At 40.3% G+C, this 117,889-nt stretch overlaps 5 protein-coding genes across 14 annotated transcripts in view; 3 read left to right on the forward strand and 2 right to left on the reverse strand.

Moving 5' to 3' along the window:
• The window catches only part of ARMC12 (armadillo repeat containing 12), a 12,848-nt gene extending 9,603 nt beyond the window's left edge, over window positions 1–3,245 (forward strand). For all 9 annotated transcript variants that reach the window (XM_064476421.1, XM_064476424.1, XM_010994610.3 and 6 more), the window contains 3 exons: window positions 1,072–1,245; window positions 1,359–1,430; window positions 2,876–3,245. In XM_064476421.1, the coding sequence (XP_064332491.1) occupies window positions 1,072–1,245; window positions 1,359–1,430; window positions 2,876–3,205 (576 nt within the window). In that variant the 3' untranslated portion in view covers window positions 3,206–3,245. The remainder of the gene's footprint in view (window positions 1–1,071; window positions 1,246–1,358; window positions 1,431–2,875) is intronic.
• Window positions 3,246–9,890: 6,645 nt separating this feature from the next.
• On the forward strand, window positions 9,891–13,624 carry CLPSL2 (colipase like 2). The gene is made up of 4 exons (XM_064476630.1): window positions 9,891–9,896; window positions 11,337–11,497; window positions 12,150–12,258; window positions 13,529–13,624. Exons 1-4 carry the CDS (start codon window positions 9,891–9,893, stop codon window positions 13,622–13,624), a joined length of 372 nt encoding a protein of 123 aa, XP_064332700.1.
• An 8,984-nt stretch (window positions 13,625–22,608) lies between these two features.
• On the reverse strand, window positions 22,609–24,505 carry CLPS (colipase). 2 transcript variants are annotated; one of them, XM_010994491.3, is made up of 3 exons: window positions 24,422–24,505; window positions 23,187–23,309; window positions 22,609–22,740 (listed from the first exon to the last, which is right to left on the reverse strand). In XM_010994491.3, exons 1-3 carry the CDS (start codon window positions 24,503–24,505, stop codon window positions 22,609–22,611), a joined length of 339 nt encoding a protein of 112 aa, XP_010992793.1. The 2 variants fall into 2 exon arrangements, with proteins under 2 accessions (XP_010992793.1, XP_064332155.1); XM_064476085.1 differs by lacking the exon at window positions 23,187–23,309.
• An 8,914-nt stretch (window positions 24,506–33,419) lies between these two features.
• LHFPL5 (LHFPL tetraspan subfamily member 5) lies at window positions 33,420–42,109 on the forward strand. The gene is made up of 4 exons (XM_010994490.3): window positions 33,420–34,415; window positions 39,274–39,510; window positions 39,879–39,905; window positions 41,363–42,109. Exons 1-3 carry the CDS (start codon window positions 34,004–34,006, stop codon window positions 39,887–39,889), a joined length of 660 nt encoding a protein of 219 aa, XP_010992792.1. The 5' UTR covers window positions 33,420–34,003; the 3' UTR covers window positions 39,890–39,905; window positions 41,363–42,109.
• Window positions 42,110–45,788: 3,679 nt separating this feature from the next.
• Window positions 45,789–117,656, reverse strand: SRPK1 (SRSF protein kinase 1). The gene is given in 17 exon segments (XM_010994489.3): window positions 45,789–48,291; window positions 49,834–49,926; window positions 53,269–53,338; window positions 57,963–58,070; window positions 64,623–64,723; window positions 65,496–65,915; window positions 66,297–66,510; window positions 66,933–66,958; window positions 68,575–68,740; window positions 69,719–69,825; window positions 74,282–74,369; window positions 75,476–75,563; window positions 76,458–76,566; window positions 77,638–77,756; window positions 116,980–117,070; window positions 117,073–117,447; window positions 117,450–117,656. Coding segments are annotated over 17 exon segments (2,487 nt in total). The 5' UTR covers window positions 117,577–117,656; the 3' UTR covers window positions 45,789–48,106.
• Between the last annotated feature and the right edge of the window lie 233 nt (window positions 117,657–117,889).

The raw sequence follows: 117,889 nt of genomic DNA on the forward strand, positions 1-117,889 counted from the left end.
CAGGGAATAGCTAAGAAGCCATCGTTATGGGAACTATGGGGAGCAAAGGAGAGAATAAGAGATGAAGTCAAAGAAATAATGGTGGTGGAGGGGCAGGGTATAGCTCAGTGGTAGAGCACATGCTTAGCATGCACAAAGTCCTGGGTTCAATCCCCAGTACCTCTGTTAATAAATAAATAAACCTCATTATCTACCCCTGCCACCAGAAGAAAAAAGAAAAAGAATGTGAGGAGAGGGGCAGATCAAATTGGACTTTGTAAGCCACTGTAAGAACTTTAGCTTTTACCCTGAATGAGCTAGGGACTCTTGAGCAGAGCAGTGACATGTCTAACACATCTTCTGTTCTGCACATAGATGCAGAGGGGTAAGGATGGAAGCCAGGAGAAGGAGGTTATTGCAGAAATCTGGGGGAGAGGTGACGGTGGCTTGGAACAGGGTGGTAGAAGGGGGAAGGTGAGAAGGGACTTGATTGTTGATCAATTCTGAAGGTAGAGCCAACAGGATTTTCCAAAAAGGGGTATGAGAGAAAGAAGGGAGTCAAGGAAGACCACAGATTTTCATTCTGAGTAACTGAAAGGAAGGTGTAACCAACAATGGAGGCAGAAAAGGTGGTGGGATGGGCAGGTCTGGGGGCTGGGAAAGCGTGAACTCTGAGAGCCTTAGTAAGCATTCCGGAAAGGTAGTGAAAATTGCATTTATGAATCTGGAGTTGAGGGAGTGGTCTGGGCTGGAGACAGAAACTGGAAAGGCATCAGCAGATGGTTAGTATTTAACACAGAGTCTGTGAGTAACACTGCGTCACTAAGGGAGCGATGAAGACAGAGGAGGTTGGGCAGAAGAACCAGGAAAGAAGTCTATGACGGAGAAGCCAAGTGAGGAAAGAATGTTGGGGAGGTAGGAGTGGTCAACTAAGTCAAATAATGTTGATCTTTTAAGTGAGAGGGAGCTGTCTACTGGGTTTGACTCAGTTGTCATGAGTTGGGGCGGTGGAGTGAAGGCAGAGGCTGGAACAGTGTTGGGGATCATTGTATAAAAGAAAACTCTTCTCTCTTCCTACCCTCTCTGCCCTAGGAACACTCCATCAAGGTCCTGGAACTGATCTCCACCATCTGGGACTCGGAACTGCACATTGCAGGCCTCAGACTCCTCAACAACATGCCGCTGCCTGACTTTGTACATCCACAGCTGCGCCGGGTGATGCCTGCCTTGATGGAGATCCTGCAGTCAGACTATATCCTGGCACAGGTCCCTGAGGACCATGGCCCAGCCCTAGCCCAGCACCCAGAGGGAGGAGTGGAGATTTGTGCTCAGGCACAGACTCACCCGCCTCCTCGTGCTTTACTCTTTCTGTTACTCAGGTGCAAGCCATACGACTGCTGAGCAACCTGGCACAGAAGAACGACCTGCTCTATGATATTCTCAACTGCCAGGTGAGAAAGGAACTGAAGACGGGCTAGGATGCCAACTTAGATATTGGGAAAGGATCAGGGATTCTCCAGACAGATGTAGCCCTAACAAGATCATCTTGTTCCTCTACCTGCCTCTGCACTAGCTGCCTTGCAAACCATACCCTGTTGTCCTCCCAAAAGAATCAGATTCTCCTTGGAGGGGCTTTCTGAACTCTGAGGGTCAGGGACACAGGTAACCAAAGTTAATGTAGGTATTTTAATATTAGGGGAAAATTACTTATAACAAAAATAATTAGGAGTAGACAGGGTCACTACATAATAGTTCAGAAGGATAAAGCAAACTCTAAACTTATATGAACCTAATAGTCTCAAAATACACATGGCAAAATTTGATAGAATTATAAGGAAATTGTTTTTTCTCCTTTTTCAGTTTTATTGAGGTATAATTGATAGAGTATAATTTGTAAGATATTTAAAGTATACTACATTGTGGTGATTTGGAATACATACCCACTGAGAAAGGATTCCCACCATCCAGTTAATTAACACATAATTGTTTTTGGTGAGAACATTTAAATTCTATTCTCTTAGCATATTTCAATTATATAATACAGTGTTATCAACTATAGTCACCATGTTTTGCATTAGATCCTCAGATTTTATTCATCTTTTATTTTGGGGATGGTAATTAGGTTTATTTATTTACTTATTTTTTTTAACAGAGGTACTGGGGACTGAACCCAGGACCTTGTGCATGCTAAGTGTGCACTCTACCACTGAGCTGTATCCCCCCTTATTCATCTTTTAGTTTAAAGTATATACCCTTTTACCAACCTCTTCTTATTTCCCCCACCTCCCAGCCCCTGGCAACCACTTTTCTACTCTGTTTCTATAAGTTTGACTTTTTTTTTTTTTTTAAAGATTCCACGTGTCAGTGATACCATGCAGTATTTGTCTTTCTCTGGCTTATCTCACTTAGCATCATGGCCTCAGGGTCCATCTATGTTGTCACAAATGGCAGGATTTCCTTCTTTCTCACATCTGTCACTACAGTGGAAGATTTGGAAGATTAATTGTTCTTTCAACAATTAATAGAAAAATACCTGAAATGAGTAAGGTTTTACTTGCTGCAAATAACACAAATAAGCTTAAGCCATCAGACATGCCTAGAACACTCCACAGTTAGTGAGTGCACATTCCTCTCAAGTACACAAAAGATTTATAAAAATCAACCACATGCTAAGCTTAAATTTTGTTTCAACATATTTCCCCAAATCAGTATTATTATATCACTCATATTTTATGACACAATGAAATTATGATAATGAAAGGAAAACAAAAACATCCCCAACAGTTGAATCTGAAACCTTGACTCTATTGGGGAGTTCAGGCAATAAGAGAATAGAAGAAGAACTTGAGAACTTGCCTTGGATTTCACTCCCACGCTTGCTTCATCCCCATCACAGGTGCAGTCCAACTTCCTGAACCTGTTCCAGTCCACACAGCCTGGGAGTCTGCTGTTCGAGGTGCTGGTGTTTGCAGAGCGGCTGAGCGAGGGCCGGAGTTCACCCCACTACCGGGCCGTGAAATGGCATTACAACGAGCAGTCTGTGCATGAAGCTCTCTTTGGCGATGATTCACGGCTGGCAGACCGGCTGCTCGCCTTGGTCATCCACCCTGAGGAGGATGTTCAGATCCAGGCCTGCAAGGTCATAGTCAGCCTGCAGTGCCCGCCGGAAGTGGGAGTCCTGCCCTCCTGCCCACCCAGTCATTCCTGCTTTAATAATGGAGAATAAAATTACGGAGAGCCAATAAATGAGTATGGGAGAGAAGCTTGAGGGGCAGTGTCTGTCCACAGCCCTCCAGGGCTGGGTGTACATTTCATACAGCATAACCTGTACCCCAGAGCACAGCATAGCATGGGCGCATCTCCCTGGACACAACCCTGCTCCCCTGTTTAGGGGACAGACTCCCTTCTTCTCTTGCTGCTTTTCAGATCTGAATGTGGAACCAATGCTTTCAGGGAGTTTCAGGGAGAAGGCAGGTTTGGAGATTGAGGCCAAAGATAAGCAACAGGAAACAATATAGCATTGGATTACTCAGGATGGGCCAGACTACGCCACAGTAACAGCCACTTTAGTGGCTTAGAAATGACCAAGGTTATTTCTTTTTCACACTACATGCTCCTGACTGGTCAGCGTGGCGGGAGGGGCGGAAAGAGTGACTTGCCCAAGGGCATGTGACTGGTCTGGGGCAGAAATACGATTAGAACCTCCTAATTTTTACTGAGCTTTTTACTTTCATATTCCTTGGCCCACGCCCCTTGAGAGGGCACCATGGATTATAAGCCAGAATCTGTGGCAGTTGAGAAAGATCTCAGATAGAGAGGGTAAAGTGTATCAGTCTGGGCCCAATCAGGAGAGAAACCACACAGTAATTTGAACAGGGAAATTTTAAAATAATTATTTGTTATAACTGGGAATTGGAGTAACAAAGAATTGGTTAGTAAGGAATAAAGAGTACTCTAAAGGGTACATAAGTAGCAGACATAGACGCAGCCTGAGCAGGACTGAGGCTGAGATGGAACACCCAATGAAGAGAAGCCCACCTCCTAACCCACGGCTGAAATCCAGACTTTGTTGAAGAGAACACAGCCTGTGGCTTACCAGAGGGCAGAAAAGTCACTGTGGTGTCATGCCAATGTAACTGGCAGAAATCTGCCCTCTCAGATGCCAGGGAAAGCTCTTCACAGGAAGGTGTCAAACCAAAGCAACTCCACTACAGAACTGCCTGGGCTGGGTACAGTAGTTCTCCCTGGACCGCAGGCTCCCAGTGCTGGAGAAGCTGTGAGTGCTGCAGGGGCTTCATGCTGGAGAAGCCACATGCACAGCAGGTGCTGGAGAAACTGCAAAAGCTGCAAGAGGTGGAGGCACTCTGCTGACACTATTGCCCAGTGTGTAGTGCCAGGAGGATCTGTTAGACACGGGGTATTGCTGGCCATTCCAGGAACTGGGCACTGGTGAAGCTGTCTGCCCTGCAGAAGCCTGCCAATCGAGCACACAAGAACCAGGAAGCAAAAGCCTTCTCCTGCAATCTCTCTCCAGCTCCCTTCCTCTTACCAATTTAGAGGATCAGTAAGCCTGGGTTGCCTCTCTTAGGAATTTGGAAGCATCTTGGCTTGGTGGTTCTGGTTCAGTCAAGCTGTGCTTGCGGTTAAGCTATATTGGCCAGGGCTGCAGTCATCTGAAGACTTGACTGGGGCTGCAGGATCACTTCCAAGGTGGCTCACTTGTGTGGCTGGCAAGTTGGTGCTGGCAGTTGGCAGGAGGCCTCAGTTTCTGTATATATGGGTATCTCCACGGGGATGCTTGAGCGTCCTCATGACGAAGCAGGTGGCTTCTCCTAGAGTGAATCCTCCCAGAGAGAGAGCAGGGCAGAAGCTGCTTTGCCTTTTCTGACCTAACTTCAGAAGTCATACATTATCACTTCCACCACGTTTGTTAGAAGTGAGTCACTAAGTCCAGCCCACATTCCAGGTAAGGGAAGTGAGGCTCTACCTTTACAAGAGAAGCCTGTCAAAGAATTTGTGAATGTTTAAAAACCACAGGTGGCATCAATCAACAAGGATTAATGCGTGCTCAGCACCTATGCCATCTGTCTTCCCCTTAGAGAGGTTCTGGGCCAAGAAGAGAAAGTTTATGACCAATAGTTGCCACCTGATCCCTTCCCTCAGGCTTCCTTCCAGCTGGTTAGCTTGTTTCCTTACCTGCAGACTTCTTTTACCTTCAGACAATTATATTTCCAAAGAAACATCTCTTTCCAGCTTTTTATTTGATTCTAAGAAGGCTTCATTGAAGAGATGGGCTTGAATTAGATCTTGAGAAAGGGAAGAGATTTCCAGGGTGGGAAACTACCTGGACTTTACCAAAAGGGAAACCAATCAGAGTTTCCCTCTGACAGGGTTACGGGAGGGGCTAGGGTGCTGGTAGACGGTCTTTGGCCAGGCAGACTGCCAGTTACTCCTGTAACTGATTTCCTGAAGGAGAGACGTTAGAGACAGAGAACACCAAGCCACATGGATCTGTTTCCAACAGGACCCCAACATAGGGTTCTGGAGCAAACAAGGCTGGAGTCCCTGGCTTTGTCTTAAGACTTAAAGCAGAGCCTCTCCTTCTCTCTAAACTCACATTACCACCAATTGCTCTCTGAGCTCAGAGCAGTAAGATCTCTAGACTGGCCTTATGAGCAAAGAAACAAAGAGAAAAGGCGGAAGAGAGAGAAGAGAGATTGATTTATTTTTTACAAAATAGGAATCCTTTTATCATCAGCAAATACAACTTTTATCCATCTCCAATAATCATAGACGGCAAATGTGGTAGATAGCCTTCTAAAATGACCCCGGGATCCCCACTTCCTAAGTATGCCCTTGCGTAACTGGTGCCCTTGAATGTGAACCAGATCCAGTGACTTGCTTCTAACCAATAGAATATGGCTGTTGGGCTGCACCTTGCAGGCTTGCAAGCCTTGTAATTGCCCAGCCTTGAGATCGAAGAGCCTGAGACAGTGACAGAGAGATAGGGATCTTACAAGTTGAAACAAAAGGTCCTGGAGCAACACCCCCACAGTGTTTGGCAGACAGCAGGCAGGACGCAGCAGCCATCTCCACTACTCAGAGAAGGAGGTTACCATTTATGAGGGGATTGATGCCATGTTGGCTCATCAGTTACCAGGGAAACCAGCAGCTGGGGCACGTCCCTTACAGCCCCCCCAGATTAACAACTATCAGGAGGGCAGATGCTTCCCTTTAAAAACTAGCAGGTGGAGGTGGGAAGGGTACAGCTTGGTGGTAGGGTGAGTGCTTAGCATGCATGAGGTCCTGGGTTCAATCCCCAGTACCTCTGTTAAAAAAAAAAAAAAAACTAGCAGGTGGAGATATTCTGGCTGAAAGACTGGAACCATCACCAGCTGGCGCAGGGGGCAGACACGTTCATGTGAGGAGGGGGTAGGTGAAGCAAGGACTGGTTGAGTAGGGAATGTACAAAGAGCAAGAGAACAGCCATCCTGGGTGGCCTGACCATACAACGGTCAAGTTAGGGAGAGTTACTTTAAAGGCTAGATTACAAAACACTGTGACTTCCATCTTGCTTCCATTCTCCCTTTTCTTTCACTTGCTTGTGCTGATGAAGCCAGTGGACATGTTGTGAGCTGTCCTGTGGAGAGGCCTATGCGGCAAGGAAACTGGGGAGGACTCAAGCCAATGGCCTATGAAGAACTGAGGTTGTCAGTCCAACACCCTGCGAGGAACTGAAATCTGCCAACCACCACCTGAGTAAACCTGGAAGCAGATCCACCCCTAGTTGAGCCTGAAGGTGACCGCAGCCCCAGCCGACACCTCGATTGCAGCCCGTGACTCAGCTAAGCCAGAGGACCCAGCTAAGCTGTGACTAGATTCCCGACACACACAACCTATGAAGTAATATGTGATGTGTTGAGCCACTGAGCTTTGGGGTAATTCATTACACAACAATAGTTAGCTAATACAACAGGTGACTCTTCCAAGGGTCTAGCCACCGAGTCAGTTCTTCCACTCAAGGACAAGAACAAAAATCCCCAACACTATACTCAAGTGTGGGACCTTTAATGCCTGTGACCCTGCCCACAAGTAACTATGGCCATTCGAATGGCCTGGAACACAGCATGGTTTTCTTTGAGAGAAACAAGAAGTGGGTGGGGAGAGCTTTCCGCCTCCAAGACAACTTCTTCCACCGAATCAAAGGATGAGTCAAAACCCCACCCTGGAAGGCTCCCCTTCTCCTCTCAACTATTTTCCCTTCCTCTAAACCCTCTCATGATCTCAGAGATTCTCAGTCATTGCCACATTAGAACACCTCTTTCCCCGAGCTGGGCAAAGGAGTTCCACAGCCAAAATGAAGGAATGCTTAGCTTTCTTTAAGTGAGAGGAAGAAGTTAAGTGAATAGAAATTTTCCCCCTAAACATCTGGCACCTGCTACAGCTTGTCTGCTGATGAGGAACAGATTTCAAAATGAATGGGCAAGGGGGCAAACAAATAGCAATAGAAAAACATAGAAATGTGATTTCTTAAAATAGTTTATGTGTTATTGTTTGAGATGCAGTGACCTAGATACATACAATGGAGTAAAAAGTGGGAAGGAAGGCAGAGAAAGAGAGCTGAGTTCATGAACTTGGATTCCATCTCTGGCTGTTCCCTAGTGTTCTATAGCGAGCACCAGGAGGTCCAGGACGCCAGAGCAAGTGTGAGAACCTCACCTCCTTCCAAGGGAGTGAATTGATTCCCAAGATTTGACCCCTGGATGGAACCTCAGGGAAAATTCCCTGAGGCTGGAGGTACCCCAGGTCACATCACTGGAAAGCGAGGGAGAAGGCACTGTGTAATAGATCCTGTCTCCTAAGGCTGGAAACCAGCAAGGTTAACGGCTGAGCCCCACTGAAATTCTCTGGGCATGTGGCTGGCGAATTTTTGTTGTGTCCAAGGGACACAAATCATGAGCCACTGTGTCTGGCCCAGCCCTGTCAGTCTGGACTGACAAAGAATGACAAAGGGAAATGAATCCTCACTGTAGGGACTCTCCATTATCATATCACCCTGGGTTCTTGCATTCTGGGAAGTGCTAGAATCCAATGTGAGTCCAGGAGACAGAAAGGACATGGAGTGGAGATTGCATGGTTAGGAAGATTAGAGACAGGACTCTTGGGCATACATGGGAGTGTAACTTGTGGAATTAGAAAGCATAACCCCAATACCTTGTAATAACCTATAATGGAAAAGAATCTGAAAAAGAATATATATATATATATATGAATCACTTTGCTGTACACCTGAAACTAACAAAACATTGTAAATCAACTATACTTCAATTTAAAAAATTAAAATTAAAAGAAGAAAGTATACCCCCAGTGCGTGCACACACACACACGCTTTAGACCACCAGACTGTGCTGCTTTTTATCTGGGCACATAGCTGCCTAGAATAGAAACTACGTTTCCCAGTTTTTCTTGCAGCTAGGCTTAGTCATGTGACTATGACTGGCCAATAGAATGGAAGAGTCTTTAAAGCAAAGTCAAGCCCCTCCCCCACATCCCTCATTCCACTGCCTGAAATATGAACAGGTTACAAGGCAATCTTGAATCATGCTGATGAAGGCAATGCTTATAGACGCCAGAGCAATGAAATTAAAGCAGCCTGCACCACTGAGACTGTGGAGATCCCATATCAGCCCTGGACTGCATACGCTTGGAATGTTATGTGAAAGGGAAATAAACTTCTATCTCATATGAAGCCATTTGTTCTGTGGTTTCTTTTACTGCAGCTGAACCTATTTGTATATCCTACATCCCTGTCTTGATAAATGAAATTCCACTATTAGTGATTTATCTGTTTTACAATTTATTAGACAAATATTTATTAAGCTTTGAGTGCTCTTTTCATATTCTCTTAAATAGGAGCTGGCAGATGAGCACAGAGGCTGGGTACCAGGGAAGGGAGTGAGTTTGGTCCATCACAGGACTCAGAAAGGGCAGGTGAACTCTGCTATCTGCCCCTCTTTCCCAGGACTGTCTCTTGCCTTCGTTTCCACAAATGGCACTGATCATCTGTCTGTGAAGCAACTGTTTTTAGAGAGGGCAACTAGGATTACTATGCAAGACTAGAAGAAAAACAAATTCAAGTTACCAGTGACTGAAAGAGGAGAGAACTCTGTAACAGCACCCCGGGCATTCATTCAGCAAAGACTGATGATGGCACAGAGCAGAGGGAACATTCTTTTTTGATTGTTGCTAGCAGACAGTAACACAGGAGTAGGTGAGTGGAGGCTCACCTTCCAGAGTGGACCAGGGTGGGTGTGTAGGTGCCATGTGGTCGGTAAGGGGAAAGTTGTGGACCGTGGGGCTTTCCCACTAAATCCCGGAGGAAGGAGACACCCTGAATATTGGAAACATGATTTTTAAAAGAACATGTTAAATCCATTTAAAAGAGAAACACAGAGATAAAAAGCATAGGTTGATATTCAAAGTGATCTGCAACTGTAAAAATGGAAACGTTCTCAGACAGGAAGTAGAAACCTACCTCATTCAGATAACCTGTGCCACGTTCAGACATTTTGTCCCTGGAGCCCCTCTCCAGTTCACAGTGAGATTCCTGGATGGGTGACTAATAATGACAGAAATCACTTTAGGGGACAAAGCCTTCAGCCACCCACAGCAGTGTAGGGTAGTGGGAAGAGTTTGGGCTTAGTAGGTAGAATGCCATGGATTTATATCTGGCTCTGAGACTTAATTGTGTTATTTGGGCAAGTTATTTTACCTTGAGCCTTCGGGTTCCTCATCTGTAAAACGGGGATAAGGGTTACGAGCAGAAACCATAGTAGATGCTATATATTCTAGGACTTGAACCTCCCAGGCTCCCTTGCAGAAGGCTGAGGTCGTGTGACTAGTTGTGGACAATGTCCGTAAGTGGAAGAGGCCTGTGTCACACCTGGCCGAGGCAGTTAGGTGTCCATGTGCTTCCTCCACCCCTCTCCTCCACCTTCCACAATGACCTCGGAGCACAGGCTTCCAGATGGTGTGGCTACAAGACTGAAGAAAGGTCTCTTGTCCCATATGAAAATTTACATGACTGATAAAGCATTGTGCCAAGCCACCGAAATTTCAAGAGTTCTCTGTTGTGACAGCCCGCATTAATTACCCTCATACAGGGAGGGCTAACAGAGGTCATTGGCACAAAAGCCTCTGGGTACAGTGAGGGCTGTTATCCTTAGAGAAAAGATATGAGTCCCCTATTAGTCGGCTCGCTTTGCCATAACAAAACACCATAAACTGGGTGACCTAAACAACAGACATTTATTTCTCATGGTTTTGGAGGCTGGAAATCAGAGATGAGGGTGCTAGCATGGCCCAGTTCCAGTGAGAGCCCTCTTTCTGGCTTACAGACAGCCACCTTCTAACAGTGTCCTCACCTGGCAGAGAGAAAGACACAGCTCTCTGGTGTCCCTTCTTATGAGGACACTAATCCCATCATGAGGGGACCCTCATGACCTCATCTAAACCTGTTACTTCCCAAAGGCCCCATCTCCAAATGTCATCACACTGGGGGACAGGGTTCCAACATATGAACAAGGGGCACAGTTCAGTCTATAGCACCCTTCAGCCCCTACTGCCCCCACTCCTGCTCAAGACAGGGCTCCTCAGATCTTTTCTTAAGAGCAAAATTTTAAAAGCAGAAGCAGGCTAGGGCAGAATGAGGTGGGAGTTTCATCCAGAGGGAGATGGTGAGAGAGACCTGCCTCCCCCTCTTTCCACTGATTGTGACCCACAGCCCTCCCTCAACCCTCCTCTTCCTTCTGAGTCTTCCCCTCTTCACTGAATCTTAACCTCTACACCAAGATGGGTGAATTCCATGCAATTCACAGACAAATTCTTAGACAATTAATCAGCTCGTTAGAACTGTAAGACTTAGAGGCCATCTTGTCTTCCTTCCTGATACTTACAGATGCAAGTCCGGGCCTGGAGACGGCATGAGAAGCACTAGAGGTCGAGGCTGGCTGGTCCTAAAGACAAGGGTTGGGGTGGGGCAGTTTGGTGCAGCCAGGGCAGAGAGAACATCAGAATATCAAGAAGGAAGCTCTTTTCATTTCAGCATGTAAACTTCCACTAATTTTTAAAAATAAAGTTTAATTTTACAGTTTAAAGTTTTTATTTGGAAGTAGTACCTATTGAAGCCCCTAGGGCCCCTAAAATCTAGCGTCTGGCCTGTCCAAGCTTCAAATAGGGTCTCACGAGAACACCTTTCCTTATCCCATCCTTTCCCGGGGCCCGGGAGCTGAGGTCACGGTTTGGCCTCTGCTGCAGAGCAGCCTGTGACCATTAACTTCTTGACCCTCCACCCCCAGCCTTGGGGGCGCCGGATCACGTGGCAGCGAAGGGCTTTATACACGCAGCCTCTCAGAGCCCGCCGGACCTGTGACGCCCAAGCCCACGGCCAGGCTCCTCGTGGGAATCCTGCTCCCCTGCTGGGGCACGTTTCCCGCCCTTTAAAAAGAGGTTTACGAAGGTGAGCCAAGAGAGCATTTGGAATCTTACACTCTAGCAGAAGGTGGTAGCCGAGGCATCATAGTTTAGCCAGAAGGTGCCAGCTCGGTTTGGAGAGAGAAGTGGGGGTTTGGGGGAACCACCCCAAATGAGATTTCTTCTCAGGCTGGAAGCTTGATGTGTTCCCAAAAGGACTTCAAAGCCCTTCTTCACCTCCCTGGTGGCTCTGGAGGTGAAAGAAAGAGGCCCATAACCTGCAACATCCCTGCCCTCCCCCAACCCAGCACCCTCTCCCAGCATCTCAGTCCCCACGCCCACCGGCGTCTTAGACCCCCTCCCTGCCCTTCTAGGCAAAACAGCTCTTTCCTTCCCCATCTTTCTTTCCACCTCATTCTCTGCCCACCCCCCAATTAAAGTGTGATTGGGGAATAATTGCTTCCCCAACACAGGACACCCTTTGGGGCCTACAGAGGTAAGGGGGTACCCAGGAAAGGAGAGGCAGAGGGAAAAGTACTAAACCCCTACCCTTTCTCACTCCTGCTCCTCTGAGTGCTGCTGAGGGGTACAATGGGGGTAGGATCTGGGGGTGACCATCTCAGGGACCCTCCTCCACCTTCCCCCGTTGCCAGAGAGCTGGTGACTCAGGGGTTGTCCCCACAGACGACGTAAGCTAGGTGCTTCCATCACTCTGAGTGCTTCAGTGACTGCTGCCTCATCAGCTTGAATCATGGAGGTGCCTTCTGTGCCCCTAAGGCCAGAGTAGCCATGATGTGCTTGCCCCAGGCGTGGCGGGGCAGCCCCTTCCAGTATGTAGGGTGGGGAAGGTTTAAAAACCTCACATGGCTGCACCCGCTTTTTTCACCCTTTGCTTGTAGTGCCCTTCCCCGCTCCTCTGTCAAACTCCTACTGGTCCTGCAGTACAATTGCAGCCACCTCTGAGAAGCTTTCACTCCTTGGAGCTCCCACACCCTTGACTCATACCTTCAGCAGATCATGAATTTCCCTGATTTGCACTGCTTTCTGTCTGCTTCTGCCCCCTACCTCCCAGCTTAGTGCTGCCCCAGAGCAGTTGCTCAACAAATATCTGTCAAATGAATGAATATCTCTCCCTTAGCATCACTGCAGCAAAGCAGGTGGGGAAGACCTCCTGATCAATTCCCGACTCCCTGCCACAACGAGTCGATCTCTTGAGAGGAGCATGGTGCTGCAGTGGCAGGATCACAGCTTTGGGGCTGGACCTGAGTGTCAGCCCTGGCTTTTCCACTCTCTATTGTCTTTTTTTGTTTTGTTTTGTTTTTCTTTTCATAAATAGAGGTACTGAGGATTGAACCCAGGACCTTGCACCTGCTAAGCATGCCCTCTACCACTGAGCTGTACCCATCCCCCTCCACCCTCTGTCTCTGTGATCTCAGACAGATCACTTCTGCTCTTAGTTTCCTCACCTGCAAAATAGGGCTAAAGCACCCCCCTTCACCAGGTTGTCAGGAAGAGTACATAGTCCTGGTCCTGGCAATGACAGTGCTCAATGGAGCATGGTTGTTACTAGCTGGTGGAAATGCAGGGAGCAGAATGCACAGTACATCTTGTTCTTGCTTGTCTTTTCTCCTCTGGCCCTGGTCCCAAACCTCTGGGGAGGATGGGCTCAGCCTCTCTGTCCCTATCTGGGGAGCTGCCAATGCTCAGGGAACCAGCCAGGCCCCTCCTGTGGCCTGACTCTACAGCTGAAGTGGTGAGAAGATCTTTTCATTATGGGCACTTGATCTACTTTATTCTGTTTAATCCTCACAATAACTAATGGGGTTAATATTTTATATATATATAATTATATATATATGTATAAATATAAATTATTAGCCCCATTCAACAGAAACTGAGACAAAGAAGCTCATTAACTTGCCTAAGGCCATGAAGTTGTAAGCTGTAGAACTGACAGACCTCAAGTCCATCCCACGCCATCACTTGTGCTCTTGTTCCTGCACCCTGAGAAGTTTAAACCCCCTTCTTCCCTGCACCTTGGTGACTGACTCTCAACTCTCTGACCCATTTTTTGCAGACCAGGGGAAACATCAACATCATATGCCCTTGCCAGAGAGGCTTGAGTTGCACATCCAAGGACTCAGGCTGTGCCCGCCGGTGCCATTTGATTTAGAGGAGGATGCAAACTGGTCGCTGCAACCCCTTCCTCCCTGCCTTGGAACCAGAGGCCTCGGGGGGTGGGGTCCCCTCTTGCTCAAAAGACATTAAAGTCATTTCCTGGCTCTGGACCTTGTCTGCACTTCCTGGGAGAAGGGACTTGGTAAAGATTGTTCCAGTCTGTGGGCAGCTGAAAGGGGAGACTGGAGGCACGATAGAGCTTCCCATGGGGTTTGGTTCTGTCTGGAGGCTTAGTGGCCCAAGGGCAGACCGGCAGGAAGGGAGTAGGGTGTGTGTGCGTGTGTGTGGAGTGGGTCGTGAGAGGAGGCTGGTCCAGGAAGAGCCAAGTCTTAGGTCCCAGGGCTGTGTGGAGGGGCAGGGTTGAGGAATGTGCCTGGAGAGAGTATGTTGGGCTGCCCATGGATGGATGTGTGTAGGAGGACCGAGAGCAGTTATCTGAATGCCTTTCAAGGGGAGTAAGGGGTGGAGGTCACTGAGAGGGTGCTTATGAGAATGTGTGTGAAGTATAAATGCAAAAATATTCCTACCTGTGGTGAGAAAGGTGCATTGATGCATTGATGCATTGGTGCCTTGATGTTATAGCAGGCAGGTAGCTCGATATGAGCAGAGAAAGGGGGAGCCAAATGGCAGGAAGCCATACATCTTGTGAACAGGGGTCCTTGGGCAGAGAAAAGCTGGAACCTCCAGACTGATAAGAAATCACACATTTTGGTGTGACAGGTGTCCTGGAGGTAGGCAAAGAAAGATGGGAAAAGGCAGGAATCTCCCACATTCGAATGTAACCTTTTGCTGATTATGCCGTCATTACAATAAAATTAGCCTTGCAGATAAGAAGCACCAATCTTGCTCCAACGCCATGATACTTCCGATCAAGACTAAATAAGGACAGAAAAAAAAAAAAAAGATTAAATAAGGATAAAAATTCCTCCTCCCCTCAGGAAGGTGGAGCTGGGATGGAAATTAGGGAACATGACTCCAAACCCCTCCCTCTCTAATGAATATTCCACCCATTTATTTTTACACCCTATGTAACCAGCTTGCCAAAGAAACAGTGCAGCTGTTCGCCTGAGCTGGGCTGCTCTCCCCTTGAAAGTGTATCATCTATTGCTTAATAAATCCTCACTTTACTTTCTTGACCTCTGTGTCTCATCTCTGAATTCTTTCTGTGATGAGACAAGAACCTTATCTCCAGCAACATTGATACCTCCATGATCTCAGATATTATCATTTCCATTTTATGGAAAAAGAAACTGAGGCCCAGAGACTTGCCCAAGGTCATATGGTGAGGGTGTCACTGAGGACTCTTTCTGCTGCAAGTATCCAAAAAAGCCAACCCAGACTGGTCTAGATGATGAGGGAATTCATTGGTGGTCAGAACTGGAAGTCCAGGAGCAGGGAGACCTCAGGTCTGGCTGAATCCAGTAGCTCCACAGCCCTCAGGCTGGATTCCTTCCCAGTAGCTGCAGAAGTTCCAGGTGTCACCCAATAATAACAGCTAGGATTTATTAAGCACTTATTATGTTCCAGACACTGTGCAAAGCACTTTCTTATCTGTATTAACTCATCTTATTGTCACAACAAATTTATAATAGGTACTATAATTATTCTTATTTTACAAATAAGGTGTTGAGCCTTAAAGCACCCATGCCAAGGATTCAGAGTAGGGGTGGGGCTGGGATTTGAACCCAGGCTGTCTTGCTTTAGAGGGCAGGCTCTTGACCACAAATCCACCTCACATATATGAACCGTATATAACATATATAAACATCTCAGTCTCAATTCTTAGCAAACATCCTAAGATAGATTCTGATTGGATTTGCTTAGTCTGCACACTCAATGCTGAACCAATCATTGCAGTGGAATTCGCTGACTGACTTAGCCTGGGTTACGCGCAGGGGTGCAAGAGTGGAGTCAGCCTCCAGGGAATATTCCCATGGAGGTGGGTACAGGTTTTACGTGGTGTCCCCACAGCCATGAGACCACCAACACAGTCAGGACTCAGAACGCCACCCCCTTTCCTGGCCAGATCCTGATGAAGATGCCAGGCCTCAGCTCTGATGTCTGGACTCACTCCCGTGGGTCAGACTGCAACGCTGAGACTCCACCTCACCTCCAGTTCACTCTTCCCTGGGGGTCACCTTGCCTTGGGGCCCTCGCCAATCCTCGTTTGACATAACCACTGTGTAACTCAGAGATCCTTTTTCTCACTGAGAAATCAGAAATTGCTTTTTCTTCTATATCATTATATCTCAATATTTCCCTCATGTCACCGAAGTATTTTTTAGAACAGTAATGACTGCCTAATTTTATTATATATGTGGACCATATTTGCTTAACTGTTTCCTTATGGGTAAACAATAAGATCATTTCCAAATCCAAACCATCCATGTTCTTTAGGATACAACTTGAGAGCTGCAGAAGCGAAAACCTACTCTCATGATGGCTTAAGCAAGTGGATGATTTCTCTCTCACCAGGTAGCTGGGGGGAACCTGGATGGAGGCTCTGCTGGGTGATTGTCCATGGCCCCCACTTCCTTCCACCCTCTTGCTCAGCCATCTGCTGCTCTGCTTCCTTCTTTTTTTCTTTTCTTTTCTTTCTTTCTTTTTTTCTTTTTTACAACACAGCGCATATAGAAGCACCTTATCTGTTTAGCACCTTGGAGTAAGAGCAGAAGGACTTTGGGGCCCTAAAGAGGCTCTCCAGGGGGCGGATGGCATCAACATCTCCAGACACACTCCTCCGGAAGCTCTGCCCCGGGATGTTTCTTTCCTTCACATAGTAGAAGATGGCTCATCATCATATCTGTTGGATCCACATTCCAGTTAGAAGAAAGAGGGCACAGGGACAGCAAATAGCTCACTCTCTTTAAAAGGGCAGCATGGGTTATTTTCACTAAACATCCCATTAGGCAAAACTTAGTTATGCGGCTGCAGCTAGCTGCAAAGGAGACTGGAAAATGTAGTTTTCATCTGGGTATCCATGTGCCCAGCTAAAGCCTGGGGGTTCTATTATTAAAGGACAAAGGGAAAATAGTGGGAGAAATTTGCTGCCACAAAACCCCTTATTATTACTGTAATAAGCCAAGGGATCTTAGATCCCAGGACCTAGAGTTAATGATGTACTGTTAGGCAGCTCTAATCGGGTTTTTTTCCCCATTGTTGTTGGTTTGTGTAAGTTCTTTATGTATTTCAGATATTAGCACCTTATTGTATATACCGTTGCAAATAACTTCTCCCATTTGGTAGGCTGTCTTTTCATTTTGTTGATGGTTTCCTTTGCTGTGCAGAAGCTCTTTAGTTGATGTAGTTCCATTTGTTTATTTTTGCTTTTGTTTCCCTTGCCTGAAGAGTCACATCTATAAAGATATTGCTAAGACTGATGCAAAGACCTGCCTATGTTTTCTTTGAGGAGTTTCCTGGTTTCGGGTTGGAAGACTCCATTTTTGATGATTGGCTGGTGACAGCTTTCAAGCCCTCACTCCCCCTTTGCCTCCTCCATCTAGGCAAACCAGTAAGAAGAGCAAACGCTCCCTCCCTTGGTGCTGGTGGGGAGTGGAAACCACACAAACCCCAGCCTGCCCACAGGAACCCTCACCCTGGCCCCGCCTCTCAGCCACAGTAAAAATCAAAGCTAACTACCCCTTCATCCTTGCCACTCACACCTCCTCACACCTACCCTGGTGGCCCCAGAAATTTCCATTACTTGAGTAATAAACCTTTCCTTATTGTCTTGGTATGTGTGGCACCATCAGTCCCAACATCCAAACCAATTTTGGGTGGGGGTTGATTTCACTCTCGTGAGGCACTCAGAAAACCTGTGAGTTCTCCTATTCTCTCTCCTTGCCACAGCTGGGTGGTGAGGCAGGGATCTATGGAGGGGAGGTGCCTGGGTCACCCAGTCACCACATGGAGAACAGCCACCCTGGAGAGCATCCTGAGTGACAATTGACTTTACAGGAGCAAGAAATCCACTTCTGTTGTGTTACGCCTCTGTGATTCCTGGGTAGTTTGTTCCCATGGCATTTTCTTGCCTGCTGGGACTAATGTTTATAAAAATGTCTTCTGCTGTGCTGCCCTTAGTATTATCACCTGTTCCCACTCTCAAGACTGGTTTTGATGACATGCCACCACAACCCACTCATGGCTGTGCATCCTGGGCTTGTAATTCTCATGCTTGCCAAAAAGACCTACAGAAATGCATTCAGGAGTAGTGCATTTTCTTAAGAGAGGGAGTTACTGAAATACTAACTGAAGGCCTCTAGAGGGAGTGGAAAGATGAAAACTGAGTCTAATCGTCTATTACTTGATAGCTTTGTGACTTTGGGGAGGTTTGGCAACCTCTCTGAGCCTTAGTTACCTCATCTGAGAAAAAAATATTCACAATGCTGTTTTTTTTAAACAATAATATACAGTTAGATTGGATGAGGGAGTCTTTTGGAATCCTAACTCTGAGACCTTTTAACTGTAAAGGTAATGATAACAGCTTCTATTTATTGGGTGCCTTTTTATGTGAAGCCCAGTTCTTGTTATTTAATTTAAGCACTACCTCATCCCTGTGATGCACTATTATGCCCCATTTTGCAGATGGGAAAACTGAAGCTCAAAGAAGTTAAGACGTTTGCCCACGATCACATAACCATTAGGCAGCAGACATGAGATTGAATCAGATCTTGTTGGAGCCAGAGCCCAAGCACACAGACTAGATATGTTACCGGCGGCGATGAGCACAGCTAAGGGTCCAAGAAGCAGCAGCCGTTCTTGGGGACATCTACCACAACTGCTTGTTCCTCTGTCCCTTTGGTCTGGGGGCTGGCACTGCCAACCTCTCCCCGTCAACCCCAGGACTGGGCATTCACACCTCATTACCTCCCCTCCAGGCCTTGGTCATGTGGCAGTTGCATGGCAGATGCAGGGTCTTTAGCTGGACCTTAGAAGCTCCGCCACCACCTCTGGGCCATGATGCGGCAACTACTGCTCCTGGTTCTCCTCTCCCTCCTCTCTTTTTCTTCCTCCTCATTGGGGGCTCATTTTTCCAGGGAGAAAGCAAAATTTTGGTAAGGAACGTAGAAGGCACACCATCTACCACCATCCTAAGACCCATACTATTTGGGGAGGGAAGGTGGGCACAGAGGCTGATGTGGGTGAAAGCCAGAAGTGGGGGGCAGCACAGAGTGCTGGGTGGAGGATGCCTGAGAGGACAAAGGAGGCTCATCTGAGTCCTGGGGGCTGCCAGGGCCCTGCCAGTTGCTGCCACTGCAGAGGTGACTATGACCCAGCAATCCTGCCCCAGGCTCATAGCTGGTCTGACAGACATTCATTCCTTCAACACGTTTTATTAAGCACCTACTATATGTAAATTATTTTTCTAGGGCTGTGAAAAAGACACAAAAATCCTTGCCCTGATAGAGCTGGCACTCTACTGTAGGAGGCAATTAAGCAAAATATTAATATATTCCAGGTGATCAAGACCTGAGGCTAAAGAAAATAAGGAAGGGGCTTCCGGAGTAGTGGTGTGAGGAGAGGGTACTCAGGGAAGACCTTACTGAAAACGTGAAATTTCAGAGCAAAGACCTAAAGGGAGTGAGGTCTTTCCTAAAGGGAGCCAGGCAGGCAGGGCAAAGAGCAGTCCCGGTGGAGGGAACAGGCAGCAGATGAGGGACTTTGCCTGGCATATTCAAGAAATAGCAAGAAAAAAAAAAAAAAAAAAAGAGAGAGAGATTGGAAATAATAGGAGATGAGGTCAGAGAGATCAAAGGAACCGAGTATTAGAATATCCTCATTTATTCAGCAGTTCTGCATTCAGCACTTACTGTGTGTGAGGACTTCAGTCCTAGGAGCTAGGAAAGACAGTAGTGAACAAGACAGCAGGTCCTATAAAGAGTTTCTAGATCGAGATGCCCTGAGAAGTCCTTGGAGGCTTTGAAGCATGGGAATGACAAGGTGGGATTTATCTTTTTAAAAAAAGATTCCTCTAGTTGTTCTGGGAAGAAATGATGGGAGGAGGGGGGAAGGTAGGACTGTGTGGCCAGTTGAGGGGGTGGGTGGAGAAGGTGGGCAGACCAGGGTGGGTTACTGGCCAGAGTGGATTCAGGGAGACCAAGAAGAGGCTACTGCCAATCCTGTCTTCCTTTCCTGCTCTATTTTCTTTATAGCACTTAACAGCATACGTAATAGGTGATTATATGTATATAATATAAATCATAATTGTTAATTAATAATACTTACCGTATACATGTTAAGTAAAAAATTGCATACAGTAAAATGCTCCTATCTTGATTTTACATTAAAATCAATTAATTTTTTAACTTTTGAAAACACCCCCATAGCCACCACCCAGATCAAGATACAGAGCATTTCCAGCTCCCCAGGAGGCTCCCTTTTGCTTGCTGCCAGTCAGTTGCTCCAAAGGTAACACTCTCCTGACCTCTACAGTTATAAAATTAGTTTTGTCTGTTTTTAAAAATTCATATAATGGAATCACACAGTATTTTTTTAAACTAGCTTTTTTTGCTCAACACTTTGTCTGTGACACCCTATCTATTTCACTTATGTATTTATTATGTGTCTTCTCCCCTAGAGCTGTCCTTGTCCAATAGTGTAATAACTAGTCACATGCAGTTACTTAAATTAAAATTAATTAAAGTTAAAAAATATGTAAAATTCAGCTCCTTGGTCATACCAGCCACATTTCAAGTGCTCAGTGGCTACATGTGGCTAGGTGAATGGGACAATGCAGAAAAGGCACACTTTCATCATTGCAGAAAGTTCTACTGGACTGCTGCTCTGGATTGTTGGCTCCATTTCTCTAGGTTTTTGTTTCCAGCTGTATCCCCAGGACCTGGACACAGTAGGTACTCAGTATTTTGCTTGTTAAAAGATTATTGAAATTGTCTGACAGAGGGATGATGAGTGGCAGTGGTGGATAATGTAATGTCATAAGCCCCAGCATTGGGGCCATTGATGTATGTGTGTGGGAGGGGAGAGAGGTGACAATCTAGCTCGGCCAAAAGGGGAAGTAGGAGTTTTCAGAAGAGGAGACTGTGCAGTGGAAGGCAGGAAGGTCTGGCTCACTCTGGTGTGTACCAGAGGAGTAGTAACCTATTTGGGGAACACTAAGGGCAAACCTTCAACATCTATTTAGTCCCTTCTAGGTACAAGTCAGGTCCTGCGTGCCCTCTGGCCCCCACCCTCATTTGTACAGATGCCGCGGTGGAGCTGGCGGGCTGTCTCTCTGCAGAACACCAGGGAGCTTTGCGCCCAGAGCAAGAAGTGCAAGAGCGGATGCTGCTGCAGGGCAGCTAAGAACTGCCAGTTGCACTGCTCCTTAAAGGGGTCCAAGGGCATTGCCTGTCACAGGCAGGTGGATGTCCAGGGGAGCTGAGGAAGTGGGACCCACGGAAGGTGGAGCCAGGATGGACACAGAGCCCGGGGGAAGGAGGGAAAGGTAGGTGAGCAGAAATGACCTGGGAATTCTCTACTGGAACAGCATCTACAAGCAACCTTGGGTAGCCTGTGGACAGACCCAAACAGGGTCCCCACCCCAAGGGTTTGGAATCCTGGATGGGGGACCGGGCATGGGGTGTAGTGATGCTTCTATTTCTAATATGGGTTCCCTTTCTTCAGGAGACATCTCAGCAAACCCCAAAATTAGCACCGTAAAATGGGAACGGCTAGGTCTGGCCCTAACCCAGGTTCTACCTCTGCCTCAAGCCACTCTCATCCCAAGTCCAGGAGTTTGGCTGTGGCCCCAGGGTACTCCTGGGGGGGAGGTGGGCTGAGGGAGCCTCTGAGCTGAGTGTGTAGGAGAAAGGAGTTGATTTGCCAATGAAAGGATTTAGGAAGAAGAGATAGGGCCCCCTGTCAGTGTTCATCCACTTAGGACAAGCAGATGGATTAACAGGGGAACAGTGATGCCAGGGATGGAGTTAGGAGGGCATGAGCAACCCTAGGGGTCAGCCTGGAGGAGGTGACCAGAGGCACAGACTCTGAGCAGCTGGATGAGGAGGTCCTTTACACCCAGGCTATTCTGCTGTGTGCAAGCAGATGGGCCCCAGAGCTGGGCTGCGGTGGGAGTGGAGGCTGCCTCCTCAGGGCTGAGGGCAGAGCAGGCCCCACGGTCAAGGTCAATGTCTTGCCTTTCCCAGACCTTCTTCAGCCTGTATAATGAGTGTCCCTGCCAGCTGGACCTGATTTGTGTATTTCCAAAGAATGAGAAATCATTTAAAATCATCTACAGCCACTGTAAAAAAAAAAAAAAAATTGAAAAAAAGAAGCCAGCCAAGAAAGCTTTCTTTTAATGCTCTCTCTTCCTTGTCTCCCCCCACTTTTTCTCCACCCACTCCCACTCAGAACTGTGTGTTCCTGACCCTGGCCCCCAGTGCCTCCCCTGACAGGGGAGGAGTGAGGAGAGAGGGATGATGCATAAAACAAAGAGCTTTCAATGTTTGCTGGTAGCTATTGCCCCTCTCCTTGCTGAGCCCCAATATTGTTTGGGCAGTAATGTGACCAGCCCTGGGAGAGGGATCATAATCAGTCTAAGCCAGTCATGACAATCCCATTCCCTCTAGATGTGGTCAGACAGGTGCCTGCCTGTCTGAGAACAGGCAAGGGGCAAGGAAGGCATCCCAGGGAGGTGTGATTGCTCCCCAGAAATGGAGAGGTTCCCAGCCTGGCTGGGCCGTTTTACAACCTTGTCTCCAGCCTGTCAGCCTCATCCTGCCTGGCCCCAGATCCATTCCTCATTTCTGGACATGTCTGACGCCTGCCCTGATGGGTCAAAGGCTCGATGTAACATCAAGGAAGACGCTCACTCAGCAAGAACATCCAGGGGCCTGGGAAAGGTTTGCAGGAGTGGCTTTAATTGCTAAGAACCCACTTAGAAGATGAGGTACTGGTCAAGGGGTGGCCAGCCCCAGAGCGGGGGTGGAGGAGGAGTGTCCTTCTGCGCGCTGGGCTAGATGCGGGGCTGGGTGAGTGCTTTCACTCACTGGAACTTCCAACATCGAGGCAGATGCCAAAGTTGGTGTTGGTGATGGAGCCCACGATGGTCTTGTCCACCTCACAGGTCAGGCCCCTCTCACAGGGACACTTGTAGTAAACCCCATAGAGTGTCTGCGGAGACACGGAGCCGGTGGAGTCTCAGGCTCTGGGGGCTGCTTTGGGCATCACTCGCCCCTGCCTGAATAGTTTCTTTTCAGATGGTGCTTCTCCTGACTGCCTCCCTATGGGGCGCAGTGGGCCTGGAGGACCTAGGTCTTGGTCCCCACTCTGTGGCTCACTTGTTCTTACTTGATCTCTCTGGGGAGCCTCTCTTTACCCATCCATGAAATAGGGGTGACAGATTGCAGCCCCACCCAACTCACTGGATGGTTGTGAGGGTCAAGAGAGGTGATGAGATGGGAAAGGGAAAGCCTGTTGACCTCCCTCTCTTTGTCTCATCAACAATGTCCAGGCTGACGCTCCTCCCAGACCCCACCCCTAAGCCTCAAGGGCCCTCTCCTCTGAGCTGTCCTCCCTGCCGCCCCCTCGCCCCGCCCTGGCCCATGCCCGGGGCTCACCCAAGAGGAGCACTCGCTGTTCTCGCTGGCCTTGGGTGCGCAGCGGGCCAGGCTCAGGCCGGTTTCACGGTGGCAGCACTTGCTCTTGCACTGGACACTGTTCAGGCAGAGTTCGCCTGCATCCTGCCAAGGGCAGCCAGTCAGCCCAGGATTCCCACCCTCGGGCCTCTTTTCCACCCAGACCTGTACTCCACCACCCACTACTGCTTACAGTGCCTCCCCTGCTGAGGGGCAAGTGTGAAGGAATCCAACCCCTGGGGCTGGGGGCCTCTCTGTCCACCCCGACCCCCCACCCACGTGAGAAGCAGGCAGTCCGGTGCCAGAGAAGCAGCCCAGGGTGGGGATAGGACACCTGGGTTCTAGTACTGGCTGAGCTACCAGCTCCCCGGTGAGCCTGGGCGAGTCGCTCAGTATTCCCATCTGGAACGTGCACATGTGGGCCCCAAACAGGGTCTCCAAACCTTTCTGGGTCTCCCAATCCTTCGAGAAGCCTGTGAAAGTTGAGGACCATCTCCCTGGAAAACCCCTCCCTCCCCCTCCACAAACTCTTACAAATAATCCCAGGAGGATCCTGGACCCTCCCAGCATGACCCTGAGTTAAGAACCTTTGAACTGAGTTCTTATCCCAAAGAGCTTTCCTGGTTCTGCCCTTGGCAGAGAGGCAGTCGGGGGGAAGGGGGGGCAGTGGTGAGAGCAAGGCTCTAGGGCCCACAGGCCCGGGCGCCAGTCCCTACTCAAGACTTTCCAGCTGTGTGACCTCAGGCAGGTTACTTAACCTTTCTCTGTGTCAGCTTTTCCTTTGAAAGTGGGGTTGATAATAAGAGTACCTATGCCACGTGGTTCTTACGAGGACCAAATAAGTATTACTGAGGAATTTAGTAATTCCTGTACCTGGTCTCTCTAGGACAGAAACCAGAATCACTGGGGGAGATTTTTAAATGACTGGACTTTCTGAGCCAGGGTTTCCAGGGTGGAAACCCAGGGTTCTGGATTTTTATAGTTTCCTTAGCCAGGTGGAACCACTGCTCTGAGCATGCTCCATGTTGCTCAGCCTTTTCTAGGGCCCGCAGGGGAAGGGGTGCAGCACAGGCAGTAAGGGAAGAGATGTCTCACCTCCCAGCCCCCTGGGGCAGCCCCAGGTGGGGACATCTTGACCTACCCAGAGGTCAAGATCCACGCTTAAAAAAATCCCCACCTGGGGGTTCAGGTAACTCCTCCCCTGAGGACCCTCTTACCAGGTTGATAATGATTCCCCGGGGGTCGGGAACCGCATAGGCTACTGTGAGGGCGACCAGCAGAAGAACAAGGACCTTCTCCATGATGAATGGGCACTGCTGGTGTAGGTAGCAGCCGGCAGGTCAGGTGGCAATAGGCAGAACCAGAGAGGGTGGTGGGGCTATAAAAGAGATCTGACCCACTTTCCCAATCCCACAGGGCCTGCCGTGAGCAGAGGCCCAGCTGTGGCCAATCTGCTGGGGCTGGGGTCCTGATAAGGTAGCTGGGAGACAGACACCTGGCACCTTTGTATGTGTGTGTGTGTGTTGGGGGGTGGTGGTAATACGGCAGCATGGTTAAGAGTGGGGACTCTGGAACACTTTTCCCTGTACAAGTTATTAGCTAGGCAAGTTATCTGCCTGAATCTCAGTTTCCTTATCTGTCAACTGATAAGAGTTGTGAGGGTTGAGTGAATTTATGATTGTTATATGTATTATATATCTAGCCTAGAACAGGACTTGGCACCCATGGACAGTATGTAAGTGTTGATAATAATAGTACCTATCTCACATGGTTCTTACGAGGGACAAGTATTTCTGAGGCATTTAGAACTGTGTCTGGTCACTCTAGATCAGAAGCCAGAATCACTGGGGAGGCTTAAACTTTAAAAACTCTTAGACCATCTGCTACGATTGTTGTTATTCGCCTCCAGTGCCCTGAGCTCTGTGGCAGGGTTGGGACTGGGGTGAGGTAAGAGACACACCTAGGCTGTGAGTACCTCCTTCAGTTTTGCATCCTAGACTCGTCTCTTGCCTTACCCCAGCCTGGGCCCTGCTTTTGACCCCACCCAAACCCAGGTGAGGTGTATCAGGCAGTATCAGGCTTAGGTGAGGGGGGGTCCCAGCCTCCCCACTCCTCAATCTTCCCAGGCCCCCTTGGGGATTTGAGAGCAGGCCCAGGTCCCTGTGGGCTGACTACCTCTGTGACCCTTGGCCAGGGGATGGGTGTTCTCACCCTGGGTGTGCCTCCCTCCCACCCTCCCACCAGGGGGTGCCTGCCAGAGTGGTTTAGGGGCCCCTAGGAGTGACTTCTCCAAGGATTCTCTCCCATTTTCTTTCTACTTGACTTAATATCTGTAATTCCAGTCTTAAAGATTCATCCCTTTAGTTAAGGCTTCCACTGACCCTACCCAAAGCCACGTGTGAGCATGAGCAGTTGTTAGTCCTGGCTGAGAATGAGGAGGTCTAGTGAGCCTCAGAAGATCCCAGGGGCTGAAGGCTGGGAAGGGCGCAGCTGCCTGCGTGTGCTCAGGTGTGGGACCAGCACAGCTGTCCCTAAGGACAGGTCATTGCAGCAAAGGACTCCTTCCCCCTCCCAGGAGGTGGAGGATGGTGGATGGAGGCCCCAGACTGGGTTGCCTTGATCCAGACAAAACTGAACTCAAAACTCCCCATAATCAGATATATGACCTTGTATAAATTTGTAAGCTCTGTGGGCTTCAATTTCTTCATCTACCCAAGGAGGCTGATGGCTCCTGCTTTGTAAGGTCAGAATTGAATAAGACAATGTATATGAAACCTCATAGAAGTGTTGCTAAGCCCATGTACTCCCACCCCCTGCCACTCCCCCTTACACCGCTGGAGGGGAGCAGCTGGAGGGGAGGGGAGGGGAGCAGTTGGAGGAACCAGCCAGGAGACTCTCAAAATGAGAGAAACCTACCCAATTCCAGAGACATAGAAATGCTGTTGATTAAAGGAACACTATCCTCTCTTATTTTTATGGAACTCAGTGTTTAAAACCACTTTTGCCCATGAGCCTGTCCTGGCCCCTCCTTCTCTCCCTACCCCGACTCCAGCCCAGTACTCCTGTGAGCAGAGCCACAGGGAGGGTAATTACGGTTCTCTTCTCCCAAGCCAAGGCCAGGAGGCCAGGGAGGCATTGGAACCACAGGAGCTGTTTCTATCTGTGAATGAAGCTATGAAAAATGCTTTGATCCTACTATCTCCAGCTGGTCACAGCTAACCTCCCAGAGGAGAAAGAATGGAGATTTTCCCCTTACAAATGAAGAGTAAAGCAAAGAGAACTTTGCCATTGTTTGTGCTTCCAAAACGTAAGCAGCGGGTAATTATTAAGGACTTTTTGTGCCCAAACCTTGTAAGATCTAACCACCCCTTCTCCCGTCTAAAGCATCTTTTGCTTTGGGTTTTTCCCCCTCAAAAAAGAACCGAGTTCTGGTTCCCACATGCAATCATATAGGTTAATCTCACAAGCATAATGTTGAGCGAGAAAAGCCACAGGCAAAAGAATGCAGACTGCGTGATTCCATCTACATGAAGTTCAAGATGAGGTAAAACTAATCTATGGTGGTAAAAATGTGCAGGGTTTAACCCTGGGAGGAATACTCACTGGGAGGGGGCAGGAAGGAGGGAGCCTTCCAGTGTGTTGGGATTGTTCTAAATCTTGATCTGGGGTGTTAGTAACACATATGTAAAAAATCCATCTAGCCGTGCACTTAAGATCTGAGTATTTTACCATATGTAATATAGGTACTGTACCTCAATTAAAAAACAAAAATGGAGCAAAATTCTCCCTGGTCAAGTCCTACCACCTGGGATGGTGGGGGTTGGGTGGTGTCATGCCTCCTAGTGACACAGTAGCTGTAGACCCAGAGACGTGGCAAACTCCTCTTGGGTGTCCCCCAGACTACGTTCTCCAAGATCTACCCCAGACACAAGGGTGTGCCTCTGGCAGCCACATTAGTAAATGAGGCTGTCTTTGCTCCCCAACTCAATGGACTGGACAATGGATGGGAATGACCCAAAGCCCTCTCTTGGGATGTAGGCTTGTGCCCAGAAGCTCACCTTCAAGCTGATCTGAAACATGAAACTATAGAAGCCCAGGAAGGCAGTTTTCTGATGTGCTGATGAAGAACTGGAGAAAGCTGGTCTGCAGAGGGGAGAAAGAATCGATTAGCCTTTTAGGAAGAAGCAGCAGCAGCCATGCTCTGACTTCTGATGGATTTCCAGGTCCTGGTTACACACACACCCTACACACCCTTCCCATGACTGCTGCATTCCTGCCCCTGTGGTACCTGAAACTCCTCTATAACACATTCCTTTTGCTTAAGCCTCAGACACAGGCATCTCAGTTCTGGGAAGGGGCCCACAGCTCTGGGTCAAGGTCAGGTGTGTGACAACCCTGGAGTCAGCTCAGGGAGCAGACAGGGAGTCACTCAAGATTCAAATTCCCCATCAAGAGACTCAGGTTCTCTTAGTTTGGGTTCCCCAGCCCCTACCCATGATCCACACTGGGTAGAGCTCTAAGGAGACAGCCTCACCTGGGCCTTGTGGAAAGGGGAGGGGCAGTTGACCAAGTAGAGAGAAGGTTTTTGTCACAAAAGAAAGCAGAAGGATTCTGGGCAATCAAGAACCATAGATACCCCCTCCATTCCACTGTGGCTGCCCAGCCCACAGATAACCTTTATTCCCCAAGAAGTAGGCTCAAATTACAATTGAGATGTGCAATAACTGTAACTTTAAAATTTTCTCTGACTGTCTAGTTTATGTGGCAGTTGAAATTGAGACATACAGTGACTTTCAGGTTACCCAGTCTTTTTTAATTCAATACTCAGCCTTTAGGATCCCTCTCACCACCCCATTCTCCTGACCAAGATTGGATTGAGTGTAGGATGAAGCTTATGTGTCTTCAGGAAGGAGGGGAGAGGTCTCTGTGACCCTCTGGGCCCTCGATGGCTGCTGTGAGGACACCTCTTGTCCCACTGCATCCTTCTGGTCCTGGTGAAATTTGGGCTCTGTCCTCTTAGTCCCTCCCTTCAGCTGGTCAACAACCACATGAACTCTTCTTCTCTCATATTTATAATCCCTACTCCTTGCCAGTGTTCCCTTCAAACACATCACAACTATCCTTTAAGATCAAAACCCTAGGGAGATGGTCCAAAGTCAGCTATCACCCCAGCGTTAAGTTCTGGATATCTGTATGATGTCACTCCTCTTTTAGTTTGGTCACGATCACATCTCAGTATTCTGCAGCTTAGGGGCTAACTTGTAAAGTTAGCCACCATCAAAGAAGAAAGAAAAGAGTAAGGTATACAAATGTATACACGACATGGCAAGGATGAATATCCAGGTAGATAATAGAGTCCTTCTTTCTGCAGACACCACTTGGCTGCAGATAGTTCTTAGGACTTTAACCCTTCATTCCCATCCTGCTCCTTTTGCTCTCAGCCAGCATCCCTGCTGATCAGGGCTCTTTATGCTGTACAGTGACCCAGACTTCCTATTCCTGAGATATCTAGGTCCTTCATGTGTCTGCCCTTGTGTTGGATTACTGAAGCCTTAATTTGCTTCTTCCTTTCATTAATTTTTACACTGGGCATGGCAGTAGCAAGAAGCAGCCCAGGCATTTCCTAACTACTACATATACTTCTCTGCTCCCTCTGTATGTTAGAGGAGAGAACCCCCTGGACAGTCAGGATTTGGCATCCTATCAACATGAGTAATTCCTCCTTTGAAAAATCAAATTATAATTGACAGAGAAAAGTTTACCCTTTATAGTATACAGTTCCATGAGTTTTGACAAATGTATATGTCATGGAACCACCACTCCAACCAAGATACAGAATGCTTCCATCACCCTAAAAAACTTCCTATACAGCTTCTTTGTAATCAACCCCACCACTAGATCCTAGCAACCACAAATCTGGGTTGTTTCCCTATAATTTTGCCTTTTCCATATGTAATATAGATGAAATCACACAGCATGTACTTTTTCTTTTTGGATGGGGTATCTGGCTTCTATTACCTAGCATAACACCTTTGAGATTCATGCACATTGTTGCAGGATTCAATAGCTACTTACTTTTCATTGCTGAGTGGTTGTCTGTTGTCAGGGTGGAAGCACAGTGTGTTTATCCATTCTCTACCTGAAGGACATCTGGGTTATTTCTGAAAAGTTTTGGGCAGTTATGGATAAAGCTGCCACACATGTTCGTGTACAAGTTTTTTTGTGTGGGAAATCACAAGTTTTCATTTCTCCGAGACAAACACCCAGGAGTGTGATGGCTGAGTCTCATGGCAAATGTGTGCTTTGATTTCGATGATATATCAAACTGTTTTCCAAAGTGGCTGAACCAAAATGCATTTCTACCAGCAATGTATAAAAGTTTCAGTTGCTGCACATCCTCACCAGTACTTGACATTGTCAGTTTTTTGGGTTTTTCATTTTTTAACTGAGCCTTTCCAACAGGTGTGTAATGGTATGTCCTTGTGGTTTAATTTGCATTTCCTCCTCACTGGTGATGTTGAGCTTTTCTCTGCTTGCTTAATTACCATCCATATATCTTCTTTGCTGAAGCGTTTGTTTGAATCTTTTGCCATCCAATCTTTAATTGGGTTTTTTGTTTTCTTATTATTGAGTTTCGAGAGTTATAGATGTCATACCAGGGAGCTCAAAGATGGTTGATATTGTTGGGAGCCAGTAATGACTGGCTGTATAAGCTTGGATGGAAGATCCATCCACAGTGTCCATCTGTCCCACCATGGACATCTTGTTATGGGTCTTTGAGCCAATGCACGGTGGGATTGGGGTGGATGTGCAGAGGAAGGAGTCTGGCTAGCATTCATAGAGTGAGTCATCATCTCCAACGGATGTTAAAAGCCTCTGCAGCAGCAAGTCTCTGGAATACATTCTCATCAAACCCAAATACTCTCTGGTTTTGCCCCTATTCTGAGGGCTCCCCTTCCCCAAACTCTTACTAACTCTCCATATTTACTCTGTCCAAGATGATGACCACCTGGCTGGTCCATTAGCTGCTGCCCATGAAGTGGCGTTCATCTGTACTGTAGGCCCTCTCTCCTTACAGGAGAGGTACTATACGTCCTGAGGATGCCATAACAAATTATTACAAACATAGTGGCTTGAAACAACAGAAATTTGTTCTCTTACAATACTGGTGGCCAGAAGTTGAAATCAAGGTGTCAGCAGGGCTGCACTCCCTACAGAGGCTCTAGGGGAGAATCTGTTCCCCACCTTTTTTTAGCCTCTGGTTGTTGCCAGCTTCCTTGGCTGTGGCCATATCATTCCAGTCTCTGCCTCCATGATCACATCACATTTTCTTCTTGTCTTCTCTTCTGTGTGTCTCTTAGAGGGACACTTGTCATTGGATTTTAGGACCTGCCCAGATAATCTGGTAGGATCTCCTTTTCTCAAAATCCTCAATTTAATTACATATGCAAAGAACCCTTTTCCAAATCAGACAATATTCACAGGTTCTGGGGCTTGGGATGCAGATCTTTTTGGGGTAGATAGTTATAGCACCTGAAGTTCTACCTTCCATGAAAATTTCCCTTCCCTGCTGTCCTCAGAGCCATCCTGAGTTGAGGTGTCATGACTACAGCAGTCCACTGACACTTGGTGCCTTGAGAATTCTCTGTAGAGCAGGTAGAGGAAGGGGCTTCTCTTCCACAGTGAGACAAGAGGCCCAACTTCCCCTCAGGAAATCACACAGCTGGGTATTAGCCCACAAGTTAGGATGTTGGTCAGCTAAAAACAAAAACAAACAAAGTGGCAAATGTCCACTAGAGACAGGAATCACAACCCCTGCATCTTTCAAATCATTGATAGTGACTTATTTCTACTGCTCCCCTGGGGATATAATACTGATTTTGATTTATTTTTTGGAGAATGAGAGGGAGCACCAGGGGCACTGACTTAGCTCTTACAGTTTATTAATCTTTAGCTCAAGGTCAGGGGGCCAACGTGAGGGATTCTACCAGTTCCTGAGGTGATTTGGTCTAACCATTCAGGAACATGGGATGGGTTCAAAGCCTTGCAGTTCAGTCCTCTTGTATTCCCTTAATCTTATTTTAATGGACTTATGTTCTCTAGCAACAAGATTTAACAGATTTTTTGAACCATAGCACGTAAAGGTCTTGAAATTCATTTTATTCCTTGATTCCATAGACAATTGAGCTTGTCTTGCTTGACTTTATTCACTGCTGTTATAAGCAGCCACCCTACACTGTGTTCTTGATTTCTTCATTCTCTTTCAATCTGTCTGTGACCAAAGCTACTCAGTTCCCCTAGAACTTGACTTTCAGAGGGCACGTGATCCATAGTGTTCGAAGATGATCATTTGACTAGCTGTTTCTCTTCTATGTATCATGGGCTGCTGTTTTCCCAATTCCAGACATTATCAGGAATCTAGAGCCTTTTCCCTGAAGCCTGGGCCTGAAACCCTCTTTCTGGTGCTAATATTTAGATCAGGTTAGGGCTCTTTGGTGCCAAGAGCCAAAACCTACTCAGGCTAATGAAAGCAAAAAGGAAGGAAATGGAAAAATACTGGGTGGATCACCAGCTGAAGAAGGAACAGGACCATCTGTCTTAGGTAGGGCAGGAATTAGGGTGGCTCTGAAGCTCCTTGTTCACAAATTGTCTCCTAAGGATGTTGCCAAGGCCTGACAAAACAACACCTTTTTACCTCATGTCAATCCACCACCCCCCAGATTCCTTAGGGAGGACTGATGGCCTACCTTGGGCCACCCACCCAGCCCTGTCTCTAGGGTCTGTGTCCCCTGTGATTAGCTGTTCCCACTAGAACCTCAGAAAGCAGGAAGGGTTGCTCTCAGAGATGAGGGAAGCTCTGCTGTTCAGGCCAACAAAGGGTGTCCACCAGCCCCTAAGAGTTTGATCCCAGGTTAGGGCCTTTTCTGAATGTGGAAACATATAGCCCCTGCTTTGGGGAAGCTCCCAGTCTGATGGTGGAGACACAGGCCATGCCTTAATGAACTTCCAGTCTGATCGTGAAGACTGGTCACAAAATCAAAGAAATTTAAGAAAAAAGGAACCATAAGTAACAGCACAAGTATGTTCAAGGCAGGTTTTTTTTTTTTTAAATAGTGAAAAACTGGAAACTGTCAAAATACCCCCAAAGGGAACTATGATTAAACAATTATTACACAAATATTAAAATCATGTTTTTGAAAAAAGCTAGTAATGGGAAAAAATTTTAGTGGTGTGATGCTAAGTAAAAAAAATTGGATACTAAATATATATATATTATTATCCAACTGTATAAAGCTGTATTTCCAGAAGGAGGGAAATACTTCCAAATGTTAACAGAGGTACTAATAATAAATAACAGTAACAATAACAAATACACGTTTTTGAGCACTTTTTAATGTGAGGCCATGGGCTAAACATTTTACATACTTTATTTTACCTAACCCTTATATGATAGATACTATTATCTCCATTTTATAGATGAATAAACTGAGGCTCAGGAAGGTTAAATCCTTAGCTAATAAGTGGCCGACTCAAATCCAGATCTGCCTAAATCCAAAGTCCATGTTTTTAGAATGATTTTGTTTCTCCTTAGCTCCCAGTTTGGTGTTATGAGTGATTTTTATTCTTTTATGTAACTTTCTTGAATTTTCCTATATATCTACACTAGTCATGTGTTTACCTATAAATTCAGGAAAAATATAGACATTTTGAAAAAGGGGAAAATATGCAACAGAAATATAAAGAGGAGAAAGACATTGTATTGAACAAAAAGGATAGTAAGGTCTGAGAAGTCTCATAAGGAATGCTCCTTACTGTTTGCAGCTGCTTCTATTATCACACCATCAGTCTTCATTGCAAATTATCTATCTATCTATCTATCTATCTATCTATCTATCTATCTATCTATCTACCTACCTACCTACCTACCTACCTACCTACCTACCTATCCATCCATTCAGCCATCCATCCATCCATCCACCCATCCATCCATTTATGTAAATATCTCACTGTCCTTGAGAGCAGGGGCCCTGCCCTTTTTGTTCTGTGGTTCTTGCTTAAGGGAGTTATCCTCCAACATAGTGCGTAGTACATAGTAGCCTCTTAGTAATTGTTGACTGAATGATCAGGACAAGAAACCAGTGACCCGGATGACTGTGCAGGATTGGAGGTTCCGGGAGGGCGACCAAGGATCCAGGGACGGGTGGGATGGAATAGGGACTGCACTCAGGACGTGGTTTTGCCGCAGGAACTGAGCGGGAGGAATGTAAGCGCCGCAGCCCCATCCTTCCAATTCTTGTTATCCCCGCTCAGGAGGGTGAAGAGGGGTCTCGAGTCCCAGTGGCAGGGGTGTGTGTTGAGTGGGTTGGCTGCTTGTCATACTCCTCCGCCAGAGTCCCGGGGCGCTGGCCGCGGTGCTGAAATCAGCGCTCTCGGAGGAGGGAGGGAGGAGGAGCCAGGCCGGGCGAAGGGGGCGGAGCTCTCTGATGCTCTGAGCTGGAAGAGGGGAGGGGCAGGGCGGCGCCAGCAGGCCCGAGACCCTGGCTGGCTTGAGAGGAGGCAGGAGACGGGAGATAGCGGGGCTAGAGCAGAAGTACCTGAGCAAGCTTCCCCTGAAGAAGCCAAGGTCATCTTCCTTGTCCTATCAGTCCTCTTTTCTCTACCTTAGAGCTTCACCTTGTGCCCTGACCTCGGCCTCCTCTCCAAACCTAGCTGAGGGGTGACCTATTTCTGGGCCTCAATTCATCTGCAAAGCAATTTCCAGCCCACCAGCCCCCAGTCCGGGATCCAGCGCCCTCACCATGGTGAAGTTGCTGCCTGCCCAGGAGGCAGCCAAGATCTACCATACCAACTACGTGCGGAACTCAAGGGCTGTCGGTGTGATGTGGGGCACGCTCACCATCTGCTTCTCCGTGCTGGTCATGGCGCTCTTCATCCAACCCTACTGGATTGGTGACAGCGTCAACACACCACAGGCAGGCTACTTTGGCCTTTTCTCCTACTGCGTGGGCAACGTGCTGTCCTCTGAGCTTATCTGCAAGGGCGGACCGCTGGACTTCTCCTCCATCCCCTCTAGAGCCTTCAAGACTGCCATGTTCTTTGTGGCCTTGGCCATGTTCCTCATCATTGGCTCCATCATCTGCTTCAGCTTGTTCTTTGTCTGCAACACGGCCACTGTCTACAAGATCTGTGCATGGATGCAGCTGGCTGCAGGTGAGCAAGGATACTGGGAGGGCAGGCAAGGGCCCATCCCAGGCCACAGGGCAGCTGCACTGTCCCATCCTCTGTCTAGGAGGCTGAGTCTCCTATTCATTTGTCCTCCTTTACCCCAGCCCTACTCAATTCTCAGCAGATGCTTCTGAGAAGTAGAATTGCTGAGACCAAAAAAACCTTAAAGATCAAATTGTTCCACACCCTCATCTTGCTAACAAGGAACTGGGGTCCAGAAAAGGGAAGTGACTTGCTTAGGAGCACATTCCAGCTGGTAGAAGAAATCAGGAGTCCTGACTCCCAGGACACCACACCAGAGATTGTTGTTGCTCTGAGAGGGAGAAGGAAGGAAGTTTCTGTTTTGGCCATGTGGGAATAGGACACTCCTCCCCATCCCAGGGCAAAATAGTCATGCCAGCCAGTCAAGTACATTTTACATGACCCCATCTCCTACTTCTTGGCATTATTTCTCCTTCATGTATCCCCAGATCTTCCCTCCCACCCCAGCCTGTTCTCAGAGAGATTCTAAAGTCCATCACTGATTTGGACTATTATGCTGGGTGTGACCTCTCCCATGGTAACTTGCATGTTTCCTGTTTCATAGTGGACTGAAAGTCTTTGTTCCCTAATTATAGGATTCCATGCTTGAGGCAGCAAATGGGAGTGATATTTTGTGATGGGGGGGTGGGGGGAGGGATTAGGACCTTTTAAAACTGTGGGGTAAGTGCCTACCTGTGGTGTCCAGGGGCAAAGTCTTCCTGCCCCTGTCCCAGGCAGGCCTCTCAGTCCTTGAGTCAGCTGGTCCTGCTCTCCTCTAAAGCCCAGAAAGAGATGCCTAAGACTGTCTTGCAGCCCTTGGTCCCTCCCCACCCCAAGAACCACACATAAACTGTTCATACTAGGGAGATGTCTAGGAGCAGTTCTGAGGACTGCAGACTAGCATGAAACCATCTGGACATCATTAGTCAGAATGAGAAGCAGTGTCATATTTAACAGGGGGAATGGAACAGAGATCAGAATCCCAGACAACCAAACACATAAACTCAAGACTGCCAGAGATGGAGGGGACCCCAGAGAGCTGTAGGGTTCCTGCCAACTATAGATGAGGAATCTGGGACCGAGAGAGAAGAAAAGACTTTGTCAAGACTATAGCAGATCAACAGGCAATTGAGGAACTGGGAAAATCAAGGCAGTGGGTTCCAGGAAACTAGATGTGTTCCAAAGACCTTTTACACTGAGGCACACATTTACATAAGTATGATGATTTGGAAAGTACTTCCCATGTATCATCTGGCAGAGCCTCATCATGACCCAGTGAGGTGGGTATTCCTCCCATTTTATATATAAGGCTCCTAGTGGGTAACCTGTTTTTTAACACACAGGTAGTGAAGAACAGAACCTTTGACTCCAAATCTTGTACTCAGGCTACTCACCTGGCTCTAGAGATGCTGCTTCCCCAATTTCCTGTCCATCTCTCTTCCTCTGTAGTCTCTCTATATGATGATGGAGAGGCTGAGGTAGGGATGAGGCAAGTCTTGGCGGGCAGTGGGGAGAAAGAAGGGAGAATGAAGATTTAGCAGTTTTGTGACAAAGAGGGAGTAGAATGAACCCTGGTATGCTTGCTAGCTGGTCCTCCATATCAGAGCTATGGGATACTGGAAATACAACCCACCCTCTTTCATTGTCTACACTGTCACACTCCCCCAACCTTCTGCAACAGGTGCCATTTGCTGAACAGGTAGTGCTGGGAGGGTTTGAGTGGGGGAGGGGTCACCAGGCCATTTGAGTCAGATCCTTTCTGGGTCATGGAGCTGAAGACACCGATAGCAGAGGTGGTCAGTTGCCATCCCATGAAACATTTATGTTGGGAGAGAGCAAAGGTGGTGTCATGTTCCATTCTTAGGTGCTGGGAAAGGGAAGATGAGCCAAAGGGAGGGCTTAAGTCAGGGGTGTGTCCTACAGCCAGCAGCTGGGAGATGCATCCATTTGAAAAGACCTAAATCAGTTAGCTCAACCTTGACAAGAAACCTGGGACCAGGGAAGGGAGCAGAAGGGAAAGAGGACTGATGAATGGGACAGTGTGGGGCTGTGGCTTAACAATGTTAACTGCTTCTGGATGTCAAGTGTAGGCTGAGTGGGGTCCCAGCTCCTAGAAACACAGGTGGGGCAAGTTGCTTGTCTCTCTGAATCTTCATAACCTCATTTGTAGAAGGTAGCAATAGTACTCCCATCACAGCGTTCTCGTGAAAATGAGGTGATATAATGCATAAAAAACACCTCGCACGGTACCTGACACATGGTAGGTGCTTAGTAAACGTGAAAAACACAAAACATCTTTATCAGTCAGGATGGATGCGGTGATGTCATACTAACAATTCCCAAATCTTAGTGGCTTAAGCAAGGTTTATTTCTTGTTCATGGCACATGCTTGCTGAGGATCAGAGTGGGGCTCTGCGCTCACTGTTCTCATCTAGACGCCAGGCCGATGGAGCATCAGCTGTCATCTGGCTGCCATCATTGCAGAGGGAAAGAGAGCTCTGGAACATCTCCAACAGCAGTTAAATGCTCTGGCCTGGAAATGCACATGGCATTTCTGTTAACATTTTATTGGCCGAAGGAAGTCTTATGGCCTTGCCTAACATCAAGGGAGGGAGTCTAGGAAGTATAATTCTACTATGTACCTGGAATATTTGTGAACAGCTGTAATGACATCCACATCCACTGAGGTTGCTTCCACCTGACTTCACTGCCAATAGTAATAGCAACAACTAACGTTAACTGGCCACTTACCATGTACCAGACATTGCAGTGACCATTTTCTATACATGAGCACACTTAATCCTCATAACTTTGCTATGAGCCAGATATTATCCTTATCTTCCAGATGAGAGTATGGAAGTCAGAAAGGGTAAGTATACTCGCCTGATTATACCATGCTGGCCTCTACTTAGAGCCCTGGGACACCACAATGGGGTTGTCCCCTGCTGTGCCCAAGTGGATGGGTGGGGGCTGTGGCACCCACAGTAACAACCCAAATCAGAGGCCCTGGGCTCTTTCCTGGAGCCCTGTAGGGAGATGCTGTGGAAGGTGAAGAGGGCCATGCCAGGCACCAGAGGACTTGTCATACACCAAGTGGAAAAGACCACATGATTTACGAAAGAGCTCTGGGAGGTTCTCCCTGCTCCACCCTAAGTAGCTTCCTGAAACGCTTCTCAGTTTCACTAAGTCAGAAATGTCATTATTAAATACATTCAGTTTTTTGGAGAGATGTCAGTCTGGGAATCTGGGGGAATTAACTTTGAAGTCAAGAAACTCAGGAGCTTTCAGTGCAGGTCTTGATTCTGCTGTAGTTGGATGACTAGGCAACTCACTTGGTTTATCTGAGTCCTCGGTTTTCTAACCTGTAAAATGAGATATTAATACATGGCCTACTTCACAGAACTATAGTCAGAATCCTGAGAAAAACGGTACATGAAGTATTTTGTGATCTATAAGAAAAGTATGTAAATGAGTTCCTCCTAGAAAAAACCAAAGAAGACTTGACCCACATTTAGGTGGGGAGGTGGGAACCTGATCTTTACACTTTGCTGTGCTTTTCTTGGTCTGCTGATCTTCCTTGCAAGAACAAGCTGAGTCCCAGGTAAGTGACTTTGGGTCCTGCGAGGTGCTTCTCCACAGGGCTCCTTGGGACTAAAGAGCCTCTGGAGGGAGGGCTGGGGGTGGAAAGCCACACAGATGCCTGCCTGGTGGTTGTCCTTGGGGTTGCCCTGGTCACATCCCAGGATTATATCACCTGTCTGGGCAGCTAAGGTGAGATGGTGGTTTGGTGGGAGGGCATGGGTGAAGTGGGGACAAGGTGAGGAAATTTTTGGCTGGAAATACTAAATCAGTGAAAGCACAGTGTGGGATAATAGCTAACACTCATGCAGTGCCAAATGTGTGCCAGGCATTGTTCTGAGCACTTTTCCAGTATTAACTCACTTGAAACTCACCGCAGTCCAAAACGGTAGATACTATTATCCCTTTTTTACAGATGAAGAAACTGAAGAAAAAAAAAGGCTTAAGCAGCTTGCTCTGAGTCACACAGCTAGTTAGCAAAAAGCTGCGCTTCAGATCCAGGCAGCCTACTCCAGTGGTCTCAGCTTCTCTTATTGAGAAAATCACCCAGAGGAGTGCTTTTAAAAACAGGGATACCTGAGCCCAACCCTGACCTGGGAATCAGCACTTTAAACAAATCCAGTGACGTTTGGGCAACTGTACTGTGCTGTAATGGGTAGGGGTGAGAACTGTTTGCCTGAATGGAAGGTTCATGAAAGCAGCAGCCAGAGGTGGGGCTGGAAAACTTCCTGTATTCACTGAATCTAAGATACCTGAGTTGTAGGACACACCATTATTCTATGTACTATAAAAAGGAAAAATACTTCTAATCAAATTGTAGCCTAAAGCTTTATTACACTTATTTCAGAGATGCTGGAGTATGAACGAATGTCCATGTTAGAAGTGATGAGTCCTCTGGTCTTTGGGAGGGCTTTGAAGCCAGGTTAGGCAGTGCCTTGTCAAGTCCAAAGTGAGGGGCATGGCTGAGGGCCTAGTAGGTGCCATGACAGATCCTTTCCTGGCCTGAGGAGCTCTGGTCTCTGACTCTACCCCTGACCACCGGCTCCCGGGGCAAGTCACTTTAGTTCTTAGAGCCTCAGTCTTCCCCTGTGTTCAACAAGCAGAGCAGGAGCTACCCCTTGTAACTCTCAAGGCTGTTAACACAAGAAGCAGGGAGGTGACAAGATAACATCAGTGCGAGGTGGGAAGTAGCAGGCTAAGCACGTCCAGCCCGATACCATCTGTACCCCACCTGCTCCCTCAGCCACAGGCCTGATGATTGGCTGCCTGGTCTACCCGGATGGTTGGGACTCAAGTGAAGTGCGGCGCATGTGTGGGGAACAGACCGGCAAGTACACACTAGGCCACTGCACCATACGCTGGGCCTTCATGCTGGCCATCCTCAGCATCGGAGATGCCCTCATCCTCTCCTTCCTGGCCTTCGTGCTGGGCTACCGGCAGGACAAGCTGCTCCCTGATGACTATAAGGCCGATGGGAAAGGTAAATCTCTCCCCTAGGGAGGTGGGGCTTCCTCACAGCCAGTCTTGAGGTTTGGGCCCTGGCCCAGGGGTGGGGACACCAAGACCAATCAGATGCAGCATTAAAAAAGAACAACAACAACAACAAAAAACCTGCTTCACAAGATTGTACTCAGGAATAAGGATGTCTGCTCTTGTCACTTCTGTTGAAGAACATACTGGACATTACAGCCAGGGAAGTTAGGCAAGAGAAAGAAAGAAAAGATCTACTTTGGAGAGGAAGAAGTACAACTATCTCTATTAGCAGATGACATGATTTAGTATATGGAAAATCCTAAATAATTCACTAAAAAACTATTAAAGCTAATACATGTCTTTTTCTCATTGCAGAGGAAGTATGAAGCAGCTGTAGTGTTGGTGAGTAATTTCATTGGAGGGTGATTTGCATGCTTTTGGAAGGGCTGTGGCCTCTCTGCTTCCTTATTGAATCGTCAGGCAGAAGGACTCATGGGGCTGGGCTGTAGGGGCCAGAAAGAGGAGCAATGAGAGGGGCGGGCAGGAGCTAGCTGGCATCTGAGACTTTTACTGAGGGGCAAACAGGAACCCTTTAGTTTTACTTGTGTTTTGGGAAGTGGAAAAAGCACAGGGACAGAAGAAAAAATTTAAAACAAGAAGGTGGTTTCATAAACTCATCTTTTTGTGGAGCCTGGCAAACGAGAACAGACTGTTTTTAGAAGTCATTATTGTAATTTGGACCCTTATTTTCAGGAAGAATTTTAAGTGATTCGTAAGAAACATACTAGAAAACCTAATAACATAGAAAATAAAAGTCATAGAGAAGAATACAAATATTTCAGAAAGCTAGGCTAATAGAATTAGTGTATTGAGTATTAAATTTAGCTCCTTGTTTTCTGATAGCTGAAGTAAAAAGCAAAATACGTTTTAACCAGTTTTAAGGTCTGGTTGAAAAGGAAACACCACATATTAATTTCCTTATTGTCTTTTAAGTTTCCAAAATGTGATTTAAGAGGAACATGAACACATTTAGGAAGAAAGGAAGGAAGGAAGGAAGGGAGAGAAAAAGAAGGAAAAAGAAAATCCCGCAACAGTAACACCTCCCTATTAGCTGCCACTTACTAGGACTTAACAGCAGGCTAGGCACTTTGTGTGGGTAGGCAGGGGTATCTCCATCTAAACTATCTTAATTTTTGCTAAGTACCTCCCAGTCCTTAACCATATAGACATACTTTTTTGATAATTTTAAATTAGTACTGCCCCTCCACACACTTATTAGATGATTCTCAAGCTTTAATATGCACAATCACCTGTGGATCTTGTTAAAATTCATACTGATTCAGTTGGAGTGGGGCTAGACCTGTGTTTCTAACCAGCTCCTAGGTGATGGGCTGCTGGACAGGGGTTACACTTTGAGTAGCAAACTATTAGAGTATAAACATTTTCTCATGTTTTTGCAATGTTCATTATTAAAGTTTTTTAAAGCCACAAACTCCACAGCACTCGTGTACCATTTCATGACCAAATCAGACCTTGGTTATTACAGCCATTTAGGACTGCCATCCTAGATAATGACTTTTTGCTTTCTGTTGATAAATTCTGGAGTAGAATTACTGAATCAAAGGTAATTATACATCTATCTGCTTTTTTCTTTTTCTTGCACTACATTTTATCTACATCTTAAAAGATATTTAAGAGTTTTTACTTAAGGGATATTGATACTACCTTATACACTAATGAGGAATTTGCATGTCTGGATTAGAACTGAATCAAAATGTGAGCGTTCATGGGGGTGTTCTTATTGTCTTAAAAAGTATCAAATTCTATTATCTTGCAATTTTTTTTTTTAAATACCACAGGTCATCTAGTTCCCTGACAATGGAAAGTGAGGGAATCATATTCTTCAGAAATAAAAAATTTGTTCCTTCCAAGCTTCCCTGTGTCTGCTACTGTAGGCTGGACATCCTGAAGCCTTTCATTATAGGATTAGAACCTGATAGTCCCCTGAGATAAGACCTCATACTGTATCTGGAAAACTTCAGTGAAGCAGAACTGCAGTGACCACATCCATGATGTTCAGAGACATGGATGTAACTCTCCTAATTGGGGATCCACGTTCTCTTCTTATCCCTCCACAGCGGGAAATCGCTTTAGCCTCTTGAGGCCTCTTTGTAAAATGAGAGCGGAATGAATCTGAATCCAGCGGCCTCCCAGGTCTGAGTTCCCGATAGCCTAACTCACCAAGAATACCCAGAAACTGCCACTCAGCTCTATGAGGGCAGTGAAGAAGAGGTGGCTGTAAGTGTGCTGGATCATTTAAGGTTGAGGTTTAGGGGGTCTTTTCTTTCTCATGTTTTGTTTTCTTATTGATGCTCAGAAGCAGGTAAGGAATGGAGAGGCCACCAGAACCTGAACCCATCAGGAAGTCTTATAAAGATTGGGTGAATATGGGATCTAAAAACTTACCAGACTAAATTGACCTCTTTAGCCTTTGGAACCAAAAATCACATCTCTTCATGTGCCCACTCTGACCCAATCACAACTGGCTACCAACTTCAGAAAGTTGTTACTTATGGCCAAGCAATTTGTTATAGTAACTGATGATGTTTTTTGTAAAAAAAAAAAAAATGGATTTGGTACATTAAATGGTGAACCTTTCACTAGCCTCCAGAGTGGAACTCAATTTAGGTAATATTTCATTATAGTAAATGCCAAGACAAAGATAAGTTCCTCAGGCTGTTCTCTGCCTGGAGGTTGGTGCCTAGAAACAAGGTTTTGTTGATTATCTGCAGTGAATGATCCAGGAAGAATAGGTGTTTTTTCCTGATCTTTGTCCATTTCTTCAGTAAAGAGATGTGGGTGCTGTGCTCTCACAGGTGGAAAGTGGGTAAATACTGAACAAAACTAATGGACCTTGTCATTGCTTCATCAAGCAGCAGCGACATGGGGAACAGTTTTCTTCTGGGCTGCAGGGTATGCTTTTTAACCAATGCATGCTGACAACCTGCCCAGTCAGTGCAGTGTTTCTTCTCCAGTTCAGATGGGCTAGGAATGAGCATCTGAGCATTTGTCCCAGTTGTTGGTAATGGGAAATATTAGAATGGGATTTAAGAATGATCACATTCATATTTTCTTGTACTGATATTTTAATCAGGCACCTACTTTATGCAAGCTTGATGAACAACAGAATTTGGCAAATTCCATAGCTTAGTGATTTTTCTAGCTATATTTGTTTAGTTATTTCTCTTAATTTTACTTCTTATAAAAGACAAAAGAAAAATTTCTTAAAATCTCCTTACCTTCAAAGTATTTCTCACTGAAATGGCAACCATGGTGATCCACAGAAGCTTTTAGGGGGCTTAAAATGCATCTGCCAATAGCTCACACCTTGTTCTTGCCAAGAACAGCGAGTTTCATCAAAGCAGTTGATGTTTACCAACGACCAGTGCTGGGAAAGATCCGCAAACCTGTTTGAATCACATGGCTCAGCATTTCATCTTATGCTTCATCTTTAAGGAAACTCAGAACTCAACCTCTCCAATAAATGATTTTTGGTTGATACTTAGTAACTGTTTATCAGCTCTTTTCAAGTGGCTCTATCTTTAAATTCTTAAAGGCACCTCAAATCTCATCTTTGAAAGTATACAGAAAATCAATAAAATCAGCACTCCTCTAACCAAGTTGACTTAATCCTTCTGCCTTGGGCTGGGGCATAGGGATGGTTGTGATGCTTAAACTTCACCAACAATGACTAGCCCTGAGCAGGTTGAGAGGAAGGTCTTATCATTCATTTTACGCAAACTGGAAGGACATCCTAATTGCTTTCATTATCTTACATCTCTGTATTAGTTACCTGTTGCTGCATAACAAATTACTCCAGAACTCAGTGGCTTAAAACAGCATTTCAGTTTCTGTGGGTTAGGAATTGGCAAAGATCAGCTAAGTGTCCTTGCCTCAAGGTTTCTCACAGGGCTGCAGTTAATGTGTTTGGATCTGCTTCCAAACTCAGTGGTTGTCTGCAGGATTCAACTTCTCACAGGTTGTTGGAACAAAGGCCCGAGTTCCTTGCTGGCTGAGGGCCTCTCAGGGCTACTCACACGGCAGCTCACTTCCTCAGAGCAAGGGTTCCAAGACAGAGCAAGAGAGGGTGCACAGACAGAAGCCACAGCCCCTTTGTAACCCCATCTCAGAAGTGGTATTCTGTTACTTTTGCCTTCATCTGATTATTAGAACAGTCACAAAGTCCAGCCCACATTCAAGGTGATGGAATTGTACAAGTATGTGAATACCAGGAGATGGGAACTATTAGGGTCCTCAAAGTTGTTTCTCACAGTTATTCATAATTAATTTTCTGCTGAAATGGGCATTTACCAGAATGCTTTACTGAAACAAAGATTAGATTCTAGTAAGTGTACATGCTGATGGATACATGTTTTGTAATAACGCTGCCAAAGATGAAGGGCCCAAACCCTCAAGCTCATCCTGCTTCTGCTATTTAACCTCAGTGATCTACATAGTAGGGTCCATTAATTTCCAACCCTGACCATACTCTCCCCTACATTTAGTAAATCCAAAGCAACCACTGCAATGTCTTAAGGATACAACTTCTAAGAATATAGCTCAAAAAGCAGGCAGCTGATGTAGTTTTGTAACACAGTCCAGCTCTGCCAACTGGAGGGCAAGCCTTGTTACTGTATTAAAATAGGCAAAACCAGGATCTGGAATAAGGACAAAAGAGAAGATTATGACAGAAAAGTGAACTTAGAAGGATATAAAATCAGACTGATTATCTATGTATTAGAAACCCTCACCCCTTTATAAGAAAGTCAGTAATAGAACTAGGCACTAATGTAAACTTGCTCAGTTAAAACTTGTAAACACAACATGATCTCAAATTTTGTTTTTTTTTTTTAAACTATTTCTAACATCACAAGGACTTGGATTAATATTTGTGCAACTTAAAAGATAAATGTGTATCATTCAGGTAGTTTTAAAATTCCAACCTGAAATCAATCTTCTGTGATATAGTAGCCTAAGAGCTACTGGAAGACTACAGGCTTCATAAATAAAAGAATGAGCAGTAATGGAGCCGATTTATAACCTGGGCCTACTCTGGAGCAGTTAATTAATTAAGGGTTTCCCTGTGGACATTTAGGGCAAATGAAAACTTAAAAGGTAGAGCTGTAACTCCACCTCAGTTTGATGGTTCTTTTGACATAGCTACAAGCTCTTCTAGAATTTAAGTTTTCCAAAACCTTCAGAGTTCTAGGTCAATACATTTACCACCACAGCTTAGAAGGACTGGCTAGATTGGTTAATCTGAAGTTGATGAACTTCAATTTTCTTTTTTTTTAAAACAGGTTAGATCCTGGTCAACACTACCATATGAACACACTACGTATGTTTTAAGAACAGCTCAATTAAAACAAAACAGTTTACAGTTTATATAGTTCAGGGGTGGGGAAGGACTTTCAATGAGTAACATTAAAAATACCATAAATAAAAATGAAAGACAAATTAAAAACTGGAAAAGTATGTGATGGAAAAATGACAAAAATGCCTTACCTTTAATATGTAACACATGCTTACCAAATCATCAAATAAAGAAGCTTGCCAAAAGCAAGCTGGGTAATGTAAGCAAATAACCAAAAAATACAAATGGCCAATTTCAAAACCCATGAAACAAGTTTCTGACTTCACTAGTCATCCAATATGCAAATTAAAACAAGACACTCCCTTTTTTGGGCAATCAAACTGGCTACTAGGAACAAGCAGCCCATTCAAACACTTGGTCACAGGAAAACAGTCCAACTGTTCTCCACATAAGTTACACAACATTGATTAAAAAGCCTTAAAAATGTGCTTACTCTCTGGCTCAGACATTCTATTTTTAAGAATTTATCCTAAGAAGTGAATCAGGCAAGTATATGAAAACCTGTGTATAAGAGAAGTCATCATGCCAGCGCCTTAGAGTTCACAAATTTTTGACATTTTGTACTTTGTGGGGAGGTAAAAACAAAAAACAAAAAACTCTACTACAAATATTCAGGGACAATGGTATTGAATGTAGGGAATGTTTTCCAAAATGTACTTTTGTTAATCCCACCGCACCACAAGTTTAAAGAGAAGCAAAGCTGCAAACCCCACAAAATGGCACATGTTTAAGTTACACACTTTTATGGCATATTTAAATTCAAAAAGCAACTCAACTAATCCTTTCCTCCATTTTAAAGCTGGGTCAGATCAACTTGGGCAACAAATGAACAGAAATCTTCTGGAAACATGTAGGTTATTAAATAATTTGTTTATTGTACTGCATTTACAAAGAAAACAGACAATGCATCCAGTAGAAAGAATAAAAATGTATTGGGGGTTATTTTTTACTGACAGCAAGTAGAAATCCTTTAGTGTGATCATGGCAATTTGACAATATTATTAAGTTCAGTAAAGGTACATGGAAGATCAAATTCTACAGCTGCCTTTTCTACAGCTTCTAATTCATCTGACTCCTTAAGTGATAGCGGAAAAAGCCCTTATTTGGTGTCCAAAAGGAAGTTACAGGTTCTCTCTTATTAAAATTTCTTGTCAGTTGTTAAAATGAGGCCTTCTATTTGTATGTGTTTTGGTTATTTCACCTTAATATCATTGCCAGAATTCCTGTAATTCCACAATTGTGATTTTACAGTGTAGAAAATAATTCAGTTCTAGTCTGCTATTGCTTTAGGTGTATATACCGCTGAAAACCCAACTTTTGGGTTTAGATGGATGGATTGGAATTGCTGAAGGATTTTCCCTGCCGTTGTTTGATACAATCTATTCTATTTATTCTTGATAGGTGCATAGACAGCCTCATTTAAAATTCTTTCTACAGGAACATGTCTGATTTCAGGACTACTCATCAAGGATCCGGTGAATGGCTGGCCAGTTATTCAGGGCAATATGTTTATGAATTGAATGGATTGCATAATTGCAGCACTTTTTCCTTTGCCATTGTTGGTAAATAAATGACAGAATCTAGATCCAATTTCCTGTGTGGAAAGTTGGCTACCCAACAGTCTCATTGGTGCTTTGCAAGTAGAGCCTCAAGTTGCACTTCCTTGGCTTTCTGTAAATCAGAGTCCTGTAGCCGCTTCCGGAGAACACTGTAATCCCCAAGGCCCACTTGGTCCGTGCTGAACAAGCAGCTGTGACCCCAATCCTGCCCCTCTTTTGCTTTTCAATATGACTTGAGGAATATGTAATGTCTAGGGCAAGTCTAGGAGAGTCCCATCCTAAAATAAAATTCACAAAGTCTTTCCTCATTAAAAAAAAAAAAAAGCCTCAAATACATTTCAATCATTTCAAAATTACAGTTAAAAACTTACATTATATAAGGAAATAGCAGCAGAGAATGGCTAATCCTAAACCAATTTAAAAAAAGAAAAGAAAAGAAAAAAGAAAAAACCCCTCAAGATAAACAACAATGAAAAAAGTGCCATCCCATCCCTCCCCCTGGTTCTTACGTCCTGGGATTTCATTTATGACCTGAAGCCTCTGAGAAAATGAGAATGGCAAAGCCACAGGGGAAAACGGCTTCAAGGCTAAATTCTGGACAAGGCAAAGAAAAAGCTGTAAATAAAACTTGGGGATTGTTTGGAAAAGAATCAAGAACACTAGGACAGTTTCTCCTCAAATGGGAAATCTCTGAAACCCAGATCTCCTTTCTAGAGACATCCTGAACTCTTTAGTTAGAGGGCAATAAACTCAAGTGCAATGAGTAAAGTGCCAGCCAGGGATTAAAAAACCAAAAAACAAAACAAACAGCCAATCAAAGTAACTTTGTTGCTGGGCTATAGAAGACATGTAGGAAAGGGCAGTTTGCAGAATATATGTGGTTCTGAAGAAATTACTAGCCAATGGTTCCATTTTTGTTTCCATCAAAACTCAGACTGAAGATTCGAGGATCTTAGAGTGATTAAAGGATGAAAGAAATTTGACAGTGCTTTGAACGTTCAGTGATAAAAGGGTACCCAAAATTGGTGTTTATATAGCTCATTTATAAACGAGAGTAGCTTAAAAGTCGCAGGAAAAAATGTGAACATACAGAACAACAGAAACAATCCAGGAAGATGATGCAGCCTGGATACAGCAAGTTTAATGTCTCTGCTGAAGTAACATCCTTTCCCCTTCTCATCCTCATGCTGGCAACAGGAAATGCACTAGAAAATTTGACTCTTAGAGTCAGTGAATAAAAGGATGCGCTCATACATCTTCATAGCTCTTTTTAAATAGGATGCTTATAATTTAAAGGATGTCCTAATGGAAAGACAAGGGTACTGGGCAAGAGGCTGTTTCACATTTTAGTCCATTAGTCTTTGGCAGATCCCAATCAAGGCCAAATTCACCTATGATGCCCAATAGCTGTGTGGATCTCCACAGGGTCAAGCAAGCAAACCCAAATGAACATGTTGGATTAAAAAAAAAAAACAAAAAACACAAACAAAAAAACCAACCCTAGAAACCCTTGAACGAAGAGCGTCACCCTGAAAAGGGAAGAGGGAAATGCTTGAAGGGGAGGGGCGGAGGGCCAGCATATCATCTCTGCTGTGGTGCTGGGCTGGGGCTTAGGAATTGAGCCAAGGGTGCCGGAGACAATCGGCAGCAGTGGCTCTCTTCTCGGGGATCAGCTCCAACATTGGCAGTAAGAAATCCGTGAAGCCAGCTGCCTCTTCCTGAGACCATTCATATTTCTCCACTAGAACCTCAAAAAGGCCCCAGGGTTTCAGCTTCGTGATGTGTTTCAGGTCACCTAGGGTAAAGACAGTACAAAAGAAACTGACCAACATTGACAAGTGACAAGACCCTTTTGTAGAAATCCAGGAACTAATCCAGGGAGTCTATAAAGAATCAAATTTTGCCATCAGAATCTAATCCTTCTCCATTCACAAAAGACCTCTCTTCTCTAATGCATTCCTTGGAACAAAGTGTCTCTATTTTTCATAAGGGCCAAAAAATTTTAAATAATTTTTTGCCCCACCATTCCAGGATTTTTTTGTCCCAATCAAATTGGGCAGGTGTATCAGGAACTAGGTATTCACTGAAATGAGTATTAAATGCCTATAAACTCAGCATGGCCTCATACAGTGTTCAGGGGCAATTTATCACTACATACCAAGAATAATTTGCTTGTACTCTTTTTTGGTGCTTGATCATCTAATAAATACTGCTTCAAAATAAAGCAGTAATTTAAAAATAAAGAGCTAAAACCACATGGAACACGTATAAAAGCAAGAAAACTAAAAGAACAAATAAGCTTTTGGATACAGCTGCAATCACACTTTAGTATTCTGGAATGTCAGCCTAATTTTTGCCTTCCTGAAGTGATAATTTAAAAAAAAAACACACTTATCAATGACTTATTAAAGTAAATGCTGCTTTAAAATTTTTTTCTTACATGACACTTATTTGAAGTCTCTTCTGTGGGCAGTGAGTGCCTATTTAATTACCTATTTGGTACACACACGCCATTACTCTGACTTTGCACAAAAGAAAGAACTTTTATGAAACACTTCACCATTTTCCTGCTCCAAACAGAAACATTAACAAATGTTTCTGAGGATGGTTGCTATCAAGTGTTGAGAAAAACGATTTTTCTCAGCAGTAGTGTAGAGGTTGTGAGGAAAAAGGGAACCACAGCAAAAAAAGGCTAGTTTTCTAGACCCTTCTAGGTAAAGCTTTCACATTTCATCTTTTAAATTTCATTTGGTATGCATAAGAAAAACATATCTAAATATGTCAAAGTATATTACCACGTCAAAAATTTGAGGTGAGAGTTTTATCTTTGTTTTCTTCACTAATAAAATAGTAACGTAAACTTATGAAACTGAAAGTTAATTCACATGACTGATGTGTTAAAGTGACTGTGTTAGGTATCACAAGGTGACAAGGTGAGTGAGATGTAGTTCTCCCCTTAAAAAGCTTAAACTAAACCACTTGCCCTTTGCTAGAACTGCCTCAGCAAAATTTGCCCATTTTTCAAAAGTGCTTAGTAGGAGTCAAACTGTGCCAGCTACTATAAACATACTAATTTAATATAAAGCAGTTCTCATTTAGAAATCAGCAACCTGAGATTGTGCAAAGACCACATGAATAGTGGGTTTGAACACAGACAGTCTGGTTCCAGTCTCTGCTCTTAACCACGTTATTTACCTCTCTGCTGTATCACAGCTCAGCATTTAAGGTAGGACCATCCTTCTATAGGTGTTGGAAAAGTGTACCCAGCTGTACTTACCTCTTCATTGTTAAACACTTTTGTTCCCTTAATGTCCAGGAACAAATACATTTATTTTACCTTTTTTGGTGAAAAATTCCTTGGAATATTTTCCTGCCACAATGAGCTTGCGAGGCACCTTTCCCAGAAGTTCTATGATCAACGCAATGTGATCTGCATGTTTCAAACATTTCAAGAGGGGGAAAAAAGACATACATAACAGGAGTAACAAATGCAGTTCTAGACACTGGCAGAAAGAGTAGCATGCACACCTCCTTGTTAAGCATTTCAGCTTGCTTTCTGTCCTAAATGGTGAGAAGAGGACTCTATCCATCTAATGGAGAATCCATAAAACCATTAAAAGTCAGGTTGCCACTCCAGTGGGACTTGAGTGATAACTGAAAACAATCTTGGTGTGAATGCTCTGCTTCCTGAAGTTGCATCCCTGGGGCCTAGATGAAAACTCATTTTAACAATACTACCTCTGCGATTGAAGAAGTCCTGTGAATATTTCCCACTGAGGGCAAAGAGTCTTGGAATTCTGCCTATCAGCTCTATAATGTGCGCAATGTGGTCTAAAATAGAAGGGTAAGAAGAACAGGATCAAGGACAAGCTGTAAAAGAGGTTTTTCTATCAATAGCTTTTTCCAGGACTAGCCGTTTTAACAGTAATTACAAATAAAACCAAGTATGCTCAAGGGGAGACTGGGAAAATCAAGAATTATTTCAGGTGGTTGGTTACCTGATAGTAGCTGGCAAGTCCCATTCTGGTGTTTGGAGGCTTATCGACATTTTAATTTCTATTTTGTCTATATACCTAGGTTCAGGTGGGTTTTTCAGGTAAGGTTAAAAAAAAAAATTGTACCAATATGCTTTAGACATTCTAGGACAGTTATTTATTTATAATACTGCTCTGGGCTTCAAGCAGTAATAATATCAGTTTATTTCAGAATGTTTATGACAATTAAAGCACTCATTTATGATCAAGTTTTCACAATCACCTTGTAAAAGAGGCCAAAGATGAATACCCCATTTTACAGGTGAGAAAATGGAACTTCAGAGACACTGGCCTACTTAAAGCTACAGGGCTAATAAGAGCTACAACTCAAACAAAAACCTGTATCTCATCATGTCTAGTCCAGAGTTTTTTTAAATTTAATAAGTCACACTTTTAAATAGCACAAATATTTAAAAATACAGTCACTTGACTATCTGTAGGCCACTAAAATGTCATGTAGTGCCTTGTAACGGTCACAGCATTAATATGGACTGTGAGCACTGCCAGGGAGGTGTGCAGTCTGTCACCAGATGAGTTTGGGACCAGCCAGCATCCACACTTAAAGGCAGATCTACTACTTTTTCTGCAGGTGACAGAAACTAAGAATACAAAGAGGTTTTAAAAAGCGATGTCTCTTAGGCACAAAAAAGCTTTTAAAAAATGACTTTAGTCCTGTAGTTATAGAATCATCAAGGTCAAAAGGAATCACTTAAAAACTTCCAATAATGTATCATATAAGGGAATAATATGCTAGAGACATCCATACATCTGAGAATTTGTGAAGGTTTCAGGTCACATCTATTTCTCATGAAAAGGACTCAGTGGTATCATTTTAAAGGGACTTTATGTTCATGAATTCACTATAACCTTTGGGCAGTTTTGACTGAATTTATAGTTTGGTAACAAGCATTTGGCTGCCAAAAAATTTCTGTCAACTTTAGGCAGGACTTGCAAATAAACATCTTTGTATAAATTAATTATAAATGAGACTATAATTTGTCTTACTGTAAACTTCCAAGTGAAGTACTGGTTCTTTTAATATTTTCCCTATACTAAGGAATTATTTTTCCCTTGAAAATGTTATTTTACACTTAATTCCAGCAACCTATCTTTGACTTATCGATTAATCACAGGATTAATATACCTGTTAGGCAAAATTATCAAGTATTATTCCAAGATTTAGGGCTGTGGAATGTCACTAATAACAGAGGACATGCTACTTAGGCCCTAGTCCTACCATGACTTGTAACATAGTATGTGTACACTAGACAGGGAAAAGGGTTTGCCTTTTTCTGCTCTTTAGGGCCAAATAGTGGAAGTTTGAGGTTTTATTAGTATATTGACCAGCATAGGAAGGAATAAATTAGGATCTAAATATTTAGGGTAGAAATGGTTCTCCCTTGTCCCTTCCTTGGGACTTTTCATACTGATTTCAATTTTCAGATTGGTAGCATAAGATCCCACTCAATATAATCAAATCAGAAAGGTCAATATAATTCTAGCCACTACATGAGTTCTGTACTATACACTATTTATAGTGAGTCTAGGGGAATAAAGAGAAAAAAATTAATTACCCTCACAAAAGGATATAGTAGGGCATTTCTAAAACAATGTAAGTCTATAGCCCCAAACTTATAACCCAGAAAAAAAAAGAAAGCAGATAATAGGAAAAATCAAGTGTGTACCTAGGTACTAATTATAGTATATTCTTAAAAGGGGCTTATGTACAGAAAATGTGTCCAAACTGTACCCAATAAAATAGGCGTTTGGCTATGGGAGTTAGTTAGCAGAGCATTTTTCAAACAGTACTTATTAGGAATATCAGCAGGCCCTACTAACATTGCCTATAACATCTCAGAGGACCAGTCTGAGAGCTAGCACAAAACTTGATGTCCCAAAGAATCAAGTGAAGTAAAGGACATATTTTCCACACTGGGAGGGTACACTGCTAATGCTCTCTCAAAGTAATTCCCACTAATCCTGAAAACAAAAGTGCCAAAACTGTATAAAAAAAGAAGGTAAGACATTTCTTTAGTAAAGTTTTTTTCTTTCACATTATCTCATCTAGTTATTTGGATGCCAGCATGATTAAAAAAAAAAAATCATCACATATTTAGTGCCTGCTTTTACAGCCTCTCGGATAGAGCAACTGACAGCTTGGGCTTTTCCCACTGGCTACTCCAAATTGTAAATCAATAATATTTTGTTTTTAAAATGGGATTCCAAATGTTAGTATCATTTAAAAAGAAAAATATATGTAACTTAAATTTTTAAAGAAAGGAGAAAAAATAACGTTAAATGTTGTAGAATTTATATAGACAAATAAGATACAGTCTCTGCATTCAAGTAGTGTGTTAATATATTAAAGTTACTGACTTTCAAATAAAGTTGGAGGAATAACTGAGCAACAAGTTGATGAACAGGCAGATCCAAACTGGGTAAAGAATGAATCACTGATTTATATAAGGAAGATAACTAGATGTTTTAGGAAAAAATACCTGGCAAATACAGGTTTTAGTTTAACTAACTGTTAAACTTTTCTCTAATCCTTATATAGGATTCTTTAACATCTATTTAAAAAATATCTAGTATATCTAATACTTAATCTAAAATACCTTGTATTTCTATCTTTTCTGGGATTTATATACACTTATGACACTAAAAAGACTAAGGCTCTTCAGTACTAATAAGCTGACGTTATCCACGGAACACAGACATCCTTAGTTGAGGGTACTTACCTTCATCTCGAGTGTACTCTTCCCCTGAATGAGGTTCAAATAAATAGTCCCCTGTGGCCAGTTCAAAGGCCTAAGAAAAAGAGGAAAGCTCATGAAAAAAAAAAAAAAAAAAAAAAAGCCTTTGGGAAGTTTATTGCTATGTGGCTAAATATTCAGTTATTTTTTCTTCTTGGAAAAACCTGCAAATGATCATTAAAAAAATTGTCTTAAGATTATTCCCAAAGAGCATTCCTTTCACACTTGTACATGAATAAAAAAGAGCAAGAAAACTGCAGAACCTCAGTTAATATCAATATGTGGATTATCCCAAGCCCCTCCCCCAGCCCCTCAACGAGCAATTCAACTCTCTTGAGTTTCTCTTTTTGCTCAGAGAGGGGCATATCTAAGGTGATTCTAAGTTATTAAATTATTCATGAGATGAGCAGATCTTTTTTTTTCTTATGTTATAATTTCACATGGCTAGATACTAAGATTCTGTCCCCAAAATCAAAACCAAAAAAAAAATTCAGATACTTTTCCACCTATGACTCTTTAGTATTTGGCAAAAAGTACATTTTTAAGTTTTGCTTTGGAAAGCACTCCCTGAACTGTCCCAGATAGAGTTCCCAACTCCTAGGTCTATAGAAAATCAGAAAAAGATTGAGTATAAATGGAGTCAGGAGCCATTCATATTGACTAGCAGGTTAGCATTCACCAACCAGAAAAAGACACGTATCTCCTACAAAAAGAAAACCTCTTGTAAACAGTGTTTGAGAAGGTCTGAAAAAGTGATTTCCTTAGGAATAAGTGTCATTCAGTATGGAAGAACAGCATCTGAGTGATGGCTCTATATTAATTTTTCATGGATTAAAAACAGATTTCAAAAAAAGCAAGTAATCTAACAGCAGTTTTAAAAAGGACCTTACTGATACAAAAAGTACAGTTACAAGTCAAGTACTGGCCATGGATCAATTCTGGTGAGTCAATGGTACTAAGTAGCCCAGACAATCTCAAGGACTGTATGGTGTATTTCGTTGGGGCACATTCTCAGTTTAGACCCAGGTTTCCATCTTGGTGGCTTACCAATGTCACTTCCTGCAGTTTCATGACAGAATGGTCTGTCTCAAAACTGTATTACCTGGGCTGTACAACTGCCCAGAGCAAGGCCACAGAAGCAGAAGTTTTAGGACTGTCTCTAAAATGTCAGGGATGCTATGGCTTCTTGCTAGGTAGGCACAGCTTATTTTACATGACAGCAGTTTGTTACAAAACTGGACCACACTGATAGAGCAGATGCTTATTTTACCCTCTAATTATCCTGACGTTTACAGTCCCAAAGCAGAACAGAAACAAATTGTGATTCCTATTCATCAAAGTCTGTCAATCTTTTCTGAAATCAGTACTTTAATTTTTCAGTCTCATAGTGGGGGTTCAGTGAAAATATTGAAATTAAAGTTAAAAAGTAGAAAATTTTCTAAAATTTTGAAATATTCTAAATTTTCCCACCTAGATACTTACAACCAGTTAAAGTTCTCCAAGAGAACTTTATTTTTGGAACATAAAGTAGTTGCTAGTATTTATAATTTTACAAATAAGGTAACAGCAAAAACAAAACAAAACAAAACAAAACATAAAACCACGAAAGACAAAAACAAACAAACCAAAATCAAACCAAACCAAAAGACCACAACATCAGAACTGAGAACTAACAGGAACTCTAGATTACAAAACACCTAGTTGAACACCCTTCCTTTACAGATGAGAAAAATTATCAAAATGGAAAGGCAAAGTCCATTCTAGAATCTAGAATCCAGGACTCCTAATGCCCACTCCTGTGCTTGTCTCACACTGACCGAAGAGCCTATTCTATGTCAGTTAGGGTCATGCTAACAGACACAGGCAACATCAGTTATTAAATCCAGATAATGGAATGTTAGTGCTAAAAAGAAATGACCTATCAAGTCATGAAATGGCCACATACTGTATGATTCCAACTATATGACATTCTGGAAAACGCAAAACTATGGAGACAATAAAAAGATCACTGGTGGCCAGGTAACGGTTAGGAAGAGGGAGGGAGAGATGAAGAGGCAGAGCATAGAGGATCCTTAGGGCAGTCAAACTGTTCTGTATGACACTATGATGGTAGATACGTGTCATCACACATTTGTCAAAATTCATAGGGTATGTGGAGAATTTAAAAACACCTTTTTGAAAATTAATTCTTAATATTCACAAAACATTCCATTCTTGTAACTGCCCTTCTAATTTTGTAGTCTCAATCACTAATGTGGCACGCAATCTCACAACATGTGAGACTGAAAGGGTCCCAATCTTTCCATCAATTAATTACACTGGATGAAGAATGATCCATCTCGCCAGGCACTTCTGATGTTACAAGATTTATTTTTACTGGCCAAATTTAAAGTAACATTTCTATGTCTATTAGAAAAATTGGGGGGAACAAATGTGGCTCAAGTTTTCATGATATTGTTTCAAGTCGAATAAGTGCTTTCCCTTCCTGATCAAGAAAATTCCCGCACATGAGCTGGTCCGAACAGGGGACAAGGTTAATTTTCCCCCCTTTCATCTTTTTGCCTTACTTCTTAAGTCTGATATTGTAAACACTATGTTAAATGTCAAGCAGAACCTACCTGCCTTCAAGCAATTAACCCACTAATAATCACACCTTAATAAATCAGATGCCACCTACAAATGAGCTATTTTGTACTTGGTGGCATCAGTTATTTTCTCTAGCAAATCAGTTCAAATCAAGTTAACACATAACTTTAAAGTATAGCAAGAAAGAAATGAGTTTATTCCAATGTTCTTTTATCTTGTGCACACAATACCAGACCATAATCACTTTGGACAGTCCTCCATCTTAAAAAACCACTTATATGCCATAAGAAAATGATCTGTAAGGTCATGCCATGTTAACAGCATGGTTTTAATTTTATTACCTTTGGAAGACAGAATTTTTCAGGAATGTGAGAGTCAAGAAATCTATGACTCAAAACAGGATGGGGCTTCTAGTCTGTTCTTTCTCTCTCAAGTTTTCCCCAAAGTTGACTGTAAATATTAAATGTTAATTAAAATGCCAGTTTAACATGTTTCTGGTTTAGTTCACTCATTTGATGGTCCACAAATATTTATTAAGCACTATTGTTTAATAAAGAATTTGTTTGATCTGGTTCCCGTTTCCTGGGAGGGAGCCTCCTGGCTCTTGGAATTTTCAAGTGATAAAAGTGCCTTTTGTTATCCACGGTGGGCCCCTCTGGACCACACTAAAGTCTATAGTAAAGAGGCGACTCATAGTGGACCCCTAGATTGTTTCAACAGGGAGATTAGATGTGCCCCCAAGATGGACAAGACCAACTGCACAATCAGAGGGTTGAAGCTTTGGTCAAGAGTTATCATCCTGACTTCCCAACCTCCCAGGAAGGGAAGGAGGCTGTAGATCGAGTTCAACCACATGACCAACAATTCCATCAATCATGCCTAAGTAATGAATTCTCAATAAAAACTTTGGGCACCTAAAGCTTGGATAAACTTCCCTGGTTGGTGATACACACTGATGTGCTGGGAAAGAGATGTGTCCTGACACAGAAGCTTCACCTCTGGCACCCTTTCAGGTCTTACTGTATTCATGTCTTCATCTGGCTCATCCCAGTTTGTATCCTTTATAACAAAATTATAGTATTTTAACCCTTTCCTGAAGTCTGTAAGTCATTCTAGCAAACTACTAAATCTGGAAGGATAGTGGAAACCTCCAATTTGTAGCCAGTTGGTCAGAAGTGCAGGTGCCCTGTAGACCCCAGAGCTTGCAGCTGGTGTCTGATGTGAGGGTAGTTAGTCTTGCAGGAATGTATGTGTTTTAACCTGAAGTCTGTGTTAACTCTGGAAGTTAGCATCAGAAGTGCATTGTAAGGGGCGAGGGCATAGCTCAGTGGTATAGTGCAGGCTCAGCATGCATGAGGTCCTAGGTTCAATTCCTAGTACCTCCGTTAAGAAAAAAAAAAGTGCACTGTAAGCACCCACTCAAAATGTTGCAGGCCCTAAATGAGACACTCAGCTATACATAATAAACATGGTTCCTGCCAGTACGGCACTTATAACCAATAGATGAGAAAAAAGTAAACACACAATTACAAATTGAAGAATACACTCTACTTCAGAAAACAGTAAGTTCCAACATGAGGCTATCTGTGGGAAGCATTTAATATCAGCTGAATGACCACTGAGTAGCTGCTTGCCAGAGACAAAACAGCAACTTATGAACCCAAGGGTGATTCAGTTTCACATCTTGTGAGGTACAAAGATGTCTGAGGAACTGCTGAACTGTACAAAATGAGGCAGTTTCCAGGGGTTCCCCTAATCTGAAAATAGGTAAGAGCTAAAAGGGCAAGGGTACCTGTAACCTCCTGATCAAAAGCAACACCACCTTTGAGCAGTCTTTTTCGATTTCCCCACCCCTGCCCCCCAAATCTGTAGTAAGAAACACTTGGTTCCTTCACCTAACAGGAATTTGGCAGGAACTAAATGAATCCTAGATGTTTATAACTGAGTTTTTGCATTCAGACCTCTCTAGACACAGGATTCAGAGGGCCAGTGATAAGTTACAAAAAAAATTCCTTTTCTGTTTGTTAATTTGCTGGTCTACTGAAATTAACAAACAGGGCAAAACAAGTGAAAGTCAAGGGGAAAAACTTTACCATGCACGCTGTGCTCCAAATGTCAGCAGGGGTATTATAGCCAGATCCTATAAGAACTTCCAAGGAACGATACTGCCTTGTTTGAATATCTTCAGTGAAATGTTTGTGCTGAGTAAATGAAGAAGGAAACAGTTATTTTAAAATTCATTTATTCTAAAAAGTAATAATTATTATTGCTTAATAATGGAGATTAAAATGAATTTGTGGAAGTTTTCCCCAAAGTTTTCATTCAGCCAATTTCTTAAGTATCATTCTGATGCTATTAGTGCCAAATAGCATTTTTCTTAACACACTGTCTACTCCGTATTATTTCTGCAAACATATGAGTCTAAACTTAATATAGATAAACACATTAGGGAATAACAACTTTTTAAGAAATTGAAAATGATTACCCCAAACAACATTAAGTTGTTCGTTTTTCTAAAATTAATAACTTGTATTTCAACAAATAAATGACATCAATTTAGGTCCCATTCAAACTTTTCCTTGCTGTGTGTACATTATGAGCAAATAAAAGACGTAGGCTTCATGTCTTTTTAAGAACCTTACAAACACCACCTATAAAGATTTCTTGCCCTTATTCTCTGCTTCCCTCACCCCTCTAAGAACATCAAACATGAATCTTGGAGAAACAATAGATCATGTTAAGCACCATGTGGATGCAATCAGCGAAACAGCTGGAGTTTTTTTAACACATAAACTGTATGGGGGAAAAATCTCTACATAAAAGCATCTTAAGAGACACAGTGGACATAGTACCCAGTTTTGCATTCATGGATTTTATTTGGATCTTGTTTCAAACAAACAAAATGAGAAGAATGTTTATGAGAGAACTGGCAAAACTGACTAAATATTTGATATTAGTGAATTGCCAACTTTTTTAGGTGTAGCAATGGCGTCATGGCTACCTAAAAATATACTTCAAAATAATGCGCAGCGATAATAGAGTGGGGATATAGGTGAAAATACACAGGCAATGAGTTGATAATTGCTGGGTAACATTAGTATAATGGCATGGGAGTTCATTCTGTTCTACTTTTGTATAGGTTTGAAATTTTCCATAATAAAAAACAATACAGAAAAAAGAAGCTTCAAATGAGTCATACATAAGAAACAAAATTCAGATAACATTAAAACATGTACAAATATGAAGGATGATTTTCTAACCCTATTAAAATTCAAAAACACGGAACAGCATTTGTGAACAGGGGAAATTAGGTAGAGAAAGCTTCATGTAGAAAACCAGCATTGACCAGAGGTCTGAAGTGTACTGGACTAAGTCTGACCCCAAAAGAGCAAAAACACATCACAAATAAGGTACAGAAAGGCATCTGCTAGAGCCAAACACAGGTAATTGCTAGGTTGAAGAGTTCAGATTTTATCTGGCAGGTAAGAGTGAAGAGGAGAGTGTGCTGTAAGAAGACTGATAGGACAATGAGATCACCATTCCAGCCATCTTCTTCTGGTTGGTGGCCAGATTTAGGCTTCATATTGAACATATGAACAATGGTTATGAAATAGGAAAGAGTTAAAACGAAGGACAGTCAAAGAAGCAATAAGCACAATTTAAAAACTTAATGGCTAGAAGTGGGAAGACAGTAGGAAGAGTCAAAAGAACTTTGTGGTAGAGGCTGTCAACAAAAACAGGGATGGAGAGATGTAGAGAGGTAGGTGGTTTTAAAGGAAAACAATGGGTTCAGATACCAAGCTTGAAGTGGAAATGTACTGCAGGTGATACATTTAGAAAAATGGACATGCTATTCGAGGGAGTTGTCTTTACTCATTGTGCCTCACTACTGCCTTACTAAGATGCTGTAAATGATAAATGAGATCAAGAATCAGCTAAAGGTAGATTGGATATATACACATCCACTAACTCCTGAAACTCTACTTTAGCAGAGGATCCAGTGCTAACTTTTAAAGCATAAACTGACAAACACAAAGAATGACAAAGAAGTCAGAGCAACAAAATTTAGAAGCTGGAAAGCAGAGATCACTGGTAAGTGTCTTAACGGATCCAAGACAGCTGAATAAGCCACTGGTGAAAGCTGGTAAGTAGCGTGATGTACACCACAGTCCTCCTCCTCCCAAGGCTCAGGATCTGGTGGTATCAGGTATCTCTGGAAGCAGGGAGGGTGGGGTTCAACAAAAGAATACTGCTTTAAATATTTTTTAAAGAAACAGAGCTCCAGAATACAGGACATGATGCAGTCTAATAGCCCTTCTCTGGCCTAACAAAACAATGGGAGGTTTTCTCCGGAGTGGGTAAAACAGAGTCTCTGGAGGATGATCCCCACCGATGAGAGGAGAAAACTACTTTGAAAAGAGGGAAATTAAGTGACTATGTGTAATTATATGTTGAACCCCCCAGTTTTCTTGCTTAACTCAGCCCCCAGAACACTAGCAAACAAGCATTTATTCCCTGGGTATGAGATTTGACGAAGACTTCTATGGGAAATATGACCAATCCAAGAGGAAAGACCCAAAGATTCTGACATCTGAGGATGAAATGAAACAGCTCAGACAGATCATTCTATAGTGAGTAACAGTCAGCAAGACCCACCCAGGCACAGAACTTCCAAACAGCTTTCTGGTAACCCATTCATATGGTCACAGAGTCTTTTGTTTAGTGATCCTAACAAAGAAGGCAAGAGACACCACATAAGAAGGAAATGTTAAAAATGAAAAAAATATATCCTCTGAGAGCTTATCAGGGAACTAAAGAACTCTTGGAAAGTGAGACTACAATAAGAGAAGTAAGAAAAAATAAAGTTTAAAAGAACAAGCTGACAGATCTCCCAGAAAATAAAGCAAAAATAAAATGTAGAAAATAGGAGACAAAGGTAAAAAAAAAGTAAGAGGACCTGCATAGGAGGGCTAACATTTGAATAATGAGATTTTAGAGCTGGAGAACAGAGATCAAGAAGAAGAGAATTAAAGAAACAAGAAAAATCAAGACTGCATCAACAGGAAAGAACCAGAGTTTCAATACTGGAAGTATTCACTGCATCTTTAGCTGATGGGTGAAAATAGATCTAGTGAGGCATATGGCTGTGAAATGACGATCACACAGACTTCCATAGGGGAAACAGATTCACACAAAGATCCAAGAGGCAGAATGATTTTGGTCTTTTAGCAACAACAAAATGGGAAACTGGAAGATGATGGAGTAATGACAAACACTCTGAAGGAAAATGACTTTCAACCTAGAATTCTACACGCAGTCCACTGAGTGTGAAAGCAGAATAAAGACATTATTAGACATGCAAGAACCCCCCTCTGCCCCAATTACACACACCATTTCTGAGGAAGCTAAGAAAGAAGATCAGAGAGACAGAAAATGGGATATAAAGAGAGAGTAAACAATAATCTCTAGGATGATGAGGAAAGGAAATCTCAAACGGCAGTGATGCAGCAGGCCTACAGAGGAACTCAACAGATGAACACAGATGAGAAGACTACAGGTTCCAGGACAGAGATCTTCAGGAAGAAAAGCTAAAGGAATGAACACCCAAGGTGTCTGTGTGTACTAAAGTGTGTGTACCTACAGCACTGGGTACAAGAGTGGGGCTGAGTACTACAAAGATGACTAAGTAAGTGGAACACGGTGTTAGGCAGAAAGGAAAAAGGAATTGTAGCAGAACATATGCTCGGTTCAGCTGAGGACAGTATCAGAGCCCTAATAATGTAAAGGGGGAGTGATTACTTAGCCAAAAATCCTATCAAATTGACAAGAAGGGGATAAATCCTACTTTTTAGGAGGAAGAAATAATACCTAAAGTTGAAAAACAGAATTGGGGGCAATCCAGTTAGGTTACTTGATAATGATATGAAGGTAAATACCATTATGTGAGGAGTGAAAAACTGGCAAAGGGGATAGATTTTTGAATCAAAATCTACGTAACTGTCTCCAAACTATACATGCACGTGAGTAAGTGATGAGCAAAAGTGTAGTATTTTTAAAAATTCAGCTCTTTGAAAATCATGTGAAATTCTATTACTGAACACCAGATGCTGCTGTGAAGAGACCCACAAGATGTGAAATTTGACCAGGATCCAGCAGGACAAGGCGCCCGTACCTAGTTCACCACTGTGTTCTAGTGCCCAGGTCAGAACATGTGCCAATGTTTGCTGAATGAGTACAATGGATGACAAAAATGTGAAGTCATTTATCATAGAGATACATTAGAAAAAGAAAAAAAGATGCACATGTAATAGTTGAAGAAAAGGCGAGAGAGATTAATTCTGTTGTAGTAAAAATGACAGGAAAGACTACCCGTATAAAGTGGAGTATGCCCAATGCTTAAGGAAGGTATGATGGAAGGTATTCCAGGGGCAAATGAGCTTGAAACATGGTGTGGGCAGAAAACTGACAAGCATCTGAAGTTTATACCATGTGATATTAGAGTCAATAATTTTCTCCATAATTTATTTACATAAATATTTAATAAGCACCTCCTATGTACTAGGAATTGTTCTACGTACCACAGATAAAGCAGTGAATGAAAAAAAATCTCTGCTATGATGGGACATACATTTCAGAGAGAGGGATATTAAGCAAAAAATATACAGTATCGAATTGGGTTAAGTGCTGTGGAAAAAAAAATTGAGGGGGGAGAGGAAGAGAGAGAAAATATATGAATGAATATAATCAAGGTACATGGGTTTGGAGAGCGGCAGTTTGCTAATTAAGTTAGGTGTTCAGGGGAAGATCTCCCTGGTAAGGTGATGTCTGAATGGTAACATGAAGAAAATGAAGGAGTGAGTTGTATACACTATCTCAGTAAGAGAATTCCAGGCGGAAGAAATAGTGTTTTTTGCTTGGTGGTGTGTGGGCCATGGTAAGGACTTCGGCATTCATTCTGAGGTTTTGAGAATGTCTCACTTAACTTGCATTTTAAAGGATCACGCTGTTGGCTTGATGGGTTGAGGACAGTCTGCAAGGGGCAAGGCAACAGAAGAGAGAAAGTAAGGAAGTTACTGTAGTCACCCAGGTGAAAACATGTGGTGGCCTGGACCATCTTGTGGTGTGGTGGAATAATTAATTACCTGAAAAACTTTTCCACATTTCTATCAGTCAGTGCTAAGCTCTGACTTCATTTTTTTTCCTAAAAAGTTACCAAAGTATTCTAGAATGAATATTGAAAGCGAGATCCTTCTAAGTTCTGAACCATAATATATAGGATGTCATGTGGAATAGGGAATCTGAAGTACAAAAATAAACACAAGAATGTTCACAGCAGCACTATTTACAACAGCCAAGACATGGAAACAACCTAAATGTCCACCGACAGATGACTGGATAAAGAAGTTGTGGTATATTTATACAATGGAATACTACTCAGCCATAAAAAATGCCATTTGCAGCATCATGGATGGACCTGGAGATTGTCATTCTAAGTGAAGTAAGCCAGAAAGAGAAAGAAAAATACCATATGGTATCACTTATATATGGAATCTTAAAAAAAAAAAAAGAGACAAATGAACTAATTTACAAAACAGAAACAGATTCACAGACATAGAAAACAAACTTATCGTTACCAGCGGGGCAAAGGGGTGGGAAGGGGTAAATTGGGAGTTCAAGATTTACAGATACTAATATATATAAAGTAGATAACCAAGTTTATACTGTATAGCACAGGGAACTATATTCAATATTTTGTAGTAACTTATGGTTAAAAAAGAATATGAACACGAATATATGTATGTTCATGTATGTTATACACCAGAAACGGACACATTATAAACGGATTATACTTCGATTAAAAAAAAATACACAAAAACCCCAAAACCTATATTTACTGATATAAATGCAAAAACAAAAAAATAAAATAAAAAATAAACATAAGACCTATTAAAGTGGGTTTTGCCTCAATAATCTCCAACATCCCTGTTTACAAAGCGTACGGCTCTTTGAGCAGTATCATTTCATGCAAATAATTCTATTGTAAATTTTTAAAAGATTTTCATTAAAAATAACACAAAAACATCCTTAACTAAGTAAACAACAGTATTAATATGATACTATAAATAAAAAAATCCCCTTTAACAAAGCACCCAACTTTTGACTTAGCAATTTCATGTCTAGGACATGTCCTAAGAACAAATACAGAAAGCCTCATGAGCAAAGATGCTAATCACAAAGAACTGTCAAAAATGTGTGAAGATTACAGTATATTGGGGAATACCACATAACCAGTTGAATTTGAATTTTGGGTTAACAAAGAAAAGTGTTCAAAATTGGCTGACAAAGAAAAGTGTCCAAAATATATTAAATGAATTAAAAGGTTACAATTAATAAGTTAGATGCCAATTTTAAAAACAAGAGGGAAAGTATCAATGTGGGCACTGAGAGCATGAAAGTCAATGAAGATACAGATAAAAAAGACTGGCCATGAGCTGACAGTACTGAATCTGGGTGACAGGTACCTGGAGTGGGGCAGGGTGGGGGATTGCTTCATATACCACTCTCTCTACTTGTGTAAATATTTGAACTTTTCCATAATAAAAGGCTAAAATTAAAAAAAAAATTCACTAAAATTTTAACTGGCATTTTGGGTATAGAACTGCAGATGTTTTCTTCTTTTAGCACAATAAAGCCCAAATTCTCATTCATTTCCAGTTACTTCAAAACACAGAACTGAGACAAGTTTAACTTACCACCCAACAGGCATTTCCAAGATCAGCAATCTTCACTTGAAGCTTTTCTGCATTTTTTGGCTCAAGGGGGTTAACAAGAAAATTGCCAGCAGTGGATTTTCCTGTAGACAACAGGCATCGTCAATAAGACTGTTCAATAAACACAGAAATACCCAAAGGTTAATAAAACTCTACAAGGTAATACACTGAGGCCCCCAATTGGCAACCTACAATAAATTTTCTAAGATAAAATGAGTATAGCAACACACTGAATTTCCAGAATTAAAACCTCTGCTTTCACAGCAACAAGTGAAATGCTGTGCACTCACTATATAACCAAAAAAATTTAAAATGAACCACAGATTTACATACTGGAAGTAATATGGACAACTGCTATAAAGCTGTATTTATAAAAACAATGGTAATTTAGTCTACAAATTTATGAATATGTAATTTTTTTCTATGTGGTGATTTTTTAAAAAAATTGAAGTGTAATCGATTTACAACATACTAGTTTCAGATGTACAACACGGGGACTCAATATTTTTATAGCTTATACTCCATTTGAAGTCACCACAAAATAATGGCTTTATTTCCCTGTGGTGTGCAGTACATCCCTATAGCCTATCCATTTTATTATACATAGTAGTTTGTACCTCTCAGTCCCCTACCCCCATCCTGCCATTCCCTGACTCCCTCTCCCCACTGGTAGCCACCTGTCTGTTCTCTACACCTGTGAGTCTGTTTCTGTTTTGCTATATTTTTTCATTTAACTTTTTAAGTTTCACATGTAAATGATAACATGTATTACTTGTCTGTCTGTCTGACTTATGAGAAATTCATGAATATCTTAGGCAGGGAAGGTGTACTGGGGAAGTACGTCTGCATGGGTACCTTTGTTGTCCAGTGGTCCATTATGTTCTTGCTCTTGCTCGTCTTCACAGGGCATATCTGCCCGAATACTTTCTTGAAGTTGGCTGATGTCCTGCTCATTAAATGACTGCTCTACATTTGATGAAGACTGGCACATCACAGTATCTGACACCTCAGAAGTTACAGGTGTACAAGAGTCTGTTTCTTGAGATGTGCTGCTGTCTCCATTTTGGGAATTTAGGAAACTAGGTTCCTGCTTCAAATTTTGGACATCACAGTCATTAGCATTATGTAGATCCTCTTTAAGCCTCAATGTTTCTTTATTACTGTTCTCAGTATAATTAACGATTTCAATTACTCCATTGCAATTAATTTCTGCTGCACCACCCTCTATACCACGTTCCGTAAGTGTTTGATCCTGGTGAATGGTACTTGATTCTTCTAGGGAACAAACAGACAAAAAGGATGTATATGTATGCGTATGCGTGAAAGAACAAAAAAATTTCTCCACAAGGTTAAAACATTCTGTAGAACTTATAAAGGGCGACATAAAACATGACTGAACATCTAAAACCTATTTATGGAAGGACAAAGATCTTCTTATCTTTACCCAATTGCTAAATGAAGTCTATGTTGCATTTCCTGAGAAAAGTGAGAAATTACATTTGAATATTACCTACCTATCATTTATGACAAGTTCTGAATTCTTATTGTATAAGGACAATAGATGTGTTGTATGCATGAAACCACTATGTTATATAACAACGATAAATTAATGTTAAAGTTTGCTATAAAGTAATTTTTGTGATGTTCTATTTATACCAAGTTTTTCTTGGGTCATTTTATTAGGTGGGTTCTCTTTCAAGGGTCTTTCAACAGGACTCTCTGATTCTTCTTGCTTGTTTGGTCTTTTTTGCCCAGGGCCCGACTCTTTCTCCATTTCCTCAATTTCCTGCATTCGCTTCTCTAGTAATTCTGCCTGGCGCTTCTGCTTCTTCTTCAATTTCTTCTTCTTATTCTTTGACATTTTGTCAGCCTGGGCGGAGATTACAAACAGATAAAGCCTTCAGGTGGCTAATCCATTACCCCCAGTTGGAGATAACTGTTAATTTTAATTACTTCCTTATTCCACTCTTTCCCTAAAACAGCACTTAACATTTTTCATTAACTTTAAAAACGTGGATACTCTTATGAAACCAAATAAAAAACAAAATTAACAACAATTCTTGGTCCTCTGAGCAGTCTGTGGGGCTGGTCTACTTTCAGACACACTCAAATTTACAGAAGCCTCACCGGTACAAACTTGCTGAAGATGCATGAGATTCACTGGAGAAATTATAGAAGCACAGGTATATTTTTCCTTTGGTTTCTAAACACTACAAACTGTGATCCATAACAGAAGAACCCCTGTTTATTGCCCAAGGATCAAAATTAAATACAGAAACACCTTATACTTACTGGTTTAGGCTGGGGTGCAGTACTGACTGAAAAGGAAAAAGAAAAGAAAAGTAAGAATCTTGGCATTCAGCAGGCAATATAAACTAAGACTCATAAAAGACACTCTACCAGAACAAAAAGCCTTTCTTGTACAGTTTATACTGTAGAGAAAACTACCGTTTTAAAGCAATTTTGGTAGAAACAACATTATTTTTCTTTTTAAAGAAAGAACAAACAGTGCATACAAAAGCTGACAAACTTAATGTAAGTTTAAATAAATTCTTCCCCAGAAAGCATCGATATGCAAAGAGCCAAGCCCCCGTTTCTGATTTCCACTATTAATGCTGCTAAAATCTCATTTCCATGTACTGTTTAAAGTAGAAAATGACAGGCAACAACCCCCTCATTCCCACCTAGGACTAATTCTTCCTCTTGACACTTGTCAGTTTTAAAAGAGTGGCATCAAGAGCTACAGCAATTTGTTATGTACCATATTATGGATGTTAGGTTAGCTTAGGTAGGAGGTAGAATCTTCAGTTTTCCTTTTAAAAAAATCCTCATAATACAAAATTTCCATCTTAATCATTCTTAAGCGTACAGTTCAGTAGTTTTAATTTCACATAGTTGTATAACATTTCTAGAACTTTTTCATTTTGCAAAAATGAAACTCTTGTGCCCACTGAACAACTTTCCTTTTCCCCTTTCTTCAGTCTTCCTTTTTAAAAAAAAAAATCTACAGATAATTGATATTTAAACTTGAAAATCAAGAGAAATATAATTAAATTACCAAAATTAAAATCTGTGCCACACCAAACTACCATATACAGAATGTATAAACAACAAGGTACTACTATATAGCACAGGGAACTATAGTCAATAACTTGTAATAACATAAAGTGAAGAAGAACATATATACTATACACACACACACACACACACACACACATATATATAACTAGATCACGGTGCTGTACACCAGAAACTAATACAACATTGTAAATCAACTATACTTCAATTTAAAAAAATACTTAAAAAAAAATCTGTGCCACAAATGGAAAAAAAAATCATCATAACCACAGCAGCCACCATTTATTTAGCACATAATAATGTGTGGCAGACTACTAACTGCTTTAACATGAAACTGATCCAAATGATGAACTCAAGTCACTCGCCCAAGGTCACTCAGCCAATGAAGCAAGGATATGTCCACTCCAGTGATTAAATCTAAGCTCTTAATCAGCAATGTTATCTTGATACTGCACAAGGATCACTGATCCACATACGTGAATGTGTACTATCATGCTAAGAGGTATACACATCGAATATGACCATCAAGTCACAAGAGAACACATTTTAACAACGACCATCAAGTCACAAGAGAACACATTTTAACAACAACACGAATCAGCTTTTATAATATATAACATATGTTTACTTAAAAGACACAGTCTTCTTCCCCTATGGGAACAATACTGAGAATAAAAAGTCTTTTTAAGGCTAGGACTATTTCCTTATAGATAAGTACTTACAGATAAGAATCTTATAGATAAGAATCTTATTGTTAAATGAATTACTGGTGCTTTAGTTAACTGCCAGGTAATAGAATAAAAATAGGAACTTCTCTTAACTTCTAATGAAAGTAAAGTCCCCAAAGAAAATTTACCTGCAGATCCGGAAGGTGGAGGAGCTCCAGATCGCTGCCATTCTGTTGCTTCTGCAGCCAGCCTCCGGATGTACTGTTCATTCACTGACAACAAGATGTTTTCTGGTTTAATGTCAGTGTGGATGATACGGCACTTGGTGTGTAAATAATCCAGACCCTGTAACACCTGAATGGGAATAGAGCAATAGACTTGCGAATATAGAATACCGAGACTTTCCGGAGAAGGAAGAAATCACAATACAACATTTAAAAAAATAAAAATATAAAAACGATATGGTTACTTTCTACAGAGAAGCTTTTTTCCTTTTTTCTTTTTCCTTTCAAAGCACAAGAAACTTTCCCGGAAAGATTAATTATAAACTATGAACAAAACTAAGAGTTTATTTATAATAAAAAATTCTTCCAAGTTTTACAAAGCTAATTTTATTTGGAAATATTCTTTAACTAATTATAGAGACCATGAATAAAGAGTCAATATGTCCTTTAACTGTTGAAATGTAGATGATCAAAGAGATTTAGATATCTTTTAATTCAAATTTCCTTGTTGATGAAGAACTGAAGTCTCTTGCTTCCCAGTTTAGAGCTCTGTCCAACAAAACATACTACCTAAACAAATTACTTGCCCTGTGAAGTACTACTATTTTCTCCTATTTAGAATATGAGAAAATGCCAATGAATAATAATACTATATAAAGAGATGGTAATAATTTGACAAAGCAGTTCTCTATTAATTTATAATCAGTCTTTGCAACCAGAACTTCTGGGTAAGGGCTCTAAATTTCCAAAATCAGGCACTACAAATAGCTTCCCAGCTAATAATTATTAACAGAAAATGAACCTGGGGAAAAAATGGTTATGTTAAAACATTTAAAAACAGAATAAATACAATAAACCCTATGGGCTGAATGAACAATTTCAGCAATTAAAAAATCCTAGTTTTAAAAACAAAAATCCTATTTGAAATAGGAAACCCCTGACACTTTAAGAATCTAAAAGAAATCATCACATACAAACTATTATGTATAAAATAAATAAGCTATGAGGATACATTGCACAATACTGGGAGTATAGCCAATATTTTATAATATCTATAAATGGAGTATAACTTTAAAAATCACCACATAGAAAATATTAAGATACATACTTGCTGAATAATTTTTTTGACACAAGGCAGAGGAAGCCCTTGATAATTGGATTTGATGATCCACTTGAGCAGATGATGCCCCAAAACTTCAAACACCATGCAGATATCTAGAAGTATGTTAAGGAGGAAAAGAGACACAAGAAAGGGGCAAGACAAGCTGTTTCACTCCAATGAAATCGTTATTATATTCTCTCAGTATAAAAAGTTATAGAGCTTGAATGAAAAAAAATCTAGCTGTTAATATTCTGAAATTCCAAAGGTTAACTAATGCTTTAGTCATTGCATATAACCCCCCAAATGGAAAACTGAGGGGTTGGCTTATTGATAAAATTATACACATTAAAATACTCAGTGATAAAAGGAAAAGTGAAAGACGTGCACGCAATTAGTGAATGCACTAGGCTTAAGTTATTGATTAGTCAAGTCTCTTCCCTGATGTCAAAACTAACGTCTAGGGTAACAACTCCTACTCTCATAGTATCAAAACAAGGACAAATCAATTCCACTTTAGCTATAGAAGACAACGTACCAAAACTTAACCTAAAAAATGCAAATGCCAACATTAAAAAAATATATATAGGGAACTGATTTGCTCTATGCTCTGTAGTTTACAAAACTAATCTTGATTCTACTGCCACCATGTGTTCTCTCTATGTATGAATGTTCCAACCACACCACCACTCTTTGGGCCTAGTAGTGCTAGGGCTAGGGTACTGCAGGGATTTTAGTAGGAAGATACAGATACTTTCAACCTCTAGGAGCTTTACATAAAATTGGAAAGTTTAGACATACATAGGTAATAATGATCTAGTGCTCAGACTTTTGTTTTAGATAAGATTCTCCACTAAAGGAAAACTTGGGCTCCTTAAAAAATGGCCAAATACAGGGCAAGCTTAGAATATACCATGCTGTGTCAACAGTAAGGAACATGTCAAGGAGTAAACAGGAACTGGCCTAAAGAAGATGCCATGGTTCGAAGTTGAGAACATTTTAGAGTAAAATTATGAATTAGCTTATAAATTAAAAATAGAATGAGTCCAAATGGATACTAAAATAAGTTTGTGCTGGGGGGAGGAAAATGTCTTCTTCAGAGGAAGAATCAAGCAATAAATATACAAAGCATGACAGAAATAAAAAATCACCATTTTACAATCACTTTAGTAATAACTGATTCAAGTAAGAATCAATGAATATTAAAACTGAGTAAAAGATGGCTGGGAAAAATAACCGTCACAGTGTCACACTATCACCCCACAGATTGCTTATTAATTATAAAAGGAAAGCCATAGATTATATTATTGCTTATTAATTATAAAAGGAATTTAAACAGGGAAATCTAGAAGATACTGCCTTAACCAAGTGAATAAACTTATCACCACCAATGATAAGCATGAACTCATGTCATGTGCCCTCTGATGCAACACACTGAGAATAAAATATCATGCATGTAGTATACTTGACAAAATTTAATGAACTTAATCATGAGGAAACAGAAGAATCCAAATTAAGGAACAAAACAACTGGCCTGGATTCTTTGGAGGGGAAGAAAAAAACGAATGCCATGAAAGGAACCGTTACAAATTAAAGAAGATTAAAGAGATGTGACTACCTCAGAAAATACAAATCAAAATTACAATAAAATACCATTTCAAAGTCACTAGAATGACTTAAGTAAAAATACTAACGTGACCAAATGCATGTGAGTATGTGGAGCAACTGGAACTCATATTATGCTAGCAGAAGTGTAAATGAATGAAGGTATCTGCTTTTTGCAATGGATCAACAAATCATAAAAGTGACACCAATAATCAACCTAATGCCAATAATCAATAAACGTACTACCCTTAGTGCTTAGGTTCTGTGCACCATTTCCCACTAAAAGGAATTAGGGCTTCCAGGTTTGGACAGGAAATGTACAAGATGAGCCTGGAACATCTTGATGTGCCAAATAACAAAGGAACTGTCAAAGACCTAATGTGGCTCCCGACTGAAATAATAAAAAAAAAAAAAAAAAAAAGAAAAGAAAAAAAAGTACGAGACATTTGTAAAGACTGAAACAATGACTAGATACAGAGACTAAGGAAATGGTCCTCAATTTTTTAGGATTAATAATTGCATTGGGGCTGTACTTTAAAAGAATCCATGTCTTTTGGAGATACATTCTAAAATAATTATGGATGAAATAATATATCTAAGATTAGCCACAAAATTGTCAAGAGCCATAGACAAGATTGGTTACGAGGTGCTATCTCCTGAAATGGATAATGGACGTGTGAGGATTCATCAAATTATTATTCTACTTCTGCACATACGAAATGTACCAAAACAAGGTATTTCAGAATGCAGACTGCTTAAACAAACAACCCCCTCCACCAGAAAACAGAATTTTAAAGTTATTCTCATGTTCCTAGCTTCAATATTAACTTTTACTTGTTGAGAAGCATTACAATTTGACAACAATGTTGTTTTAATTTGTAAACAGTGATATAAAAATGACCAAACATTTAGTAGCTTAAAAAACAAAAAGAATTGGGTAAAATACTAAAAGGATACATGCAAAAAAATTTTGTGGGAGATCATGTTAAAAAAAAAAAGAAATCAAAGGGCTGAAAACTAATTAAGAGCCACATTTAGAGTGACTTACAAACAAGAAGCGCTAGCAAATGTATCCTAAAGACATAGCAGGTCACACAAGCAGCCAATGACACTCACTGGCTAATGTCAGTATCATATATAGACCAGCTGTCTTTCTTAATCCTTCCTCTCTCCTTACCACTCACAGAGGCAGAATGAACCAATTTAAACTGAAGTCTATGTATGGAACTCTCTAGTTCAGGGTCCTTCTGATACTTCAATGTGAGAAAGGACAGTGCTCTAGAGAAATGGTAGTATGCCTAGATACAAAGAAAAATACAGACATAAAAAAATAAATAAATCAACAACAACAACAACAAAAACAAAAAGAAAAATACGGACACACAGCTCCAAGCAGCTATGCCTGTGTTGTGAAAAGAGGTGAGGGGCAGGAGAATAACATAACCCACTGAACCTTAACTCAGTGCTCTGAGTTTTATCCTTTTCAATCTCTAGTAGCAACAAATACTGCAGGAGCCAAGATAGCTAGGAGACATGTAGGAGGAAGGCCAGAGAGAAATGGCTAAGGACAAAGGGACAAATGAATAAAACAGGACCTCAGTGGATAGAAACTACAGAAAAACCACCTGGTAACGTCTGGAGAATATCCTGGAACTTGAAATTCAAATCTACTAAGGTATTTTAATAGTTAAAAGGAAAAAAAAAAGCCTTCTTGCTTAGGGTCAAATAAAGGTACTCAGCATTACTGAGGAGACTATTCAGAATATTTCTACAGTTTTATTATAACCTTCTCAAATTAATACAGAAATTTGGCACAATGACAAACATTAAAAGATCAAGTAATAGAGAAACAGAACCTAATGGCCATCATGATACGCCAAACGTTTTCATTTCTTGGTTAGCCTTACTCTCTTAATACTTTGAAAACATGTGCACACACGCCCTCCCCCCAACAGAGTAAGTCATCTATGAAATGACCACAACAGAGAGAAAATGATCGTTTATAATGCAATGATTCTTATACAAATCTTCCTTAGAGATCAGGGATATATGATTTGTATCTCTCCCACAAAATAACTCACAACTAACTTCAGAATGATAGAAGCTTCATGTTATTACCTGTTCTGTCTCCTCTCTCATCCTCTCTCCTTGCTTCTCTGTTCAAATCTCTTACCATAGTCCATATGACACTAAAGAGCCCTGTGGAGCCTGCCTCCCTAAAAGAAGATCATCACTGGCAATTCAGAATGTGTGTTAAGAGAAGTGAAACATGCAGAGAAAGTAAAATCATATACGAAATGCCTTTCTTTATACTTTTTAAAATAGTTTATGAACAGGTAGTTTTAGAGTCTCTAATTCAAGTGGGAGTCATCTTCATCTTTTATTCTGAAAAAATCTGATAGGCCTTATTTATAAGCACAGCTGTTCCAATGCATATCACTCTGATACTAACTTGTGGGGGGAAAAAAGCTAACATTCCTTCCAATTTTAAAATTCTAAAATTCTACATCAAAACACAAAACAAGTCAGTTTTTTCATTATGACAGAATATGAGTAATCATACCTGTTTAGATTCTAAGCAAAACCTACACGCACAACCTCTTCAGAGTTGAAATAATAAAATGCATTAAATTCTTGTTTACCCAGTATTTATTACAAAAAATTAATTCAATTAAAATTTCTGTGCTAATTGATAAAAATCAGTAGAAACTTCACTTAATACAAGGCTATTTTCTAAAAGTTTCTTTTGACTTTGGTTTTAATTAGCCTGAAAAGGGGAAAAGTCTAAAGCCACAGCCTGAAAAATCACAACAAAGACAGACATCTGTGTTCAAAAGTTTACAATAAAAGTAATTTGATTATAGTTTATCTTGAGAAAAGAGACCAAAGCTATCTGCACAAATCTAATTGCTTTCTTTGAGATAGTTATTTCATGATTTGTTTTCAAATAGGTTCTTAAAAGGATACGTGTTCCATTAACTCCTGATATTTTAAAGTCATCTAGTAGTTGAACAACCATTTCTCTATTTGGATCATTAGGATCTGAATTGCGAACCTGTAATAGGGATGAGAAAGTATTTAGCAAAAGAGAAAGCATAGAAATAAACCAAGTGGTGGGGGAGGGGACACCTGCAGCAAATATAACAAAGGATTACTCCAAGAAAGAGCTAATACAAATCTATGAGAAAAACATAAAAACACTTCATAGCTCAAATACGCAAAGAACTTAATATAAGCAGTTCACAAAATAAAATACAATCAACAAAGACTATTGTTCTAATTCCATCATTTTGCTGCTCAAAGTGACTCCCAAATTAACTAACTGTGAGTTACGAGGCTAGGAGGAATTAAGGAGCTTTAGCAGGATGCAAGTCAACTACAGCACTAACCACACTGTTTATTCAGCCCAAACTGAACTTTTGGTGAAGGTTTTTCATAGAAAAACTTTCTCAGTGAAGGAAGTACACTGATTTACTTTTGGGCATAAGCTCCTTATCCTGTCACAGTCTGGCACTTTGAAAAGTACTTCCTTGGAGCTCTCCTGGTCTAATATCCTCACTTTACAAATGGAAAGTTTAAGGCTCAGAAAAAATAAAATGATGAGTTGAAGGATATATTGGGATAGAGCTGGTCCTAAAACTCATGTTTTTTAACTCTGAGTTTAAGCTCCTTCTACTACACTGACATCTCCTAATTTATAGTAAAACTGAAAAGTTTTTGATAAAATTTACTAAAGTTTCTAGGTAATAAAGGGAATTAATAAAGTACTTATTTTTATATTATATATTTTATAACATTAAAAAAAGCAAAACAGATGTTATGTATTTATTCACACAATTTTTCTTTTAACCACAGCAGGAAAGAAAATCATTCTTTGTGCTGTCTGGCACATAAACATACTTGATAAACATTTTTATTTATTTGCAAGGTTTTTTTTAGTGTGTGTAGGGAGAATTCCCATCACAGCATATTCCACCAGGTCCCTACCACATGCACAGAATGTGTAAGTATTGCCATCTTCTACCTCTTTAAGGATATTGGAGCTTCACAGTAAAAACTAGACATGCAACAGAATGTTTACTTGATATGTCTTAATTTTAACAATAAAACTTTAATCTTCATATAAAGCTTTGCCGTTCACACATACAATCTAATACTTACTGATTTCAGCAACCGGATTTCATCTAGTGCTGTTTCGGTATAATGCTCAGCACTTTTAACTACTTTCATTGCCACAAACTTCTTCCCCCTAGGAAACAAACATAGGAAATTAAGATTAAGTGTCCTACCCTTACTTTAGGAAGCTAAGATTTAACTATAACTGGTAGACGATGACAAAAGTACAAATATTAATTTCATGTTTCCCTGTACCCAAACACAAACTGCTTCTGTGGGATCACCTGTACCTGTTAATGGCACTAACTGCCCAAATTTTATTTACAGGAAGAAGAAAATCTGTTCTTGGGTAAAGTCACTCACCAAACACTTTCTCTAAGTTAAAATCTACCTTTGGAATGTCTCCCTGAATCCAAGTAAAACCATGAAATGGGGATAAATAAAGGGGGTAAACGCTACCAAACCACAAGTATCCTGTATATTTGTATGGCAAAAGCTAAAAGATTAAAAGCTATAATACTTTCTTCTAAGAAGCCAGAAGAAATACTTGTTGAAAACTGATAAAAAAAATTTAGTGCAAAGGAAGCAATTGCTGTCTCATCAAAGATAGTAGGTAAATGTCCAACATTAACTGCCTGTGGTTTTTATGTAAAGAAAAGTTTTAGACTATATGGCTGAGCAAATCTGTTGGGGAGGGGAGGGGGACAAGAAAATAATTTCACCTAGGTTGGTCTAGGATATCAGCTAAAAATTTAACTCTACTCCATGAGAAAAAACTATGAATGCACATACCATACGTTCTGTAACGTTTTGAACTTGGGAGTTCCAAACACCTTACCGATATTAATTTAATCAGCCTCGTGTCTCTAAAGTGTTTCTTCATGAAAGTCATTTGCCCAAGAACATAAAGATTATCAACAAACAAGATTCTAATCAAGAAATCAGTCTAGATCTAGACTGAAGGTGGAAAATCAGACACAAACATTAAGGAATCACCTAATTCTCTTGCAGGACCACTAAAACTTACTGAATATCCCATGATAACCACACTGTTGAAAAGTGTCCCCAGCCCAACTTTCGGATCACATGGTATCTCCCATTGAATAGATCTCCAATTTTCACAAGATGATAACCTCCTGGAAGAAACAACAGGAGGGAAATAGTTACTTAATTAGAAAGAAAAGGTATCTCACATCCCATTTTTCAGTATCAATACACCTTTTATCAAGTAAAAATGGTTTCTTCTAATACAATCAATTCAACAAAATAAAATTTTCAGTCAGCAACACAGTACTATTGAGCTCATATTATAAAATAATACCTTAAGAGAATAAGATTAATGATTTAGAGTGAAGCAAGTGATGCTTTGTAGAACCTAACACTTACTGAGAACAGTAAGTCATCCTCAAACAAAAATAAGGTTATATATCATAATATTTTTGCCCCTCAATAATCCAACAGGTTAATCTAGATACAGAAATCTATTTATAGTTGTAGTTTCAGGATGTTTTTTAGGAGGGAGATTAATGAATTCCATTTATTTAACTTTTAAAAAAAGAAAAAAAAAGGAACTGCTTTTCTAAAACACAACCCAACAAAACAAAAACCACAAAGGTCTAAAAAGGCTGCCAACAGTGGCAGAAATCAAAGGATTTTAACATCCATCTTTGCCTACTGAGAAGAAGAACCAGGTTCTCCTTCATAGTTAAAATACATTGTTATAGTATCCTACCCAAGAATCCTAGAAAATTTCACAAAGAAACAGAAAAGATACCAGGCAACCTTATGACACAGTTTAAGTATCTGTAATTTCAGTTCAGTATGTCTTAGCAATCATCACTTTGAGAAAATTCAAGTAATGAAAAGGTGTTTTTCAAAAGCCTACCATACCAAATCTTACTGGTTACTTCTGTGTGATAGTGTTACAGATGGCCTTCATATTCTTTTTGCTTAATATATTTCTGAAATTTTCTAATGTAAATATGCACTATCATTTTTTAAGGAGAAAAGGGGTTAAAAACAGATTTAATATAAAACTAAGCTTTAATTAAGTCAAACAAAAAGGAAATACTAATTCCTATATTTAGAGAAAATGACACGATAAGCAGAAAGCATTATAACTGGTTACACTGGTAGATCAAACATTCAAATGAAAAACTGCATATACATGAATGTCTTACTTAGCATCTCCTTATTGAAAACCTTACCTTTACAATAATCATTGGGATCTTCTTGCTCATCATCATCAGATCCCAGAATTTCCTCTTCCTGCTCTGGTAGATCACTCTCAGAGTGGGGAGCAGAGCCTCGGTGCTGAGTTTCAGATCTAAGAAATAAGAGAAACATGTTCATTCCACATGGACAGAAGAAAACAGGAACAAGTAACAGATAATATAAACAGAATGTTATTAGTGGTAGACTAGCAAAACATTAACTACCACTTTATCTCAGGTAGGAAAATATCAGTTTTTAAAAAGTCAGTACACGATTAAATAAAATCCAGAAAATACATAAAAGAACAAAGGGAAAAAATTACTGGAATCTCAGTATCCAAACAAAACTGCTGATAAAACTATTACAACTTCCTCCAGTATTTTGCCGTGTTTTTATAAAACTATATATTGGTAAACACATACTTCATAAACAAATCTGTATCCTGTTTTTCTTATTATATTACAAACTTTTCCCCTCATCCTTATGCAGTCTCTTAAATTTTACATGTTCCCTTTGAAGTATCACCACTTACTCTGGTACATTCTACTAAGTTATACATTTAATTTGTTTCTAATTTTTCACAACTGAAAAATAAAGCTGCCGAGTATTTTTGGAGAATCTTTGGTCTGGACTTAGAATTATTTCCCTAAAGTTAAACTACCAGATAAAGATAGAAATATTTTCTCTACTTATAAAAGTAACATGTGAAATGTAGGAAATTTGGAAAATAATTATTTTGTTTTAAAATACCTCTATTCTGAACATATTAACAATTTGGACTATTTCCTTCCAGTCTGTGTCCATGAATAGTTTTTAGGACTATTATGTATGACTTTTCTGAAAGGGTTGTGGTGAATTTCATCTCCAGCCACATACAGGCTTCTGGTATTTAAGTATTACTAAGTTCAGAAAACTTAAGCTTATTTGATAGGTAAAAATGCTATCTCATTTTATAATGCATTAAAAACTTTTAAATTAATTTCCTTTCTCTTCACACCTTATACCAAATATTTGAGCACTAAGAAGTTCATTCAGGAGGCAGAAAGACTTAGATTTGCATTCAGGCTCTGACATTTATTAGCTGCCTGCTTCATAAAGCTTTAAGCAAAGGAAGAAAAGTACGCAGCACTCAAAAGAATTTTGATTCCCATTTTTCAGTACTGTATTTGCGTTTTCTTCAACCTGTTTCATCAGATTGTTTTTCAAAAGATTCAATTTAACAGAAAAAATTTTAATAGTAAAACCAGTTACATGGGCTACTGAGACATAAGAAATACCTTGGAAAGCATTAACTAATGACTCAGATTTAGATTTCTGGTGGCCATTCCAACCTGCCTCAATTCTTGGTACTTTTTTGTCCCCCAGAGGAGACCAAAGGAGCTACAAAACTGCCTGATTCAATGTGTTCATTCTTAGTGAAAACATGTCTTTGGTAAACTTATTTACTATGGAACTACCTGGCCTACTTTTCTAAGTGGAAGTAATGAGTCTGAATGAATATTCCCAAATTTATGATTAGGACAGGTTTCTAAAACAAAGGCTGATTTCAAACTTGTTGCCTTTTACAATTAAAATTGATTGTAAGAACTAGAATTCTGAAAAATTTGAAAAGTAGTGAAATATAAGTAGCAAAAACCAGACATGAAAATGCTGGATTACAATTCCACAAGTACCATAAGAGTAGTAAAGTTAAAAATTTATTTTTTAAAGATTCAAAATATATTTGGAAGCAAATATATTTGTAAAGAGTTGTTTTTAGTTATAAAACTGAACATTATAAGTATCATTCCCAGTTCAAGGATTCAAAACTGAATTATAAATTGCAAGTCACAATGTAAGATAAAAGTCTTCACCTTGACTATGACTGGTAAAGAAGAAAATCTCATCTTATTCTACACTGATAGAGAAATAGATCATGTAAGGGGGAAAAATCCTACTTTTTAACTTTCAAATTTCATTTAAACATATACTTAATTTATATTTAAGTATCAATTTTAAATACACATATGTCTTAAGTGTTCTGTCATCTCTGTGTTAGATGGCCTGTTTCCTCAAACCCACAGTCTTCCTCCATCTTGATTTACTCCATTTACTTCATTTTCAGAGTGCACATTTATCAGTAACTTCTGGAGAATGAGTGCATGGGAGGTATCCTTGACTGCTAGCCTGCATATAAAATAAACTGCTCTCTTGCCTTCTAGCTTTCAGTGGTGCTGCTGACAAGTCCATCAACAGCTTCTGAGCCTTAAAACAGGGCTCGCTTTTCTACCTGGAAGGTGCTTTTTTGTTTTTTATTTTTTATTTTGACCCTCATGTCCTTTAATTTTCTGAGTGGTGTTTATAAAATTCACCTTGCTAAGTGTTTTCTGTGTTCTTGCAAACTAGAGATTCATTCAGTTCTGAATTTCCTGTATTTCACTGAAAATTTAATCCCCTTCATATTCTCTCCTCTACTCTCTCTAGAACTATTTTTTTTTTAAAGATACTGGATCTACTGGCTTACTTCATTAATTTTCTCATATTTTCTCTTATTTTATGACTCTAGTTTTTTGTTCTACATTCTAGATGTATCTTCCTAACTTGTGTTGTCTTTTAAATTTTGTATTTTAATTTCCCACATTTTGTATTTTATTTTTGCTCTTGAACAATTCCTTTTCTACACACTCCTGCAATGTTTCAATGATGCACTGTCTTCTTTTCTCTTAAGGATACGATTTATAGTTTTAAGTTTCCTTCTGATCTTTGTATTGTCTTGACTTTCTCAAACTGCCCATGTTTTACTAATGCCATACTTTTACACATGATGTTCCTCAACAAACTTCAGACAAATTAAAAAAGCCCGTGTCAGAAAAAGATAAAAATCCAAAACAAAAAGAAAAGAGAAATTTTGAGGAAAGAGAGACAGTTACTATTAGATAATGAGGATAAGATGAACACGATTAAAGAGCTCAAAAATCACTGTAACTGTGATTGATGGGTGTTATAAGAAAACAGTATAAAAAATGTGAAGAAATGCTACAGAAAGGAATTTCAGCTTATTAACATTTGAAACTAAAAACCTTCTTCCTAGGACAAAAAAGAGTTATAAAATATAGTCTGTTCTTTTACACTCTTCATATCTATTTCATGCCTTAAGTATTTGCTATTCACGTTAGAAGAAAAAAAACTATGTCAGTACTTTAAAGCTCTCAAAGCATATCAAGTTTAACCCAGTACATCTACAAATCACTTAATATAAACGGAAATGGACAACAGATCAAATTTTAATACAAGTATGCTTTTAAAGGAGTTAAATAATTTATAACCTGATCAAAACACCAGTAATGCTAGAAACAGAAATATAGCTGGCTGTGGTACAGAACAGAGCCAAAGCAAAATTCTGGGAGGAAGGCAAAAAGTAGTGGAAAACTTGACAGTTTTGCTCTTGCTTATATTTCCAAGCTAGACTTGACACAGAAACTCGAGTGTGAACAGAGATGATAAAAGCCCAAGAGCATTTTCTCTTCTAAGGATCCTTTCAGCTCAAGATTCCATTTCTGGTAAATCATCACTAACCACCCAAATAAATAGTAAAACCAAAGTACCAAGCAAAATTTACTGAGTCTTTTGTAGCCAAATACTATATATTCATAATCACCATAAAGAATATGCTATTTATGAGTTTTCACTTAACATTTCATGAATTTATAAATTCAAATTAGCCACATGTGCTCCCCTGCTCCCTTGTTTTCTAAATAATAAGTAATGAAGAAATTCTTGTAGTTCAAAACAAAAACAAAAACAAAAGCACTACTACAAAGTCTATTACTGACTCACCAAATTGTTTTATAACCTACTAGGGTTTGAAGAACACTATCCTAGAAATTAACTTCTTTACTGAGATTTAATTCACATCCATAAGTTCACCAATCTAAAGTGTACAGTTCAGTTGTTTTAGTGTATTCGCAGAGTTGTGTAATCTCATCACAATTTAAATTTAGAATATTTTAATCCCTCACAGCCCTCCCAAATCCAAACCCATTAGCAGTCACTCACCATCACAGTCTTCCCCCAGACTCTAGAAACCACTAATCTACTTTCTGTCTCTGTGAATTTGCTTATTCTGGACCCTTCGTATAAATGGAATCATATACTATGTAGTCTTTCATGACTGACTTCTTTCACTTGGCATAACGTTATTAAGGTTCATCCATGTTGTAGGATGTATGCATACTTCCTCACTTTTTATGGGTGAATAATATTCCATTGTATGGATATACCACATTTAAATTTATCCATTGGTCAGCTGATGGCCATTTGGGTTGTTTCTACTCTTTGACTATTATGAATCTTGCTGATATGAATGCCCTAGAAAAAGTATGTGCAAGCATGTTCACAGCAGCACTGTTTGTAATAACAAAAAGCAGGAAACAACTAAATGTCCATCAAGAGAAGAACAGGTAACCAAATTATGGTGTTCTGATACAATAAAATATATCTAACAGTGAAAACAAATAAGCTACACACATCAGCATGAATGAACTGCACAAACTTATATGGAGTACAAATAGCAAGCTGTAGAATATATATAATGCATCACTTTCAATCAAATGTTTAAAACATACAAAATAGCCAATACATAGTTAAAATGTAAAGAATTACAGAACAGCAACTAGTAGGTAAATAATTCCCAGAGATCTAACACACAGCACAGTGATTACAGACAAAAAAGCTGTTGTATAACAAACATCAAACTTTCTAAGAGACTAGATCTTAACTGTTCCCACCACTAGAAATAATAACTATGATATGCAACAAAAGTGTTAGCTGACACTACACTGGCAATCATACTGAAATATAAATTTATCAAATCAATGTATTGTACAATTTAAACTTAAACAATATTTTAATTATACCTCAGTTTTTTAAAAAGCTGAGAAGAAAGAATGAAAAAAGGAACAACAACACAAAAGAAATATAGTTGGAAAAGTTTTCCAATTAATTTGAGAGCACTAGCATAACCCTGACATTCAAAGCAGAAAAGATTAACACACATGTATCCATGCACACACAAGTAGAAAACTACTGGTCAATCTCACCAATGAACTTCACACACAACTACTGAATACTCAATATTCACAAGCAGACAAAAAAGTATCATTCAAACAGGAAACTTATTGTTATTCACTATTTAATACACATACAGAAGAAAAATACAAAAACTACAAAGACATTTGATAAAATTCAAGATGAATTTGAGATTGAAACACTTAACTAGGAATAAACTGGAGAGAAACTCAACTCAGTTAAAGATGTCTATTAGAAAATAACAGAAACATTATACAAGTGTTCCACATTATACAAGATCTTCATTACAATTACACAATTTTATGGATACTTTTCAAAGTTGTACTGGCAATCTTAGATGATAATTTAAGGCAAGAAAAAGAACCAAAACTGTCCTCATTACAAAGTGTCTATTTACCTAGGAAATTGGAGAAAAGTCACTGAAAAATCAGTACATCCAATAAAGGGTTTTAGGGAAGGAGAAAACAAATTATAATACAAATTACAAAAGCAACAGTATTTCTACATGCCAGCAATAACCAATAAAAAATGTAACAGATAAAAAGCAATGTATTTACAAAAGCAATAGCAACAGCTCTAAAATCTAGAAACACACATGTCTGAAGGATATATGATGCCTTAACAAACAAACAAAAACAAACTACAGAATATTTCTAGATGGGAAGACTCAAAATTGTAAACATGTTAATTTTCCAGAAAGTAATCTATAAATTCAAAACAATTCCAATAGAAAGCAACATGGTATTTTGAAGAGTGTGATTTTGTAGAGCGTGACTGTAAAATCTTGAAAAAGGAAATAAGCAAAAATAGCCAAAAATTTTTCAAAAAGGAGAAATGATATGGGAACTTGTTCTCCAGATAACAAAATATAATAAACAGCTATAGTAATTAATCCTGGGAGCACTGGTACTGATTAGAATGAAATCTAGTCACGGACTCAAGTAAATATGGGAATTTAATATTAGATAAATATGGCATTTCAAAACAATGAAAAAAACATTAACTATTTATTATAATCACTGGGAAAACCAGCTATTTGGGAAAGCTGATCCTTCTAAGAGGGAGGCAGGAATATCAGAGTGAGGAGATATGATGACAGTGCGAGGAAGGAGCCATGAGCCAAGGAATGCTGGGGACCTCTAGAAGCTGGAAAAGACAAGGAAATGGATTCTTCCCTAGAGCCTCCAGAAGGAACACTGTCCTGCTGACCCATTTTAGACTTACAACCTTAGAACTGTAAGATAATAACTTTGCATTGCTTTAAGCTACTAAATTCACAGCAGCTGTAGGAAAGTAATACAGCAGTCTAGCATTACTCAAACTAGTAACATGCCAGTTCAAGAAAGCATTCAAATGCTCTATAAATATGTGAAAAGATTTCAAAACCAATAGTAACAGGAAAAAATTAAAAGATAATTTTTTTGCCCACTGACTTGGCAGAAATTAAAAAGCATAATTTCGTATGACAAGGATTTGGAGGGAGTGAATAGGCATTCTTTTATACTGTTGATGGGATTAAAACTGGTAAAGCCTTTTTGGAAGGTAATTTGGCAGTTTATATATCCTTCGACAAACTAAGTCTACTTCTGGGAGGTAATAATTATGGAATAGTTAAGAGCACAGATACTATTGAGGGGTGGCTGCTTGAATATGAATCTCTTTCCTGCCATCCACAAGATGTTTGATTAGGAGTCACTTAACACCCCAAGCTTCTCTAATGATTTATCTACAAAATGAGGATAGTAGTTGCTGTGAAATTTTGACATTTAATGTAATTAGCATAATGCTTATTAGTCCATAGGTAGTGCTTGATATACATTACCTATTGTTAACGCATTATAAAGTACACGTACACATCTAAAATAACTGTGTTCACACGAATGTGGGGAAATTGGAAACTCTGTGCATTTTTGGTGAGAAAGTAATGATGCAGCTGTTATGAAAAAGAGTATGGTGGGTCCTCAAAACATTAAAAATAGAGTCACCATATTCACCAATTCTACTTCTGGGTATATACCTAAAGAATTGAAAGCAAGAACTCAAAATTTTAAAGGATAAAGAGTTTCAGTTCTACAAGATGGAAAGTGTCATGGGGATGGATGAGGTGATGGTTGTATAACAATGTAAATGTATTTAATACCACTGAACTGTACACTTAAAAATGGTTAAGATGGGAAATTTTGTTATGTGTATTTTACCACAATTTGGAAAAAAAAAATCAACATAGAAAAAAAAACAACCCCAAAACACTATGACTGAACTTGTAACAGTGCCTTGGCATGCTGCTGTGATGTCACACAATATCTAGATTCTAGGATCTTATAATTAAGCAGGAAATAAATAAAGCAAGCAAACAAACAAAAAGATGGTCATCATGTTATTGTTAGTATAAAATAAATGAACACAATTTGTAATAAGTAGCAGGAGTTGAGTAATTCATGGCATATCCATATAATGGAGAAGTGCTATCAAAGAAAACTAAGACACACCGTAAGACTGTATCAATTTTGTAACTTAAAAAGCTGCCTGAGGGTCAAGCTTCCAAACAGCCTGAATGGAGGTGCTGAGATCCTCCCCTTAGGGACAGAGACAGAACTTGGTACCTCCTCAACTACTGGGAGCCATTTAAAAAATCTAATAGGCTGCTTGAACAACCACAAAGGTTTGAAACACGACAAAGAGTTGAGGCACAGTTAAAAGACAAGGTTCAACTATGTAGGCTCCAAGATTGGGACAGGAGTTTGTTTTCAACCAACCAACAGAGAGTAAAGCAGAATGAAGAAACAGGAATATGTTCCAAATGAAAGAATAAGATAAGAGCTCAGAAAAAAACCTTAATGAAATGAAGGTAAGTAATTTATCTGATAAAGAGTTCAAAGTAATGGTCATAAAGATACTCACTGAGCTGCAATGGATGAACACAGTGGGAACTTCAACAAAGAAGAGAAATGGGAGAGATAAAAAAGTACCAAACAGAAGTCACAGAGCTGAAGAACTGAATGGAAGAAGAGACTAGAGGGGTTCAACAGCAGACTAGAGTAAGCAGAATAATCAGTTATTTCAAAGCAAGTAGTGGAACTCACCCAAATCAGAGTAGCAAAAATTAAAAAGAGTAAGAAGTGCAGATAGCTTCCGGGGCTTACGGGACATCAAACAGACTAACATCACACTTCATTACAGGGATACCAGAAGAAAGAAAGGCAGAAATCTTGTTTGGAGAAACAATGGCTGAAAATTTCCCTAACCTCAGGAGGAAACAGACATCCACAACAATAAATTAAAAGGGTCATATCCCATGATCAAGTGAGGTTTGTTTCCAGGGATGCAAGAATTGTTCAACATCTGCAAATCAGTCAATATGATACACCACATTAACAAAATGAAGGATAAAAGTAATAATCTCAGTTGATGGGAAAAAGCATTTGACAAAATTCAACATCCATTTATGATTGAAAACTCCCAACAAAGTGGATACAGAGGAAATGTATTTCAACATAATTAAGGCCATATATGACAAGCCCACAATGACCATCATACTCAACAGTGAAAAGCTGAAAGCATTTCCTCTAAGATCAGGGATGAGACAAGGATGTCCATTCTTACCACCTGTGTTCAATATAATATTAAAGTCCTAGCCAGGGCAATTAGGCAAGAAAAAAAAAAAAAAAGAAATAAAACGCATCCTAACTGGAAAGGAATAAGTGTAATTGTTGCTATCTTGATAGATCACAAAACTACAGAATGGCACAGAATGGTTCATGCTCTACTACCATCTGTTTTAGGAAGGATTACCTCTTTTTAAAAAGCAACATGCTTTTTACTTACTAACATAACTCACTGAGTAGTTAGGGGAGTGACACTTTCAATAAAGAGACAAGCTTGACAATATGCTGAATTTTAAAGAAACTCTTTTAGATAATTTTGCAGGATCTGGGAAAAACTAGCTCTGATCTGCTGATCAAGTTCCTATTTTAGTTTTAAAGTATATGTACTTTGTGGGAAATATGTATGTATTTTATACCATGAATAGAGTCCTAAAATTGTGTAAAATAAGTTGATAACATGAATTATTATATGCATACAGTGAGGCTGCTTATTCTTTCATAGAATTAATGAATCTTAGAGTTAACAAAAATCTTTAGAACTCTATCCTAAGCCCCATTTCACAGATGAACATTCAGACTCAGAACTAAGTTAAGGAAGTATCCCAGGTGTAGGAAGTCATAGACTAGAACCTAGAAAATGAAATTTTGCATTTCAGCCAAATGTTTTTTCCATTGTGCTACCAAGAAAACAAATAAATAAACAAATCTTTATAGTTAAAAAAGCCCCTATAGGTAAAACACAAAATAATTATGGTTATAGGATAGAATGTAAGGTAATCATCCTAAGATGGTAAAGACAGAGGCAAAGGACAGAGGTGAAACAGAAGAGGCAAAGAAAAGGTCTACCAGCATTCTTATTTAACAAAGTGGGAAGTTAAAGCTTGCCTAGAGTTGATGAAACCAAAAATAGAGGCTGAGGTACCTCGAAGTTATGAAGTAATCAAAAGTGGGTCTAGACAGAAAATAAAAAATAAGGATGTGGAAAAACAGGAACCCTCATACATTGCTGGTGGAAATGTGAAATGGTATAACTACTTTAAAAAACAGTTTGTCAGTTCCTCAAAATGTTGAATAGATTTACCATATGACTAAGCTCTTCTACTTCCAGGTATTTATCCAAGAGAAATAAAAACATGTGCCCACACAAAAAATTTCCCATGAATGTTCATGACAGTATTATTCATAATAGCCAAAAGTGGAAACAACTCAAAAATCCATCGACTGATGAATGGCTTCCAAGTGGTCTCCTTGCTCCCAAACGTGTCATCTCTAATTTAACCTCTAGATCAGGGGGTCATAAAGACCTTAAAGGTTCATTACACACAGTGCTCTATGGAAAGAACTGTCAATGCTACGGAAGAGAACCTCGAAAGAGAGAACATCATGAAAGTCTAGAAGGATTAGGCCACTGAAGATGCCATCATTGTTATTTAAAAAAAAAAAAAAAAGCCATGAAAAAAAATCAAACCTGAACAATAAATTTCTGTTGGAGAAAATTGTGTTCAGTTGTTGTGCATGAGTTCACAGGATTTATGACAGAGCCAATCAAGGAAATCATGAAAGACTGTGGATATGGCAGCAAAGTAAGGGGGTGAAGGGTTTTAAGACATGGATTTTGGAGAAATTCAACAGCTAGTAGACATAACAGAGGAATTAACAAAAGATGACTTGATGGAGATGAGTGCTTCCAAAAAAGTGGCAGATGATGAGGAAGAAGACATAGAAGAAGCAGTACCAGAAAACAAATTGACATTAGATCATCTGGCAGAAGGGTTCTGATTATTCAAGACTACTTTTGACTTTTTATGACATGGATTCCTCTATGTATCACTGAAACCAAAACTAAAGCAAACGGTGGAAAAAAGATTGGTACCATATAGAAACCACATTTAGAGAAATGAAAAATCAAAAAAGTTAGACAGAAATGGCCAGGTATTTCTATAAAGTTAGACCAAGCATGCATTCCCCTCCTGCCTCCTCTTTCCACCTCCTCCACTCCACCTCTGCCACCTGAGACAGCAAGACCAACCTCTCCTCTGCCTCAGCCTATTCAGTGTGAAGACAAGGATGAAGACCTTTATGATATTGCACTTCCACTTAATTAGTAAGTAAGTATCATGCTGTACAGTTAAACTTATCTGTTGTGTATGTGTGTATCTGTGTGAAAATCTAATAGTTGTACAGCAAGAACCATATGGGATATTTTTTGTCATCATCACCAAAGTATTCACTGTGTAGACATTGTGTGCAAGACTTGAAGTGGATAGCCTATCCTTACATAGGCATAAGAATTACACTACCCTACAGTATGCAGCTGCCCTCTTAATTGGAGAAAACTGTGTATCATCTATTACAAGTAAATTTTTTAATGCAACAATGTTTCCAATACCATGTTATGAATGTGACTATAATGTAATACTGTAAGTCATTAAAATTTTATAACAATTCATTCATTAGTGTATAGGCCAGGCTACCACTAAGCAACTGTACTGACTACACTAGGCTACCATAAAGCAATCATATTATTTTGTTATCAATACATGAAACATTATACCTGTAAATACACATGAACTTCTTTTTCACATTTTTTCCACTTTTGATGTAAATGTTAGTAATATGTACAACATCTACAGTGTTGTGTATCATATAATACTGGTATAGGTATGACAGACAATTCATTTCATAAATGGATGATGTAAACTTATGGTATCGATAAATATAGTACAGTACTGTAAATGTCTTTTCTGTTCCTTATGATTTTAATAACAGTTTCTCTCTCAATAACATTTTTCTTTTCTCTTAGCTTACTTTAAGAATACAGTATATAATACATATAACATACAAAATACATGTTAATCAACTGTTTGTCTTATCAGTAAGGCTTCCAGTCAACAGTAGGCTATCAGTAGTTAAGTTTTTGAGGAGTCATAAGTTAAAGCATTCATAGCAGCACTATTTACAATAGCCAAGACATGGAAAACAACCTAAATGTCCATCAACAGATGACCTGATAAGGAAATTGTGATATATTTATACAATGAAATACTACTCAGCCATAAAAATGATAACATGCCATTTGCAGCAACATGGAAGTCCCTGGAGAATGTCATTCTAAGTGAAGTAAGCCAGAAAGAGAACGAAGAATACCATATGATATCATTCATATGTGGAATCTAAAAAAAAAAAAGACGAACTTACATATAAAACAGAAACAGACTAACAGACATAGAATACAGACTTGTGGTTGCCAGTGGGGAAGGGTGTGGGAAGGGATAAACTGGGAGTTCAAGATTTGCAGACATTGACTGGTATGTATAAAATAGATATACAAGTTTATACTGTATAACACAGGGAAATATATTCAATATCTTATAGTAGCTCATGGTGGAAAAGAATATGAAAATGAATATATGTATATCCATATATGACTGAAGAATTGTGCTGTATACCAGAAACTGACACATTGTAAACCGACTACAACTCAATTTAAAAAAAAAAGTTAAAGCAAATTTTCAACTGGCAGGGAAGGAGGGGTGGATTCTTATTCCTAACCCTGACACTGTTCAAGCGTCAACTGTACATAGAAAGTACACAATGTCTGTTAGCCAATCTGTGGTTTCTCAAGGGAGTGCAGATGGGGTTGAAGATTTTAAAAATATCTTTATATACGTCCCTGTATTTTTATGGAGGAAGAAAAAAAAGACATATTACTCCCCTCTCTTGCCCCAGAACTAAATGTGAGTATCTTCTCACCCTTAGTGTAGGCAATTACTTCCTAAAACACTCAAAACAATGAAAAATTTGGCAGTTTCACATAAAATTAAACAGATATTAACTGTATTTCAGCAATTCAAATACTAAGAGAAATGAAAAGATATATCTACTCAAAAATTTGTACATGAATTTATAGAAACTTTACATAATAGCTCCAAACAGAAAATAACATAAATGTCCATCAGTGCAGAAGAGATGAACAAACTGAGGTGTATTCACACAACAGATTAGTATTCAGCAATAAAAAGGAACAAACTACTAATACATGCAAGAAACACGGAGGAAACTTAAAAGCATTATGCTGAGCAGAAGCTTGACACTAAAGGGTACACACTACATGATTCCGTTTATATGAAACTGTTGATCAGCCAAACTAATCTATAGTGACAGAAAGAAGCCTGGTGTTGCCTAAGGCCAGGATTAGGAGGGAGCGATTGAACCAACACACTGAAGTTTCTGCAATGATGAAAATGTTCTAGTCTTGACTGGTTCTTGCCTTTGTCAAAATATACTGAACTATACTCTTAGAATGAGCTCATTTTATTATTTGTAAATTGTACCTCAATAGGGTGATTTTAAAATATAGGCAGAGTATTCCCTCCTTTCCATTTCTAACATAAATTAAAGCTATCCCTAGGTTAACCCAAAACCAAGGAATTAAGATTCTCCTTGCTTACTGAGAGTTCTTGCCATCTGGTCACTGGCAGCCAACTCATAGCTTTTCACAAAGAAAGGTCTTGGTGTGGAGTGATAATAGACACCAGCAGCAATGGAGACAAAGCAGACAGTAACAGCAGCAGATCAGGAGCCCCTTAATTTGCAAGGGGCCCCACAAAAAACGGGGTGCTAACTACAAGAGCAAAAACGTGGGTCATCTTGGGTCATCTTAAGACCCTACAAAACATACACTTTCAGGAGGATACATCACAGAACAATTTTCCATACTATAGTTTTGAAAAATTCCTAAGTCTGAAATTCTACTGAATTTCTATGACCTCAGGGGTTCCTTTTAATAACACCTAACTGAAAAATTTTCTACACTTAACACTTTTTTAAAATTTAGTTTAATGTCTCGTGGTCACTTGAAATCCCTTGTGATCTCAGATGAATTCAAACAGCAGTAAATCAAAGAAACTAATTTATTTCTTGATTTTTAAGGTAAACTAAGCTTTATTATACTATTTTACTACTAAAATGCATTGTGCCACCTGGCTTACTTAAATACTATGGTAACTTTTTACTTATATTTGTTAACACATGTGATGTATACCAGAGTAACATTCCTGGAAGAGGAAATGCCAGGTCTAAGTGTATGTGCAACTTATTTTGTGATACATACTGCTAATTTCATCACCCTTCATAGATGGTGTGTCAAATTTATTAGACTGCTATTAGCAATTTAGCCTGCTTTGTCATTTCCTTTCCAATATTATGTATCATTAACTTTTTGTTCTGTACTCACCCTATGGGGAAACACAGAATCTCAAAAAATGTTGAAAACTCTGTAATTCAAGGTGCTCACACTGGTAGTTTTTCAAGTGAAAAAGCTGGGTAAAACAGAAAAATACATACACTGGCATACACACACATACACTCAAGTAGTTACTATAACCTAAAACATAGAAGTGAAGAGGCCACTTCTTTGCATATGGATATACTAACTCATGTTCCCAGTCACCTTTCTTGTAGCAACTACACCCTTATGTATACCCATATGTATCAACTATAATTTCTGGCTGGGGTTTCTTTAAGTGAAGTAAGAACTTGAAAATACCTGGGAATCCATAAAAAGAATGCAAAGGATCTCTAAGAAGTGATATGGAATGATTTCTAAGATACAGTATTTGGGGGAAAATGTACAGTGCAAAAGAATGTATACTTTTGTTATTTTACACATGTGTTAAGACAGATGGAGAAACAAATAATACATATATATTTTCTCATTTTTACAAAAAAGGATACATCAGAAATGAGTGAAATGGTTACCTTCAGGCAGTGGATGGGAACAGGGTAAAGGGAAGAAGAACAGGAACAAACTTCCTGAAACATGTACAATGTTTTAATGACTAAAATGAGAGGGAAAAATGGTAAGGAGTTTGGCCAAGATGGCGAAGTAGGAAGACACTGACTCACCTCCTCTTATAGGTAAACCAAAATTACAACTATTTACAGAGCAAATATTGATGAGAAAGACTAGAATCAAGCAGAAAAGATCATCTACAACTAAAGGTATAAAGAAGGAACCACACCAAATTGAGTAGGAGGGGCAGAGCTGTGGTATTGTCAAGACCTATACCCCTGGATGGGCAACCCACAAACAGGAGGATAAATACAACTGCAAACGTTTTCTCCAAGGAGCAATGCGTCTGAGCCCCACACTGGGCTCCTCAACCCAGGAGGTCCAGCATTAGAAAGACCAGTCCCCAGAATGTTTAGCTTTGAAGGCCAGTGGAGGCTTACTTTCAGGAGACCCAGAAGGTTTCAGGAAATAGAGACTCCACTCTTAAAATGGCATACACAAAATTTCATGTTCTCTGGGACTCAGGGCAAAAGCAGTAATTTGAAAGGAGCCTGGGTCAGACCCATCTGCTGATTTTGGAGAGTCTCCTGGAGAGGCAGGAGGTAACTGAAGCTCACCCTGGGAACAAAGACACTGGCAGCTGCCATTTTTGGGAGCTCATTCTACCACGTGGACACTGGTGTTGGCAAGCACCATTTTATTTTTATTTATTTTTATTTTTATTGAATTATAGTCAGTTTACAATGTTGTGTCAATTTCTGGCATACAGCAGTTTTTCAGTCAAACATGAATATACATATATTTGTTTTCATATTCTTTTTCACTGTGAGTTACTGCAAGATCTTGAAAATATTTCCCTGTGCTATACAGTATAAACTTGTTTATCTATTCTATATATACCCGTCAGTATCTATAAATCTCAAACTCCCAGTCTGTCCCTACCCACCTTCCTCCCACTGGCAATCACAAGTTTGTATTCTATGTCTGTGAGTCTGTTTCTGTTTTATATTCAATTTGTGGGCTTTTTTTTGGAGGGGGGGGTTAGGTTTATATATTTTCAGAGGAGGCCCTGGCGATTGAACCCAGGTCCTTGTGCATGCTAAGCATGCACTCTACCACTTGAGCTATACCTGCCTCTGGGCTTTTTTTTTTTTTTTTTAATATTCCACATATGAGTGATATATGGTATTTTTCTTTCTCTTTCTGGCTAACTTCACTTAGAATGACGTTCTCCAGGGACATCCATGTTGCTGCTAATGGCATTATGTTGTCATTTTTATGGCTGAATAGTATTCCATTGTATAAATATATTACCATTTCTTTATCCAGTCATCTGTTGATGGACATTTAGGTTGTTTCCATGTCCTGGCTATTGTAAATAGTGCTGTTATGAACACTGGGGTACAGGTGTCTTTTTGAATTAGGGTTCCTTCTGGATATATGTCCAGGAGTGGGATTGCTGGGTCATATGGCAAGTCTATTTTTAGTCTTTTGAGGAATCTCCATACTGTTTTCCACAATGGCTACACCAAACTGCATTCCCACCAACAGGGCAACCACCACTTTAGAATCTTACCTCTAGCTTATTAGCAGGGGACCTAGCCCCACCCACAAGTCTCCAGTACTAGGCGGCTTTAACCAAGCAATCTAGCTGGGTAAGGACACGGACTCACCCACCAGCAGGTAGGCTGCCTTAAGACCCTTTGAGTCCACAGCCATCCTGGACATGGCCCTGTCCACCAGAGGGCCCAGGATCTGGCCCCACACACCAGTGCAAAAGCATTAACCCCCAGAACCCCAGTATCCTGTAGCCAGAACTCAGCTCTGCCCACCAGGGGGCCGACACCAGCCTCAGGACCACCACAGCCCCAGAGCCTGCCGTGGCAAGATTCAACACACCCACTGGCAGGCCAACATCAGCTCTGAGACACCTTGGGACCCTCAGGCAGCTGCCCTGGGCCCCAGCCCCACTCACCAGCAGGCTAACACCAGTTCCAAGATACCCTAGACTCCCCAGCCAACTACCTCAGGATCCAGCCCCATGCACCAGAGGGCCAGGACCAGCTTTAGAATACCCCAGAACCCATAGCCAGCCATGTCAGAAACTGGCCCCACCCACCAGCAGACTGACACTAGATCAGTGAACCCTACCCCCCTAACCCCAGAACCTGACTCTGCCCACAGTAAGCCAGCATTAGCCCTGGGACTCCCGGGGCTCTGCAGCCAGCCACCTTATGACCCAGCCCCACCAACCAGACTGCCCACAGTAGTCAGCCTGCCACAACAGAAGGACCTATACAGCCCACATAGGGGGAACCCCTAGAAGACATACTCCGGTGACCAGAGGGGAGAGAGCACTGCTGGGGCACATAAGACATCTCCTATAAAATGCTACTTCTCCAAGGTTGGGAAACATAAACAAGCTACCAGATACATAGAAAAACAGCAAGTTAGATAAAATGAGGCAACAGAGGAACAACTTCCAAATGAAGAACAAGATAAAACCCCGGAAGAACTAAGTGAAGTAGAGTTGGGCAATCTACCCAATAAAGAATTCAAGGTAATGAATATAATGATTGAGGAACTCAGGAGAAGAATGAACAGAATGAGAAATTAGAACTTTGTAATAGAGAATTAGAAAATATAAAAAAGAACCTAACAGTGATGAAAAATACAGCTGAAATTAAAAAGTACACTAGGAGGAATTAATACTAAACTAGATGAGACCTCTAAGACAACATCAAGCATACTAACACATGATAAGGATCCCAGAAGGAGGAGAGAGAAAGGGGCAGAGAATGTGTTTGAAGGCATAATAGCTGTAAATTTCCCTAAACTGGGAAAGGAAACAGACATCCAGGTCCAAGAAGCACAGAGTCCCAAGCAGGATCAACCCAAAGAAGACCACTCCAAGAAACACTATAATTAAAATGGCAAAAATCTAAAGATAAAGAGAGAATATTAAAAGTAGTAAGGTAAAAACAAGTTAAATACAAGTGAACTCCCGTAAGGCTGCCAACTAACTTTTCAGCAGAAACTCTGCAGGCCAAAAGGGAGTGGCACCATATATTTAAAGTGATGAAAGGGAAAAACCTACAACCAAGAATACTCTACCTAGCAAGGCTGTTATTCAGATTTGAAGGAGAGATCAAAAGTTTTAAAGACAAGCAAAAGCTAAAAGGGTTCACCACCATGAAACCAGCTTTGTAAGAAATGTCAAATGAACTTCTCCATGTAGAAATAAAAAAAGCCACAACTAGAAGTATGAAAATTATGGAAGGGAAAAATCTCACTGGTAAAAGCAAATATACACTAAAGGTAGTAAATCAACCAAATACAAAGCTAGTAGGAAGGTTAAAAGACAAAGTAATAAACACAACAGGTAGTTAAGGGATACACAAAACAAAAAGAAGTAAAAAATGTCAAAAATTGTAATCATGGGGGGAGGGAGTACAAAAATATATATGGATTGCTATATGTAAACCTATGGTAACCACAAACAAAAATTTATAATAGATACACACACACAAAAAGAAAAAGGAGTCCAAATAACACTAAAGACAGTCATCAAAGCGTAAGGGAAGAGAACAAAAGAAGAAAAGAACAAAACTGAAAAACAATTAACAAAATGGCAGTAAGTTCATATCTAACAATAATTACTTTGAATGTAAATGGACTAACTATCCCAGTCAAAAGACACAGAAGAGCTGAATGAATATAAAAACAAGGTTCACGTATATGCTGCCAAATGAACTAAATAGATCTATATAGAACATTTCATCCAAAAGTAGAATACACGTTCTCTTCAGGTGCACATGGAACAGTTATCAGGATAGATCACACACTACACCACAGAACAAGTCAGCAAATTTGAGAAAATTGATGTACTATCAAGCATCTTTTCTAGCCACAATGCTGAGACCAGAAATCAACTATAAGAAAAAGACTGCAAAAACCACAAACATGTGGAAGCTAAGCAATACGCTACTAAACAATCAATGGATCACTGAAGAAATCAAAGCAGAAATTAAAAATACCTGGAGATAAATGAAAATGAAAACACCACAATCCAAAATATATGGTATGCAGTAAAAGTAGTTCTAAGAGGGAAGTTTACTGTGAAAAAAGCCTACTTCAGGAAACAAGAAAAATCTCAAATAAACAACCTTATCTTATACCTAAAAGGAACTAGAAAAACAAAAAAGTAATCAAACCCAAAGTTAATAGAAGGAAATAAATCATAAATATTAGAGCAGAAATAAATGAAATAGACTTAAAAAACAATAAAAAAAAAAGATCAATAAAACTAAGAGCTCTTGGGAGGGGGGAAGATAAACAAAATTCATAAACCTGTAGCCAGACTTATCAAGAAAAAAAGAGGGGCCAAATCAATAAAATCAGAAATGAAAAAGGGGGTTACAACCAACACCACAGAAATACAAAGGATCATAAGAGACTACTACAAACAATTAAACGCCAATAAAACAGACAACTTAGCAGACATGGACAAGTTCCTAGAAATGTACAATTTCCCAAGCCTGAATCCGGATGAAATAGAAAATATAAACAGACCAATTACCAGTAAAGAAACCAAATCAGCAATTAAAAAAAAAAACCCACAAAAACCAAAAAAACCCAACAAACAAAAGTCCAGGACCAAATGGCTTCACAGGTAAATTCTACCAAATGTTTAGAGAAGAGTTAATACCTATTCTTGTCAAACAATTCCAAAAAATTTCAGAGGAAGGATGCTTCGAAACTCATTCTATGAGGCCAGCATCAACCTGATATCAAAACCAAAGATATCACACAAAAAAGTAAACTACAGGCCAATATCACTGATGAATACAGATTCAAAAATTCTCAACAAAAAATTAGCAAACCAAATTCAATAATACATTAAAAGGATCAAACACCATGACCAAGCAGAATTCATCTCAGGGATGAAAGGACAGTTCAATATCCACAAATCAACAGATGTGATACACCACATTAACACACTGAAGAATAAAAACCGTATGATCATCTCAATAGATGCATAAAAAGCTTCTGACAAAAAACTCAACATCCATTTATGACACAAACTCCACAGAGCGGGCATAAAGGGAACATACCTCAACATAAATAAATACCATAAATAATAAACCCACAGTTAACATCATACTCAACAGTGGAAACTTGAATGTATGTCCTCTAAAATCAGAAACAAGCCAAGGATGCCCATTCTCACCACTTTTATTCAACATAGTATTTGAAGTCCTAGCCATAGCAATCAGACAATAAAAAGAAAGAAAAAGGATCCAAATCCTAAAGAAAGAAGTAAAACAGTCATTGTTTGCAGATGACACTACACATGCAAAATCCTAAAGACACCACCAAAAAACTACTGGAGCTCATCAATGAATTTGGTAAAGCTGCAGGATACAAAATTAATATACAGAAATCTATTGCATTCTATACACTAATAATGAACTATCAGAAAAATTAAAAAACGATCCAACTGACCATCATATCAAAAAGAATAAAATGGGGGAGGGGGCTGGGAAGGGACAGACTGGGAGCTCAAAATCTGTAGATACTGACAGGTACATATAGAATAGATAAACAAGATTATATTGTATAGCACAGGGAAATACATACAAGATCTTGTGGTAGCTCGCCGTGAAAAAGAATGCAACAATGAATATACGTATGTTCATGTATAACTAAAACATTGTGCTCTACACTGGAAATTGACACAACATTGTAAACTGACCATAACTCAATAAAATAAAATTTTAAAAAAAAGAATAAAATACCTAAGAGTAAATTTAACTAAGGAGGTAGAAGATCTGTACTCAGACAATACACTGATGAAAGAAACTGAAGACAACACAGATGGAAAAATATATACTATGTTCACAGATTAGAAGACTTAATATTGTTCAAATTACCATACTATCCAAGGCAATCTACAGATTCAATGTAATCCCTATTAAAACCCCAATGGCATTTTTCACAGAACTAAAACAAGTAATTCTAAAATGTGTATGAACACACACACACAAAAAACCCTGAGTTGCTAAAACAATCTTGAGAAAGAAGAGAGCTAGAGGTATCACATTTCCTGACTTCACACTACTACAAAGGTACAGTAATCGAAACAGTATGGTAGAAATTGACACAACATTGTAAACTGACTATACGTCAATAAAAAATATATATATACAAACATTAAAAACAAACGAAGTATGGTACTGGCACAAAAACAAACACATAAATAAAGAGCCCAGAAATAAACCCATGCACTTACGGTTAATTAATCCATGACAAAGGAGGCAAGAATACACAATGGAAAAGACAGCCTCTTCCATAAGTGGTGCTAGAAAAATTGGACAGCTACGTATAGAAGAATTAAATTAGAACATTTTCTCATACCATATTAAAAAAAACTCAAAATGGATTACACTTTTCTGGATTTTTTTTTATTATTCTTACATTTATATTTTCCATAAAGTTTGGAACTGGCTTTAGTTCTTAACAGAATATTGTTTAGTTCTTAACAGGAGTAGAAAATTTATATATTAATTTAGGAAGAACTAATTATTATTTAAATCTGAGTCTTCTAAACTAATACATGTCTTCATGTATTCAGTATTTGAGATTACTTATTAATCACGCATTCTAAAATGGTATTATTTAAAAAGTGGAAATATGGAGCTTTAATTACAGTATTAATTATCATTGTTCCAGTAGCCTTAGTATATGGCAATGTCAAAGAATGCACCCAAGAATAATAATAATCACTGGTTCTGCCATGTAAGATTTTCAACAGAAATAAAGGACAGTGATGTCACAGAAACCTACTATGCCAACATACTGTCCAATATAAAAATTTTTAAGAACTTATAATCATAGCCAAGTCTTGTTTCCTAAATAAGTATCACTATAAGGAACCAGAGTTCCTCAAAAGTGAGTGACACCAGGGTTGGGGCAGGAAAAGTACAGGATGAATCTAGAATATCTCGTGCCATAAAGTATAAAACTGCTCAAATTATAAAGGAAACACGTCAAAGGACAAGAAGCCAGCTTTAAGGGGCTCCCAACGGCTAAATATGAAAGAATTTGAAATAATGAGAGTAATGTATTAAAACTCACTGAATAAAAGGGACTTCATATGTTCATGCCAAGATGATGACTATGACAATGAACAAATCAATGATAAGCGCATTTTCTAATAACAGTATGCTGACCAATAACTACAGAAGGAAATGGTAGAATTAGATAATTACCATTTTGTAACCATTATATTAATAACTGATCTAGAGAGAGACGAAGATGGCGGAGTAGAAGGACGCTCGCAGGTCACCCTCTCCCACAAATACACCAAGACCCACATCTACAGACCCACTCAGCCAACCAGAGCACCTGCGGAACTCCGACAGCACATCGCCCTCTTCAAAAGATAAAGACGCCAAAAATCTGGTAGGAGAAAAGGAAAAAAGAAAGAACAAAAGGCAAAGCAGCGCGGGACGGGTCCCGCGGGGAGGGAGCGGCAAAGGAGGACTGGCGCTCGCTCGCTGGGTCTCCCCTCTCCAACTGAGAGGCCAGCAGGACGGAGGGGGAACCTCCGAGGCTCGAATCTGTACAGAGCAGCCCTTGACTCACAGAACTAAGTTAAACGGGCACAGAGCGTCCCCCCGACACGCAGCCTGAGACACGGGGCCGGCAGCGGCGGGCAGGGCCAGGCTGCACAAGCCGGGCGGAGGACGGAAGTGGCTGCACGTAGGCAGCCCCGGGGGAACGCAAGGGGCTGTGCGCCGTGGCTGTGGGTGCACAGGGCAGAACAAACTGGGCCCTCCATAAAACAGCGAGGTTGATGTGCTCTCGGGGGAAGGGTGCACACCCCCATCTCTGAAAACCCGCGAAAAGTTTTCCGGGGAAGAGAGGCGGGGCTCAGGCACAGCCGCCATATCCTCCGCGCTTAGCACTCAGGCGGGGGCGGGGGCAGGGGCGAAACCTGCATCCGCACCGAAGGGCTTAGCAGCCTCAAAAGCCAGACTGAGACTGGCCTGCAGCCCGGGGCAGATAGGATCCTTCCATCCTGGTCCCTCAGAGAACCTGCTCCACAAAGACAAACAAGGAGCTGGGTTTTGGCTCGGAGCAGGGACAGGGCTGTCCCTCGGTCTTCCCCGAGCCCACCTGCGGAGCGCAGACCAGGGCGGAGCGCGCAGCCGCACAGAGAGCGGAGCTACCAGCGCAGGTAGAGGGAGAGCGCCCCCCCCCCCCCCCGCCTTTCGGGCAGGAACACAGCCCCTGACCGAGGTGCTGGGAGGGGGCACGACCCGCCCTCCTACCTGGCCAGTCTGCAACATCTGACTGCGGCATCCGGAGGGGCAGCGACCCGCCCGCCCGCAGCAGAGAGCTGCACCTGACCCAGTGTTAGGAGGAGGCGCGATCTGCTTGCCGACAGGTGCTGGAAGCAGCACAGAAGAGGGCGCCAACGGAGGGCCTCTGAAAACAGCAAGCTGAGCTTCCAAAACAGGACGAAGACAGAAAGACTTCACATTAAAAGCACACAGACTCCAGGAGAACACCAACAACACCCCCCCCCCCTTTTTTTAAATCTGTTTTTACCTGTTCTATTTTCTATTACTCTCTTAATTTTTACTTCTTAATTCATTTCTATTTCTCTCGGGTTTTGATGTCCTTTTATTGATTAGACACAGGTTTCGAATACATCTATTCATCTCCCCCCCCTTTTTTGTAAAGGTTTTAAAAGGACGTCTCAACCAGATTAATACTCTGCTTCAACTCACTCTTCTATTATTCATTATACACTGTTTTCAAACCCTTTCTCCCTTCTTTTAAAATTCTTTCTCTCTCTCTATTTTTTTTTCTTTTCTTCCTAAGTTCTATTCCTAAATAGGCATTAGATAATAAAATCCTTAAGGACCAAAATAAACAACTGATACTCCATAAACCACAGTGCCAAAGAGGTATGAGCAAGATGAAGAAGAAAAACCTTTCCCAATTAAAAGAACAAGAGAAATCCCCTGAAAGAAAGATCAACGAAATAGACATCTATAGCCTACTAGATCAAGATTTCAAAAAAGGAGTGATCGAATTGCTGAAGGAATTAAAAGAGATAGTGTTTAGAGATATAAAATATGTCAAAAATGAAATTGAAGCTATAAAGAAGAGCCAAGTAGAATGGATAAACTCATTGACAGAGATGAGGAATGATCTAATAGCTGTGCAAAGCCTACTAGATAATGCAGAGAAACGAATTAGTGATCTAGAAGACAGGGCAATAGAAAGCACCCATTCAGAAGAACTACAAGAGAAGCAAATAAAAAATAATGAAAATAGCATAAGGGACCTATGGGATAATATAAAGCGTCCCAATCTTCGCATAATAGGGGTCCCAGAAGAAGAAAGATCAAAGGGGATTGAAAAGGTTTTTGAAGAAATCATGACTGAAAACTTCCCAAACTTAAAGAAGGAATCAGATATCCAAGTACAGGAAGCTCAGAGGGTCCCAAACAGGAAGAACCCAAATAGACTCACACCAAGACATATCATAATCAAGATGGCCAGAGTCAAGGATAAAGAAATGATTCTAAAGGCAGCAAGAGAAAAGCAAAGAGTAAGTTACAAGGGAACCCCCCATAAGGCTCTCAGCTGATTTCTCTACACAAACACTACAGGCCAGAAGGGAGTGGCAAGATATATTCAAAGCCCTGAATGAAAAAAAGATGCAGCCTAGGATCCTTTATCCAGCAAGGCTATCCTTGAGGATAGAAGGAGAAATAAAGAGTTTCACAGACAAAAAAAAAGCTGCAGGAGTTTAGCAACACTAAACCCATGCTAAAAGAAATATTGAAAGGGCTATTCTAAATAGAAAAGCAGCAGGATGCTACAGAAATGAGAAACACACAACTGGAAAGGCGATAACTCATGAATTACAAATAAAGTAAACATGAAATTATAAAAGGAGACATACAAATCACTGAGAGTGGGAGAGGGAGGCAGGGAAATATAGAATTTTTTTTCTTTCTTTTTTAAATTTTTTTAACAGTAGGATGGGTTTGAGATCATGTTACTATCAGTTTAATAAAAACAGTTATAGTAATGGGTTGATAGATTTACAAAAAAGGGTAACCACAAGCCAAAAATTTACAAAGGAGTCACAAAAATTAAATAAAATCCTCGATAATACAAAGGAAAATTACCAAACCACAAAAGGAAGAAGAAAGGAACAAAGAGGATATACCAATTCAACTGCAAAGGTAAGTTCAAAATGGCAATAAACACACATCTATCATTAATTACTGTAAATGTTAATGGACTAAATGCTCCAGTCAAAAGACACAGAGTGGCAGACTGGATAATAAAGCAAGAACCTTCAATATGCTGCATACAAGAGACCCACTTTAGGGAGAAGGACACATATAGATTGAGAGTGAAAGGATGGAAAAGGATATTCCATGCAAATGGAAAAGCCAAAAAAGCAGGTGTTGCAGTACTGATTTCAGACAAAACAGACTTTAAAAAAAGGCCATAAAGAAAGATAAAGAAGGACATTTTATAATGATTAAAGGAGTGATACAAGATGAGGATATTACACTCGTTAATATATATACACCCAATATAGGAGCACCTAAGTACATACAAGAATTACTAACAGAGATAAAGGGGGATATTGATGGGAATACAATCATAGTTGGAGATTTTAACACTGCATTAACATCACTAGACAGATCTTCCAGACAGAAAATAAACAAGGCAACAGAGAAATTAAATACTACAATAGAAAAACTAGATTTGGTGGATATTTTCAGAGCATTAGACCCCCCAAAAATAGGATACACATTCTTTTCAAGTGCACATGGAACATTTTCCAGGATCGATCATGTACTTGGGCACAAAAGAAACCTCAACAATTTTAAGAAGATAGAAATTATCTCAAGCATCTTTACTGACCACAATGCCATGAAACTGGAAATCAACAACAGAGAAACAAAGGAGAAAAAAAGGAAAGCATGGAGATTAAACAATATGTTATTGAAAAAACAATGGATCAATGAGGAAATCAAAGCTGAAATTAAAAAATACCTTGAGACAAATGATAATGAAAGCACAACCACTCAAAACCTATGGGACACAGCAAAGGCAGTCCTAAGAGGGAAGTTTACAGCGATACAGGCCTTCCTCAAAAAAGAAGAACAATCTCAAACAAACAATTTAACCCACCACCTGAATGAATTAGAAAAAGAAGAACAAAAAGCCCCAAAAAGCAGCAAAAGGAAGGAAATAATAAAGATCAGAGAGGAATTAAATACAATAGAGATTAACAAGACCATAGAAAAAATCAACCAAACCAAAAGCTGGTTTTTTGAAAAAGTAAATAAAATCGACAAACCTCTGGCCAAACTCACAAAGAAGAAAAAAGAGAGAGCACAAATTAGCAAAATAAGAAAGGAAAATGGAGAAATTACAACAAACAAAATAGAAATACAGAATATCATACGAGAATATTATGAAAAACTATATGGAACCAAACTGGATAACCTAGAGGAGATGGACAAGTTTCTGGAAACATACTGTCCACCAAAACTGAATCAAGAAGAATCTGAACACTTGGAACAATCCGATCACTAGAAAGGAAATAGAAATAGCAATTAAAAACCTCCCTACAAATAAAAGTCCAGGACCGGACGGCTTCACCGGGGAATTCTACCAAACATACAAAGAAGAACTCATACCAGTCCTTCTCAAACTCTTCCAGACGATTGAAAAGGAGGGAATACTCCCAAACTCATTCTATGAAGCCACCATCACCCTGATACCAAAACCAGGCAAAGACACTACAAAAAAAGAGAATTATAGGCCAATATCACTGATGAACATAGACGCCAAAATCCTCACCAAAATTTTAGCAAATAGAATCCAACAACACATAAAAAAGATTATACATCATGACCAAGTGGGGTTCATCCCAGGGACACAAGGCTGGTTCAACATACGCAAATCAATCAGTGTAATACATCACATCAACAAGAGAAAGGACAAAAACCACATGATCATCTCAATCGATGCAGAAAAAGCATTTGATAAAATTCAACACCCATTTATGATAAAAACTCTCGCCAAAGTGGGTATAGAGGGAACATATCTCAACATAATAAAAGCTATATATGACAAACCTACAGCCAGCATAGTACTCAACGGTGAAAAACTCAAAAGCTTCCCACTAAAATCTGGGACAAGACAAGGATGCCCACTATCACCACTCCTATTCAACATAGTCCTGGAAGTCCTAGCCACAGCAGTCAGGCAAGAGAAAGAAATAAAAGGGATCCAAATTGGAAAAGAAGAGGTAAAAGTGTCATTATATGCTGATGACATGTTACTATATATAGAAAACCCTAAAAGGTCCACACAAAAGCTACTAGAGCTGATTGAAGAATTCAGCAAGGTAGCAGGTTACAAAATTAATGTTCAAAAATCAGTTGCATTTCTTTACACTAACGATAAATCAACAGAAGAAGAAAGTAAAGAAACAATCCCCTTTAAAATAGCACCCAAAGTAATAAAATATCTGGGAATAAATCTAACCAAAGAGGTGAAAGAATTATACACAGAAAACTATAAACCATTGATGAAGGAAATTAAAGAAGACTTCAAAAAATGGAAAGATATTCCATGCTCTTGGATTGGAAGAATCAATATTGTTAAAATGGTCACACTGCCCAAGGCAATCTACAGATTTAATGCAATCCCTATCCAATTACCCAGGACATATTTCACAGAACTAGAAAAAATCATAATAAAATTCATATGGAACCATCAAAGACCTAGAATTGCCAAAGCATTACTGAAGAGAAAGAAAGAGGCTGGAGGAATAACTCTCCCAGACTTCAGACAATACTACAGAGCTACAGTCATCAAGACAGCATGGTATTGGTACCAAAACAGACATATAGACCAATGGAACAGAATAGAGAGCCCAGAAATGAACCCACAAACTTTTGGTCAACTCATCTTTGACAAAGGAGGCAAGAATATACATTGGAATAAAGACAGTCTCTTCAGCAAATGGTGTTGGGAAAACTGGACAGCAGCATGTAAAACAATGAAGCTAGAACACTCCCTTACACCATATACAAAAATCAACTCAAAATGGATTAAAGACTTAAACATAAGACAAGATACAATAAACCTCCTAGAGGAAAACATAGGCAAAACATTATCTGACATACATCTCAAAAATTTTCTCCTAGAAGAAATAAAAGCAAGAATAAACAAATGGGACCTAATGAAACTTACAAGCTTCTGCACAGCAAAGGAAACCAGAAGTAAAACAAGAAGAAAACGTACAGAATGGGAGAAAATTTTTGCAAGTGAAACCGACAAAGGCTTGATCTCCAGAATATATAAGCAGCTCATACGACTCAATAAGAAAAAAATAAACAACCCAATCCAAAAATGGGCAGAAGACCTAAACAAGCAATTCTCCAAGGAAGAAATACAAATGATCAACAGGCACATGAAAAAATGCTCAATATCACTAATTATCAGAGAAATGCAAATCAAAACTACAATGAGGTATCACCTCACACCAGTCAGAATGGCCGTCATTCAAAAATCCACAAATGACAAATGCTGGAGAGGCTGTGGAGAAAGGGGAACCCTCCTACACTGCTGGTGGGAATGCAGTTTGGTGCAGCTACTATGGAAAACAGTGTGGAGATTCCTCAAAAGACTAGGAATAGACTTACCATATGACCCAGGAATCCCACTCCTGGGCTTGTATCCAGAAGGAAATCTACTTCAGGATGACACCTGCACCCCAATGTTCATAGCAGCACTATTTACAATAGCCAAAACATGGAAACAGCCTAAATGTCCATCAACAGGTGACTGGATAAAGAAGATGTGGTATATTTATACAATGGAATACTACTCAGCCATAAAAACAGACAACATAATGCCATTTGCAGCAACATGGATGCTCCTGGAGAATGTCATTCTAAGTGAAGTAAGCCAGAAAGAGAAAGAAAAATACCATATGAGATCGCTCATATGTGGAATCTAAAAAACAAAAACAAGCAACAAACAAACAAAAACAAAGCATAAATAAAGGACAGAAATAGACTCACAGACAGAGAATACAGACTTGTGGTTACCAGGGGGGTGGAGGGTGGGAAGAGATAGACTGGGATTTCAAAATTGTAGAATAGACTACACTGTACAGCACAGGGAAATATACACAAAATGTTATGATAACTCACAGAGAAAAAAATGTGACAATGAGTGTGTATATGTCCATGAATAACTGAAAAATTGTGCTGAACACTGGAATTTGACACAACATTGTAAAATGATTATAAATTAATAAAAAATGTTAAAAAAAATAACTGATCTAGGTAAGAATCAGTGATGAATGCTAAAATAGTGAAATTTCAAAGAGGAAAGTTATTTACATAGGTCAAAGTATCTCCCCACAAATAACTTATGAATTGCAAAGGGAAAAAGAAAAGTCACAGTTTTATGGTAGAGAAATTTGGCAGTCACTACCTTAACTAAGCAGTCAAAGGTAACATTACCAATATTGGGATGCATATAATGAGTCTCTTGATGTGATGCACCAAGGAAGATATATTTCACTTACACAGTACCAACATGCATAACCTGAATCATGAGGAAACAGAAAAATTTAAACTGAGAGACTTTCTAGAAAATTAATGGCTTGAATTCTTAATATTAATGTCAGGAAAGACAAAGGTAGGCAAGGAACTGTTCTAGATTTAAGAGACACAAAAACTAAATGCAATGCATGATCCTGGGTTAGATACTAGACTAGAAAAAAACTTTTTTTTCTAGAAAGGACACTGGGACAACTGGCAAAATTTGAATAAGATCTAAATTAAATATTTTATAAATGTTTTATTTTCTATTTTGATAATTCTACTGTGATTATGTAAGTGAAAGTCCTTTTCCTAAAGGAATGTGAAGTATTGAGGGGTAAAGGTGTACAATGTCTGTAACTTACTCTCAAATTATTCATAAATAAAGGCTTGTTTCAGGCATCCACACTTTGTACTCTAAGACTAAGCTGGCAACACAAACTTCTGTAAAGATTATGATTATTTTCTAGAAGGCTTATCCACATTTATAAATAGCCACTAGATGGCAATCTGTGATCTCCTAACTCCTGCAGCCTTGGTTTCCACAGACAATATTTTAGACTCAACTATAGTGGCAATCTTTAATAAACCATTAATATATAATAACATTATTTATTAAGCAACCACTACACTCAAAATAGATGCTTTCACAATAGCCTATAAGGCCTTACATGATCTAACTTTTTCATTGCCCGTCCCCACCCCATCTCTGACTTTGTCTCCTTAGGTCTATGTGAAAGTGTTGCCTTTTCAGAGAACCTCCTTGACTCTCCTATATAAAACAGCAGTCAGAGGCATGCCCTCCCCTACCTCTTTACCCTGCTTTATTCTTCTTCAGCACCTGACACTTCTTCCTTCCCACACTCCCAGAACGTAAGTTTCATGAGGACAGACTTTATTTTGCTCACTGCCTGTATTCCAAATGCCTAGAAAAGAGATACATACAAACAAGTATCTTCTCTTTCATTTTCAGCTGTTACTCACCATTCTTCAATTGAAGACCATTATACCCCACCCAATTCCCTAATGGAACTAGACTCTGGAGCTGTGAAGAGCATTGTATGTCAAGTGTTGAAGTATCTCATGTGGAAGGAAATCATCAAGAAATTTAAGCAGCAGAGTGACTCTACAAAAGCAGTGTTTTAGGAAAATTCCTTTAGCAAGAAGGTGGTAAAAATGTAGGAGGACTGGAAAGCAAAGATGCAGGAGATACGGCAGAGGTATTAGTTACAGCCAAAGTCTCTGGTGTCAGGAGACTTAAGCTTGACCCCAAACTCTATAGTTTACCAGGGCTCCATGACTTCGGATAAACTGCCAATTCAAGAAGCTCTTTGTGCCCTTCTAAGAGGAAGAAAGCAGGAGGATGGGAGTAGTCACCAAAGCACTTTACTCCAGCTCAGTACTGGGCTAGGCACTAATACACAATTTCATCATCAGAACCTTGCCATAGACAAGGCAACTCAGACTCAACGAACTCAAAAAATACATTGTCCAAGTTCATCCAACAACTTTGTTAGAGGCAAGGTGGAACCTAGGACTAAGTGATTCAAAAAGACAAGCTCTTTTTGGTAAACAGTATATGAGCATATACCTATATGATCCTTCCACCTAGAAACATGAGCATAAGTTACCTAATTTATCTTATTATATTCTTAATACTAGTAAAGAAAGAAATAGGCAAAATACAATTCCTGCAAAATCTATTCTCAAAGGCACAGGCAGTCATAGAAGAGAAAAAGAGTATCAAGGGAGCTTGCCACCAAGCTCATGTGTAGACATAACCTGACATCTCTGACAAACTGCTTGGTTGAAATGACATTCACAGGCAGAAGGGCAGTACCACAACAAGAGCAAAGTGAGTAAGATACAGTTGTCCCTAAATTACACTTATAATTAGTTACAAAATAGGACTATCTTAGTATTTCAGGAGACAAAAATTCATAAGGCCACGCCCAAAAGGACAGTTAGCCTTGTTTAAAATGCCTACTCACTCAGAACAAAGAATTTAGAATTTGAGTAAATTTCATACATATAGGTTATCAACATGACACATAATACCAAGACCAAACTTCATGCCATTGATAACTGTTCACCACTACTAGTGACAAGTCTCATATGCTGATTAACACATATATTAAATGTTCTCAAACTTTTTGATAAGCTATCCTAAAATACCTATAAAAACTGCCCAAGGCATTTAAGCCACCAATAAACTTGTCACCCAACAGCAATGAATTACATCTGGCCTTAATCTTCATCTATATAACCAAAGGTACAACATGGTACAAATGAATATGATTTTTATTTATCTAGCTCTTGCCAATTAACTTTTGTATCCAGTGCTTCTATACTTTCCTGAAAACGAACAAAGTATATTTAACTTATTCTGTGGTTTCTGACAACTTTCTGAAACCATTCCTTGTTAAAGTTGTTGAAAAACTAGATACTCCGGTCTTCATAGCTAATCTCATGGATCTTTTCCAAATTCCCAAAGTTAATCCTCCAGTAAGAGGCACACAGACCACAGGGCTCCTCCGCAACTGTACTTACTATAACTTTAGGAGACAGTGCTGGAGACAGTATTAAGCCTATTAATTAGGCCAACTGACGACTAACCTTCACCCTGAAGATTCTATGGCAGAGATTACAAACTGCAGGCTGTAAGCCAAATCCTGCCCTGAAACCTTTGTTTATCAAGTTAGGAAAAAAAATCAAAATAGTTTGAGAATCACAATTTAAAAAAAGATTTTCAGGGTCTCTTGAAAAATCTGAAGGACTGGTAATACGACTGATCTTTTTACAGGACAAAGAAGAAAGCCTACTCCATACATTCTGACAATCACCATTACCCTTTGGCTTATGACAGTATGCTTCAGAAACCACACTCTAAATAAACATAACCACAAATTACTGTACATAATATTCATTTTAAACTAAGAACACAATGACCCAAGTTCTACAAGACTTAAAAAAGCCAAAGATGATGTAAAATGAAAGCAAAAATGAAACAAATTAATCTGTGTACCAAGTGGTAACATAATCACACAGCAAAGAACTAGCCCACTTAACTTTAAAACTCAGTAATTTGACTCTATATCTCTAGTGAAATACTATACCCAAAGAATAACATCAAAAAGAAATCATTAACTTTCTTCATTAATCATATTGGTGATGGTAGTGTTGACACTGTCATTCTGAAAGTATTTTGTATTTACACTGTGGGAAAAGAAAGTGAATAATCATGTTGATACTGTTGAGAACTGGGGTTTTCAGTGTGGGATAAAGGAGGCAGAGATGTAAAATCAAAGAAGGAAAGGAAAAGCCCCTGGGTCATTTAATTTGATTTTTAAGTATAACTCATTTTTTTTTAAAGAGAAAAAACACAACTTATTTCCTAACTCTAACCACAGAAAAGGCCTAGAAACAATGACTAACTCAGCAGAAATAAGCACCTTAAGTGCCCAGATTGTGATCTACAAACGCCATTTCCCACTAAAGGGATTCTTAGAGGAAGGGCTATTTCCTGTCTGGGGCATAAAATGTACAAGTCTGGACAAACTGTTACACCAGAAAGCAAAAAGCTATCAAAGATGCTTCAGGCTGAGTCAAAAGGACTCAGGGGCCATCATGAAGGGACTCTGATTGGCCAAAGATAGGACTATCAATAAAAATAACTATACATGCTATAAAATGCATGAACTTTGAAAACATTCTAAGTTAAAGAAGCCAGTCACAAAGACCATATACTGTATGATTCCATGTATATGAAATGTCCAGCCTAGGAAAATCCATGGAGACAGAAAGATTAGTGGTTGCCTATGACTGGAGGTCAGGTAGCATGGGGGGTAAGGAAGAGTCACTGCTAATGGGTACAGAGTTTCTTTCTGAGGTAATGGAAACATTTCAAAATTACTAGATCGTGGTAATGCAAGATGCAAGACTCTGTGACCATACTGAAAACCACTGAATTGTACACTTTAAACAGGTGAATTTTATGGTGTATAAATTATACTTCTATAAAGCTATACAAAACAAAAACTATGCAAGCTGCACATAACAAAACCAAACCGGATTGAACCAAAAATATGTTTAAATCTGTGAGTTCATAATCAAGTAAATCTTTATCAGTCATTTTGGAGGATGGTAGGAATCCAGCTTATTATTCTGAAAACTGGAAAGAATTTATCCAGTCTGTCATATATATGAAGTGTCTCTCTGGTTAACCAAAGAGATGAGGTGAAGTATCTCTTTATAAAAGTATAACAATTAATAAATTAAAGGATAGTAGAACATTACCACTTTGAAGACCTAAATAAAATGGATCCAGGCAATGATTAAAGGCCACTAACATCACACACACAAGAGTCAACAAGACAGCAGGTGCCATCATATAGAAGTATACACCACCACCAATGAAGCAGTATAGCAAAAACAAATTTGCAAAGAAAAAAAAAAAAGGAGAACCTATAAATAAAAAGACCAGAGAGACTTTTAAAACAATGGCAAGGTAAGGACTCAAACAAACTTAAAATTAGCAGGGAAATTTGAATACTTGTTGGATATTTGAACTTGTTTTTAAAAAATGTTATGTGTGATAACAGTACTGTAGTCGTCTTTTAAAAAATTAAGAGTCCATATCTCACAAAACAATATGATGTCTGGGATTTGCTTTAAAATAAGATAGAGGAGAGCAGAAGATGTAGATGAAACATTAGCCACAGCTGACAATCGTTAAAGTTGAGAGGGATATACGAAAGTTTATTTTGCCATCTTCTCTCATTTTATATATATTTGAAATTTTCCACAAAAAAGCTTTAAAAAAGACAATCATGCTGTCAATTCTGCACATCCTCAGAATTACTGCATTTCACAAATTCAAACATGAAAATGTCTCCCACCATTTCACACCTCTGAAAAGACACATCTTACAGTGAATGGTGTATCAGGTTAATTGGCAGTATTTTTTCCTTAGTGGTACATAAAATGGTGAACTAAGAGAATGATAACATCTTAAATCCAATAAAAATAACTGTAAGAGTATAAATATATTCCTATTTCTTCTTACCCATACCATTATTTACATTGCTCCTGGGAAGGAAGAGTTCAAAAAACACTCCTGGCTATCAGAATTTTCTTACTTGCTTGGGATTAATTCAGTTACAGTGAGAGAAGCATTAAAATAATACTTTAGCCAATACAAAAATGATCTTAGTCCCCAAACCAACATTAGTAGTAGACAGGATCTGGGGAACATTAGGGAAAAGCCTACCTAAGGCGGAAAACAAAGAAAAAAGTTTATTACTGCAGTTATTCTACCAAGTCTAAAAAATATAGTAAAAATGGATTCTAGTTGACCAATCTGTCTTTCCTTCACTTTTAATAAAGGAATCCCTAAGCACCCATCAGTTTAAGCACTTCAACAAGTTGCTGGTTTCAAGTAATCTAAAGGAACATGGTAAACCTGGCAAGCCTCTGGGCCTCACCGTAGTAGATACACTTACGTGAACAAAATTTACTAACATATATAAACTTACTGAGGAAGAAAAGAGGACAAGAAAATATTTCTAACAAGAGCGATTCCAGAAGTGCAGTTTGGCAAGTACATACTTCAACGAAATCACACAATTAAAAATGCAACTGTTTTTTAAACATATGATATTTGACACTGAAAACTCAAAGATAAAAAGCAAAGAAAAATATGGATTAGCCATTTTTTAAAAAATCACTTAATGTCAAAAACACTATAAATGAAATCTAAAAGGCTAACAACAAGCTGAGAAATACAAATCTTTGACATAACAAAAGATATATTCGTAATAAATGGCTTTTAAGATCAAGAAAATAATCAACAGTCAAATATAAAAATGGACAAAAGAGTAGGCCAATAAAAATATCCTCCAAAAGGTCAATCTTGTTAGTAATTAAAGAAATTAAAACAAGATACCTTACAGATGACCAGCTTTGGGGAGTTTTTTTAAATACTGTCCAGTTCTGGTAGCTTAGCAGGAGCTAGAAGAATATTCCTACTCCTAATACTGTGACTTGAGCAGACTTCTTTCACTCACCTCCTTCAAGTGTCACCTTCTAAACGTAGCCTCCATCAGATCACTCTATTTAAAACTATACCCCCAATCTCCACTTCTGAATATCCCTTATCTTTCTTTATTTTTCCACCTTATCACCTAATATACTTTGTAACTTACCTATGATGTCTATTGTTTATTCTATCTCCATTAAAATAAAAAACTGCTTCTCAGTGTTTAACAAATAGGAGTTAAACTGGCTAACTTTTTCTGAAGAAAACTGTGACAATATGAATTAAAAATCTTTAAAATGTGCATACAAGTAATATCACTTCTAAGAATTTATCCTGAGGAAATAATCACTGATGTGAGCAATGGTTATCCAAAAGATTACTCACCTTAGCTGTGAATTGTGAAAAACTGTAAACAGCCTACAGTGGAACATTTAAAACGATGTGAAATATTTAATGCTATGGAAAATGTTCCTGGTAACATTAACTCGGGAAAAGCACCAATGATTCTATTTTTGTCTTAAAAAGTATATACATACTTATTAATAGGAACCAAAATAAATTATGGTACATTCATTTAATGGAATGCTAGATGAAGCTACTCTGTATCTTGCTATGGAAGCATTTCTAAGATACAGTGAAAAAGGCAGACCTTAAAAAAATATTGAGGCTGCCCTCTATGGAACTGATAAAGAACCAATTTCCAAGGTACACTGTTAAGTGTAAAAAGCATCCAATGTAATTTTTTAAAATGGTTTCAAGTTTATGTACTCTACTCTTCACTGGAAAAAAATGTTGGAAATTTTTAAGTATTGTCCCTTCAAAGTTTTCAATCTAACAACTACATTTTTGGAAAATTAAGAAATAAAACCATCTCCCCTCTGACTCCATAGATGAATGAGTGCTAGAAAGAACAAAAGCACTTCACCACCTCAAATAATTTTACTACCAAATTTATACTAACTCCATAAAGTTCTTTAATAGCATAAAAATGAAAATTACTCTTCAAACTAACTTCCTAAGATAACTAATGAAATTATTAGAAATGAAATCCATTCTGGAATTATAGTCCATGGAAACAATTTCAAAAGCAGACATAAATTGCGTCAAATTATAAAAGCTTATAATAAACAGATAAAGGTACACAGCTATTGATACATATATTGAAAACTGAATACTGAAAGGGAGACAGAACATTGTATCCTTTTACAGCCATACCCCAGTGGGCCACGAATGTGTCCCTAAACACCCAGCATCCTGAGGTCCCTTAATCGGAAGCCTCTGTTCACTCAGCCTCTACCTCATTTGTCCTCAGAAAGACCAAAAGGAATTGTCACTTGGAGATAGCAATGGTTAGTAACCAGGCTTTGGAGTGTGTCAGATCTGGGTTAGAATCATAGCTTTAAATCTTCTAGGGGAGTAATTTGACAAATCTCAAATCCCTTATCTGTAAAGCAAAATAGAGATGATCACCAACTAGTTAATGTTAGTAAGTAAAAGTACAGTGTCTGAAAAGTAAAATGGAGAGGGAATTCTTCAAATAAGATAACTAAAAATCCCCAAAGTCAGATCTTCCAGCCACAGAAAAAGAACCCAAAGGAAACAAATCCTAAAGAGTACTGAGCTGGAAAGCAGGTTGCTGGATTCTAGGTTTGACCCTGCTATAAACAGCTCCATGGGCATATTATTTAAAATATGTAGGTTCTAGTTTTAAGATCTACAAAATCAGAGGACTAAAAATCCTTTCCACCTGTACCACATCATGACTAAATTACTAGGATGCTGTTTACTGTTATACCTCCAAAAGTTTCTAACATTTTTCATTTAAATGTTTGGGTTTTTTTAAACTTCAAATCCTGATCAGTTTTCATTATGACTGATTAACCAGTCATAACATGTAAGACAGTTTAGTTAACTAAGTCATCCAAGGTCAGATTGCAAAAAAGTGGTAAAATTAGAATTCAAACCAGATCTGACTCACTCCAAAGACCAAACTACAGCATGCTTCTTCCTCAGACCTTCTCCCTGACTAATCAATCTCCTGTACCTAGCAGCTTGGCTTTGCAAAATGACTGGAAGTCAGGAGTGCAGTTAGCAGTCATGGAACAGAGTCAAGTTACCTGAGTCAGGTGGAGCCTGAACTTCTGACACAGGACTCTAACCAAGTTAATTAATTAGACATATCATCTACTTAAAAGAAGGCTGGAGAAACAAAAAAAAAAAGGGGGGGGTAAAATTATTAAGAAAAACCATTAATTGAAGATAAAAATGAAAATAAAGCACCTCTGAAAACTACAAGTAAATGAGGAGTGATTCAAGGAGTCAAAGTTGTACAAGATGAAATAGTCAGTAAAATAACAGCTAATTATCCGTACTATTCTCTTACTTTTGTACAAGTACAGAAAAAATTAAGAATACAAATAACTCTACCCACAGTAGTGAATGGAGGAGTCACAGATAATCCAAAATACACACACTTGGCTTTAGAAATAAAGTATATGGCCTAAAAGGATAATCCAAAGTAATGAATATCTGAAGTTACAAATAAATTATACGATTATCCATACATATTTACCTCCCAATTTCTAGGTTTATTTAGGCTAATATGGAGGTTCATTTCCACGTGGAGACATGGAGAGATCAGGACAGATGAATTCTAAACAGTAAAAATAAAATCACCACCTCCTTATATCAGCAGAAAATGTATCTTTTTATAACACATTCATATCAGCTCAACAGGGAATAATGACACTAAGGTGCACACGCGCGCGCGCGCGCACACGCACACACACTAGTAAGATTTAAATTTCATTTCCACTGCACAGAGGAACCGGGTTAGCTCCTTGTTGTTTCCATTAAACCCAACCGGGAGTAAAAACTGGTTTTCGAATCATCCACACAAAGATAAACAAGAGGCAAATAAATACACACCCAAACATTTACTGATAAAATCACATTTAAATGCCTTGGTTATCAAGCACATTACAAAATAAAAAATTTCTTAAGACAGTTAATAGAAAGGAATCAAGACGTGCGGTCACACCACTTCAGCTCTATTGACAGAAGTCCTTATGGCTCTCCTGAAACATTAGGTAGTCACCAAAAGCCATACACACATACAAGACCCTACCTGGTACTGTCATTCAGAAAGGAAACCTAGGAAAGCCTCTGAAATGTGTTTTATCAGCTCAGAAGGGCTTAGATGGTATACAATTCCACAGAACACCAAGTAAATGGGGAAGTGTCCAAAAATGCACTTTTCTTCTGAACACAAATTGTCTAAAAGAATTTCCAAGACCCTTTGCAATTAAAAGCGAGTACAAGATAAAAGTTCTTCAGACTAAGCCTCACTTGCAGAAGCCCTCTACTGGACGTGTTTGTGAAGCTGTGACCAACTTTTGTGTTTCCCACAATAGCGCTAACACCACGATTATGCATCCTGCTGATAAAAACGGACATGTGGCACTTAATACACCAAACCAGAATCACCAACTGCGCTGGCTAAAGAACTTCCTCGTCACCGTGATGCCCACTCCAGAAGTTATCTATCAGCATTCAGGGCAAGGACTTGAGAAGAAGAGAAGCAGTAACAGAAACTGGCTGTATACCCAGTGGTCTGCCTGCACACTGTAAGGAAGGCGATGAGCCCTGCAGGCTCAGGAAGCTGCCTAACCCAGAGGAAAGCTCCCTGCCATCCCGTATAAAAGGGAGCGTGTGGCTAGCAGACAAAAACAAGGAAAATTCAATTCTGTGACCGCCTACCCTGCAGACGTAGGAGGCAAGTTAAGAAGCTGAGAAGTAGGTATGGGAAAGACAGCAGAGTTCACAAACTGATAATGATCTACCAGTTCGGTGGGGAGGCCCAAACTCGGGGAGCGTGTGCCTCCTCTCTGGAGTTGGGAAGGTAATGTACCGGTAGAGCTCGGCTCCTCCCCCAACGGCCCTTTCCAGCAGGCGCGGGGCTGCTAAGACCCAGACTCGGCCTTCAGCAACAGAAGCTCCCTTGCACAAGGTTCAGGGGAGCTACCCTCTTCGGCCGCCCGGAGGCCATGTGGCTGAGGCCGCAAGAAGCCCAAACCCGGTACACGATGATGGCGTGAAACCAGCGCAGAGGAGGTGCGGGAAGAAATCCAAAGAATGAAATGTTGGGGTGCGAGACTCACTTCCTTTGGGCTTTGTCCTTCTTGGCCTTGGTCCTTTTCTTTCGGGCCTGGAGCGCAAGCACTGCAGGAGAGAGGGATGGATGAAGGGCGAGGAGGAAAGAAGGCGACCAAGGTGAGGGTGGAGACCCAGCAGGGACGCGAGGCACGGGTTCGGGGCCTGCCTGACGGGCGGCTCCCGGGCGAGCGCCGCGGCTTCGGCGAGGCGGCGGCTCATGGGGCTGGCGGCCCACGGGGCGCAGAGCAGCGCCCAGGCGGGGCGCGCCGGAGGGGGCTCGGGCCGGGTCAGGGGGCCGGCGGGCGAGGGTCGGCCTCGCCCGCCGAGGGCCGGGCCCTGGAGCGGCCCCAAGGCGCGGGCCTGCCTGGCAGGGAACAAGGGGCGATGACTGCCGGCGCGTAAGGACTCCCGGACTGAGGGGCGCGGACCCGCAGCCCAGAGGCGGGGGGTGAGGGGCAGCGCCACCTCAGTGGAGGGCGCCGCACGCCCGGGGACCGGACGGCGGCGGTTAGGCGAAGCTCCCGGCGTTGACCTGGGCCTCGCCCTGGCGGCCGTTGCCCCTCGTGGCTGAGGCCGCTCCACCGCTCACCTTTCCGCTCCATGGCGAGACCGGTAACCGCCAGGCGCCTGCGCACTCGAGTGGCGGTGACTCCCGCTCCCGCCGCGGCCCCAATCCAAGCCCGCGCACTCCCCGCCCCCCGGTTCCCGCCCCGCCCCCGTCCGCGACGGCGCGCGCCTGCGCGTTGGGCTCGGAGCCTACCACCTGCTCCCGAGGTGCGGGGGCAGTAAAGAATGCGGGAGTAGGGGGAAATGTTCGAGTGTGAAAATTGAAGGGGTGTTTGAGAACCAAGGTTGGAAGCCTGGCAGGGTCATCTTTGTTCTGTTTGCCGGGCGGTTACCCATGAGGAATAACGA

Source organism: Camelus dromedarius, chromosome 19, assembly GCF_036321535.1.
Source record: "Camelus dromedarius isolate mCamDro1 chromosome 19, mCamDro1.pat, whole genome shotgun sequence".
Classification (NCBI taxonomy): Eukaryota; Metazoa; Chordata; class Mammalia; order Artiodactyla; family Camelidae; genus Camelus; species Camelus dromedarius.

What these genes read in the sequence shown, in the direction of transcription:
- LHFPL5 (XM_010994490.3), top strand. Translation starts at nt 34,004, where the DNA reads ATGGTGAAGTTGCTGCCTGCCCAGGAGGCAGCCAAGATCTACCATACC. An exon ending in ATGGATGCAGCTGGCTGCAG is followed by an intron (nt 34,416 to 39,273) that starts GTGAGCAAGGAT and finishes CTGCTCCCTCAG; the next exon opens with CCACAGGCCTGATGATTGGC.
- CLPSL2 (XM_064476630.1), top strand. An exon ending in TTAAAAAGAGGTTTACGAAG is followed by an intron (nt 11,498 to 12,149) that starts GTGAGCCAAGAG and finishes GACGTAAGCTAG; the next exon opens with GTGCTTCCATCACTCTGAGT. An exon ending in CCATGATGTGCTTGCCCCAG is followed by an intron (nt 12,259 to 13,528) that starts GCGTGGCGGGGC and finishes CATTTTTTGCAG; the next exon opens with ACCAGGGGAAACATCAACAT.
- CLPS (XM_010994491.3), bottom strand. Translation starts at nt 24,505, where the DNA reads ATGGAGAAGGTCCTTGTTCTTCTGCTGGTCGCCCTCACAGTAGCCTAT. An exon ending in GGGGAATCATTATCAACCTG is followed by an intron (nt 23,310 to 24,421) that starts GTAAGAGGGTCC and finishes TGCCCTTGGCAG; the next exon opens with GATGCAGGCGAACTCTGCCT. An exon ending in ACAGCGAGTGCTCCTCTTGG is followed by an intron (nt 22,741 to 23,186) that starts GTGAGCCCCGGG and finishes GTGTCTCCGCAG; the next exon opens with ACACTCTATGGGGTTTACTA.